Source organism: Nyctereutes procyonoides, unplaced genomic scaffold (assembly GCF_905146905.1).
Source record: "Nyctereutes procyonoides isolate TBG_1078 unplaced genomic scaffold, NYPRO_anot_genome, whole genome shotgun sequence".
Lineage (NCBI taxonomy): Eukaryota > Metazoa > Chordata > Mammalia > Carnivora > Canidae > Nyctereutes > Nyctereutes procyonoides.
The window spans coordinates 42,707,666-42,846,093 of NW_026575142.1; the positions used below are offsets into that span (position 1 = coordinate 42,707,666).

Here is a 138,428-nt window from a genome sequence, read left to right on the forward strand (position 1 = left end):
GGGGCTTGTAATGTGAATCTGTGAGCCTTAAAAACAAAACATATTCTACCAACAAAAATGGGTTTATTCAGAAACCCACACTTACGTGGTCGGTTAATCTTCGACAAAGCAGGAAAGAACATCCAATGTGGAAAAGACAGTGGTGTTGGGAACATTCCGCGTGCAGAAGACTGAAGGTGGACCGCTTTCTTACACCAGACGCAAACACGAACTCAGAATGGATGACGGACCTGAATGTGAGACAGAAACCCAACAAAATCCTAAAGAGAACGCAGTCAGCAATCTCTGTGACCTTGGCTGCAGCAACTTCTTACTAGACACGTCTCCATAGTCAAGGAAAACAAGTGAAAATGAACTACTGGAGACGCCTGGGTGGCTCAGTGGTTGAGCATCTGCCTTTGGCTCAGGGTGATCCAGGGTCCTGGGATTGAGTCCCTCATTGGGTTCCCTGCAGGGAGCCTTCTTCTCCCTCTGCCTATGTCTCTGCCTCTCTGTGTGCACGTGTCTCTCATGAATAAATAAATAAAATCTTAAAAAAAAAGAAAGTAAAGAAAATGAACTACTGGGATTTCATCAAGATAAAAAGCTTCTGCACAGCCAAGGATCAACAAAACTGAAAGGCAGCCTACAGCATGGGAGAGGAAATTCACAAATGATGTATGAGGTAAAGGGCTAGTATCCAAAATATATAAAGATCTTATCAACAATCAAAAAACAAATAACCCAATTAAAAAATGAGCAGAAGACATGGACCGACATGTGTCCAAAGAAGACATCCAGATGAGTAATAGACACACGAAAAGATTCTCCACATCCCTCAGCATCAGGGAAACGCAGACCCAGAAGCTCAGTGAGATCCCACCTCACACCTGCCAGGAGGGCTGAGATCAAGAACACAAAAAACAAGTGTTAGTAAAGATGTGAGAGAGGGGGGCCCTTTTGCCCTGTGGGTGGGAATGCAAACAGAATGCATCTGTCCTGTAAAACAGTGTGGAGGGTCCTCAAGAAGTTAAAGATAGAGCTACCCTAGGACCCGGCAATTGCACAACTGGGTATTTACCTAAAGGTAAACATTAATTCAAAGAGATGCCTGCACCCCAATGTCCACAGCAGCATTAGCTACAACAGCCGAGATATGGAGAGAGCCCAGATGTCCACGGACAGATGAACGGACAGAGAAGAGGTGGTGCATATACAGTATTACCGGGACATTAGTCATGAAAGAGGTTGAAATCTTGCCCTTTGCAAAATGAGGATGGAGCTATGGAACTAGAGTATTTGCTGAGTGAGGTAAGTCAATCAGAGAAACACAGACACGGTGTGAGTGAGTCCGGCACCCAGACCGGCCGCACAGACACTGCTGCTGAGTTTCAGGGACAGCCTCACACACTGCTGGACAGTTTCCTGGCGTGGCTGCCCATCCCTGGATCCCGCGAGGGCCTGGAGTGGTCCCAAGGTATGGGCACAGCCTGGCCTGGCATTGGTCGTGAGGGCCTGGCTGGGGGAACAAGCAGAGAGCTTGCTGGGGCCCTGCCCCCCTTCTGCCTCTGCCTCTGTCTCTGCTTGTCCCCCACTTCTGTCTCTGCTCTGTGTCTTCCTTGCCTCGGCTCCCACCCCTGTGACCGATCCTCTACTCTCTCCAGGCTCTCTCTGGGAGCCCAGTCCTGGCAGTAGGGGGCCGCCCTGCTGAGACACCCGGCCTCTCCCCATAGGTGGCTGCTGGTAGGGGGCAGACTCCAGGTTTCTGGAGAGTCCTTCTGGGGTCCCCCAGAACATGGGCTTGCTGAGCAAGGCAGCGAGAGCCAGACTCTGGCTGAGCCCTGGAGGTGTTGGGGGGTTGTCCTCTCCTGGAGTCATTGAAGAGCTTTGGAGTAAAGGGTCCAGGCTCTGGGACCACGGTGCCCCTGTTCCCAAGACACAGCCAGAGTATGTCCCGTCTCCCCACTGTCAGACACGTCAGCTGGCTGCGTGTTCTGATCAGCACCTGTTCCAGGGCCCACCTGGTGTGCTGAATCGCAGGCTCTGGGCTGAGGCGCTGAGGACAGGGTGGCTCAGGCAGCCGGTGGGTCAGTGCTCCCAGGGGCCCTTCTTGGCCTTAACCCTGTGGGTGGCCCAGCGTGGCCCGTGGGTGAGCCCAGGGTAGCTGCTGTCATCCGAGAGGGCTGTCTCCCCCAGGAGGCCAGGCCAGCATCAGGGATGCTGGGGGATTTCCACACACCTGGTCAGACCCTGGGTGCTGCCTGCTTCGTCCCACCTGTGGGCCCAGGGCCCCCGCCCCAACACACACACGCTCATCCTCTGCTGCCCATCTTCTGTCAACGGAATGACTCTGACCTGGTGCTTTCATGGCCTGTGTGGACCACCCACACTTGCCAGCACTGCAGCTGGAGGTCTGGCAGTGCCCGTCTCCTCAAAGTTGGATGCATACAGGTGCTTTCCCAGGACATTTTTTTTTCCCTAGGACGTTTTTACAGCCACAGCGGGCAACCGAAGCATGTGTTTTGAAATTGTCCAGGCTAAGACCTAAAGGCTGCATGCTGCAGCATGGACACCAGTGATGGGATGTTCTGGAAAACAACGCAGGGACTGGAGGGTGGCCAGCGCTGCCAGGGGCACAGCTGGTGCAGGAGAGTGCTCTGTCCTGCTATTCTGTTCGCGTGGGTCACGACCAGGGAACTCTGCCCACAGTGATGAGTCTGATGGTCTGCACTGGAGACCCAATTAATAGTCAAAAAACCAATAGATGTATGCGTGCATACACACTTATATACAGGCGTGCACACACACGTAGATACAAGAATATAAATACACACATATACACACAGATGCAGATACAAGCATATAAATACACATACACACATGTAGGTACAAGCATATAAATGCACACACATACACATGTAGATACAAGCATGCAGCATATAGACACACACATGTAGATAGACATAAACACACACATGTAGATGTGTGCATGCATGCATATAAATACATGCACACACACACTCATATATACATAAGTATACACACACAGAAGTAGACACATATGTAAATTGCAGACACAGAGACACACACGTGTGCATACACACATGCATGCATACACAGAGACACACATACATACGTAAATCTGAAGCTTAGAGACTATAGAATTGTATTAGTTGAGGAGATTACAATTGCAGTCTAGGTGGACGATGATGTTGACAGAGCACCTGGGAGAGGCCACCCGAGAATCGAGGCCAGAGACTCTCACTGGGGCCCCCCTTGGGGAAGGGAAGTTTCCAGGGGCACAGAGCCCGTGGCGGGAGCCTCGGCTGTAGCTCCAGGGCTCCCAGCCAGGCCTGTCCACAGCTGCCCCAGGGCCTCGTGTGGACAGAGTGGAGTCCTTCCCCTGCTCCGTGACCCCAGTGGCCTCTGATGGCTGAGAGCCCCCCGGGCCAGGAGGTCCTGCTCTTTGCGAGGGTGTCGCTGAGCAGAGTGAGAGACCCCGTCCCCCTCCTGGGCCGGCACCCTGCTTGTCTGGGAGGCCGGAGACTGTCCCACTGTCAGCTATAGCCCATGTGCTACTTCACACTCTCTGGGGACGTCCAGGCAACCCCAAGCATGAGGCCAGAGACGCAGAGAGAAAGCACAGCAGGCGCAGCGAGGAAGGATGTCACCGCAGTGCTGTATGGTCAGGAAAGCTCCCGACCTGGAGACCCTGCTGGACGACGGGATGTCTGAGAGTGGCCAGCCCCGGAGGGCACACCCGCTGGCTGCGGTGTGTTCCGATTCTATTTTTACACATAGATGTAGTTGCAAGACCCGTGACATTGGGAACAAGAAATGTGAACATGTACAAGCAAACTTCATGAAACATCCCTGGAGCCCGGATGAAGGGTGGACACCGTGAGCAGCCAGTGCTCAGCAAGGTTGTTTATAACTCGCTGCCTTTCCCACACAAGCATCCATGTACTGGGGGGCACCTTTGCAAATTCACTCACTTGTTCATCTCGGGCAAACATGCAACGGGCAGAAGGGGCCCAGAAAACACCGAATGAGAATGGGCGGGGAGGGCAGGCCCGCCTTCCCCATCCGTGCTGGAGAGCCCCCACCCCTGCCCCTGCTGGAATACAAATGGGACAGCTGGACCAGGATCAGCTATCATGGACCCTGAGGTGAAGAGTAGAAATTGCACACAGCTGATCACTGACCTCCTTTAAGTCATCGCTCAGAGATCATCTCCTCCCAGGGCGTCCTGGTCACCCCATTTACACTTTAACCCCACTAGACCCCTTGTTTGCTGCCTCCCTTCTAGAATGTGTGCTTCAAAGAGGCACGGGTTTCTGTCTCCTCCCTCATCTGCGGGGCCTGGCATAGCTACACACTAGTAAATCCTGTTGAACAAATGCGTGTGCAAAACATGTTGAATGCTGTAAAGTGCTAGCACAAAGTGGTAACAATATTAACACAGAAGTACCGTGTGGCTGGTACCTAAGCAGAGTAGGCTAGCTCTTGTGCACATCTCCTGTCCTGCCCCTGGTTCTAGGCTCCTGGTCTCACCCCCTCATTCCTGGTGACCTCTGCCCCATCCAGGTAGAAGTCTGAGGCTGGGGCTGACCTCCTGGTCAAGTGCTGAACACCTGAATAGTCAAGAGGCCCATGGTGGGGGACGGGAGCCTGCAGGTCCAGGGTGTCCCTCCCCCAGACCCCTGGTCCAGGAGGCCTCCACTCACTTCAGGAACTTCTGTACCTGCCTCATTGTGAGTGGCCCTTGGCTGCCATTCTGCCACCAAGGGTGGTCACTGTCCCTGACCAGAGGGGTCTCCAGAATCCGATGGCCCCTGGAGCTGACCCCTGTGGCCTGGGTGGGGGAGGGGTGCCCTAGTCTTGCAGGGAGATCCCCAAGGCTCTGCTGCTCTGAAGAGACACGCTTCCTGGAGATAAAGCCTTTTGCCTGTCACAGAGGCAACGCGCCCTTCCCATGTGCTGGGGCTCATCCTGGGGGTGATGGGTGCTTGGAGACCACCACGGAGGTGCTGGGGCTCATCCCGTCCAGTGAGGACAGCCAGGATCTTGAGCCCATCAGAGCTGTGCTGTTGTACCTGTCCAGCCCTCTGGCCAGTCACCTGGTTTATGTCCACTGTGGTCCCAGGTGACCACCTCCCCAGGTGCACTCCTTGCGGTGCTAGCCCCCCAACCTGCTCCCCTACCCCACACCCCGCTCCCCGCACCCCTACCCCTCTCCCTGAACCCCGCTCCCTTACCCCGCTCCCCTACCCCGCTCCCCTACCCCGCTTCCCTACCCCGCTCCCGCACCCCTACATCACTCCCCGCTCCCCTACCCCGCACCCGCTCGCTCCCCTACCCCGCTCCCCACTCCCCTACCCCGCTCCCTGTTCCCGCCCGGGTCCTGGACGGCGCCGGGTCCCTGGGGCGGGCTCTTCCCCGGGCGCCGCCCCGCCCCGCCCCGGCCCGCCCCGCCCCCGCCCTCCCCGCGCAGACCTGGGCCCCGCCCGCGGCCGCACCGACCGGGCTCGAGCCCCGCAGCTTTGGCGGCGCCGGGGGCCCGGAGGCTGGGGCTGGCGCTCGGGCCACCATGTCCCAGCGCTTCGTGGTGATTCCCGCGGCGGGCAGGGCTGGGGGCGCGGGGCCCAGGCCCGAGGGCGGCGGCAGCCAGCGCCCCAGCCCCCTCCGGGCCGCGGAGCCCGACCCCGCCGCCCCCGAGGCGCCGAGAGTGGACGCGCTGCCCATCCTGCGCTACTGCCGCGAGCCGAGCCGCTACGGTAGGTGCGGGCCCGCGGGACCCCGTCCAGGGCGCGCGGCCACGCCGTCGGGGCGGAGGAGCTGGCGGGGGCGCGGGGCGGCGGGGGCGGGGGCGGGGGGGGCGCCCGGGCGGCCCTGGGGACCCCTGCGGTGGTGCGTCCTCAGCCCGCAGCCGGCAGCCGGGGTGGAGCTGGTGTGGCGCGCGCGCTGCCGGCTCCTCTGGGGACCCTGGCCTCGCCTCGACGCCCCCTCGGCCCTGTCCTGCGCCCTGGAGGGGGATGCGACTCCCTGCGCCATTGTGAAAGCTCCTGGGAACCCTCTGACCTCCTTGCCCCTGGAGCCCGGGCCGGCCTGTCCACGTCACATTCCAGGGGGCGGGGGAGCGGTGGGTGCTTGGGGACCACCAGGGAGATGCCGGGGCGCGTCCTAGGGGTGCGGTGGGTCCTTGGAGACCACCAGGGAGATGCTGGGGCTCGTCCTAGGGGTACGGTGGGTCCTTGGAGACCACCAGGGAGATGCTGGGGCTCGTCCTAGGGGTACGGTGGGTCCTTGGAGACCACCAGGGAGATGCTGGGGCTCGTCCTAGGGGTGTGGTGGGTCCTTGGAGACCACCAGGGAGATGCTGGGGCTCATCCTGGGGGGTGATTGGTACTTGGAGACCACCACGGAGGTGCTGGGGCTCATCCTGTCCAGTGAGGACAGCCAGGATCTTGAGCCCATCAGAGCTGTGCTGTTGTACCTGTCCAGCCCTCTGGCCAGTCACCTGGTTTATGTCCACTGTGGACCTTCCACCTTCAGCTCTTAATCGTCAAACTTCTACTAGTGACTGTGCTTCGGTTTTGAGAATGGTGATATGCAGGCCCTGAGAAGTGCTGGTGGGCACCTCTGTGATTGCAGCCTCCTGTGCTGGGGGGCGGGGTATGGACAGTGGCTTGAGGCTCAGATCTCAGGTCTCAGGTCCCCGCCCCACCGCCCTGGGTGGGGGAGGGTGGACATGGGAGGACAGGCAAAGCCGGGTTTCCAGCAGCTCCTGGTTTGACTGGATTCTGAGAGGTCATTGCCCTCCAGGCTCAGGCCGGTCCTGGGGGCAGTTGGCCCCTTGGTCTGTGTGAAGGTGGCCCCATTTGGGAGATAGAGCGTCCACCTCTGGGCTGACATCTGAACAATCCGCAGCTTCTCAGGAGCCCAGTCGTTTCCTGCAGGTCAAAGAGGGGAGGTGGCTCCCTGGACAGAAGGGCCTCCATCTGGCCCCTGTGGTAGATGGGGGCCCAGGGCAGAGGGGGGACAGGACACGAAGTGAGGACCAGCTCTGAACGGAGTTGAAAGTGCCAGGGATTCTAGATTCTTTCGAACAAGGCCTTTGTTGACTTACTTGGGAAATTCTTTAACATTACAATGAACTCTGAGCTCTGCCTCCCTCCAGCAACAGGCATCCTGTGGTGCTAGGTGTGTGTGTGTGTGTGTGTGTGTGTGTGTGTGTGTGTGTGTAGGTAGGCATGCACGTATGCGTGTGTATGCATGTGGGTGTATGCATATGTGTGTGCACTCACACACGTGGAACATGCCCTCTATCAAGGACAACATTGGTCCAGACACTCAGACACATGGTGGGCACTAGGGTGCGTGTCTCCACCAGTTCTGCTCTGAGCCGTGGGCAGGTGTGGCCAAGTGTGGCCAGGTGTGGCCGTGACACTTGTCACTCTGGTGGCAGCTGTTCTCAGGTCCTGCTCCCTCCCCATCCGCCTGCTCCCCAGGAGACCCTACTCTTGTTTTTCTCTGTGAGCAGTGGTTCTGCTGCTCATGCTCATCGATTAGCAGAGTCAGAACAAGTAATTATTTCTGGACCGCCGGTGGCCGCTCTGCTTTGAGGGAAATCACTCTGACAAAAGGGGTCAGTAGAGACTTTGAGAGAGCATGGGTGAGACTCTGGCAGGGGCAGTGGTGAGTGAGGGGCTCCTCTCCTGGCTGCCCCAGTGGGGGGGTCCCTGAGCCCCCAGCCCGGGCTTGCTGATCCTGACACAGTCTTCCCCAGGGGGAGGGGGCTGCAGCCTTACCTCTTGGCAGAAACACGGACTCTCCGCGGGCACACTCTGGGTAGAGCGGTTCTGCGCAGCAGGGCCCAGGTTCCAGCTCCCTGGGACTGACCCTCCGGGTCCTCCTGGAACCTCGTCCCCCTTCTGGCCCCCTCTGCCCACTTGTCTCAGTTGCCCAGCATGCTGATGCCCCTGGGGGAAGGTCTGGTGCCCTGAGACATGCTCAGGTCCCAGGCTGTCCCACTGTCCTCCTCGGACCTACTGACATTTTCATCTTCACGTTGAGCTGGGACACAAGCATTGCCCCTGAGCCCTCCAGGTGGTAGATGGGGGCCACCCTCCTGCCCCTAGCACTCTCCCCTGCCACCTCCACTTCCTCTGGCGGGGGCGGGGGGGGGGGGGGGTCAGACCTCCCCTCTGACCTCAGGGGCCCAGCCATCCCCCAGCCCTCAGGCCCCTGGCCTTTCGGCTGTGCTCTTGCCCCAGGCTGATACACAGTCAGGCTCCAGCAGGGCGGCAGTTACAGGGGCTGGTTCCAGCAGCGATCAATCAAATGATTGTGTGCTGTGCCCACTGCAGGAGAACAAAAGACCGATTATTTGACGCTGCTGATAAGACAATGCGCACTAAGTTTAAAAAGCAACTCAGGTTTTGCAGCACGCCTTTGCCCTCATCTTGCGTTGCCCTCCCACCGTGTGAATGAGGGGGACTTTCCAACGCTGGAGGACGCTCCTGCTGCCACCACGGCTCCTTGTGCCACATCAGGAACCGCAGCAGAAATCTGCCGGGCTGAGCGTCTGACTTTGCCCTTAGACCAGCTCCCCTCCGGCGGGTTGGCTTGCTGTGGGTTTGTGTGTAGCGAGCATGGCAAGTGGGGTGCCCCTGCTCCTGGTGCCCCCGCCACCCCCGTGTCCCTGGCTCATCCAGTGCTTCCCTGGTGCACAGGGGTCTTACAGTGCCTCTGTGCCCTGTCCCGTTAGCCTGGTCGAGGGAGGCAGGGTCTCCTGCCAGACCATGCTGGGGGCTTCTTCACCCCCAGCTGCCTGCCTGCCCCGACTGGTCTGCATGCCCTGGGCAGGAGGGGAGAGGAGCCCGAGAGGGTGCAGCTGGGCTGCGATGGGGCTGCCATTCCACAGCCAGTCTGGGAGGTTCTGGAAGGTGAGGTGGCTGAACCATGGCTATCTCCCACTTCCAGGTAAAACACCGGTACTGGCTCCTGGAGTGGTTCCTGTGTGGATCACAGAGGGGCCTCAGATCCAGAACCAAGACCCTGGAGGACCCACCTCACCTGCCTGCAGCCAGAGGACAGGGACAGAGGCAGCATCAGGCTGAAGGCAGGCTGCCCTAAGGACAGTGAGGTTGGGGAGGCCACAGCCACCCGCCGCCCCTCCAGTGCAGGGCCACGCACCTCGGATGTCAGCTGGGCTTCCCAGAGGCTGCACCCCCACAGCTACCTCCCTGTGTGTGGTCTGGGCTGGTCTGTGGGCCTGGGGGCCTCCACAGGGGCCTGACCTGAGTCTCCGGACAGGTCCTCCTGCCGCAGCACACCTCCATGGGTGCTCTGAGCCCGTGCCCAGGAGGCCAGGGCCACCCAGGGTGGAGTCAGGTGGACCTTCACCCCAGCATTTGCCCCCACGCGGCTCCCGGCTTCCACCTTGCGCTGGGGCTCAGGTCCGGTCCCAGCGTCTCTAACGCAAGGTTCACTTTCTGTTTCTCTGAAGTTGATGTGGTTGGGGTGTCAGAGTCCCACAGACCCTCGGACGACACCTGGAGGGTTGGTAGTGTGGGCCTGCTGTTCGAAACACGCAAGTGTGTGTGTACGTGTGTCTTCATGTGAGTGCGTGTGAGTGCTTGGCCCTTCACGCTCAAGGAGGAGGGGAGGGTTGACCATCGAGCCTCAGAACCTGCTCTGGCCAGAGGGGATGGTGTGTTTGGAGGGGCCTTGCCCTTACAGGGACAAGGACCAGAGGGGGTGCCTCTGTCACTAGCGGGGACCCGGGATGACCTTGGGCATGCCACTGGCCCAGCCTCTGCCGGGCGGGCACCGGGAGTGAGGCGCTGGCCACCGCCCCTGCTCTGCCTGGGATATGGGCTCCCAGGGTCACCCTGCCCCCACCGTGCGGCCGGTGCATCTGCACTTTGTGCGACTTCACAGGTGGCTCAGGGGTTTCTGCTGCAGGGAAAGTCCCATTTCCCGGGCCCACTTTGGCGCCTTCCGGTCAGGAAGGAGGCTCAGTGTGGCCCTGGGTGCCCCAGGAAGGAAGGCTGAGCTGGAGTCCCGGCTGTGGGCTGCCCAGCTCTGGTGTCACAGCACCTGCCACCCCACTGGGCAGACTCTGTTTTCTTTTTACTAAATATTTCATGGAGCACAGCCCTCACGCTGGTCTGCAAGCCGCCTCCAGTTCTCACGGGCAGCTCACGGGCTTTGCCACTGCCAGGAACGCTCCCCTGGGTGGTTTCTTGCTCAGCTGACAACGCCCGAGGGCGCGTCCCTCACTTCTCTCCTCGATACTTAACGCTCTGGTTAGCTTCTTTTCCATGGGGTGTCTTGGGTTTGGAGGCGCCAACTCCCATTAAACATCAAAATTGCACCTAAGTGTGTGTTCAATTGACCACGCTGCCGTCCCTAGGCCACGAGGGGGCTGCACAGGCGGGCCCAGGACCCAGGGGAGCCCCGTCCCTAAGCCACGGGGGGACTGCGCAGACAGGCCCAGGACCCAGAGGAGCCCCTCACTCACGGGGGGCTATGCAGGTGGGGCCAGGACCTGGGGGAACCCTGTCCCCAAGCCACGGGGACTGTGTGGGCAGGCAGGCTCAGGACCCGGGGGAGCCCCATCCCTAAGCCACAGGGGCTGTGCGGACAGGCCCAGGACTCGGGGGAGCCCCTAACCCATGGGGGGCTGTGCAGATGGGCCCAGGACCCAGGGGAGCCCCATCCATAAGCCATAGGGGGCTGCGCGAACAGGCCCAAGACCCAGGGGAGCCCCTAACCCATGCGGGCTCTATGGGTGATCCCAGGACCTGGGGGAGCCCCCGTCCTGCCAGGACTGCCCATGCCTGCCCGGGGGCCCCTAGCTGCTGGCCCTCACCTCCTCCCACACGGGCTCTGTCCCCGCGAGCAAGGGCTGTAGTGTGCAGAGGTGGTGGACAGGAAAATGGATCAGGAAGACGTGGTCCGTCCGTTTGTGGGAGGGCTGTCCAGACACCTGCTGCGGCAGGGACAGACCTTGAGGACCCTGTGCTCAGTGAGAGAGGCCGTCACGAGGGACACATGAGCCCCTCACCAGAAGTCCCTAGAGGGGTCCCATCCACAGGGATGGAGGGGAGGATCATGGGCACCAGGGCGTGGAGAGAGAACAGAAGTTCTGGAGGGGGTGTGCGTGTGCTGAGTGCTGTGTATGGCACTGAAACGGCTGGAAGTTGTAAGTTTTATGTCAGATATATTTTACCGCCACCAGAGGAGCACACAGCAGAGGAGGTGAGAGGGACTGTCCCTTCCCCCACGGCTCCTTCAGGGAGCTGCTGCTGCTCTTCCGGGGGAGGAAGAGGCCGCTCTGATTAAATCCACTCTCACAGCGCGGCCTCTCGCAGGGGTCCTTCTCATCTAAATTACTCTCTGCAAGGTGTGAGCTCAGGCCTTTTGGAGGAGATATTTTTGTTCAGGAACCTTCCTGTTTCAAGCAGCACCCTGTGTGGCCCTTCCGGGCTGGTCCTGGGGCAGGAGAGGGGCTGCGGGCCTGACCCACCCCTCCTCGCTCTGCATCCCCTGAGACTGCTCCTCCAGGGGCCAGGAAGGGTCCTGGGTTCCAGAGCCTTGCCAGGAAGGCCCCTCCATCCTGGACACCTGGGAACAGCATGTCCTGGCCACTGGGCCCGCGGCCCCTCACCCTCGTCCCTTGCTGCCCTCTCCTGGGGACCCCAGAGCAGGAGGCTGAGGTCTCCAGGCTGAAGGAAGAGCAGATGTGGGGCACTGGGGTGGCTGCTCTGGCCGACGGGTCCTCCCTCATCAGCGGCTGCTGGGGCTGCCCTTTGCTTGGTGTGCTGGCCTGTCCCCAGACATGGGGACATGCTGCTGCCACACATCCTCCTTCTGGAGGCAACACACAGTGGATTGGGGACCCAGCTTCCTGCGCCTGGAGGGATGGAGCCCCGCACAGGGGGTGAGACTGGTGCAGCCCCTGACACCCGCTGAGCTGTCCTGCTGCGTCTCAGCACAGCAAGGGTGTGCGTGTCTCTCCCACCTGCAGAGGGACAGGTTTGCCCCTCCGTGGAGCCGGCTTCTGCGTGATGTCATCAAGGGTCAGGCAGGGGTGCCTAGCAGCTCCACTGGTCCAGCGTCCGACTCCTGGTTTCAACTCAGGTTGTAATCTTGGGATCATGGGATGGAGCCCCATGTCCGGCTCCCTGCTGGGTGCACAGACTGCCTGGGATCCTCTGTCTCCCTGCTCACCTCCACCCCTGCTCACCCTCTCTCCCCCTGGGCCCTGGGAGCTGAGCCTTCCTTGTACAGCAGCCCAGGCCTAGTGCCACCCCCAGTGGGCTGAGGGGGTGAGTTTCCCTCTGATGGAGCCGTGATGCTCCCCTGAGGAGATGTGGTGAGTGTTCTAGTTGGGACCCCAGGGAAGCAGAGCCCACAGGATGTGTGCAGAGAGAAACTGGATTAGTCCATGCCACTGTGGCTTAGTGAGTCCAAGATCTGCAGGGTGGGCCAGTGGGCAGGAGACCAGGGAAGGGCTGTAGCATCCACGGGATGCCTGCTGGTGGCACTCCTTCCTGCCTGGGGAGGTCAGCGTCTGTTCTAACCAGGCCTTCGACTGATTGGGCGAGGCCCACATGTATAGGAAAGGCTCAAGCTCACCACTTTAGTTTTTTTTTTTCTGTTTATTTTTTTGTAAATTTATTTTTTATTGGTGTTCAATTTGCCAACAGATAGAATAACACCCAGTGCTCATCCCATCAAGTGCCCCCCTCAATACTTTGAATGAATCTCATCTAAAAAATGTCTTCACAGAAACACCCAGAATAATGTTTGACCTAGTATCTGGGCACCGTGACCCAGGCAAGTTGACACAATAATGATCACAATAATGGGAAGAGAAAGTGCTCAGAAACAGTCACTGTGAAAAAGCCTTTTCCCGGCTGTCACAGACGTGGACGCGTGTGTGTACGTGCTCTTCCAAACTTTATCTCGTAATGTATTGGAAGTGCGTTTTCTGAGTAAAAAGGCCTTTATTCTTTGTATTCTTTGGCTCTGATTTTTAAAGGAAGGGATTATGAAACCAACAGAATGTGAAGCTTGAGGCTGTAAGACTTGTCGTTTTCGGTGAGTCCACAGCAAGGCTGGGTGTTTATTTACCAGTCCTTGTGGGTGTTTTAGATTTTCTCCACAAACTGTGCTGCCAGCCACCCCTTTGGGGCTTTTCCTATGGAGAAGCAGAAGCCTGTGTTCAGGCCTCTCCGGCCTCTGGGCTGGCGGACCAGCCTCCTGCACCAGGAACCCTCAGAGGGGAGCTGCCCGCACGCTGCGGGCTGAGACCTGCAGCCTCCATAGAGGCCGCGAGTGGGCCGCCTGGGATGGGGGCTCGCCCACGGTGTGCCAGGTCTGTGCTTGAGCTGCACTCCTGCAGCGGAGCCACGCTTCCTCTGCTGTGGCGCCGGCGTCCCTAACCTTGTTGCTGACACTACTAGTCTCACGAGTACGTTTCAAGTGGCTGAACAAATACTTCAGTGTTACAAACAATCACGAGCTCCAGAGAGTCTGTTACCTATAGAGGCTGAGAGAGGAGACACTGCCTGCGGGTGGCTGCAGTGTTGCTACAGAGTGGAGGGAAGGGCTGCAGGTGGGAGGTGGGAACCCAGGGCCTGTTTTTCCTGTTTACTCAGATGGTCACTTCTGAAAGACCATTGCAGCAACTTGCCACATGTTCTCATCGTTAGTTATTTGCAAACGTCCGTCCCGGCCCTGTGACCTGTGCACACGCTGGATGGTGAGTGTGTGCACTTCATGAACGGTGTGGGGCTGTGGTGTCTGCTCCCTGGACATTCTGCAGGTGCCCACGGGCAGTCTACCTGGCCCCCAGCCCCCCACAGTCGGGGCTGGATGCTCCTCTCTCTGTGGTTCAATTCCTGGGACCACGATGCTCAGACCCGACGCAGGCCATGCCGAGGAGGGTCTGGCTGTGAGGCCACTCAAAGTTGGGCATGAGTGGGTGACATTAGTGGGCTTCACTCAAAGAGGCTGGGTGGCTACAGATGCCCCCCAGGGGCCAGCATGGGGGCCGTGGGGCCGTGGGGTCTGTGGGACCAGGTGTCTTCCTCTCCCGCGGCCCGCACCCCTGCACTGCCCTCTGTGGGGGCTGGCGGGTTCTTTCAGATGCCCCCTGTGAGGACGGTGGTGTGCAGGGTCTGGCCACACTACCTGAGCTCAGGAGGCAGGTTCAGAGCAGACTTGGGCGTTGGGGAGAAGCCCAGAGAAAATAGACGGAGTTGACATATGCTACTTAACTCAGGGTTTTCCCTGTGTTCGTTTGAGAGGAATGCCGTGGAATGTTAACTCCAAAGGCTCACCTTCCTGGGCTGTGGAAGTCTCTGTCTTCCAGAAGTTGTGTCTGGAAGTGCTCCAGACCCCACCCTGGGGCATGCACGTCACACTTGTGGCTGTGCAGTCCTCTGACCCGTTGGGGCCGCCCCTGCCTGGGGTGATCGGGCTGGTCCTGGGGGGCCAGCAGGGCCAGGTGCAGCTTGGGGATGACAGGGCTGGGCAGCACCTCCTGGAGCACAGGGATGGCCTTCTCCGGGGTGACGTGGTCCGTGGCTCCTGTGTGCTCCCAGCAGGACTCGAGTAGCCTCTGATGGCCTCGAAGTAATGGTGACAGTGACATAGACAACATAAACCTGCTTTCCCATCATTGTGCGCTGCTGGAGCCCCATGCACTCATCCCTGCACCGTGTGCTCGGGGCCTGAGCCGTCTGTACAACCGCGCTGTCTCCCCCTACCCCGCACACCCACGCTGTCTCCTCCACCCCAACCTGCACACCCACATGCACCCATGCCATCCCCACACCCACGTGTCCCCCACGGCAGCCCCAGCCCCAGCTGGCTGTGGGGCATGGGCAATGTGGCTGGTGACACTAAGGTCTAGATTTAAATTTTTTGAGTTTTTAACTAATTTGAATTTAGACTCAAAAACCACACGTGCTTGCTTAGTGGCTACTGAAGTACACGTGCAGGCCCAGTGCTGAGGACACGGTGGAGGTGAACCCGTGCCAAACCCCGCAGCTCCAGGAGCTTGTGCTCCTGTGACAGATGATGAGCAGGGGTGTGGGTAGGGGGGCGGCCCAGAGGGCTGAGGGCAGAGTCCCCACAAAACCCATCCCTGGGGTCCTGACCCCAGCGTGTCAGAACGCAGCCACACTTGGAGGTGGTCTTTACCAGATGCACATGGGACACACCCTGTAGGCAGAGTCCTCAGGACAAACAGTCCCCAGAACGGAGGTCACACATGCGTGTTATCTGTGTCCCCACCCGTCGATGCTGAGATGAGCGGTTCAGCTCTTGTAGCCATGGCCACCTCCCCAGGGGTGTCTGTGTCAGCTCAGCCCCCTCAGAGCCGATGCACCCCCCACTGTGGTCCACCATGAGGTCACTGAGCCCATCAGAGCCAGCCCAGGGACCTGTGCCCTCCCCAGCCTGGGGCTCCCTCTTCTGCAGCCACCTGCATCTGGCTCCCCTGCCTCTCCCCCGCTGGCCACCTGAGCCCTCCCCAGGGCCCCAGACTCCTCCTCACTGCCTCTTGTTGCCTGGAGACTCATGCGCTCTTGTCCCCCTGGACCACAGAGGGTTGAGTGTGGTGGGCCAGCCACGCTGGTGTTGTCAGGCACACTGGTGAACCCCCTCCCCTGCTTACAGGAGGAGGCCTCCCTGGGGGGGGTTGCTGGGAGGGGCCCCAAGGGAGCAGGGGGTGCCTGCCGCCCACCTCCGTCCCATGTACCTATGCCCACCAAGCCTACAGGTGTTCATGACCTGAGGTAGACCAGACACAGAGGGGCCTAGGGATGCAGATTGGGGTCAGGATCACCCCTCAGAGACCCCAGGGACCACCCCCCATGCCACCACCTGGGAGAAACTGGCCAAACTTAGGGACTGCCTCCTCAGAACAGCTGTGGGTCTGGGCGTCCCTCTGTAGCCATCACTAGGTGGACAAGGCCCCTCAATGCTGGCCACAGGAAGTATGAACGTGCTTCCACCCACACAGCTCTCTGCAAGGTTCTGACCCACTTATGAATCTGGCCGGCACCAAGTAACCCCTGGCAGCTTGCCAGTCCACCATAGATGTGGGCCTCGAGTCCACACAGCCAGGCCCCAATGGACAGCTGCGTTTTCCCAGGTCTTCTGGGGGCGGCTCCTTTGGGGATGCCGACTGATGCAGAGAACCAGTGAGCCCCTTGGCCAGCCCACTCTGGAGCCGCCTGGCCCTGACACTGCTCAGCTGGCATTAAGCCTGTCCCATGGCTTTGATGGGTGAGACTCAGGGACGTTCTGGGAGAGAGGTGCAAGCGGGCACACTCCGGTGTGCGCTAGCATGTCTGGCACCTGTGGCCAGAGGTCTTCTCAGCAGAGCGCATCCTGGGACCAGTGGCCTGAGTCATACGCATCAGGAACTGTGCTCTAGGGACATGAAGGAATCGCTCTGGACACTTCAGAGCCCGCCCGGGTGTTCCAGAGGGTCAGAACGAGGTGTGCCCTGGGACAGGCAGGAAGGGAGCTCCCAGAACCCACATAGACGGCACCGGCCCAAAGGCAAGCAAGCCTGCTGTGGGGAGGGGGCAGGGCTACGGGAAGTGTGCCCAAGGGGTCAGGGAGGCCAGCTGTCTGCTGTGGGTAGAGGGCTGAGTGGCTACCTGCCGAGGAGCGCTGGGGTTTGCTGAGCACCCCTTCCTCCACGCCCACCCCCTAGGGAGCCATTCTCCTGGGTGGGCAGGCCCCACTGTCTCCCACACTCAGCTGGGAGCTGGAGCTCCTGAGAACGAGATGGCCTTCCTGCCTCCCCAGGAGCTGCCTCAGCCCCTGCTCCCTGTGCGGGAACATGGGTCCCAGTCCCTGGGATGGACTGTCACCAGCCTGGCTCCCCTCCTACAGAGGCTCAGGAGGACACCCCACCATCACCACCACCACCACCACCACCTGTGGACGGTGAGTGTGTGAGGCAGGACTGGCCCCGCAGGGAAGGGACGGAGCCTGGCTTGCTGGACCATTGGGGGTTCCAGAATGTATCTGCTGTGGCCTGAGCCCTTCTAAACTCAGGACCTCAGCTGCCCCCCTTCGAAGGGCCAGGTAGTGGGTGGGGGCCCACCAGGGACAAGGCACAGTGGATCTCCTGCCTGGGAGCTGCTCCCTTGAGGACATGTATTTTATGACCAAGTCCGACAGGATATGGTAGAAAGTTATCCGTTTCAGGTGAGTTAGTGGCAAGTGGATGGCAAATGGGGGGGTTTGCCAGCCTGTCCACCGTCTAAGATGGTCCACCAAGGGCAGGAGGACCCTCCTTGGCTTCCTCCCTGGGAACCAAGTACTGCATTAGTTTTGAGGCTAGTGGGGGACTGAGTGGTGGCCCCCAGGAGATACGTCCACATCCTAACTCCTAACTCCTGGCCCCTGGAAATGGGACCTGATTTGGAAGAAGGGTCCTCGCAAACATGATTACATGAAGGATGTGGAAGTGAAGAGGCCACCCTGGGTTATCCAGTGATCCTTAGTCCGATAACCAATGTCCTTATGAAAACACAGGAGAGAGACTGTGTGAGGAGGAGGAGAGAGGTTGGAGCGCCAGGTCACGGGGGCGGGGGGGGGGGGGGTGCTGGAGGGCCCCTGCAGAGGGAGTGCGGCCCTGCGACACCTGGCTGTCAGATGTGGGGCTCCAGGGCTCTGAGGGCAGGCTTCATGGTCTGAGGCTCTGGGGGCTGGTCCAGGACCTCAAGGGTACCAGACAGGCTGGCTGGGCTTACCTGGGAGCTGCTTCTGTTTGGAATGTTCCCTGGGCTTGGGAGGAAGGTGCAGAAGAAACAGGCATGCCCAGTCAGGGGGCATCACTGTAGCTGGCATCCAAGGGCCCCTGCAGGTGCTCTGGGTGCTGGGCTCAGCCCCACTGTCTGCATTGCCAGAGCTGGAGCAGGGACCGAGGGAAGCAGCCCCCAGCCTGTCCTGGAGCACCCACCCTGCAGCCCGGGAGCCCAGCAAGGTCTCCGGAGAGCCGGCGCCATGGAGGCACCTTCTCTAGGGCTTCACCAGGCCTGGTCCAGCAATCCCTGGCAGGGGAGGCGGGGCCGCAGCAGGGAGGTGGCAGCCGTGTCCTGGAGCGAGTGGACAGCCACGAGGGCTGAGGGGCACTGGAGGCACCTGGGAGCACCTGGAGCAGGTGCCACCCCTGCAGCCTGCAGTGCCCCAGCCAGGCCAGCAGCCCTGCAGTGGGCCCCCCGACCACTGGGCTTGATGGGAGCCCCTCCCGTGCAGACCCTGCAGGACTCCCACTGCCGGCTTCCCTCGCAGAGCCAATGAGGGTGGGGAGGGCTGCTCCTCATGCGCACCTGCCAGCCGTCCATGGGCCTCGACCAGCGCCCAGGCTTCCCTGGGGAAGCCTATTTGTAAATCAGTGACTGGCTTTACAGAAGCAGAGTCCCCTCTGCTCCCCGGCCTCCCCGGGCTGCTGCCCGCCGCCCGGCAGCTTTATCACCCAGTCATCTGAACTTTGCTCACATTTGGTAACATACTTTCCTTGGAAGCCGGGCTGTGACTGTCACATCCCTGCTGGCTGAGGTTCCTGGTTGTGACGTCAGGGTGGGGAGCCTGCAGCAGTAACGGATTTGGGTGCCGGCACCGCGGGAGGGGCCCTGCTGCAGGCCTCCTGGCCTTGCGTGCCTCTGTGCACACAGCACGGGTTCAGGGGCGAGCCCCCGAGAACGAAACCGATTCATGATTCATGGAGGAGGTGCGGTGGTTTCAGGCAGGAAGGGCAGGCTTTGCATCTCTCCCTGAAGACAAAGGGTAGTTGCTGCCATGTGAGGGCTTCTCTTCCTGTGGGGCCACCGGTGGGAGAGTCCTACGGGTTGGCAGAGGGCGAAGAGCAACCCGTCAGGGTGTGAACTCCCCTGGTTCTGGGGGCACATCCTGGTCCGTGCTGCGTGCATAGGCACAAGGGGCTTCGGTCTACTTTGCAGAGGGTGGCCCCTGGATTGGCCCCCCAGGCCAGGAGGGGTGGGTCCGGGAGCAGCCACTGCCGGTGATCAGTGGCCAGGGGTCATGTGGCACGTGGTCTGAGGCTTCCGGGCGGGCCTGCGTGGCGAGAGCACAGTGGCAGGGCCTTGGGGGTGCTGAGGCCCCAGCTGGCGCCCCTCACCCTGGAGTTGGCGGGCACGGGTCTCCGTGTCAGGTGTCAGGCATCGCGTGGAGGATAGGGCTGGGGCTTTTCTTTTCTTTTTTTTTTTTAATTTTTTTTATTTATTTATGATAGTCACATAGAATGAGAGAGAGAGAGGCAGAGACACAGGCAGAGGGAGAAGCAGGCTCCATGCACCGGGAGCCCGACGTGGGATTCGATCCTGGGTCTCCAGGATCGCGCCCTGGGCCAAAGGCAGGCGCCAAACCGCTGCGCCACCCAGGGATCCCAGGGCTGGGGCTTTTCCCGGGAGTGCCATTCCGCACAGGTTTTCTCCACCCCAGTGCAGTGATAGTCACCCAACCCAAGTGAAGGTGTGCGGCTTTGGGGCTATGGGGCTGACCCAGCTGAATCTACTCCCTGGTCTCAGAAACATGTGTGCCATCCACTAGGTCAGGCCCTGAACCAGCTGACAGCGGGCAGGCCTGGCTCAGATTGCGGTGAGGAGCCACCTCCCTCTCTGCCCTGAACTGAGTCCAGGTGATGGATTGGAGCAAGCAGGAGGCCTTGAGTGCAAAGGCCACTTCTGGGAAGAGGTGCCCTAAGCTGCCCAGATGTTCAGCCCAAGGGTGGCAATGCAAAGGCCCTGGGGCAGTGCCAATTCTCAGGATGGGACCTAGGATGTGAAGAAGACCCAGGGTGGGCACTGGTGGAGGGTGCTATGGGGCAGTCACTGACCAAGTCTTGACCATCTGGATTGATTGCTGCCAGGTTGTGGGCAGGGTCCTATTGTCTGGTACCGTGCAGTGAGGCTGCCTGGGGAGCAGACTCTGGGTCATTCCTGGACTTAGATTTCTGTTTGCTTGTTTGTTTTCAGGTTTCTGTGAGGTAGATGGACAGGCTGTGCAGTGGAAGGGACATAGTGACCTCAAGGTGACACAGTAACCCCAAGGTGACTGGTGTGAAAGTTGCCAGCCATGCACCGTGGGGCATATCCGTGACAATCCCAGGGGAGCACTTTCTTCAAGAGCAAAGGCCCTGTGGCCGCCAGTGTGGGGCATGGAGGCCCAGACTTCTGAGAATGAGGGTCCTAGCACATCACAGGAGGGGCAGGAGGAACATGCAGGGGGCTCGCTCTCGGGGTTTGGGGAACTCTTTGTCCGCATCCCGTGAGCTGTCTGGACAAACAGGCAGACAGATGGGGCCTGCTGGGTCCTTTCCCTCTCTGCGCCGACCGCCTCTCTGTGTGAGGTCCCTGGCCTCCTCGTGGTGGGAGGGGATTCTGTTCTGAGGAGGGTCCCTGGATGCTGAGTCACAGGCGAGGTGACTGGCCATTCTGCGAGCAGCCGCAGGTCCTCCACACGGTCCTCCACACGCAGGACCTGCCCGGGAAGCATCTTGCTGGGGGCACCCCGCCTTTCTTGCAGGAGATCCTGTGATCCGTGAGGAAAACATGCGCGTAATCGCTAGGCCGGCCACGCCTGGCTCTTGCCTAATTCCCTCCCTGGGGGAACCTTGGGGGCAGAGCCTCCGGGGGAGCACTGGAAAATCTTCCGCTCCCTGGGAGAGGCAGGGGGGCGGGGACCCTGAGGCCACCCACCTCAGAAGGCCGTGGGGAGCTTCGTCCCCCTGCCCGGGGCGGCCAGACCCCGCGGCCCTGCAGCACAGGGCGCCGTGACATTCCCGCTGCAGGTGGACGCCAGCCATCCTTGGCATCGGCAGGATGTGGGACGCACTTCGCCAAAACAAAATTCAGTATCGTCTGAAGTCGCCTGGTCGACCTCCCCACCCCCATGGGTGCCCTCGGACCACAGGGGTCTCAAAGGGCTGGTTTCAGGGCTGCTGGTGCCGTGGGTCCTGAGGGGGAGGCTGTGCCGCACTTGGTGAAACTGACTGGAACAGCCGAGGGGGCGTGTGGGGTGTGGGAACAGCCTCAGCCCAGGGAGCGCGGGCCCCAGGGCAGGTCCAGAGGGCAGGTGAGGGCTCCTCCCTCCTGGGGGGTCACGCTGCCCGGCCTCCCCCCACCACGCGGCGGGAAGTGCTGGGCCAGGGGCTGCGTGGGTCGCCAGGGCAGACCCGCCTGGGCGCAGGCTCTCCTGCTGTTCACCAGTTGGCAGGAATGGGCTTTTGGGGACGCAAGAGGCGGCCCCAGCACCGGCACCTGGTTACATGAGGACGGGAGCATGGAGAGCTCAGGGAAGGCCCCCAACACGGAGCAAGAGAGGGGATCTCGGGGGCGGGCGGGGCTGTGTCTCCTAGGCTGTGAGATGATGAGCTTCCAGAACCTTCTGTGTGTGATGCCCACGCTTGGCTCTGCAGCGCAGGCTCCTGTGGAAGTGGACGGCTTCCTTCCGGAAAGGGGGGGTAGGGGAGCCAGAGCCCGGTGGCCCTCAGGCATGTCACAAGGCAGGCAGTAGGGGGCAGGCAAGGACCGCCATTCTCCCCTGAGGCCGCCTTGTCCTTGGGTCACTTCTGAGGCCTTGTCTGCACACCCAACCCTGCTGTCCTCTTGTCTTGTTTGTCTCAGACTCTGCCAGGAGTCCAGGGGTCAGAGGAGTTCCAGAAGGTTCCAGGCCAGCCTCAGAGCCCTGACCCCCACCCCTACCCCAGTGCCCTGGGCCTGTGCAGCCCCCAGATGGCCCGCCCTGCTCAGGGTCCAGCGAAGGTCCAGCCAGGGCCTGTGAAGCTGCCTCTGGGGTCGCTGAGGCCCTTCCCAGAGGACACTCGCCTGGGGGCCCGCGAGGGACCCTGACCCAGGCCAGAGCAAGTGCTGTGGCCTCTGGAAGGTTCTATAGGGTCCTGGAGCTCCCACAGTGGCTGCCACGAGGGGGCAGTGGGATGGTCACCACTGCAGCCTCGTGTACACCAAACAAGTGCAGTCTTAGGTGGTTTTTTTGCAAATTTTCTCAACCATACCCAGGAATAAAGTCATGGAGGTAACCCCAAGGCTATGGGTTTGCCAACTTCCTGCTTCAGGGCAGAGTGGGGATGCGTATGGGGCTGCCCCTGCCTGGACGTCCCACCCTGGACACCCCACCCCAGGCCCGCGGGCTCCGAGGTGACAGCACAGGAAGCTGAGGACCCAGTGACTGTGGGCAGCCCAGGACCTCCCACCCCTGACCCAGCAGCTTTCTGCCTCAGGTCTGGCAGGGAGGGCCCCGTGGGTCTGTTCTGACCCCGAGCGAGCAGGTGTCACACCCACCAGGGATCAGGCTGGGGCTTTGCCCCATGGCAGGGTCCCGGTCGTTGATCCCCGGGTGCCCGCAGGTTTCCTCGTGTAGAGCTTGCAGGCTCTGGCCAGGCCGCTGGTCAGGCCAGTGGGACCCTGGGGGCACTGTGGTTTCTCCTGCTCTCCTGGGGGCCTGGACAACCTGGGGCAGGGAAAGGGAAGGTGGGCAGCCCGGGAAGTTCCTGGGGTCCCAGGTGAGCCTGCATGGTTGCCAGGTGGCTCTCCCGGTGGCCTGGGGCAGGTGCGGAGGCTCTGTGGGACCCTGCCCTTTAGGGGGAGAGATGGTGGGCACACACTCCCCACCCCCTGTGCTCTGCCCAGCTCTCCCCTCACACTTGCTTAGTTGGAACTGTGCAGACTTCTAAAATTTAGTTAATGTGCCAAAATATACAAAACATGCGGCCACTGGGCATCTGCATGTCCGTGGCCACCTTCCCAAATCACTGTCTCCTGTGCCCTTCCTGCACCCCTGGGACGGCTCCTAGGGGGTCCACCTTCCCTGCCCGGCAGCTGGCGTGGTACGTGGCCACAGAGCCCAGCTGTGGCTGTATTTGCTCAGACAATGGTGTTTACCTTCCAGACACTTCCCGCCCCACCTGGTGCCACCTGGGTGTGTCCACTCCAGGCACAGAGTGACTGCCTCTCAGAGGCAAGAGGAACAGCTTTCAGTGAAGCACTGAGGAGCCCGAGTGAACCTCCATCCACCCTGTGCCCATGTCCTGGGAATAGACGGGGGGCCTGTAGGGTGGCCTGGCAGTGGCTGCAGGAGGCCCCTCAGAAGGCACCCTGATGTCCGGAAGATGTGGCTGTGCCCTAGGAAGGACAGAGCCCTGGGTGGATACATGCACATGTGCTCACACACGCTCACCTCCGCAGAGACAGATGAGCACCAGGTGGGCAGCCCCTCACCTCCCTCCTCTGCCCCCCCCACCCCATCTGGGTTAGCGGAGCTCACTGTTCAGCAAATACTCATGAGCACCATTGGGTACCGCATGGGTGATGGAGGGCAAGACACATTCCAGCATCTCAGAAGGTTACTTCTAGAGCCTTCCATCAACACGGGGAGTAGGAAAGAGACTACTATCCAGGGCGTCCACTCTTAGGCACCCCTTGGTGCCCCTCAGGGCATCAGGAGACCTAGGGGCTGAGGACCAGCTCAAGCACAGTCCTCCCTAATTGGTCGGCTGGGCACTTGCTTGCTGTTGACCTTATTTCTCAGAGAGAGATGGGGATGGGTGTCCAAGGCTTCTTTTCCCCCGGAGGTGTTGGCATATGAGCCACCTTGTCCTGCAGGCCTTATTTCTCACGCTGTGGGGCAGCAAAGACTTGGTATAGGCGACCAGGACCAGGAGACCTGATCCACTGGACTCCCAGCTGACATCCTGCTGCCCGGGTTTTCAGCCACATGCTCGGCTCTGTGGCTGCCAGGCCCCTGCCTCCGCTGCCTGCTGCTGCCATCCTTGGGGTGGGGTGGGGGACACATCCATTGTTTTTTAAAAGATGTTATTTATTTTAGAGAGAGAGAGAGAGGGAGTGGACGTGAGTCGGGGAGGGAGGGACAGAGGGAGACGCAGGCTCCCCACTGAGCACACACCTAGACGCCAAGAGCTCACAACCCCGAGGTCATGACCTGAGCCCAAGCCGGGAGCCCAGGGCTCAACCTACGGGGTCCCCCGGGTGCCCCGGACACACGGCTGTGTCTCAGTAAACTTGTCCCGACACAACTGATCAGAAATACACAAATCCTACTTTCCTTCTTCAATGATAGAAAGGTGATCTCTGCGTGGAAACCTCCCCGGGGTGACAGTAGAACTTTCACCCCTCGGTTAGTAGCGCATTAGATATTTTCACGGGGTGGAGTCCGTCCCGTCGTGGTTTCGTCTCTCAGTTCCTTGATGACAAGTGTTGACTTGATAAAATGCATGGGGCCATATTCCTTCTTGTGTTTAGGGGCCCAGGGAAGTTCATTGATTGGTTCATTCATTTCTCCCTCGAGTGTCTGGGGAGTCACCACCATGCGGCTGGAGCCCCTGCGCACTGGTTGCGGTTTCCTCGGGGGAGAGGGCACGATTCAGGGCTGCTGTGGAAACGTGGGTGGGTAGTGTTTCCCCAGGAATTGGTCTATTTAGCGTACAGTTTCACAGCGCTTATGGCAAAGTGACTCATAGCGTCCCCTGACCGTCGGGACCTGTAACAAATTGCCACGAACGAGTGGCTTCAAACCATGGCAGGTCCCCTCTGAGCTCCTGGAAGCCGCGGGTCCTGAGTCAAAGGCGGGTGCCCCGTCTGCAGGCTCCAGGGGGTCTTTCCTTGGTTCCTCCAGCTTCCGGTGTCTGTTCCGGTGTCTGCGTCCGCGGGCTGGGGACTGCCCAGCCCAGGCTCTAGGCCTCCCGCACCTCCAGGCCTCTCCCTCTGTCCTCCTAACACCACTGGTCACATTGCATCGGGGCCCCCGGAGCACATGTGACCTCGACACCCTCAGGCCGGGAGTCCCAATGAGGTCCTGTTCACAGCTTTGGTGTGGATCGTGCTTTGCCTGTGGCCGGTGGAGCATCGACATGTTTGGAGAGAACACGCGTGTGCTTTGTCAGGCCCGTCCTGTGACACGTGGGCTGCAGACCTAATTTGTCTGCACTGGTGTTTTTCCTTGTCCACTTGCTCTATTGGCTGCCGCCCATTAGCGTGGACGTTCCGTCCCCGTTTGCTGTCTGGGGCGATGGCGTGGAGCACATGCCCTTGGAGGACTGGCGTGAGGCCACTTGCCGGCATGTCAGCACAGGTCCGCTCCCCTGGCCTTCCTTGGTCCTCAGCACGTATCCCCACATTCCAAGCTCTCCCACCATGGGCCTCGTGTGTCTCCTGTTGTGGTCCTGCTGGCAATTTGGTGTCTGTGTGAGCGACCGCGGCCAAGCTCCCCTCACAGCCAGAACACCTCTGGGCCTTTGTTCCACAGATGGATTTGACACCCTGAGCATCGGTGCGGCTGCCTCATGGCCTGGCTGTGCACATCCTGACCCCACGCCAACCTCCTCGCCCTGAGCTCATCCTTTGTCTGTGTTTCCTGTCGGGAGCCTTTTGCCTTCGGCTTGTGAAGAATTATCTTGGGGTTGGTTTCCTGGAAATGTCATTATTTTGCCGCGTGTGTAAGGCCTGTACTTGCCGGCGTGGACATGGAGGCCGGCGGCTGTTTTCCTTGCCCGCTTTGAAGGTATTATCCGGTGGCCTCTGGCGCCGGCCCCAAGCTGACGTGGCCCATCTTTCCAAGCTCTGCTTTGTTGACGTGAGTGTCCTTTCTCCCTGAAAACCGGACAGTGACCAGATGGTCTAACCACCCCGTGTTTTATCACCCTTCTCCGTGCTCATCACACTTGGATATGTATTTGGCCTGTGACGTTTGCCTCTGGGAGGACCTGGCTGCCGCTTGGGCAGAAGGACGAGGAGGTTTGAGCTGCAAGGCCCAAGCGACCTTGATACACTTAAGCGGCAAGCGAGCTTATTTTTAAAATGTATTTTTAACCCATTGCCCTGAGAAAATAGAAATTAATGACTTGCGGTATTTACACACAAAGTCCTTCCCTATAGACACGGCCAGGCTTCCAAGTGCTTCCCTCCATCTCTCGTGAGACGTGAGCCAAGTATTTCAGGTTTGAATGAAGTGCTAAACCCAGAGAAGGTTTTCTAACTCAGAAACTTGCTCAAACACAAACACTCTGCCCCTTGTCTCTGGTGGAATAGAAGAAATCCAGAAAGAGTTGGATTTGGGTTCAGGGTGCTCCTTGGGTCTCAAGGATGCTGGGACCCAGCCAGGGTACAGGACCTGGCAAGAGCCAAGCGGGCCCCCAACCCTCCCCCAGAGAGAATCCAGAAGCCCTGGGCAGGTCCTCCGTCCCTGGGATGATAGGTGTGACCTTGAGAGAGGCCGTTGGTCACCTTATCTGCGCTGTGGATAATAATAGGATAGAAATCACCGCCCCGGGCGCCTGAGTGTGACCTGCTTATCTCTGGGCAGCAGCTGTTTAATTGAAATGATTGTGAAGTATTTTTGTCTCAGCAACGCTGGCTCCCACCACCAAACCAGAAGGTTCCTGTCCCACATCTCCCAGAGGGCTTGTGTGGTGCGTGATTCTCCGCAGATAGAGTGGTACACGTTCAATGCTTCTATTTCCCACTCAGGGGTATTCCCTGGAAGCCGTCTGTCCTCAATCCTTATGGGGGGAGATTGTTTGTGAAACAAGTATTATCCCCAGTAGCCAAAACGTAGAAACACCCGTCGTGTCCATCGGTGGACGAATGAACACACAAAACATGGTGCATCCATCTAACGGGATACTGGTCAGCCTTTAGGAGGAAGGAAACGCATTTGCCATGGTGTGGACGGACCTCGGTGAGACTGGCCGGTCCCAGAGGACAAACTACCCAATTCCACTTTGTGAATCAGGGTCAGGCACGGAAGGGAGGTCGTGGTTTCCAGGGGGGCTGGGGGTTGATGTGCCTTGGGGACGCAGCTTCAGTCTTGCAAGATGGAGAGTGTTCTGGAGGTGGATGGTAGCCACCTCTTCTAGCAGCACATGCCACCGAGCTACACGGTTAAATATGGTTAAAACGTCCAATTTAATGTGCTGTTTTACCACAATTAAATAAAATTTTCTAGAAAGGGAAAGAAAAGGCAAAATGAGTCGACAGTCTAGTATCTGAGGCTGGTAGGAGGAGGCAGGGTGGCCCATGTGGCTCCAGCACCCACAACAGCGTCACCCTGACTGTAGGGCTGCGCAGCCCACACCAGTCACGGCGAGGCACCTGAGGGCTGTGACGAGCCCCCAAAGAGGGGTCTTCACCTCTATGACTGCATTGTCTGTGATCCCAATGCTTGGTGGTTTTTGAAGCTGCCCCCTCCCCAAAACAGTTCACCCTGTCTTTACCACAGCCCCGTGAGTGGGGGTCCTGTCCTCAGAGAGGATGCCCGGCTGCTTATGTGGACCCTAGTATGACCCAGTTACCATCTTCCATGGGACTAGGGGTCAGCAGGGGTCACCACAGGCTCCCACGGACAATAGCCAGAGGCTGGCTCAGTGGCGCCCAGGCCACAGACCACGGTGCCCCACCTTAGCCTTCCTTGAGACCCCTTGGGAGCCTCGGGAGGGACAAGCTCGTGGGGACAGAGTGCCACCACAGCGGGCCTGGGTGTGAAGCCCATGTGGCAAATCAGTGTCCAAGGTGGTGGGCCCTGCCCAGGGTGGCCTGGAGACTCTCTGAGTACAGAGAGCCCAAAGAGGGCATGGGAGGCAGACAAGAGGCTGGGAGTGGCAGGGGCTCCCCCCACTACTCGCCAGGCAGGCTCCTGGGGCCAGGCCCCTGGGGGTGGCTGTGCAGTGGCTGCCAGGGCCATGCCCGGCCTCCCCGGGGACGAGGGCCCAGGGGACAAACCCCAGAATGACCAGCTGAGATGCCTGGAGCAGGTGCTAGTCCCTGAGGAAGGCAGCATCCTCTGGGACCTGGCATGCCTGTCCACCCACCTCCCTGCATGCCCGATGGCCTCCTGTCCAGCTCCTTATGCCATAACGTGGTCGGGGTGACCCCTGACATCTGTTCCACCTGGGTCTGATCCCTGGGCTTGCGCCCCTGCATGGCCTCCTAACCCTCCTGACCCGTGGCCTTGCGCCCCTGCATGGCCTCCTGACCCTCCTGACCCATGGCCAGGGCCTCCTCCCCCCAGGTGCCTGCCCCTCAAAGCACCCTGCGCAGTTTTCCCCCCTCCTCATGGCTTGGAGACCTTGCCTCCCACACCAGACAGTGCTGGGGATGTGGGACCCACTTTGTGTGTCTGAGGATGGCCACAGTGCCTGGCACAGGGCAATCCCCTGAGATGGGGCTGTGGGTCCATGGAGGAATCGGTCAGTGGGGGAGTCCACCTTCCCTGGGGGTCCACGAGACCCCTACCTTCTCACCACCAGTCAGGACACCACCACCAGAGGGCCACAGGACATGGCCAGCTGCCCACCTCAGAGCCTGGCTAGGTGCGAGTGGGCAATGGGCTCGAGTCCCAGGAGAGGTGGAGCTCCGCCTGGCCCTGCACTGACCACTGGTGGAACTGTGGACACACCAGACTCTTGCAGCCGCTTCCCGTTGCAGCCCCACTGCCGTGCTGTGTGACATCTGGCGCACCGCTTGGTCTCTCTGGGACCTGCAGAATGGATGTCGTTATTGTGCTACGGATGTTTGTCTTTTTTTTTTGTCTGACTAATTGGGGCCATGTGGAGAAAGACCCCAAGCAATGCCTGACCTATGGTGAGCATTGAGACAGACCCCCCGGGGGCTTGGGGTCAGGATGGGTACCTGGATGGTGGCCGCCCTCCCCGCCGAGGCTCTGGGCCGCTTCAGGAGGCAGGTGCAGGTGCTCTGACCGTCCTGCTGGCCTCATGAGGGTCAGACATCTGTGGGGCCGAGAGGCCGTCACCCATCCCCACCAGCGGGAGCCCCAGCTGGGATCTCCAAGCCTGGCACCGGGTGGGGTCAGATGGATGTTTGCCGAGCCTCGAGCCTCGACGTCTTTGCAACCCAACAAATAGCTGCTGCTGGCGCTCGCTGACAGAGGCTGTGGGAGATGTGCCCCAGGTGGCCCATGGCTGGGGAAGCGAGGGATTCGGGGCCAGGTGAAGGGCCTCAGGCTCACCTGCCTGCTGCCGGTGCTCCCGTGGAGCAGAGCTCTGACCCAGGGCATCTGGCAGACCCTGCTCTGGGCACAGGTGGCTCCAGGCTGCGCCTTCTTTCTCCTCCCGGATGTAGCCTGCCTCCAGTGAGGGGCACACACGGGCTACATGGGTGAGCTCTGTGCCCCATGAGCGTGCAGGCGCCCCCAGAGCTGCCACCCCAAGCTGCAGGCCGCGAGATCACGGACTCCGTGAGGGACTGGCTGGCTATGCACGTGGTTGGCGCCTTTCACGGACACGCAGGTCCATGGCTGGGACACTCCTGTCCCTCTGCCCATTGTGTTGAGGGCTGTCTCCAGCGTGGCTGACACCATGTGTGGCTCCGAGTGTCCTGGGGTGTCCCCTCTGTGGGGAGGGGATTGTGACTCCTGGCTAAGGCGTGTGGGTCTCCCCATGTGGCTGCATGCTTCCCATGACCATGCTGGGCCTGGTGTGCCGCCTGGGCCGGCCCGGCCCTTGCACACGGCCTGGCCCCTTCCTGATCTGCCCGCTCTCCTCCTAGAGGCGGGATACACACGTGGCTGGCCGTGGGTGACAGCTGTCTTGGCACCCTGGGGCCTACTCTGCACTCTGAATGGAGCCTTTTGAGGAGCAGACGTAGCTGATGTTAACGGAGACCACTTTGGTGGTTTCTCTTTTGGGAAGAGGGCTTCCCTTGGAAGGGGGCTCGCAGGGTGAACTCCACAGCTGCCATCTTTAGTGTAAATCTGCATCTCTCAGCCCCTGATGGTGGGTGTCACCTCACCCCCAGGCCCAGCCCAGGGCCGGGGGGTGTCCAGGGGGTGTCCTGCGAGCCTGCGGGGGCTCCATGGCAGCCTGAGGGGTGAGACCTGGCCAGCTCTGTCAGCAGAAGAGTCCTCACTTGACATCAGTAACATGCATCAGAACCTGGGAGTCGCACATGAGGCCTTTAGAGGGACCCGGTGGCTGGGAATGGCCTGCGTGTGGCCCCTGGGGCAACAATGAGGCATTTGGGCCTGAAGGGAGGTCAGGGGTACAGTGACCCAAAGTTGGACACTCCTGTCCCCATCTTGCCCATTCCCAGGTGCTCCTGACTCACTCCTGGCTCCTTGACAGCCTCCTGAGAAGGGTGCGGCCTGCCTTGCTCATGCGGGAGCTACGGGATGGGCCTGGGCTGGGAGAGTGGGTGTAGGATCCCTGGGGCGGGGGAAGGGCTGGGTGGACAAGGAGGTCCTGGCACCAGGCCCTGTTGCCTGACCGTGTCTGCGGCTCCTCACCACCCCCTGTGACTCTGGCGTGATGCGTTGAGGCTGGGGCACCACCCGCCTGGGCCCCAGGACACTTGTCTGGGTGAGATGGGCAAGAAGGGATGCAGAGGTCACATTGGGGCTCTGTGGCCTCAGACATTGCTGAAGGGGATTCGGGATACCTGCTGAGCAGAGCTGATGGCTCTCAGGGGCCTGGGGAGTGCCCTGTGGGCGTGGGGAGGCTGAGGGGTCCTGTCTGGGCCTGGTCCAGGCCCTGGGGGGAGGGATCTGGGGAGCAGGAGCCACAGCAGCCAGGGGCCAGCATCTCCGTTGGTTCCGGTTGCATGCCTGCGCTCAAACCCCCCGCCGCAGTGGGCTTCTCAAATTTCCACCAAGATTTATTTGAAAAGAAGTCACTCGGGGAACCAGAGCAAGATATGCGGGCAAAGTGGTATTTTGGTGTCTCAAGCTCTGAAGAAGGTGAGAAGGGAGCTTTCCTTTGTCCTGTAATCACCAATGTCCTGATGGTGAGGGCACCTTCCTAGCAGCTCTGGGAGAGTGGAGGGGTCCCCAGGGGGCTTGACTACTGCAGAATCCCCCTTGTTCAAGGGCTGTAAACCTCGTTTAGCTGGCCGGTCATCTATGCTGACTTCTAGGTTCTCAGAACATTCTTTGCTTATCTCAAAAAATAAAGCCCAGCAAGGTCTCTGGGGAGCTCCGGGGTGGGATCCGCCTTCCAGGCTTCAGATTCCAGCCTGCAGGCACTCCTTCAGCTCAGCACTGCCTGAGGCCAGATCTGCCTGGCTGATGAGGCCGCTGAGAGGGCCCCCCCACCCCCACCCCAAGGACGTCCTAGCCAGGACAGTAGAGCAAGGCCAGTAGGGTTGGTGGCCCAAGGGTCCCCCCTACCCCAAGGACATCCTAGCCAGGACGGTAGAGCAGGGCAAGCAGTGTGGGAGGCCCAAGAATCCCCCCACCCCCACCCCAAGTATGTCTTAGCCAGGGCCTGTAGAACAGGGCCAGCTGGCAGCGTCCATCAGCATAACCCTCCAGGGGGCATTGGAGGTCGAGGAGAGGATAGTGCTTTTAAGATATGGCTATTTGTTGCTTCAAGAGCAGGAGGCTTTACCTAGAACTACTTTATTTTGAAAATTTTCCAACCTACAGAAAAGTGCAAGAATGGTGTGAGAGCATTCACACACCCCAGATGATCCCGTAAAGTGCTTTACAGCTGTCCTCTTCACTCCTTCCATCCCGTGAGGCCCAGGGCTCCTGCTTCTGAGTCCTCAGGTGACTGTGACATGTTTGAAGAGTCAGGCCATGGTTTGCAGAACCCCAGATCCAGTTCAGTCCTCAGGGCGGAGTGCCTGCCCCGCCCCTCCTCAGAAGGCCTGTGTCCCCAGGGCAGGCTGTAGGGCTTCTGAGCCCGGAAGCCACCCAGCTGGGGGGAGGGGCACAGGGAGGAGCCTGGGGGGCCAGGTGTGAACCTGGGGCAAGGGCTCCCACTGAGAGCAGGGGCCCGGAGGGTGGCAGGCAGGTGGGCCAGCCTGGGTCCGTGGTGGCACCCTGGGGGGCAGTGTCCGCTGCCCCTGACTGCTGCAGCCCTTTCTGAGCCAGCACATGAGGGGCAGACCTGGGATCCTCAGAGACCACCCTGGCCCTGGGTCGTCCTCTCTGAGAGAATTCTCCCAACCCTGCCAGCCGGGAGAGTCCAGGTGCCACAGAGCACTGACCTGTCCCCTCTTGAACTTCTTTCCCCTGCTGTCCTCACATTCCACCCTGCCCGACAGCTCACCACCCTGTTTGCTCTGAAGAAGTAACTTTGGCTTTAGGTGGGGGGCCTCCCGTCCCCCCCAGGGCCTCTGGTTCCTTCTGTTCCCCCACCCCTCCTGTCCTTCCTTCCCCACCACCCCACATCCACTCCTTGCCCTGCCCTTCCCGGGGCGTGGTGGTGGGTGGTGGTGGTGGCGGTGCTCTCCATCCAGCAGCATCCTGGGGCATCTTCTCCCCTCCAGGGGCCAGAGCTGGCCTTTCTTTCCCTCAGGGCTGACCGCAGGCCCATGGGGGGCAGTGGGGGGTGGTGCACCTGGATGGGTGCCAGGCTCTTCCAGCCTGAAGGTGCTGACTTCCTGTGAGAAGTGGTCTTGGGCCCCCCAGGGCCGCCCTCTGCCCTGGTCCCTGGGGCAGTTGGTACCCCAGTCCCTCATGTATCCTCCTTGGTGGTTCCTGGACAGGATACTCCCAGCCCTGAGAGGTAAGCTGAAATCTTGGGCCAGGAAAGTTGGAGGATGAGCTGTAGCCTTTGAACAAGAAGGGAGAACAGTCACCACCACCCCCAACCTCCCCAGGCCCTGCGAGTGATCTTTAGCCTCTGGATCTCAACTACTCATCTGTAAAGTGAAGGTGTGGGTCCCACGAATGGGTTCCTGTGGTCATCTGGTCCTGCTCCCAGGCCACTTAGTCTGTAAGAGGACGGTAGCCCTTTTGCTCTGGTGAGGTCCCCATACCTTGGGGCAATAACCGGGTGACTGGTGCTGACTTTGCAGAGGCTTCAGGGGCAGCTTGCACCTCCCAGTGAAGGCGCCTGTTTCCCCACTCGGACCCGTCAGCACTGCATCCTGTAGTTTTGCACCCAGACTCTTTCAACAAGGCCAGCCCTTCCCTGAGAAGGACACCTGGAGACCCTTCTGTATTTTGGGGGGGGGGTGGCCTTTCCCCCACTTTTCTTGCTGCTGTTTCAGGAAGGCAGCTGAAGACACCTGGTGTCACCTGCAGCCCTCTGCTCCACTGTCTGACACTCCTGACCCAGCCACGGACTCTGGATCTCTGTGGAAGCTGGAGAGTGAGGGTGGATGCAGTACAAGCCTCACAGCCTGCTGGCCCCGGACCAGTTCAGAGGGGAGGCCAGGAGCCTGGGGCACAGCGTCTCTCTTTTGTCTTTAATTGAAGATGGACTTTCTGGATTTGGCTTTATATTGTTTGGGTAATATAAAAATGCAGAAAAAAGGCAGACCTGTGCAACCCCAAGGCCCAGAGGTAACCACTGACCTCTCTGCTGCCCATTCTAGGCCAATTGGAACACACAGGCAACATTTTTCAGACGTGGTTATCCTGTCACAGTGCCTTGTGACCTATTGCCCTCCTCTATTTCTGCTTCATGGCTGTGAAACAGTAGCTGTATGTTGGGGTGGCTCATGGCCCCTACATGCCATCACTGTCTGGATACCAGAACTAATTCCACTTTGATGGGCATTTTGCGGTTCTCTATTTCCATATGTCTTTTGTCACTGAACACACCAGGTGCTTGAAAATACAGGCCGGTGGCATCCTGGGAGTGCGTACTGGGGTCTGGAGCCCTCCCTGGTGGGCTGGTCTTCCCGACCCTGGCTGCCCTAGCTGCTGCCCAGGAGAAGGAAAGGGTAGAGGCTTGAATGGAAAGGGAAAGCCTGGGTTCCTCTGTGGGCCAGGACCTGTCCCAGACCCTTGGTAACCTCCTCTGGGTGATGTCCCTTGGGGACAGAGCCACCACAGCAGCCCCAACAGCCCCGCAGGCACGGCGGCCTCGGCCTCGGCACCGCACCCCATGCCCTGCTCCCTCTAGTCGGAAACCCCTGCTCTGGGTGTGCCTGAGCCAGACGAGGGAGGGGAGACCAGATTCCCGCTTGGTGGGGGAGGGGCGGGGGGCTGCTCAGTCCTTCAGGGACCCAGACTGCGTGCGGGGGCCAGCTGGGGTCACGGTGGTGGGGAGGATGCTGTGGGCAAAGGCTTGCTCCAGGTGGGTGACAGTGCAGGAGCAGAGTCACCCCTGGCGGCGGGGGAACCCCGGGGGCGCGGCGGTCCGGGGCGCGGGCTGGGGGCGGGAGGACCCTGGGGGCGCGGGACCCGGAGCACCGGCTGGGGGAGGGGGCTTTTGCCGGAGGCGCCCCGCCCCGCCCCGCTCCGCCCGCTCCGCCCCGCCCCGCCCCGCCGCGCGCAAACTTTTCCGGAGGCCGAGGGGACCGCAGGTGAGGTCACGTGGCGGGGCGGGGCGGGGCGGGGCGAGTCGGGCGGGGGGCGGGGGGCGGGCCGCGCGGACCCCGCCCCTGCGCCCCAGTCCCGCGGCGCGTCGGCGGAGCGCGGGCCGGAGCCGGGCGCGGGCCGGAGCGGGGCGCGGGCCGGAGCGGGGCGCGGGGCCGACCGCGGAGCCGACGCCATGCCCACCAACTTCACCGTGGTTCCCGTGGAGGCGCGCGCGGACGGCGGCCAGGACGAGGGGCCCGAGGCCACCGAGGGGGCCGAGGCACCGGGCCCCCCCGAGGGCGAGCCCGACCGCCGGAGCCCGGGTGAGCGCGGCCGCACCTGCCCGCCGGACAAAGGCGGCGCCGGGCTGCGCGGGCCCCGGGGCGCGGGAGGAGGGCGCGCCGGACGCGGGGCGCGGGGAGGTCGGCCCCGGGAGGGCTGCCGGCCGCCCGCTCTCCCCAGCCCCCCGGGGTCCCCCAGCGGCCCGTCCCCCGCCTGCAGGGCTCCTGCCGCGCCTGGGCCCCGGGGCTCCGCCGCTCCCCGCTGCCCGCTGCCCCGCTCCCCGCACACGCCCCCCCAACCGTGGGAGCACCTTCCTGCAAGTCTGGGTGGGACGCCCGAGGTAGCCATGGAGACGGGGAGAGGCCTGGGCCTGCGTGGGAACCTCCGGGCCCCCCAGGTCCCGGGCGGCACGGGCTGGGCGGCCGGAGTGCCTTCCTGCTTCCTTCCTGTTGCCTTTGCTCTGCTCTTGCGCGCTGGGGCAAAGGGCCGCGGGTGCGGTGAGCCCGGCGGAGCCCCCGCTGCGTGCGCCGCGGGACCGCGCACCGCTCTAGCGAGGGGCCGTCCGGCGGTGGGGCCAGCGCGGGAGGGGCCGCGGGAGGGGCCGCCCCGTCCCCGCGGAGCTGTGCTCCGGCCGGTCCTCTTTACCCTTTGTTTCTGGACTCGGAAGGCGCCTGGCGCTTTCACTTTCTCTTGGGGGGTCCGGCAGCCGGCTCCCTCCATCCCCCAGGCTCCCTGCCGCTGTGAATGGGTTGTGCCCGTAGCTGCCCTCTAGACTCGGTCAGAGAGCAGTCGGCAGCCCGGGGCTCACTCTGTGGGGTCTAGGCAGAGGCCCCCCTACCCTGTGGCTCAGGCCCCTGGGGCCCCTGCCCTGGCTGGCTGGCTGGCCAGGCACCTTCCGTGAGCACCCACCACCAGGTGCCCCAGGGGGGCTGCTGTCCTGCTGACTGTGGTGCCCCCTCCCCAGGTGTCCCTTCCCACCTGAGGGGGCAGGCTTCAGCCCAGCTTTGGTCTGTACTGGGCCCTGGGACGGGTCCGGCAGCTGCCTGGCCTGAGGGCTCAGACCAGGTGGCTCGTGAGGACTGTCTGTGCGTCCATCCTCACCATGGTTCTGTGTACGCTCTGGCACCGTCCTCCTGGGCGAGCCAAGTCATAGCGGCCACCACAAGTGTAGCGCGTTTCCAGAGGAGCCTCTGCAGCCTTCGTGTCCACTCCCTGACCACTGGCCCCTTCTGGGGCGGGCTGTGGTCCTTTCTCTCCAGGCTTGGAGTGGGTCTTGGCTTGAAGCTGGGATAATTTTTGTCCTGCCCGTTTCCTCGTCCCTCCGCCAGGACCTCTGAGCACTGCTCTCAGGCCCGTGGGAACAGAGCCAGGTGCTGCAGCTGCCAGGAGGGCCGGGCGCACGCCCATCTGGGCTGGGGGGTGCTGAGCCCCCGCCCACCCTCACTGAGTGCTGCCCCCTCCCTCAGCCTTCGACCCCTTGCATGGCTGCCGAGGGCTCCTCTGGAATCTTACCACCTTGCGTGATATCTGACACGAGCTCAAGCAGACGCAGGCATGGGTTTCACGCTCAATTTTAACAAAGCCTGAGGTCTGAGCTGCACTCCTGACGCTGAGCAGGATAGGGTCCCCTGCTTCGTCACTGTGCTCTTGTTTTTCAGGGGCTCTGCATGGGAGGGCTTTGATGTTTACGTGAGGTTCTAGAGGTGCCACGGGTGCCTGGCCCGTGTGGCCAGCATGACAAGGGGGCTGGGGAAGCGGCCACCCTGGGCTTGTCAGGGAAGGTCCCCTGGGAGCTGGGAAGGCTCAACTGTGCCCGGTCCTCAGAGTGAAGGGTGTACACCCCGGGAGGACCCAGCCAGTGGCGGGTCTGGCCCCGTCGCAGGATTGCTGGCACTCTGGCCGACACCCCAGGGAAGTTTCTGGCTTTCTGGGTGGGCTTCCTGGTGGCAATGGCAATGGTGGTGAAGCAAGGTTGGGGAGGCTCATCTGGGGTGTCTTTGGGCCTATCTGGAAATAGGCTTGAGACCCTAGTAGTTGAGGGGCTGCGGTCTGCTGAGAGTGAGTGGGGGGCCCACCTGACCTGTTAAATCTCAGTGGGACCATGGGGACTGCCCTTCCTTGGTGAGGGCTAGTGAACCTGTCCCCCCGGAGTGAAAGAGCACAGCGCCTCCTGCACAGGGTGTGGAGCCGGGCCTGTCTCTGGGCTGTGGGAGGCCCCGCCGCCCCAGGCCTCCCCGTGGGGCTGGAGGAAGCCGAGCACTGAGCCTCACTGCCCTCCTGCGTTGCTCCGGGCTCTACCCATGGGCCAGGCCTGTGGCTGGTGCTCTGGAGCCAGGAAGCTGGTGGCTTGGGTGGTGCTTGTGGGGGCCTGGACGAGCATCAGCTCCTGCCGTGGACCCTCCCCATTCGCTGCTAGCCAGGTGGGGTGTGTTCTGGAATGGCAGGTGCGTCTCGCCAGGCATCCTGTGCCTTGTCAAGGACATTTGTTCTCTGTTTTCGTGTGATTAGAGATTGCAAATGGGAAGATGGATTCTGTGTCCTTCTGTGTGTGTTTCGTGGTGAAAATATCTTTCAGACAAGACGTGAGGAGTAGGGATGCTTTCCTGACTTCCAAGTGTGGGGTTTTTACTGACTCCAGGGAACCCATCTGACTTAGGGCTTGAATGGAGCTCCCTCCTGAAGCGGGTAGGTGTGCAGATGAGGCATGGCCACAAGCTGTGGGCCCCACAGAGGTTGGGGGCTCAGTCCTTGGAGGGTAGACTGGGCTGGCTGCCCTGTGTCCCCGTCCCTGGTGAGGGTTCGGTTGCTCCCTCCCCAGGGCTCTGACTGCAGTTTCCTTATCCCATTGGTGACTTGGCTCTGTGGCTCAACATGTTGGGTACCCGGGGGGTCTCATCCCCACCCTCTGAAGGGGACAGTGATCCAGACAGTCCTGCGAGCGTCACTTTGCCCTGCCGGGGCTTGTAGCAGGCTGGCCATCAGGCAGCGGGCAGGGCTCTGAGGCCATGACCCCAGACTGTCAGGCAACTTTTCTGTTGGTGCATGTGGCCCTGGAGGAGTAGCCGAGCTGACCTGGGGTTGGGGCAGGGGTTCTGTGAACAGTGTCATCAAGGAGTACGGCCAGGATGGCTTCGGGGTTTGGTTCTACTGGGCAAGAGGACAAGGGGTTTCAAGAACGGAGGGAGGTGTCAGGCTGACGCAGGGCGGCCACCTGAGCAGGAAGGACAGGCCATGCCGGCCATCCCACTGGCAGTGACTCCCGACGCTGCACCGTTGGCCCAGCACCGTCTCCTCGGGCACAGCCAGAACTGTCCACGTGTTGTTGAGGGAGATGCCATGATACTGGCCCTCGGGTGGGGGACAGGGGGTACCACACGTGCACTCGGTGTACCAGATTCAGTCTTCAGTGGCCAAGGAGCAAAAAGTAGAAGCACACCAAGTAGAGTGTGCGTCCGAGTGCTTGTTCACACTTCCTCCGTGTGTCTGTTGGGGTTCCCAGAACAACTTCAGGGACAGGCCCTCTTGGATAAGTCCGCTGCCTAGCCACTGTGTGCATGTATGTGGTGTGCGTATGCACGTGTATATGCACACATGGGTCTCTGGGCATGTGTGCATGGATGTGGGTGTGCGAATGCACGTTTGCATGTGTGTGCATGGGTCTGGGCACATACATGAGCATGTATGTGTGTATGCACGTTTGTGTATGTGCACAGGTGTCAGCCTGTGTGTGCCTGGATATGGGTGTGTACGTGTGGGTGCATGTGCATGGATGTGTGTGTGTGCATGGATGTGTGTGTGTACAGATGTGTGCCTGGATGTGGGTGTGCTAATGCACGTTTGCATGTGTGCACAGATGTGAGCCTGTGTGCATGGATGTGGGTGTGTGCACGTGGGTACATGTTCACGGATGTGTGTGTGCATATGCACGTTTTCGTGTGTGCACACATGGGTCTGGGCACATGTGCATGTTTGTGCACACACGTGGACCTGGATGTGTGCACGCACATGAAGGCAGGCACAGGGCTTGGTGGTCACATGGTCTGGGGGCGTTGGGGTGTTCTGTCAGCGGACCCCGTCCTGTGATGTGGCTGGAGGTGTGCCTCCGGGGGTGACTGTCTTCGGCCAGGCGGTGGAGGTGGTGGTGACACGTCTGTGCCTTTGGTCTGAGATCTGTTCTCGTGACCGGTATGAGGAGCCTTGTTGCTACATCGATCCAGGTCTGTATTGTTCTGGAAAGTTCCCAGACCTTCCAAGTTTGATACCTACTGTGCTGGGGCAGCTCTGAGCTGTGGACACCAATGGTGGCGGTCACTGCTTGGGGCGAGGGGGGGTGCCCGGCACCTCCATGAGTTGGCACAAGGGACGCTGGTGAGGATCTAGCTCCCATGGCCGCCCCCCAAGGGGTCCCCCCTCTGGGGTCCTGGGTGCCGGTTACCAGCAGCTGTCGTTTGTTCTGTTGGGACTAGAAGGTGCACCACAGCTGGTCCCCCATGGCCTTGGGTGCATCAGTGAGCACAGTGGTCAGTGCTCTTCTCCTAGGGGCACAGGCTGCGAGGACTAGCTTGTGATTTACGGTGCACTGGGAAGTCGGAGCACTGTGAGGTGCTGGGTGTTAGCGTGGCCTCACGGAAAGGCCATGGCTGCAAGGGATGGTGGTGCCGCCAGCAAGAGTGGCCGGGAGGCAGGGCTAGGCTCCTCCAGCAGAGAGGGGCTTCGGAGCCTGTTCTGTTCTCATGTCTCTGGCTGTGTGGCTGTCCCTGAGTGTGGCCTCCCTGTGGGAAGGAGGAGTCCTGAAGGCAGGAGCTGCCCCGGCCTGGTGAACCCAGCACCCTGTAGTCGCTGTTCCTGTTCATAGGTGGGCTATGGCCAAGGGGGAGCAGCTGACCCACAGATAGCCCCCTCCTCACTTGGCGCTCTCCGGTGACCTGGGCACGTGGGTCTGTGGTGTCCCCATGTGGCGTGCTGGACTAGCAGGGGTTAGACTGAGGGTGGTGGGGACCAGCAGCCTGCCCCCGAATGCAGTCCCCTGTGGGGTGAGTCTGGCCCCAGATGGGCGATGAGTCAGGGTTTGAAGCCACGGGACACTGAGATGGCCCAGGGGAATTCTGTGGAAGGGCCAGGCAGGGGTGGGGCCTGGCTGCCCACTGCAGGGGTGGTGGCTGGAGGAGCGTCTGGTGTGTGGGCTGTGCTTAGCTGGTCTCTCCTGCCTGTTAGCAGAGACAAGTGGGCTCTGGAGCAGCTGTGCTGTGTGTCCTGGGACACCTTCACGCGCCTCTCTGTGCGGGGCCGATCTGTGAGGCCTGGTGGGCCGTGGAACCCCCTCTCCCTGTTGTGGCCAGTGCCTCCGTGGGGCCAGAGCACTGTTGGTGTTCTGGGCACTGTCAGAAAGTGGGAGATCCCTACCCACCCTGGTCCCGGGTCTGGGAGCCACGTGGCATGGCCCCCGCCTCCTTCAGCAGTAGAGGCTCAAGCGAATTTCAGGGTATTTCTTTGAAGTAAACAGCCTCAAATGTGTCCTACTTAGAAGTGTGTGGCGGGCTTGCCGTGTTCCTCTGGGGGCTGTGGACGGACTCCTTGGGGTGCATTGTGGAGAGGAGTGCAGAGGTGTGTCTGAGCACAGAGCTGGGCAGGGCTGCGGCCACGCAGGAGGGAGCTGGGGAGGCAGCTGGTTCGGGGGCCTTCGTTGGCTGTAGGTCAGTGTCCCACGAGGTGGCCAGGGGGTCCGAGGTTTCTACAGCAGGTTGGACCCCGTGGGAGACTGTCCTCCCGGGTTGGCCCAGGCTCCTGCATCGGGGCGTGTGACCTTGGGCCAGGGACACCTTCCCAGGGCTGCTGTCCTCGGGGGCCAGTGGCAGGGAAGGACTTGGGATGTTCGGCCAGTGTTGAGGTGGCTGCTTGTGTGCTGCCGGCCTGTCTGGGGTCTCCTGCTGTCACCCGCATGGGGGTGTGAACTTTGTGAATGTCAGCTGCTGTGGACGCATGTCCAGAGGGCAAAGTTTGATGTTAGGTATTAACTCCTGCTCACGGGGCTGGGTGCTCTCATTTGAGCGGGCTTTGCTCACGCACTGCTCCTCGTGGTCGTAGGGGTCGCCTACATTTGTCTTGGAGCCACAGAGGAGCTGGGCAGGGCAGGGCAGCTATCTTCCGAGCAGCTGGGTGGGGCAGTGAGAGGAAGACCCCTCTGCCATGGGGTTAGGGAACCTTTGATGAGAACCCACAGGGGCTGTTTCCTGGACCATGGGACTTTGGGCCTGGGCCTGTCCAGGCTCTGACGGGCAGCCACCTGCGGGCACCCACTGGGGACGACCCCGTGGGCGCCTGGGCACCCTTCTGGGGGACTGAGGGCAGTGCTCTCTGCACAGACAGCAGAGCATAGAGGGTTAATATTTTCCCTTTAAGAGAAAGAGGGAAGTTCCCTCTTCACAGTAGAGGTCTGGTTTGTGCAGATAAGTCTGGCGGCTTCAGCAGGACCAGGACTGCCGCAGACAAAGTGAGGTTCCCCAGCTTTGCACCCCAGCTCGTGTCCATGGCTGCCAGCATCATGTGGGTCCTAGAGCCTCCTGCCCAGAGTCCCGGTGAGCAGGCCTCAGCCAGGTAGCCCCTGGTCCTGGGGGTGGACAGGATGGGCAGGCCCCAGCCAGGCGGCCCCTGGTCCTGGGGGTAGACAGGGCAGGCAGGCCCCAGCCGGGTGGCCCCTGGTCCTGTGGGGGGACAGGGCGGGCAGGCCCCAACCAGGCAGCCCCTGGTCCTGGGGGTGGACAGGGCCGGTAGGCCCCAGCCGGGTGGCTCCTGGTCCTGGGGGTAGACAGGGCGGGCAGGCCCCAGCCATTAGGCCCCTGGTCCTGTGGGGGGACAGGGCGGGCAGGCCCCAGCCAGGCTGCCCCTGGTCCTGGGGCAGACAGTACTGGCCTGCAAGGCTGTGTCCCTGGTGGAGCCCTGGCCTGGGTCTCCTGCTGCCACGGCTCTGAAACCTTGCTGCCTTGGGCTTGTTTCCTTTTCTGTTCCTGGGGTGGCTTCCTGGGGGAGGAGGTGGAGGTGCAGTCCTGGCACCTGTGTGGTCTGGGGTGGGCCACCGACAGGGAAGTGGGTTGGAGCGCCTGTGATCTGCGTGTGGCTCACGGCTCGTGTCCCCAGGGAGGGGAGAGGAGGAGAGTGTACAGTCACCTCCCTGTTTGCCTCTTACGGTTGCTTTCGATTCCGCACCGGGAGCTGCCCTGGGCTGCCTGCACCGCGCTGGGAGCGGAGGCCGTGTCCGTCGGTGGCTGTGGCCAGGCCGCCCTCAAGACAGGACATCCCATGTACCCTGGCAGCACCCAGCCCGCTCCCCGAGTGTGCCTGCTCCCTGAATGCGCCGGCCTGTGGGTGCTGTGTCCCTGTCCAGGAGGTGGCCTGTCCCCGCGGTGGCCGTGACCTCTCCGCTCCATCTGGCTGCGGTGCCCGTGGGTCGGCTGGTTCCCAGGGAGGCAGGACAGTCACTGGGGAGGGATCGAGTGGGGCCGAAATCAGAGGAGGAAGAGCAGGGCGGTGTTGGGTTTCCTGCTCCTTCTGCCGCAGGGTCGTGGTCGCCGCCAGACGGGAGCCTGTGTGAGTAACAGGAGCCGCCCCAGGAGGCGGGAGAGGGCCTGGTGCCCCCGGCCGACTCTCGCCACCGCCTCCTTGGGGCTAACGGCAGGTCCTTATGTGGGAGAAGTCACGGGAGAGGTCGTGGGAGAGGTCAGACCAGAGTCAGCACACAGTGGAGGGCCCGCTGGGGAGTGGGGGTCCCCTGTGTCCCACGCCGGGGGCATGCCCTTTAGCGGGAGAGCCTGGTGAGGCCTTCAGAGCTGCGGTCCCCAGAGATGCCCCGTGTGCTCGAGTGTGAGCTTGCAAGCCTGCATCTGCAGGCACGCGTGTGCATGTGTGTGTCCTGTGTGAACGCTCTTGCATGTTTCTGGCTTGCTGGGATCTTCTGGGTGCTCCTGCTGGTTTGCCAACATTCTGTGTGGCTGCCGCTCAGCTGTGCATCCCCTGGGACGTCCCCTGTCCTCTGGACGCATCAGAGTTAAAGACGACGTGCTGTGTGTGGCGTCTCCGCCTGGTCTTGGGGACCCAGCGGCATAGCGAGCTGCCGTGGTGGCCTCGCTCGGGCTGGAAGGTGGCTGTGTTCCTCCAGTGTCCGGAGCCTCCCTGAGCCCTTCTCCCGAAGGCCCCGTGGTATTTCCCAAGGGAACCTCCCCTCTGGAGCCCTGGGCGAGTGGGAGACAGTGGGGAGCCTCGTGAGTTGTACCTGGTCCGTGGGGCAGCGCTGGGATGCACCTGGGCCCTGCCGCTGTCTGACCACGAGGCTGCTCGTGGGGTCTGCTGGTTTCAGGTCACACCTGGTGTCATGTGTGCGGGGTCAGGATGTGGTGGGAGTGAGCTGTGCCCTTGAGGGGAGGCCTTGGAGCAGTGAGCTGGCCTGTGTGCCTCCCTGGTGCTGGGCTCCGGGAGGTGCCGTGCACACGTGGGTGTCACTTGCCTGTGGGAGGACGCAGCGTTCGGGCAAGTCACATGTCCCGCATCAGGGACCCCAGAGCTGAGCAGAAGTGCAACACAGCCTTAAATGAAGGGCTTTGCGCTCCGTGAGCGTGCCGGGTGTGGGGGAAGGGAACCAGGTCACATGCTGACCTGAGACCATGTGGGACTCAGGAAAATGGGACACTGGCATCCGTCCCTTCTCCGTGGCACCAGAGGTGACCCCACGGTCCTGGGGGCAGGAAGGGCGTCCACCTTCCTGTCAGCCTGAGGCCCTCTTCTGCTTCCTTGCGGGCGGCCAAGGTCCCGAGACGTCCTCCCTTCCGTTTGCTGGGAGACCCAGCTGGGGAGGGCCCGTCCGTCCTCCCCGAAGGGCATGCTTTGCAGTGCGCACCGCCTGCGGCGTGGGGGCCAGGAGGGTCCTCGTCCTCCTGATACGTCCTCTGATTTTGACAACAGTGTTTCTGTTTGAGCCAAAAATTGTTGTGAAAATCACCGGGCCTTTGCCCTCTAGCACGAACATGAAACTCCTCCTCCGCCCAGGAGGGGTCTCTCTGGCCTGGGTTCCAGCCGTGGTCCTGGATGTGACACGGGGGCAGGGGCAGGGCTGGGGTCACGCGTCTACAGTCAGGGTCCTGGAACAGAGAAATGCTTCGTTCCAGCCATAACTGCTTCAAAGAGGCCTGGCCGCTGGAGACATGGCTGCTCTGGGGTCTGGCCACTGGGTGCACTGGGGGGTCACTAGGGGACCCTCCATTCTGCCAGAGGCTCCTGCAGCCCTCATGTGACCCGCGTCTGCTGTGCGGACCTGGGGAGCAGAGGGGGCAGCTTCTGGACCCCCAAGGTCTGGTCTGTGCCCCATCTTCTGTTCCCCAGCCCCGCTTCGAGAGCCATTCTGAGAGAGATACAAGTAAAATCCCGGTTACAGACCAGAAGTGGAAGGTGTGGGGAGTGACATCTGGCACTGTCAGGAGGAGGTGATCATGGGGGGCGATGGGCAGATGGACACTGTACCCTGAGAGGCTGCCTAGCAGGAACAAGGGCTCTGAGCGGGCTTCGGCCTCCCTGAGCCCCCTCGCCCCGGGGCGTGGCCGCCTGCCTGCAGAGGACAAAGATGCACCACATGCTGGAGTCTGGGGAGGAACCCAATTCAGGCTTGGGAGATGGGGTGCAGTCTGCCGGGATGACCTCACCCCAGGTCAGTCTAACCCTCGCTGACCTCGGGGAGGCCAGAAACGGGCATTGGAACCAATGGAGGGCGCAGGAGGGAGACATGGCCTGAGGGGCATGGGGGGCCGCATGGGCTGCAGAGAAGTTCTGGGCCCCAGCGGGGTCAGTGACACGTGAGCCTGGAGAGGGGTCAGGCGGAGGCCCTGCCTGGATGCGCACCCAGCGCTGGCGTAGGCGTCGTGGCTTTCATAGAACATGTTCAGTGTTCTGCGATGAGGTGACATGGTGCTGAACTGTGGCCTCCTCTGAAGCAGCCCTCATGGGGATGGGGACGGGGACGCCAGTGCTGGCCAGGGCCTGGCTCCCTGTGTCCGCCTGTGCCCTCTAGATCCTTCTTGGAACCTTAGTTCTGGACCAGCAGCCGCCACCTGTGCGCTGTGTTCCTGGGAGAACCCGCCCCTGCTCTCGGGGTCACAGGCCTGGACTGGGCCTGCTCACTCGTGGCGTGCTGCTGGACCTTCCCGTAGAACCTGGGGTCAGCTGGTGTGCATGGTCACTAAGGTCCCTTCAGGGCGTGGAGAGGAGTGACCCGTGAAGCACTGGTTTGCACAGGTGTCCCCTGGCTGGGGGCCCTTAAACAGGCCGATCCCGCCTGCTGTGAGGTGGAGGCAGAGACAGTGGCTGAGGTGGAGGCAGAGACAGTGGCTGAGGCTGGGAACAGGTGAGCGGATGAAGGACGGCCACTTCTGCTTTGCGGCCTCCCGGAGATCTCAGGAAACAGCTGTGTGTTGAGGACCTGCTGCCGGGCTCTGCAAGCTGCGGCCTGCCTGCGTTTGTCAATAAAGTTTTATTGGCATGTGACCCTGCTGTTTGGCTTGTTCGCACATTATCTTTGGTGCACTGAGCGCTTGTGACAGCCGTGTGGCCTGTACTGAGGAGGCTCGCTGGACCCGTGGTCTAGAACCTTCCTCCACTTGCTGTCTGTTCTTCAGCAGCATGCCTGAAGGATGGCAGGAGGTATGTGGAATGCCATGGAAATCGTCCATGGCTGTTTTCCTGGGGTGGTTTTCAGGAGAAATGCCTTGAGGCAGGAATGCCGTGGGGTGTCCCGTCACTGTCTCGGTGCCCACGTGACCCAAGGCGGCTCTGGCCCCAGACACCTCCCGCCTGGACTGACCACGTGGGGACCCGGATAACCCTCTGCCTGTCACCCAGCAGCTTCAGGGTCTCGCGGAATTCCCCGGGGTGACTGCACGTGGTGGTTACGAATGGTAATCTGACACGCGTGCCCGGGCATTCGTGAGTGGCGCCTGCCTGTCTGTGTCTTCCAGGCCTCGATTCTTAAATTTTCTCTTTGTGGTTTCTTTGAGATAAAGATTACTTTATTTATTGAGTGAGCTTGACGTCTGGCACAGTTCTGGACTCATGGAGCCCCCACGTGCGCTGGTCTGTGCCATGCTCCCCGTGGGTGTCCCAGCAGATGGATGGCCCCCCTGGCCTGCACCCTGAGTCCCACCCAGTGGTGCCTCTTTGGCCTCAGGCATCGCACTGTATCTGGCTTCTCGGCCTGTGGTGGTTTCTCAGGCCTTTGTTTTTAGTGGTGTCGTGGCTCAGGAGGCTGGTGTCTTTGGGGCCGTGGGGGAACATGGGCCATGTGCTGCTGGGGAGCTTCAGCCTGTAGTTGGGGAGGGGCAGCCGGGTCACAGAAAAGCCGGTCTGGCATGGGGGCTCCTCCCAGCGCACAGCTCAGGGCCCCCCTGCACACAAGCCCTGCCGTCCCAGTGCCACCTGCCGCAGGGACTTGCACCTTCCTGGCATGGTCCTGGGGGGCTCCCCCACCTCACTCTGTTTTATACAAGGAAGGTCCCCTGTGCTGCGAGCCTCCTCAGTTCCTCTTCCCTGCATGGGGCTCCCACAGCTCCACCACACCCGTCCTGTGTCCCCCTCACCCCTGTGTGTGGTCAGGCTCATGGGGAGCAGCCCCGCAGAGCCAGGCGTGTTTGTCCCCCCAGTGCCCCCTCACAGCTTCAGGTTTGGTCCTGGGACTAGCTTCCTCCCTCCAGACTTGGGCTGCGTGGGGTGCTGACTGTGCTTTACTCTGGCATCTGTGCTGTGACCTCGCATTTCGAAGCTCAGATTGTTCTGGAGGCAGCCAGAGGGAACCCCATTGCTGGCGGTCTGTCGTCCTGACGCGTGTGCTGGGTCGTCCTCAGGGGACCCGCAGTGTGTGGGTGGAGGTGGAGAACCCACCACCCTGGCCACCTGCCCCCGTCATGGGAGCACAGTCGCATGATGGCTCGGGTGCATGCTGTGCGCCCACAGACGCGCGTGCCAGTTTTAGAAGCGCTCACCCGCGTGTCTGGAAGGGGACCCTCTGCCAGCACTTCCGGTTTCCTTAGTTTTCTGAGGTCTTGAGTGCAGGATTCAGTCTGTGCTCGGGGTGCTTGGGCTGCTTGTGTGATCCCCGCTTGGGGTGATTGTGGCGCCCACTGGCAGTGTGGTCATTTGTTTTGTCCGTCCTCCTCGTTGCAGGCTCTGAGCGTGGGAAACACGGGGGTGGTTTCAGAAGCCAAGCAAGGAGGTGCTCCCCTGACAAGAGCGTGGGGTGAGGCCTGGAGGAAGCCGAGGGCACAGACTGGGCCTGGAGAGTGGCGGGTTGTGGGGGGGGGGGCTTGGGCAGCAACCCCAAGGACTGCTTGGCTGACTGGGTGGGGATGGGGTTCCCTACTGCACCCAGCACGCGGCCCACTGTCGCCCCCCCATTGTCACCTTGAGCTGCCACGGCGACTGACTGGGGCCCTCCACCCCCACCCCAAGTGTCCGGTAGGATGGTGATCCTCCTGTCTTAGGGATTCTGTCAGAAAGGTGGACCAGCAGGACCCGGCGTGAGTTCTCACCTAGCACCTGGTGCCCTGGGGTCTGAGGAAGCTGGTTTTGGAGACTTTCCCTCCTTGCCAGGTGGCGTTGGGTCATAGGTCAGAACACCAGGTCCCCTGAGCGCAATGCCGGTGGCTAGGGGGCCCCCTGTGAGCGGGTGCCCACATCCGCATCCCTGCAGCAGGCCAGGCCTTCCCTGCTGTGGCCTCTGATGGTGGACTTCCAGAGAGGAGCTGCCCTCGGTGGTGGGGACACGAGGGGGTGCAGCCCCCAGGCTCCTGGCCCCACCTGTCCCCATCAGCGGCTCCTGTACCTGGGGTGGCATCATGTCACCGTTTCTGATGAAATGCCCCCTCCCCCCGGGGCTTGTGACCTTTCCTCCATTGGGACTTGGAACCTGTGACCTGGTGCCACGTCTCAGGGTCTGGGAGCCAGGAGCCCACAGACTGAACTAGGACCTGAGCGCTCTGCTCCTCCACAGCCTGGCGGCCTCGAGGGCCAGTTCTCACCTCTTTGGCGGGGCTTCAGGGCCACCTCAGGCACTGTGCTTGCCCGGGGACTGCTGGGTCCCTGAGCTGAAGGTCGCTGGGGAGACCTGTGATCCACTGGGATTTGGTGAGCTGGAAACTCAGGCCGAGGCTTTTCTGTGTGGCCCTAGCATGAGCATGGTTTCCCATAGGAACGGTTCCAGCCAGGCTGTTGTGGGGGCCATCCAGCATGTGTCCCCAGGAGTCCTGGTGAAGCACCGTGGGACCCCAGGGGGCGGCTTGGGATGTGAAGCTCCTGAATGGGAGGCTACACCTGTGGGTCCTGCAGATAGTGCTGGCCCTGCCCTGATCCCAGCACCTGGGGGAGGCCACATGCCCTATCCCTTCCTACCCTCTACTCCATCTGGGATGCAGTGGCCCCACGGTCACCTGTTCCTCATCCTTTGTGTTTGTACGTCTTGTTTTATATCTGGGGAAAGTGAGGTGGGTGGTGGGCTGCTGAGGCACAAACGGCTGGCTCAGCAGCCAGGGCTGCGACCCCGAGGTGTGTTGCTGGTGGGGGCCCCAGGCACAGGGTAATGTCCCCAGGTGACATGCATGTCTGCATCCTTGGAGCCCGGTGGCCTCCTCGGGGCCCCCAGCCTGCTCAGCGGTCCCCAAGGCCCTGGGGTCATGTGGGCCTGCAGTGGCACCTGCCCTGTTCTGGCCTCTTGTACAACTGACCTGAGCGGTTTGCCCTGCAGGAGATGGGAACCCGCGAGAAAACAGCCCGTTCATCAACCACTCGGAAATGGAGCAGGAGAGCTTCTGTGAAGGAAAGAACATGGCGCTCTTTGAGGTGACACACGCTCCTGCCCTCTGACGGGATGCATGGGGGCCAGGGCTGTAACCTGGGACACAACACAGGGCCACAGCCCTGAGACCTCGTGGTCTCCCGAGGAACTGGGTCGGGTGGAGGGCTGCCCCCCAACTGGCTGCCACACACGGGGAACCTCATTGGCTGCCACCTTCTTAGGAGGGGCCATCAGGGAACCCTGGACCTTGCTCTGTGTGGCCATGGGCCCCAACCTTGGGCTCCTGACCCCTGACCTGGGAACACTGTGCACATGTCCAGGGTGACATGGCCTCAGATCTGGGGCTGGAACCAACAGGGAGCCTGTGCTGGGCACTGGTCCAGCAGTGGGCGGGGGGGGGGATCGGGTAATGAACCCAGTGTTGGCCCCGCACAGGAGGAGATGGACAGCAACCCCATGGTGTCCTCACTGCTCAACAAGCTGGCCAACTACACCAACCTGAGCCAGGGCGTCGTAGAGCACGAGGAACATGAGGAGGATGGCAAGAGGCGTGAGGTCAAGGTGCGCCCCGCCTGCCCCGTCCCCTCCAACCTGTGACCCCCCAGAAGCCCCCTCCCTATATGTGGTGTAGCCTGCTGTCCTGCGGGAGTCTGTCGTTGGGCCAGTGAGCCAGCAGAGCTGCCTCTCTGGCCCTCGACCTCCCAGAACCTTACCCTCCCTGGCCCTCAGCTTCCTGGCCCCTCGGCCTTCCGGCCCCTTGACCTCCTGGCCTGTGCCTGCAGCTTTTCTCCACTCTTAGGAAGTATTTCCAGAGCAAACCTTCCCCAGGTGTGTGTGTTTTCTTATTCACCTGCATCTGAGACATTTTTCAGGGGGAAGGTCCATCTCGGAAACTGAGGTACACTACCTGACTCTGGTGCCTTGCCAGCTGTGGGTCAGGATGGGCTGGGACCCCAGTGTTGCGCGCCCTCTGGGGTGGCTCTGGAGCCCCCCAGCAGGCTCCTGGCCTTGGTGCTACCAACCTGCCTGTGGTCCTGAGCCCTGGTGGCCTCGGGGATCACAGAGGACACCCCAGAGGTGGCACCACTGGGCTAACATGGCTGCAGGTCACATGTGAACTTTCTGCAGTGGGTTCAGGCACTTGCCTTGTGGTGCCTCTTATGCACTTAGGGAGCCCCTGCCTATTGTCCTCCTGTGTCCCTGAGTGCCTAGGCCTCTGCAGCCCGGAGCTGCCGTCCACAGAACAGGGCCTGGGCTTGTCCTGCCTCCCACTGGCCCGGTGTTGCCATGGCTGCCCTCATGGCACCCTTCCCGCTCTCTGGCAGCGACGTGGTCTGGATTCCCTCCCAGCATCCACCTTGCTCCTGGGCGGTGGGGTCCTAAGGATTTCTCCCAAAGCCTCCCTTCCAGGGATGCCTGGCTTCCCCCAGGCCTCCAGGGCCGTGGCTTCCCTTCCTTGTCCGAGTGTCCCCAGGGCTCCTGGGATGGCAGTGGGTCTGGGCACCTACAGGTGCTGGTTCCGCCTCCCTAGAACCGCCGTGGTCTCTTTCAGAGCCCGCGCATGGGCACGTTCATTGGCGTCTACCTGCCCTGCCTCCAGAACATCCTTGGTGTGATTCTCTTCCTGCGCCTGACGTGGATCGTGGGGGCGGCTGGCGTCCTGGAGTCCTTCCTCATTGTGTTCATGTGCTGTACCTGCGTGAGTGGCCCAGGGCCCCTTCCAGGGCTGGCAGGTGTAGAGTGGGCCAGCGATCGGCCAGGGGGTCTTGGGTCCTACATCTGTGGAAGGACACTGGGGTGTGCTTCCAGGTGGCCGGGCTTGTGGGGGCACTGTCTCCACTCGAGCAGGTCCTGCATATTCATGAGATCCCTTCCAGTTTGGAAGCACCTGGGGTCCCTGTTTGCAGGAAGGGCTCACCTCTGTGACTTGTTTGGTTCTAGACCCTGCCCCCCACACCTGCCTGGCCCCAGGTAGTAAGAACATGGGGCTGTTGTCCCCTTGCTCACAGGTCTGCTGTGGCCTCCATGCTCCTGGGCACCTGCTCCACAGCATCAGGCTCTCCTGCCTTGCTCTCACTGTGGGACTGGCTCCTCTGAGCCCCCAGGCCTCCCCTGGAGCTTCCTAGCCGTCCAGGGACTGGCCTGTGCCCCTCATGGCTCCGCAGGCTGCAGCATGGTCATCTCAGCTGCGTCCCCTCCTTCCTCCTGTGACGTTTCTTTCACTTGAGAGATCTGGAAGTACCTGTGATAACTGCCATAAAACCAGATAAAGAGCAGGGGCTTCTGTAAGCAACACATGTGCCCAGGGGGACCTGAGCCAAAGAAGTGGGACCCAGGATTGTAGCGGCCATCGGCACCTTATACTTTCCGGAGGCTCCTTCTGGTCCTTTGGTAGCCTGTGGTGTGGCCACTTTCTGAGCTGTGCTGGGAGCTGGGGGCAGACCCACCCTGGACGGCTGTGGAGGTCCTGCCTCCAGCCTGGAGCGGTCGCCCAGATGGGGTTCCTCCCCAACCCCATGGTAGGCGGGCACCGAGGCAGAAGCCGGCCTTTCATCCCGTGTGGGGTCTGGAGTTGGGATTTTCTGGATGGTCTGCAGGAGCTCAGCTTTGAGGGTCGAGTGAGAGAGATCCGGGCGGCCCTGAGTGTCCTGGAGCTCGGCAGCCCGTTCGTCATGGGGCTGGGCGTGGTCCCCCAAACATCCTTTGTTCTCAGAGGAGTTCGCCTGTGTCTTTGCAGACAATGCTGACGGCCATCTCTATGAGCGCCATTGCTACCAACGGTGTGGTCCCAGGTAAGGGTGCCGGGGCAGGCTGAGTGGAGACCTGACCTGAGCCCTGCTGGCGATGCAGGGCTCCCCCTACTGTGACCTTGACGTGAGCCCTTTACCCAGGGTGGCCTCTGCCAAGGTGGGCGGTGCTGCCCCAGAGGGCCCCTGTGTGCACGTGCCCTGCCCACCTGATGGCAAGCCCGGAGCACAGACAGCCACATCTGGCGGGCAGGCGGGCAGGGTCTCCTGTCCACAGGGACCCCGCCTCCAGGCAGAGGCGCTCACGGCCTCCCTGCTCTCCCAGCACATGGGAGCGCCGCGAGCTGTCCTAAGGCAAGGCGGGGATCTTGCGCACACTTGTCCCCCAGTGCCTGGCCTGCGCTCAGAGCTGCTGTGAAATTGGGATTCTTGTAGATTCCTAGTGGAACCTACATGAACGTTTCCAGATACTTTCTTAGGAAATGTCAACATTGCTCTGTGGTCAGAGATGCTGGCATCTCATGAACCGCTTCCTGCTTTTGGTTCTGGAGTTAATTTTTCCCAGACCCCAATTCTGTTTGTAAACTGAGTTATTGCTGAGGCTGAACTGAAGCGTCACCACGGGCAGTCCCTGCGTCGGGTGCCGCCTGAGCGGGTGTCAGGAGCCTGGAGAGCAGAGGGGCTGAGGGCGCTGGGCACGGCTTCAGTCTTTGGGGCTGCTTTGGCCTTGGAGCCCCAGAGCACGGCTGCTTGTCGTGACCGTCCCTGGGTTGGGTGGGCGGGGCTCCAGGCGAGGAGGACATGGAGGGGACGGTCTGCAAACCAGGCCCTGCGGGACTCCGTCTCCAGGTCCTGGGGAGGCTTCCCATCCCTGGAGCCTCCCTGGCCCAGGGGGCGGCAGTGGTGTAGACTGCACCCCCACCCTCAGGGCCGCCAGGGCGTGGGGTCCAGGGCTGGCTGTGGCGTTGGCTGTGCTCTGGTGCAGGATGGTGCTCAAGCAGCCGCAGGCTTCCTTGGCCTTTCTGGGGCAGAGTGCACAGCATCGAGGTGTTGGGCTAACGTCGGCTTCCCGGGAAATGGTACGACCCTAACCCGCTGCTTCTCTGTCCTGTTTGCAGCTGGCGGCTCGTACTACATGATATCACGCTCCCTGGGGCCTGAGTTCGGAGGGGCCGTGGGCCTCTGCTTCTATCTGGGCACGACCTTTGCTGGGGCCATGTATATTTTGGGGACCATTGAGATTTTTTTGGTACGTGCTTTGTTTTGGGCTGGTTCTCCAGGCCCCGAGGAGTCCCCTCCCGGGCCCCCCACCCTTTTGCTCTGATGCCTGCCTGCTCAGGCTCTCGGAGGCTGGCTGCATCCCTCTCGGGGCTGGGCCCTGGCTGGACGCTGTGCCCGTACTGACTGCAGTGACCTGGGGTCCCTCCCGGCTACCCTTTGGGGACAGCTGAGTGCATGATGGGCTGCAGGTCTGAGCCCCAGATCAGCCCGCATTCCTGGCCTTCAGCTGCCTCTGCTGTTGGAAGAGGCAGAGCCAGCCAGCCGGTCACCTCTCGGCCACGAATTGGTCCATCCTGTTGCCCCCACTCAGTTTATTATGTGCATGCACGGTAAGGCCTCCATGGACAATGTCATCACTCCCCGATGATGAGGCCATGGTGGCCCCTGGCCCTGCAGGCTGAGCTGGGGGTGCTGCCCAGGAGCCAGCGTCCATGACGCCCACCCCAAGGGCAGCATCTCTTTTTAGCCTGTCTACTCTGTTCTCGTTTCTGGGCTCCCACCAGGGTGTACTCCCCATAAATGCATTCTGTGGGGGGTGGAGGCCCAGCATGAGGCCCTGCGCACAAAGGCGCCTTCCACGTGGGGCCACGTTCCAGGCAGGGATGGTGGGAGGCCCTTCTTTAACTCTCTATTCCCCACAGACCTACATCTCCCCAAGCGCAGCCATCATCCAGGCAGAGACGGCGGAGGGTGAGGCCGCGGCCATGCTGCACAACATGCGCGTGTATGGGACGTGCACACTGGTGCTCATGGCCATGGTGGTCTTCGTGGGCGTCAAGTATGTCAACAAGCTGGCCCTGGTGTTCCTGGCCTGTGTCGTGCTGTCCATCCTTGCCATCTATGCTGGTGTCATCAAGACCGCCTTCGACCCACCAGATGTCCCGTGAGTCCTGGGCCTGCAGAGGTGCAGCTCTTCCTCTTAGCCTGGTCTGTGTGCAACTGCCTGGTCGGGCCTGGGATGGTGGCGCTGGGGGGTGCAGACTCCCCTATTCCCGCTGGGCTGGGGGATGAGCCATCAGGATGCTCGTGGGGCCGCGCCCTCTGCACGGATGGGGTAGGTTGCCAGAGGTCAGGGGTGAACACGGTGCTGCTGGCCCTGAGGACAGGCCGCACTGAGCACCCCCTGGGGTGGCCCGTCCTCAGTGCCCCTGGCTGCCCAGGGGCTCCCCAATGGGCTCCTTTCCTGTCCCCCTTCTGGGTGTGGCTGGCAGGTCCCAGGAGGTGGCTCAAGGTCACAGTGAATGAGCGAGGCATGTTACGTCTGCCACGTGGTATGTCAGGTGGCCAGGTTGGCCCAGGGCCCACAGGGCTGGTCAGGAGGGGCCGGGCAGCGGGGTGGCACCAAGCGCCCCCCCCCCAGTGCCTCCCTGTGGAGGGAGGCACCTGCGTCAGTTGTGCAAGGCCCCTGCAACACGCACTATGCTCTAGGGAGCGTGGTTTCAAGGGCCCCAGGTCCTGCTTCAGCACCCAGCCTGCGCAGCTCACCGGCACTCCTGCCGCCCAGGGTGGAGTGTCAGAAGCAGCCTAGCAGCCCCCAATCCTGGTCACTCGGGAAAAGTGGTAGAAGTAGTTTCAGGAGGGGCCTGTGCATCTTCTCACGCCCACCTCCCTGTGCTAGGGTCTGCCTGCTGGGGAACCGCACCTTGTCAAGACGCGGCTTCGACCTCTGTGCCAAGGTCCAGACTGCCAACAACAGCACGACGCCCACCGCGCTCTGGCGCCTCTTCTGCAACAACTCCATGTCCAGCGCCAGCTGTGACGAGTACTTTGTCCAGAACAACGTCACAGAGATCCAGGGCATCCCCGGGGTGGCCAGTGGCGTCCTGCTGGGTGAGTACCACCCTACACTGGTAGCCATCCTCCCCAGAGCTGGAGCCGCGGTCACTACGCAGGTCATGAAGCCTGCGGCTCAGCAGACCTTGTCTTTCTAGGGGTTTGCTGGCAGGTGCACGGGCACTCACCCTGGTCACGGGGGCTCAGGCTGGGGGGAAAGGGTCTGTCCCATCTGTGTTCTGGGAGGAGGGGTCGTGTGTGACATCAGATCCCGTGGGAGCTGGTAAGCCCTTCACCGCTGTGCCTGCTGGGCCTGGTAGAAGGGTCCGGAATCTTGTTAGGGGCCTGTTGTCACCCACAGATAATCTGTGGAGCACATATGCGGACAAGGGGGCGTTCGTGGAGAGGAAGGGCATGCCGTCTGTGCCGGTGCCAGAGGAGAGCAGAGCCAGTGGCCTGCCCTATGTGCTCACCGACATCATGACCTACTTCACCATGTTGGTCGGGATCTACTTTCCCTCCGTGACCGGTGAGGCCCTGCCTGGTCCCCCGAGAAACAAGCCTTGGGGTCTCTGCTCCCCATGTGCCGGTTGGGGTGTGGGAAGGTGTTGTCCCAAGCGCTCCCAGCAGACTGGCATCACTCGGGGTGACGGACCGTGGCAGCTGGGCAAGGAGCCGAGGGCCATCCTTGCAAGACAGTCGCTGACCTTCTGGGATGACCCTCAGCACCTGGCAGGGTGTTGTTCCCTGCACGTATGCACGCTCCCTGCCGGGCCACCTCCAGCTGCCCTCTGCCCGCGGGAGCCCCAGCCCCACCCGGCCTGGCACTGCCACCTGAGCCGCTGGTGCACGTGGCTGTGTGCCCCGTGTGTTGTGGCTGGGGCCTGGCAGGTGGTGTTTTCAGGTTTGTGGTAACCGTAGGCTGTCCCCGTGGGTCTCTGTAGGTATCATGGCAGGCTCGAACCGCTCTGGGGACCTCAGGGATGCCCAGAAGTCAATCCCCACAGGGACCATTTTGGCCATCGTGACAACGTCATTTATCTGTATCCTCCAAGGCACTGGGTGAGGAAGGCCTATGCCCTGTCCACCGCCCGGTGCACGTCCAGCCGGGGTGGGCTTCCGGGGCTCAGGCCAGCGCTGACTGCCACCCCCAGAGGGAGCCGGGCCAACCTCTGCCTGATGATGGAGGGTGAAGGAGCCACCAGGACACTGACTTCACGGCTGGTCATGGCCTGAGTGTTGTCCATGAGCCACATGGAGCGCTCAAGTCGTCACACATGATGACTGGCAATAACCCGTGACTGTGGTGTGGTTCGTGGTGCTTGTGTACATGCACACAGTCACAGCGACCCTATGCTGGTTGCAGAGGTTTGTCTCTACCAAGCGAACCAGTGTCCTGCCAGTGTGCCGCCTGACTCACTGGAGCCAGGACAGGGCAGCAAGAAAGGCGCCAAGGGCCGCAGGGTCACAGCAGTGGGGGGGGCGGGCAGGTGGGGCACAGGGTTGGTCCAGGCCCACCGTGACTAGGACCCCATTGACACGTTTGGGCTGCAGCTTCCTTGACACGAGACACAGACCTGTCCTGCATCGTGCTCTTTGGGGCCTGCATCGAAGGTGTGATCTTACGAGATAAGTATGTTGGTTTTGTGACTTCTAGAAGCTTCCTAGTCAGCATCCGTTTTCTCATAGAAGATGGTAGCGTTGAGCTTGCCTCCCCCAGGATTTCAGGTTTCATGCGGCAAGCAGGAAGCCCCATGGCCCTTCCATGGGGGGTCCCGTGTGGTCCCTGGCAGTGAGGCCTCACGGATGCTGCTGTGCAGGGCTGACCGTGGCCTCCCTGCTCCTGAGGAGGACACTCAGGGTGGGAGTGGCCTCATTCCAGCTCGGGACATGAGAACCACGTCTTCAGCATGAGTCTGATGTCCTGCCTGCTCCTGCCCCGCCAGGTTTGGCGAGGCCCTGCAGGGGAAGCTGGTCATCGGCATGCTGGCCTGGCCGTCCCCCTGGGTCATCGTCATCGGCTCCTTCTTCTCGACCTGCGGTGCCGGCCTACAGAGCCTCACGGGGGCGCCGCGCCTGCTGCAGGCCATCGCCCGAGACGGCATCATCCCCTTCCTGCAGGTGAGTGGGGTGCCCCTCGGAAAGGAGGGTGTCTGCGTGGGGTCCCCAAGGGCCTGCCCTGGAGCCAACTGTCACGGTGATAGCCTCTGGGCCCACGTCCCCACCGCCAGCCCCTCAGCATGTGGGCCGTGTGTGAGGGGAGCGACCCGGGACCCTGCACCTCCTGTGGGGCCGGCGTCTGCCCTGCTGGATGTGGCTTCCTCCCCTGTAGACAGAGGTCTCTGCTGCGAGGAGCCCGCGGGGCCGGCGTCTTCTTGTTCTGACGGCACAGGACATGGCTGGGGGCTCAGATAATACAAGTGCATCTGCTCATGCCCCGGGGGTGGGAGGTCCCAGAGGCAGGCATGGGCAGGGGTGGTTTCTTCTGAGGTCTCCGTCCTTGGTGTATGGACACCATCCTTCCCGAGTCCTCTCATGGCTTCCATGTGGCTTCATCTTTTCTCATGAGGACGCCAGTCACCTAACCAGGGATTAGGCTGCCCCATTACTGGTTGCCCTTAAAGCTCATGTCTGCAATCAGAGTCAAGTTACCTACCTCCCAAGGTGGTGGGGCCAGGGCTTCCCTGGGGCCAGGTCTGGGGTGCCTGAGGCCCCATGTGTGCTGATCATCTGGGGTGGGCGCTGGTCCTCTGGCTCCCGAGTGCTGGCCCTCGCCTTTGCTCCCTGGAAGGTTCCTGTGGCCTGGAATGTTTTCCTCTCTCATGACTCCATCTGTTCCTCGGACACAGACAGGGTTGCGGAGCGTGCGCAGGTACCTGCTAGGTTGGGCGTCACTGGCAGGAGCAGGTGGCAGTCACGGCATCCCTGGTGCCGTGGAGCCTCCAGCCCACAGACTCCCACCTGAGCCTCGACCATGGCGCCCTGGTGCCCCTCTCTAGCTCTATTTCTGGTTTGCCTCATGGTGTCTCTGCTGCGTGCTCTGAATGTCCCTTCCCGGGCCCCTGGGCTGCAGGGATTGCAAGGAACATGTTGGACAGCTGGTGCCCCTAGAGGCGGGTGGGCCTTGCCGTGGTCCTGCCCCACGTGGCTGCGGGTGAAGGGTCCAAGCACCTTACTGTGAGATCCTCACGGGGGTCTTCTGTGCGTGTGGCTCGAGGCTAGCCTTATGCTCCCTGGGGGGCCCCCATCCAGGGCACGGAAGGATCACCTTCACCCCCATCGGTGCACCGTGAGGCCCTGGGCCTGGTGGTACCTGGGCCACTGTTTCCCTTTGCACAGCTGGATGTTGGGTCTTCTTCCTGGGGCCAGCCATCGAGGGTCTAGGATGCGCCGTGAAGGTCTGCTCCTGCCTTGGTTCCTCCAGGGCTGCTCACCAGGACACAGGGCACTGCCCTTCCCGGCTGTGACCCGGCTGCCCTTCCCCGCAGGTGTTCGGCCACGGGAAGGCCAATGGGGAGCCCACATGGGCCCTGCTGCTCACGGCCCTCATCTGTGAGACCGGCATCCTGATTGCCTCTCTGGACAGTGTGGCCCCCATCCTGTCCATGTGAGTGGCTGTAGGCACGGTGGGACGTGTGTGGGGAAAGGCCACAGACATGGGGCCGCCGCCTGCTGACTCAGGGAGCGGGAGGCCCTGCTCTCGGGGCTGGCCTTCTGCTTGGAGTGATAGACATGCACAACCACAGAGGCCGTAGACAGGCGGGGGCGGGAGACCACCTGGGAGTGGGTGGGCCGGGCTGTTGCAGGAGGGGTGTGGGCATGGTCAGCCAAGGCCACCTGGGACCTGACCTGCTTCCTGTGGCCTTGTCCTGGCATCTCCAGGTTCTTCCTCATGTGCTACATGTTCGTGAACCTGGCCTGTGCCGTGCAGACGCTGCTGCGCACGCCCAACTGGCGCCCACGTTTCAGATACTACCACTGGTGAGCACTCGCATGGCCAGGGCGGCCCTGGGGTCCCCGGTGTAGGCTGCATCCAAAGGCCACGTGGGGCCCTGGTTTCTTCCAGCACCAGCCTCGGCCGAGCTGAGGGGGGCCCTGTGCCCCTGTGTCACTCAGGGCCACCAAGGCATCTTGTGGCATGTGGGCCCGGAGCGTGTGACCTTAGGCAGCATGTCTTTGTGCTGCCATTGTGTGTGGTGGACGGGTGAAGACCATTGTGCTCTGTGGCCAGCAGTGTGCCTATGCACCCTGGGCAGAGGGGTGGGCGTCCCGTAGGCGCAGAGCCAGGGCAGGTTCAGCCCTCAAGGGGGGAGCATGGGAGGATCAGGCCGGCAGCGTCAGTGCCACTTTCCCACCATAGCTGAGAGACCTTTCGGTGGCTGGCAATGTGCGTGGGGCTGTGGGCGTGGCAGGCCTGTGATTTCTGTGTTCCTCCAGGGCGCTGTCCTTCCTGGGCATGAGCCTGTGCCTTGCCCTCATGTTTATCTGTTCCTGGTATTACGCGCTCTTCGCCATGCTCATAGCCGGCTGCATCTACAAGTACATCGAGTACCGCGGGTGAGTCCTCCCTTGGGGCCTCCCGGGGTCTGCGCGGCACAGTGCTGTGCACCTCCTGGGGCACAGGCGGGCACAGCTGTTGGGTCCGCGGGCCTTTGTCCTGGGGATCGAGAGTTACGTGTGCTTTGAGTCGATTCCATGGTGATCATGACACTTTTATGCCATGTGCTTTGTGAGAATTGGGAAGTCTGTCCAACACTGATGTGTGACAGATTCCAAAATTTCCAAGAATTTTACATCCCCTGGGGCATTGCCTGGGGGGCCTGGCTCCCTCCTGGGGGTGAGGTCTAAGGGGTCTTAGCTGCTGCTTGGAGGCCCCTCCCAGCTCTTACCAGAGCAGTTTAAGAGTGCGTGGGGGCTGTGACCACTTCTGGTGAGGCCAGGCCCACCAGTGTTCCCTGCACATGCACATTGTGGCCCTGGCCCTGGCCCTGGGGTCCCTCCCCGCCCACCCGTGCCTCACTGCTGCCCCTCCCCTGCAGGGCGGAGAAGGAGTGGGGTGATGGCATTCGGGGACTGTCGCTGAACGCGGCCCGCTATGCCCTGCTGCGCGTGGAGCACGGCCCTCCCCACACCAAGAACTGGAGGTAAGCGTACAGCCCACTGCGCCCCAAACTCAGGCCCCACGAACCTGCACAGCTCGCCTCTGACCTCATGCTCTGGAGAGGCCATTGCCCCCGCTGTGTGAAGCAATTGTCTCAAGCTTTTAGCACCTTCCCTCCGTTCACGATGGTCGGTTGTGGCATGACCAGTGTATCTGGACCCTGGGCCGGACACAGGCAGTGCGGTGGGTGGGGAGTGGGGTGAGTGGACCTCATGGGGTGGCACAGAGGATGGAGGTCAGCGCATGGATGTCCTCTGGGAGGACGAAGAAGGCTCCACCCACAGACCAAGGGTTTCCTCAGCTGGGGGCCCCATGGCCTCCATCCCTTAGGCACCAGGATGCGGAGCCCGGGGCAGGCCCTCTGTGCACCTGCCGGAGAGCCCGGGGTGACTGCTATCTCCGCTGCAGGCCCCAGGTGCTGGTGATGCTCAACCTGGATGAGGAGCAGCGAGTGAAGCACCCCCGCCTGCTGTCCCTCACCACCCAGCTCAAGGCCGGCAAGGGCCTGACCATCGTGGGCTCCGTGCTGGAGGGCACCTACCTGGACAAGCATGCAGAGGCGCAGCGGGCGGAGGAGGTGGGCCTGAGGCGGGTGGTAGGGCTGCAGGGCAGAGGGAGGGCAGGGGGCAGGGCGGGCGGGCCTGCGCAGGGAGATCAGACCCCACTGTGCTTTCCGTCCTGATGCCCCAGCGCCTCCTGAGCTGCCCCCCTGCCGGCCTTCCGAGAGAGGTTTCTATGCCGCTGTCTCCTTTCAGAGCCTGGGGTTCTGGGTTCAGATGGGGCGAGCCTGAGATGCCACTGAAGTGAGTGGCCGTGAGGGGGCAGGGACCCCGCGGAGGGCTGCGGGCAGGAGGTGGGGGCAGGTTCGGGTTGGCTCAGCCTGGGCTCGGTCTCTCTGCCCACTGGTGGCCTAGCTCCAAGGCCTGCGGTTGGTAGGAGTGTGGCGGGTGTGCCCTGCGGGGGCTCTGCCTGGAGGGATCACCCACCTCAGCCCGTGCAGCCTCACCCCTTCTGGGCTCCTCAGTCCCCCATCTTCAAATTGCTGCCGACCGAGTGTCTCTGGCCCCCACCGAAACAGCCTGGTGTCAGGAGTGCCCGGGCCGTGTGTTTCCAGACAGACCTGCTGGGTCCTGTGCTCCCCGCCCCGCCTCCACGCCCAATGGTTTGCGGGTTCAGCGTGTTCCATGGTGGCAGTGCCCGGTGCTCTTCTCCCCGAGGCACCAGTGGCACCACAACCCCATGTGCTTGAGTGTGGCAGCTGCTGCTAGACCGTAGATTTAGCGGGGTTGTCCCTGTGATGTTTGCGCCGCTCCGCCTCCGGCCAGGGCAGCACCCTCTCCAGGTGCTTTTGCTCTGTGGACTGCCTCTCAAATGGTGACATGGAGTGTGGTCCAGACGCGCTGTGTGGCAGGGAGACCCTGCCGTTTACTTCTGAATGTTGCCCGAGTGCTGGGACCGTGGGCCGCACTCCCAGTGTGCGGGGGCCTCTCCGGGGAGCCGAAGGGATAGGCAGCAGCCACCAACCGGCCCGGGACGATAGTGGCGTGGCCGGGTTTCCCGTCCCTGCCCCCTCGCCGGCACCGCTGACTGTTGTCACCTGACGTGTGGTCCGGACTCTTCCAGGCCTGCAGCGAGCGTTTTCCTGCACTGATGACGGTGCTGTAAAACGTCAGTTCTCTGTCACAGCAGAGCACGTACCGGCGCCGGCCTCGTGGCCTTCCGTCTCGGTGCAGGTTCATGTGGTTGCTCCTCAGTGCTGCTGAGCCTGACAGGTTTCCAGGGTTCCTGTGGTGCAGACCCTCCGTGGACAGGTCTCATTCCACGTGGATTATTGGTAGGAGGACCTGGTGGAGTCAGAGCCTCCCAGGTCGCGTGGAGTCCCGGGGTCAGGTGCAGGGCACCTGGCTGTGTGCGCGGGCAGGTCTGCATGAGCAGTGAGGATGGGGGCCCTTTGGTGTCTCTTTGGGGACAGCTCCATGTGCTTAGCCCCTCACTGCCCTGGGAGGCAGCAGAGCCCATGTTGAGGTGGTGCCTCTGGCTTCCACCCAGATGCACAGCCCCAGCTTGGGGCTCAGGCTGCAGTGGGGCTGGTGGAGTGGTGGCTGCGTCCTGGAGGCGAGGGCCAAGGGGTGCCACAGTCCCTGTGCACTCAGGCTGGCCACCGTGTTCAGACTGCTGCGCTGACCAAGAGTGTCTCGGCCAAGCGGGGGTGCAGGGCGTTCACCTGGCTTTGTGCGTGGAAGCAGCCCGCTCCCTCCACCTGTCTCCCACCTGTCCTGCCCCATTGAACATGTCTCTGCTTCCTGGGCAGAGGCCTCCCCGTGGAGCGTCCTGGTTTCCACAGGGATCTGGCATCACACTGAGCTGGTCACTGTGCTGACTACGATGTAGGGAATGGTGAGGGCCCACGTCTCCCTGGGAGCACACGTGAGGGGGTCTCTAGGAGTGCAGGGACACGGTGCCGTCGGCTGCCCATGGTTCTCCCGAGCAGACATCGACCCTGCTTGTCTCCCCAGAACATCCGGTCTCTGATGGGCACGGAGAGGACCAAGGGCTTCTGCCAGCTGGTGGTGTCATCTAACCTGCGGGACGGCATGTCCCACCTGATCCAGTCGGCCGGCCTGGGAGGCATGAGGCACAACACGGTGCTCATGGCCTGGCCCGGGTCCTGGAAGCAGGAGGATAACACGTCCTCCTGGAAGAACTTTGTCGGTGGGTACTGTCCCGGGCCGTGTGCGGTGGCGTCTCGGCACCCCGGGGGACACGCCCAGTCGTCTGAAAGCCTCGCTCCCTTCTCTGCCGGCCCGGCCCTGGCATGGTGACCCCATGTGGCTGCCCACGCCCTCCGGCCGGCAGCTCACTCACTGGTAGCGCAAGGGCAGCCTTCAGTGTGCACCCCGGGTGGGCTCCAAGGCCTCACCTGCCTCCCATGCTGGCTGGAGCCTGCGCATCCGTGGGGGGCTCGGATCTGCCTCAGTGCCGGCCACCTGCCCCCTGCCTCTCCACAGAAACTGTCCGAGACACCACGGCGGCACAGCAGGCCCTGCTCGTGGCCAAAAACGTGGACCTGTTTCCGCAAAACCAGGAGCGGTTCAGCGATGGAGACATTGACGTGTGGTGGGTCGTGCATGACGGGGGCCTCCTCATGCTGTTGCCCTTCCTGCTGCGGCAGCACAAGGTAGGATGCATGGGGCGGGTCCCGTGATGGGGGCTGGGCTCCCCGGGCTGCATGCCAACGCCAGCCCTGCCGCCCACCAGGTGTGGAGGAAGTGCCGGATGCGCATCTTCACGGTGGCCCAGGTGGACGACAACAGCATCCAGATGAAGAAGGACCTGCAGGTGTTCCTGTACCACCTGAGGATCAGCGCTGAGGTGGAGGTGGTAGAGATGGTGAGGCGCGGCCCCGAGGGGGTGGGGGTTCCCCGCATGCCTTCTGCTGGTCCCGCCTCCCGGGACCACACTACACTCGGTGTCCCATGTTTGTGGATGGGTCCTCGGTTTACCTTTGCCAGTCTCGAGGCTGGCCTGGGCTGGTAGGTTGCGTGGTGCGTAGGAGGGGCTGCCCGGTTGTATTGTGCCCTCCTGAGCATGTCCTGTGCAGACGTGACACCTGGCCTGTCACAGGATGTGAGCCAATCTGTGTCCAGGCCCCTTGGCCTCAAAGTCCCACCCATTGCACCGACAGCCTCTCGTCGGGTGCTGGTCCCCAGGGCAGGGGGAGCGAAGCGTTCTCATGCCTGCAGCAACTCCCAGGGTGCTGTCCCCTGGCCCCGGCCCTGTGCGCTCACGCTCTCTCCTGTCAGGGTCCATGTTGGACCGCATGGTGGTTCTGTCTCACACTGTCCTGTGGCTGCCCCAGCATCTTCCACGTGGCTCCCATGTCACTGTCCTGCGCTGCCCCATCCTCACTGTCACCCCGCCAGTCCCTCTGTGTTCAGGAACCTTGCAGACGTTAGGAGTCTGGGGAACTGGTCAGAACCACATGGGTGGGGTCCTGGGTGCCACACGGTGGGGGCGGGGTCGCACCGTGAGGCCTGGACTCTCGTGGTTTTGAAGTAAGTGTAGTTTCAAAGCTGCTAACGTTGCTCGGTTTCTCGAGGACGCAGTTGGTGCGGCACGTCTGACGATGTCATGGCAGAACCCACGGCCCTGTCTGATTGCAATCATAATCGCACGTTCTGCTTTGTCGGGAGCCGTGTTGGGACGCGATCGTGTCTCCTTTGAGACACCTACTGCCCTGCCTCACACCCCCATGTCCCCAGCCGCGAGCAGACTGCAGCCGGAACCCCTTAGCCCTATCCTCCCATCGGAGGTGGGCAGGCTCCCTGCGCTCGCGCTCTGCTTCTGGGCTGTTGGCTGGGCTAGCCTCCTCCCTGTGCCTGGCCCCCCAGCACAGCAAGGGCACCCTGCGGACAGCCGGGGCCCCAGGTGCCATCATCAGGAGGCAGGGAGCCCCTCTGCCAGAGGAGAGGCCAGCGTCGACAGCCTGAAGTCAGGGTCACTGACGGGGAGGGATGCTCCTGGTCAGCGCGGCTCAGAGGCCAGTCCGAGTGGGAGCCAGACCTGTGAGCAGGAGGGGTCTGGGGGTTGTCATGAAGATGTGTCTGTAACACGAGCATACTTAGAAGTTTTATCACAAGCGCTGGGGGAGTCAGAGTCAGTACACGTTTGGTCAGATGCCCCAGCCGACAGCTAGGCTCCGTGAGTGTCCCCGAGGTCAGCAGGAAGCCGGCTCGGCTGCCCACTCTCATCTCCCTTCCCGGGAAGCTGGAGGCCGGGATACGCTTCTACAGACAACACGCTTATATATCTAGAAAATCCAAGAAAATAGATTTTAGCGAGGTGGATGGACAGAAACGACGTCAAAACCTACACTTGTAGGACGGGATCCTGCATGTGGGAGCTGTGAGCGGGGCTGATGGCAGCGCTGGGCGGCGGGAGCCCAGAGCTCCACCGAGGGTCACAGGGCACTGCCCACTTATGTCCCGAGAGTGAGACACGGACCCCACCCTGGATGGGCGGGAGGACGCAGGGCTACCCGCTGAGGCTCAGGCTGGGGGCCGGAGGAGATCCTGGCCCTGTGGTCAGCAGGCAAGCTCGGCACACCCTGTGCAGAAGACAGCGCCTGCAAGCTGTGGGCGCCCCCTCGTGCAGGAAAGGGCACATAGTTGGCATGGGGTTCCCCAGGGGCTGTCCCCCGGGCCCATGAGCAAATGCGGGTTCAGCTGTGGCAGCTGTTCCACCACGAGGTCATCTGCTCGTGCTCATGGGAAACACACACGCCACGTGAGCAGAGGGGGCACCCGCTGCTGTCACAGCTCCGTGCTCAGACACTCAGAGCCACATTAGTGGAAGCGCACAGCCCCTGAGCCACGTGTTCACCTCCACACTTTCCGGACTTCCTAGGTTGAAAATGACATTTCGGCATTCACGTACGAGAAGACACTGATGATGGAGCAGAGGTCCCAGATGCTGAAGCAGATGCAGCTTTCCAAGACGGAGCGAGAGAGAGAGGTGCGTATGTGGGATGGGCAGCGGGCAGGCGTACCCACAGCAGGAACAGCCCCTCGGAGGGGGGACCAGCTGGGTCCAGCTGCACCATGCTGGCCTGGCCCCTGAACACCCACCTGACCCACAGGACCGGTCCTGGCGGTCACTGGAGCCATCACCCCCTGCCTGGCTTTCTGAGCAGCTGCCTGGCATGGTTTTGCCCCCATGGCCCACACCCAGGCTGGGGTCAGGGCTCCGTGTCCCCACCCCACATGGGTCTGCCTGCCATCCCGCCCCTGCTTGTGTTGTCCCTTGTCTGAATCATCACGGGGCCTCCACCTGGCTCCTCCCTCTAGTCCCTCCTTGTCCAGCCAGGAGCCACCGAGAGTCTCTGAGGGCCATCGTGTTGACCCATCCTGCGGGCTCTGCTCTGACCTCCCCTCAGGTCACCCTGTGGCTTCTCAGCCACCCTAGGCTCTGCCCTGAGCCTCACCGGTCCCCTCAGGCCCAGCACCCTCTGGGGGTCAATCACAGCCATCTGTCCTGTGCAAAGGGTGACACTAGCTTCCTCACCCTGCACCTGCCCCTCCGCAAACTCCAGGGCTCTTCTTGCCCCAGGAACTCAGGCTCCCTGACTCTGCTGTAGGCAATGAGGAGAGGGCTGGGTGGGTGCTGACAAATGGGTGGATGGGCAACCGAGGGATGAATGAGTGAGGGATGGATGGGTGAGTGATTGGGGGCGGCCGCGCGTGTGGAGCCACGTGGAGTGCAGAGACTTCCAGGTGTGGACACCCCCTTGTGCTCACATGGAGTCTGGGGTGTTCTCCAGGGCCCTCAGAGCTGGGGCGGGAGGAGGAGGCCAGCAGGGGGCGAGGGAGGGCTGGCCCCGGGGCCCCAGCGTCTCATCTGCACCCGATTCATCTCGGGAGCGTCTGGAGGCCTGTGGTCACTCGGTGGGGCTTGTCCTTGCCCTGCTGTCTGGCCAGGCCCAGCTGATCCATGACAGAAACACTGCAGCCCATTCCGTGGTAGCCACCAGGACCCAAGCCCCATCCACGCCAGACAAGGTGCAGATGACCTGGACCAAGGAGAAGCTGATCGCAGAGAAGTACAAGAACAAGGAGCCGGGTGTGTCCGGGTTCAAAGACCTCTTCAGCCTGAAGCCGTGAGTGTCCACGTGGCCCCTATGGGCACGTCCTGGCCAGACGGCCCGACCCCTTCGCCAGCTGTGTGTGACAGGGCTGCACATGCACCTGCAGACACAGTCCTGAGGGTCACTGTCTCCACGCACGTGGATCCAGGCATCTGTGTTTTTGCTGGGTCCTAGCAGCTAGAGGTCAGGGCTTGGGGGCTGCGGACCCCCTGCTGGGACCCCACTGACTGTGTAGGCTGCCCACAACACAAGAGCCGGCTTCTGCCTGTGGTGCTGGGCGGGGAGCCCCTGTCTGTGGTGGGGTGTGCCGCTGGGCCCAGAGGCATGGTGCCCAGGGTCTCCAGGAAGGGGCGAAGCTCTGAGGCCTTGGGCGGTGCGGGTGGGGGCGAGGACACAGGGCTCAGCCCTCATGGAGGAGGAGGACCAGGTGGGCCAGGGAGGGTGGCTGGGGCATGCCCAGTGACCATTTCAATAAGCCTTTGTCTTTTTGGCTCTTGAAGTAACCCGTTCTTTGTGTTTTCTCTCCCATGTAGAGAATGGGGAAACCTGTAAGTGCTCTTGTTTTACTTAGGACGCTTCTTAGATCTGTAGCCTTGCATGCTTGGTACATGCTGCCCCTGTGAACCGTGTGTGCATGTGTCCCCACGTGTACAGCCGTGTACGTGTCTGTGTGCTTGTGCCCACGTGTGGACGGAGTCTGGCGGCTGCTGTGGCTCCTGTGTCCAGGCAGCTCAGGGTGTGCACCCGAGGTTTCGTCTTCCAAGGAACACGAGGACCACGGCATGGGGAGGGCACTCCCTGAGCTGCTCTGGTGCCAAGGAGCAGGTGCTTTGGTAGCTCTTAGCTGATCCATCCACACCCCTGGAGTCCCGTCCCCTGCTCTGTGGGGATAGGTGCCCTCTTGCTCCCCAGCCCCTGGAGCTCTTCGCCTCATGACACTGCTAGCCTGGTCGTGGGAGGGGTGTGGACGGACCCCGTGCATACTCTGGCACCCGGGGGCAGCCAGACGGGCAGGAGTGGGAGCTGCCTGGGGTTGCTGCGTGCCCCCTGCCCCTGTCGGCCTGTCCCCTGCAGCCAGGGCAGCCCTCATGGCACAGCGGTGAGGCTGGGGGCAGCCCTTCCTCCTGCAGCCCCCAGGGCCCTGTTCATAAGCCACAGAAGCAGGCTGATGTTGGTCCATGGAGGGAGTGAAGTGTGTAGACAGGTCAGGGAATCTGTGGGGAGGGCAGGGGGGACACAGGGACTCGACCGTTGCTCTAGTTTCTGTAAACTAGACATGAGCCCCAGGTCAATGAAAACCCCAAAAGCAGGACGAGGGTTTGTTCCCTAAGATGCTCTGTGGAGCGGGGGCCTGCTGACCCCGTCCCCAGGGGCGCATTGGGCACCCATCGTGGGTTAGGTCGGCCTGTCCCCAGTGGCAGGCACGCTTCAGGGGGTGGCTGGCCATCTGGGGCATTCGTGTGCAGGAGCACATCTGCTAGGCCCGTCACACTCGACGTGTGGCCCACAGGAGCCAAGGGACCAGAACCTCTGTTTTGCCCTTGTGGTGCTGGCTGCGGACACACCACTGCCCCCTTCCCACTGCCCCTGGGTGGCCGACCGCCACATTCAGCACGTGTGTGACAGGATCCCTTGTTCTGTGGCTTTACGGCCCAAGGTTGGGAACAAAGACAGGTTTCTGTTGGCTTCCTGGAGACATGAGGCCACACTGTCCCTGTCTGTGCCCCTGTGACCTCTAGGACGCACGTCGCCCTGGAGCCAGGGGCCCTTCCCGCCAGACCCAAACCCCTGATTTAAAGATTATATGTGTTTTCTGACTTCGAGCTGTAGGGCATCCTTGAGTATTACTCATTTCTGGAGTGGCTGCCGTCCCCGAGCACGGGTAATTGTGGTCTCGTCCAGGCAGCTAACTCACAGTTCTCGTAATGGAAGGGCCCTGATTGTGCTGTGCCAGATGCCCAGTCTATAATTTTATCAGGCGAAATGGGATGGAAAGAGGGGCCGGCTCCCTGTTTTCCTCCTGGGAATTGGTGGTTGTGATCGGAGCTATTTGGCTCCAAGGCAGAGCGGGTGACCGGGCGTGGCCTGGATGTGGCCGCTGCGGGCCTTACACCGACCATCGGCCCGCCTGCCCCTCCAGTCTGGGGCATGGTGACCTGTTCCCGACACTGCCAGGCTGCTGGCTGCGGATTCCATTGTGCAGGTGACCCGGGAATTCACAGAATTCCTGGGGTTCTCCATGGTGGAGTGGGGGGCGCGGACGTCTTGGAGCATGCGGTGTCTCCTGAGTGTGCTTCCTGGAACATGACGTGGTACCCGGGGACCTGTGGACACCAGGAGCACACAGGGTAGAGAGCACCAGGCCCTACGGGTGCCTGAGCACCAGGACGCACTGAAGGCGGGGGGAGCACTGTGCCTGGGACTCAGAGGACTGTCCAAGCGCCCCATGGACGCTCTGCCCCGCTCGGTGGGTATGCGCAGAACTGGGTGGTTGGTGAGGACGAGGTGCAGGGCCTGGGTTGTCCTCCTGCCGTCCACTGGGAGTAGCAGCATGCAGGCGGGGCAGGGCCCGGGCCTCTCCTCCACGCCATCCCTGAGGTGTCCTGGCACCCAGCCCAAGTCAGGACCAGCGAGGTGCTGCTGCATGTGCTCTTGAGCAGGGCTATCTCAAGGCCGCGTGTAGAGCAGGGCTGGGCCGAGACAGGCTTTTGGGTGGGGTGGGGTTAGAGCCCATATGTGTGTGAGCGCCTTCCACGCCCAGCACTGTGCTGTTCCCTGGGGCCACGCATAGATGTAGAAGCTTGGAGGCTCTAGAGACAGCCCATCTAGAACTGTGGAGACCACAGCTTTGTCACTGCTGGTAACGTCCCTGTTGGTGCACTTCGGGGAGGTGACACCATTAGAATCCTGGTGTTTCTGTCTGGGACTGAGCCGGGCACACAGGGCTGTGGGTGGATCGCCAAGTGGTCTTCTCCCCGCAGGAACCAGTCCAACGTCAGGAGGATGCACACGGCCGTGAAGCTGAATGGCGTCGTCCTCAGCAAGTCCCAGGGTGCACAGCTGGTCCTGCTGAACATGCCGGGCCCCCCCAAAAACCGGCAGGGCGATGAGAACTGTATCCTTTCCATGGGCTGCCTGCTGTGCCCCTCAGAGGCCTCCCTGTTACTCGGGATTCCGGGTGGGGGCGGGAGCAGTGGGGCCCTTGGGCCAGGACCAGAGCCTCCACCCCCGGCTGAGCCGATGTGGCCCTACCTGGTCTGAGTGCCCAGAAAGCAGCGTCCAGGGGAGTCCAGGTGAGCAGCCCCTGCTTGGGGTGGGGGGTGGGGGTTGTCCACGGCTGCGAGGAAGCTGTCCACTGCCGGGTGTCCTGGGTGGCTCGGGCCCTCAGCGAAGCACTGGGGACATGCAGGAGGTAGTTGCACGAGTCCAGGAGGGGGGTGAACACATCCATGACCCAGACCCTGTGCACCGAGGAGCTGCAGGCCTGGGATGGATCTGGGGCTGCTCTGAGCACCTGTCTGGCTGCCTCCCATGCTGGGCATCTGCCTTGGGACAAGGGCGCACCGCATATTCCCGTTTGTCCTGGACGAGCCACAGCACAGGTGCCAGGCCTGACCTCGTGATGTGCAGGTCAGCTCCCCCCGAGCTGGGGTCACACCTCTAACCATGTGTCCGCTGTCCTGTGAGGGGACTCAGGGACTGTCCCCTCTGACACTAGGAGGGGCAGCAGGCGGCCCTTGGGCTTCAAGCCTTGATTTCCATGAGCCCTGAGGACTCTGTTCGGTTGGTGACCAGACAGGGACTCCGGCCTGTGCGGGTTCTTGGTGGACTCATCCGTCTGTGCCCCGTGCTCCAGAGTGAGGGCGGGGCTCCTCGGTTCCCGGTCAGGCTGTGGGGACCCTCAGGAGCATGGGGGGCTGGGTTGATGCCTCGGGCTGTGCCATGGGCCCCTAGTCCTGCGTACTAGCCTTCCTCTGCCTGGGACTCAGGTGCCACCAGCTGTGTCCTTAACTCAGCCACCCCAGACATGGAGTTCCTGGAGGTCCTGACTGAGGGGCTCGACAGGGTCTTGCTGGTCAGGGGCAGCGGCCGGGAGGTGGTCACCATCTACTCCTGACACGGCCACCTGGGAGCCCACAGGGTGAGCTGGGGGTTGGGCCACACGTCCTAGCCCTCCTCTCTAGGCCGAGAGCCAGCACGCAGTTGCCAAGGTTCCCCGTGGGGAGGGGAGGTGCAGATACCCTCAGCACCCTGCGTGACCCGGGACGAGCCGGGTGGTACTGGACCAGAGCGCTCAGGCTGTGGATTCCTCGGACCCACCTGGTTGTCATGGTTACATTTCAGTTCTTCCCCACCCGGGACACTCAGGAGAAACCACGCCTGGACTGAATGAAGGTCACCTTGGGCCACAGGGTCTGTTCAGGAAGGTGGCCGAGGGCCTCCATCCCTCGGTCAGCCTCCTGTGCACCTGTCCCTGTAACATCCCTGTAATGTCCCTGTTTGTGTTCCTGTGGATTGAGGCCAAGGAGCGCCGTCCATGCACGATGGGTGGCCTTGGTCAGCATGCCTGCCCAGCGTGGGAATGTGTAAAAAGGGAACCCTGGTTCCTCGGGCACACGGGGTGGTCCTCCCAGGTGGGCACATTCTGGGGGATCCCGTGGCCTGCAGTTCCCACACACCAGGCTCTGTGGAGAGGGGCCCCAGTGGCTCTGGGTTGGTGAGGCGTCGCTTGCGTGCCTATACCCTCCTGCCAGCAGAGGGGACCAGGGGCTGCATTTCGATGGTCCATGGACTGACCTGGTCACACCGCTGTGGGTTGTGGTGACGTGGCTCGCTGTCTGTGCAGCGTATTTATTTATTTAAGCACCTGGGGAGTTTTGGTAATAATGAGGGTGTCTGTGAATGAGCCCTGAACCCCTGGGTCATTGGCTCTCGGGCTCCCCAGGGCCCCCAAGCAAGTCAACTAGGTCCACAGATTTCAGGTCAGGGAACAGACCAAGCTGTGTGTGTGTCCCGATGTCCCTGAGGCATGGTTGGGCAGCACAGAGGGTCCAGAGTGACCACCAGCCAGAGTGTGTGCCAAACCAGCCATGGCCGGGCTCGGGGCGTACGTACTCCTGCCCGCCGTGGTTCCACAGCAGCAAAGTGGCAAACCCACCTCCCTGGCACACGGGTCACATGCTGTGTCGGGCAGAGGTGTGTCCCCAGGACCCCATGAGGTACAGCACGTTCACACGGGCTGGCGAAGAGCCACCACATAGCAGGACCACCCATGACCCCAGCCCCTGTTTGCACGGCGTAGGCAGCTGCGGAGTGAGGGTGCAGCTCCGTCCACGCGCCCCTTTCCACACTACTGCGTGGGACCCTGAGTGCAGCCGATCAAAGTGGGTTCCATGGTGGTTTTGTAGCTTCCTTGTCTTTGTATGATCTTGTTGGTAGAAAAATAAATTGTATAAAACCTAGTACGGTGGAGTCTCTTGTGTCTTCAGCGTAAAAGCGGGACAGTGGGAGGGGTGCCCGGTCCTCCCTCCCTGTGAGTGTTCTCATCTCACCCCAAAGCAGATGCAGGTGGCCAAGGAACCTGACCGCGTGGCCCGTTTTCACGGCTGTTAGGAACTCATTCCCTGGGATGCACAGACCACCGCTGCCCACTCACCAGGGGCTGAGACCCAGCGTCACTTGAATTGGTCAAGAGAAGTAACGAAACAGGCGAGTTTGCAGAGAAGGTGTGAATCTGTAGGGACGTTCAGGACGAGGGCGTGATGCTGCTGTGCTGAAATCATGATTCCTGGACGGGTGGGATCCACAGGGAGCTGGCACTGTGGGGACCCCTTGTTCTAGCCCTTACCGCGCCCTATGGCCACGGGCAGGAGAACAGGCGTGAGGCCCTGGGACCACCCCGCGTGGCTGCCAGGAGTGGGCAGGTGCCAACCCGGTGATCTCACTCCTGGAGCCGCGGCCCAGTGACCTTGGGTCCCCACGTTCACTGCAGGCCAAATGTGGAGATGCTGGGTCTCAGCTCCTGGTGAGTGGGCAGCGGTGGTCTGTGCATCCCAGGGAATGAGGTCCTAACAGCCCTGAAAACGGGCCACGCGGTCAGGTCACGTGTTGGGTGATAATGTACAGGAAATGCCCAGAACGGACAAAGCCAGAGAGGCAGCGTGGTAGTGACTGCTCCCCGGGGGCATGGAGTGCAGTGAGAACCAGTGGCTAAGGGAGCCTGGGCCACGTGGTCAGCAGAGCACAGGCCCCGGGGCTTCAGACTCTGTGTCACCCCTCAGAGCAGTTTCCCGAAGCCTGTCAATGCCAAGAGGGATCCCAGCCCCCCATGGCCCCGAACGGTGATGGTGCCCTGACCTTGTGACCGAGATGCTTGTGCACAGCAGTGAGCCGTCAGCCTTTTGCATGTCGGGCAGCAACAGCCAGGACCCACACGAACGTGGGGGAAGCTGCATCCAGATGGCAGAGGACAGAGAGGGTCAGTGGGCCTGTAGGGGGCTTCTAGGCACCGGCAGCTGCAAGGGCAAAGGCCCTGAGGCAGAGGGACAGCCTGAGGGTGGGAGGGGCCCCAAGTGGGGTCAGGACCAGGCAGGGACTTCAGTCTTGGAGCAGCAAGAAGCTGTGACTCCTGCATGGATGCTGGAGGCTGCGGTGCCGAGGGTAGGAAGTGGGGGGCAAGCAGGTGGAGGCCCTGCCGGAAATGGAGGTGAGGGCAGGGAGGGGCTAGAGGGCTGCCCGTGGCCAGGGAAGCCTGGACTCTGCATCAGGGTGACGGGGGCTTCTGGGCATCTCGAGCAAGTCCCAGGAGATCCTTGGAGTTCAGCTGTGGTTCCAGGCTGGCGGGAGGGGGGACAGGTGTTTGGCAGCCACGGAGGGGTGGGGGGCAGGTGGACGGTGGTCATGGAGGGGAGAGGGGGGCAGATGGATGGCAGCTACTCCATCAGGCAGCCCAGGAGGGCCTGGAAGTGTGAGACCCCAGAGCAATCCAACGTGGTAGGAAAGGCAAGTCTGTCAGTGCGACTAGAGACTGTGCAGAGGTGGGTGTTGACCCCAGTGCTGCCAGCAGGTGCTTGTTCCAGGTGGAAGCCTACAGCCCCTCCTGCACCGCCTACCTGGGCTGGGCAGGTGCGGGCGACCCCGCCCTCTGGTGACCCCGCCCACCCAGGCTGGCAGGTGCAGGTGCAGGCCACCCCAGCCCCTCCCTCATGGCTCCACCAGAGGGCAGGAGGGACCGTTTCTGCACAGCCTTGTCTGCAGTTTCCATCAGAACAAAAAATACGGGACCAGAACAAGAGAAAGGAGGAAAGAAGCTCCTGTAACTCGCAAAACAATCCCCAGCGGAAGGAGGCCCTGTGTGCCCAGAGGGAGAGAAACCGGGGAGGTTGGGGGAACCCAGGGTGGAGGAGAGCGCAGTGGACGTGGATGAGCCCATGTGGGGGCACAGGGGAAGGCGGCTGGTACAACGAGCGCCTGGCGTGGCCCGCAGTGGGCGGGCAGGGAAGGGGTGCAGTCCCAGGTGGACACGGCTGCACCTCAGCTTCTGGGCTTGGTGGAGCCCATGAAGTTACTGCCCTAGGGTATCCCCTGCCACTGCTCAGGGTCCCCAGACCGGCCCGCGCCTCCTCCTGCAGGGCTGGGCTGGGCTCCACCCCCTGCCTGGGCCCAGACCTGGGGTGTGGGTCTCCCAGCACCACCCTTCCATGGCTCCTGCCCCCAGGCCCTGGGATCCCACCCTGCTGGTGCCTCTCCTGGAGCAGTGGGGTGCCAGGCAGGCCCTCCAGTTGCCTCCCAGAGCCCCTGCTTTCACCAGGACTTCGCCAGGCACTCGAGGGACAGAACGGTTCCTCTGCTGGCCCCGATGCCCTGAAAGAGGCAGGGATGAGGGGGCCTGGGCTGGGACCCACGCTGTCTCATAGTGCTGCCACCATCACCATGGCCACTGGCTGGGGCAGGGCAGCCACAGAGCAGAGCGGCCTGTTGGTCCCAGTGTCCTTCTCTGAGGGCGTCCTGCAGAGCATTGCCCCCGACTGTCCCTCCATGGGATCACTGCGCCTGGGGAAGCATCTGCTGAGCGTTGTCCTGTTTCTCTGTCTTTGTTGGGGGTGTGGGAGGCCCACTCACCTCCAGTTCAGACGCTTGGGCCCTGCCGGCGACAGGTCATCTGCCTGCAGGAGTGGCCCAGGCAGGCGTGGCAGGTGCCCTGTGGCTCTCCATCCCTGAAGATGCCCCACCATGTGAGTCCCCAGGGGCACATGCCTCCCCCCTCCCTTGCATCCCCAGGAGGGGAGCTGCTAGGTCACAGGGCGTGCCAATGCCCGCCGCAGTAGTGGGTGCTGGGACCAGTGTGTGCTCCCGCCCGCCAGCACCCGGGGTGGATGGAGATGTTGTTCAGGCGTCCGTTTCTCCAGGGGACCCACTTGACCCATCACCATTTGGGAAAAAAGGCCCGCTCCCCGATCACAAATGTAGTGGCTGTTTGTAGAGGCTTGTCCGGGCCTCCTGTCCTGCGCTGTCACTCGCTTTGACCTTGGTGCACCGAGTTGCTTGCCCTGGCCGCGGTGTGAGGGTTGGCACCTGCCCCTGGCTGTGCCTGTCCTCACCCTTGTGCATTTCCGTACACGTCAGCCAGTGTTCAACCGCTGTGCAGAAATCTGCCGAGACCTCAAGTGGGACCAGATGGCTGCTTGGAGCTCCCGCTTTGGCCCACTCACGCACAGGCCACACCCCTCCATTTAGATCTTTCCAGATGGCTCCCGACAAAGTCCATAGTGTCTGTGTTGAGATCTTGTACAGCTAGGCACGTGGTGTTTTCGGGTGCTGTTGTAAGTGGGTATTTGGGTTCTCCAGACACAGGGAATTGGCCCTTCCTCTGCCTCTTCCATTCTGGGCCAGGTGGATCCGGTGATGCCCACACACGCGCGGGGCAGGGGGACGTGGGTGTGAGGTGCTGAGTCAGAGGCCAGCTCTTCCTGGAACACCTGCACAGACTCACCTGGGAGTAAGGCCTCACCACCTCTCTGGGCTCCCTCAGCCCATCAGTTGACACAAACTGAACCATTGTAGTGTCTTTAAAAAATTAATTTCTAACCAGTGGCTGCACTACGGGAATAAAACTGCTCTTGGACGTTGGCCTCATATCTAGAGGCTTTGCCAATCTTTATCCTAAGTTATCTGAAGATGCGTCTGGAGCCTCACCCGGTGCCATCTGCCAGCCATCCCAACAGTTGGGCTGTTTGGTCGGTGTACCTCTATCCCTAGGCCTCACCCTGCCACCCAGAGGCACCGGCCCCATTCCTGGTCTCAATGATATGGGCCGGGCGGTTTGGTTGGTGGTGTGGTATAGACGCTCCTTAACCAGATCAGACTCTTGGCTTCTGGGTGGGTGGGGACATAACCTGAAGGAGCCTCACCACCAGGACCCCATGCTGGGGTCTGTCTGGTCCATGGGGCTCAGGCCCCTCCCGGTGGCATGCAGCAAGGTGCTTGGTGGGGGATGACTGGCAAAATCCAGAGCTCCCAGTTAGAACAAGGGCCCCCTCCTGGACTCTGGGAGGGCCTGGGTCCAGCTCCTGTGGCACCCAGTGTCACCACTCTGGGTGCGTTCTTCCTCTGCTGCAAGTGCACCTGGGATTTAGAGACCCCTGTATACCTCTGGCTAACAAGCCTCTTTGCTGCAGTGTCTCCCACCCTCCATGTGCCTGGCTCTTCTTCTTGGGCAGTTTTCTGGTAGATTCCACAGGAAGCTGCTCCCAGACTCTCAGGGCTGCCCTGGGCCGCCCGCCAGCCACTCTGGGTGTACATGCCCTCCTTCAGCACGCGCCCTCCCCCCAGGAGTCAGCAGTGGCCGCCAGCTCCAACGCTGGAGTTCCCCAGCCAGAGGCGCAGAGATGGGTCTTGGGGTCCAGCAGGGTCTCTTGGGCGTGGTGAGCCGAGTCTGTGGGGTGGGTCTGGACCAGTGGCTCAGGATCACCGGGGAGTTTGTCAGGGACGCCTGTTCACAGTCCTGCCGGAATTGGCACCACACTGAGACCCCCAGACTTGGGGGTGAGAGGTGCACTGGGGGGGGACTGCCCTGCCGCGTTTGTCCTCCCCGGACACTGCGGCCCTGTCTGGGTCCTACCCTCCGCTCTACGGGGGCGCTGCCAGTGTCTGATGGGAGCACGCAGCCCACGAAGCCGCGGAAGCCCAGGGTCCGTCTGCCTCCCCAGCTCCCCGCTGGGGTTTGGTGCTGCCCTCCCCACCCTCCCCGGCTGACCAGGGGACTGTCTTGCATGTAGTGGTCATCGTGGGCGGTGCCTTCACCTTCCCCAGGTGCCTCTGGCTCTCCACTCCCTCCTCCGGTGCTCCTAGACCCCGGCATCCAAAACCATGACTTGTCCCCCAAACTCTCCAGCTGAAGCCCCACCCAATGCCCCACACCCCTCTTGGGATTCCCAGCAGGCATTCTAGGCCCTTCCACCCGCCCCCAACGGCCACCCGACTGCCACCCGTATTCCCCAGCAGCACCCAGGCCTCTCCCTTCCCCTGGACCTCAGGGTCCCTGTCCCTTCCAGGCTCTATGGGCACTTCGACGGCAGGTCACGTGAGGCCAGAAGGAGCTCTGCTTGGAGTGAGGCTTCTCGAACACACACACTTCCGGGCTGAGACTCGTGGCTGGTTCACGCCTGTGTGCTGATCCTCCTGGTACCGAGGACAAGGTCAGGGCCTCAGGGAGCTAATGGGTTGGTGCCCAGGAGCAGACAGGAACGCCGATCCAGGCAGCAGGTGTGGGGGAGGCTAGTGTGCTGATGGGACACACAGGTCCCCGAGTGCAGAGAAACATGTAGGCTTTGGACAGAAATGAGGAAACAAAACAGAATGGTCCTCTGGGGTGAGGGGTGCTGTGGGGGTCTGCAGGGCAGGGGGTGCTGTGGGGGTCTCCTAGGGGCAGGGGGTGGTGTGGGAGGTCTCTCAGGTGTGGGGATCCCCAGGGCAGGGGGTGCTGTGGGGGTCTCCTAGGGGCAGGGGGTGGTGTGGGAGGTCTCTCAGGTGTGGGGGTACTGTGGGGGCCCTGGGGGAGACACCAGATACTTAGAAATCCCAAGACTGTTCAAGCAGGCACGCCCCTGGATGTCAGGAAGAGCAGTGGCAGGTGCTTCCTGGGGCCTCCAGACACATTCTGGTTTCCAGAGAGCGACTGTCTCCATGTCAGCCTTGGTCCACACGGCCCCGGATGTGGTGCCAAATGTCTCATTATGAGCCGAGTTTGGAGCTTAGGTTTTTGTTTAACTAGTAAAGTGTGTGTATGTGTGTGTGGGGGACATCCAAAAGTACGGAGCTGCGTGTGTGCGCGTGTGTTTCCTCTGCGTGTGATCAAGCACAGACGCACTCCCCGGCCACCGGCAGGGCGGATGCTCTGCACACTGGTGGCCACACGCTGGCTGACACAGGAGGAACGAGTGTATCTCTCTGAAAATCTTGTTTTAAAAGAGGGTGTGACACGTTCCAAAATGCACATATTTTTATTCGGCCTGGGGGATCTCACGCTTCCACCAATGTCCCACACGAGCACAGCACCCAGGACACGATGTCACCCGCACAGTCACAGGTCACCAGGAAGCCCACCTGCTCCTCGGGGACAAAGGTACAGTAGCTTCTGTGCCAGGGGACCGCTGCCCGCACCCCTGGGGCAGCCTCACGTCCCAGAGCAATTGTGCTTTCCCAAAGGGGAGCTGCCCCAAAGCCTGGTCATATCATGTCCACCTGCCTGCTGCCCACGTCCGTGTCCACTGAGGACACCAGGGGCACGCGAGTCCAGAAGCTGCCTCCTGCAGACCCTAGTCCAGCCTCACCCCTGTCCCCACCACCTCCCGCCATGTCCCGACACCTCTCCGTCCCACGTGGCTGCCCCCCTTCTGCCTGGCAGTCTTAGCGGCTGCATGAGGAGGGACAGCTGCTCCCGCCCACCCCTTCTGACTTCGTAATGAATAAATTATAGGGAGGGCCGCCTGACCAGGAACCCTCACCACCCCATATGGCCCACACGTGCGTCGGAGCGGAGCCCTCCAACCCCACAGGGCCTCAGGTGGAAGCAAACAGAAGCGATATTTATGCACAGTTCCTATGGGCTATAGAGAACAGCTTTGTAACTGAGCTGCCAGTGGCACATCCCACGTGTTCTCTGGACACGACATCCGTGCGGGCACCGGGCGGGGAGGGATGGGGGCGGGCAGGGGGACTTCCAGTGGGGTCCATCGGCACCACCTCGGTGGGGCCCCCGCCCGGCGCCGCATGCACACCCTAGGACGGGTGATGGTGGTGGTAGTGGTGGTGGTGGTGGTGCTCGTGGTGGTGGTGGTGCTCGTGGCGCTGGACCGTGGGCACCGCACAGCCCTCCCCTGCCAGCGCGGCCGGCAGGTCCCGCACCAGCTCGTGCTCCAGCACCACCGGCTGGCCCAGTGCAGCCTTGAGCGGCGAGTGGCCTTCCCTGCTCCTCTGCCGGTACCGCTTGTGGCCGTAGGGCTGCGGTGGGGGCGGCGGGGGGTGGTGGCCGTCCTGTGGGGCCTGGGGCGCAGCGGCCGGCAGGTAGTAGCCCAAGGCTCTCCCAGGCTTGCCCCCGCTGGGCGCCCCGGGCGGCCTCCCTGAGCCCTTGGGGGACTTGAGGAGCGGCTTCTCCGGCCCCTTCATTCGGGGCTGCACATCCAGGGCCCTGACGGTGGGTTCTGAGGCCACCAGGGGGGGGTCAGCCAGCACCTGGGACCTGCGGTGCCATGCAGAATGCGTATCCGACTCCTGGGAACGGGATCGGCTTTGGGGGTATGCAGCCTTGCCCGGGTGCTCCTGCTTGGCCTGCACCGGCGAGGACCCTGCAGACACAGGACCCCGGGTGGGTGAGACCCGCAAGAGGACCCTGTGGACATGGGGCCCTGGGTGGGTGAGACCCGGGGTGGGGGGAATCCTGGGGCCCAGGTGAGACCCGTGGCAGGCCCAAGGACATCTATCTCACCGTGGAGCAGATGTGCCCCCCACACACACCTAAACAGGGTGCCCACCCTGGACACAATGCTGTAGTGTGGTCTGTCACAAGGCCCCCAGGACACTCGGCCGGGGGGTTGGGGATGGCTCCCATTCCTGAGGCGTCTGTACCCAGGGCCTCGCAGCCTGGGTGCAGGCCAGTCCCCAGGACTTACCAGGTCCAAACTTAGATGTGTAGTTCTCTATCCCGGCCAGGTCCAGGTAGTGGTTTCTCCGCTCTGTGTTCTCATCCACACGGTATGGGCCACGCTCGCAGCAGGTGTGGGGTTCGGCACTGGGCTTCCTGCACACACCACAGGGATGAGGGCCCAAGTGCTCGACCCCGCACAAGGCGACAGCAGGCACTCAGAGACGAAGGGGTGCCTGCCGTGGGTGGTCTCGGGGTCCTGGGCAGTGGCCCTGACCGACACTTACTGCCCCACAGGGGAGCAGGAATAAAGCCGTCGAGGACAGCAAGGTCCCCAGCCACCCCAGAGGCCCCAACAACACTTCAGCACCACCGTCGGGAACACCTGCAGAGCTCGGAGAGCTGCATCATGAGAACCTGCGGCCGAGAGCAGTCAGCACCCTGCACCCTCCAGGTGACCATGGGAACCCCAGGGTGCTGGATCATGGCAGAGGGTGCATCTCCAGGCCAACCCACCACGGTCCTCAAACCTTGCCTGCTTCTCAGACACCGAGCGCCAGCTGCCAGGGGGGGCCCCAAGGCAGTGCCCTCACCCTGCTGGTGGGCAGGGCCTGGGTGCTGTGGCCATATCCCGCCCTCTGCACCTAGGTGCCTGGCTTGGTGGCTCTGTTCTGAAGGGCAGCCCTGAGGCCTACAGGGGACGAGGGGTGGGTTAGTTGCTCCCACAGAGGACAAGCCAGAGGATGTAGCTGGACCCCAGCCCCTCACCTGGTGTGTGCAGATGGCCTCTTGTCAGTCCCCCTGGGGTCCTCAGTGAGCTCAGCCTCCATCCTGCAGCGAGGGGGCTCCCGGTCTGCAAGAGGCAACAGGGCGTTCCCCTCATCCATAGCAGTTCACTCCCACACTCACTCACCTGACGGCTGCCCTCAGAAGGGATGGGGCGCAAACAGCTGAACAGGGAGGGAACAGTGAGCACGGTGGGGACAGGGTGTGTGGGAGGGGCTGCCCCTGGGGGCGGGTGGGCTGCTGTCTAATGAGGGGTCTCCGGGGTGTCCGAGCAGGGCAGCCCCTCACCCTGGCCTGTGGGGGGGCTGTCCTTTCTACCGCCGTAAGACTCAGGGCTGACGGTCAGCTTCACGCGGAGGGTCTTGCTGCTGCCAGAGGAGTGGTTGATGGAGGCATCGACGGCCTCGTAGATGGTGTGCATCAGGCTGGACATGTCCTGAGCATGGCCGTGACATCAGCGACACAGGTGGACCAGGCAGGGGCACTCCGCTGCCTGCGGGCGGCCTCCCCCCCCAGCCCTGCCATCTCGGCGGCTTTGCTGTCCCAGGGGCAGCTCTGCTGTTCCTGGGATCACACCTCGTGGACAGTTTACATTTGACACCGATTCTGAGTTCAGAAGACTAAGCAACCAGATGAACTGTGTCACCCCACACACAGGGGCCAGCAGAGGGGAGCGCAGGGGCACTCCCAGAGCTCCCACCACCCAGCCCTGGGGACCGAAGCCCAGATGTTACTTGGGGTCCTCCAGGAAGCAGCACAGACAGCTGCTCCCCACTAGCCTTCCCCGCCTGCCTGCTGGGAGAGCCCCAGCCTCTCCTCCCTCCAGAGCCCTTCCCTGTGGGCAGCCTGTCACAGCACCTCCCTGGTGGCCTTGCCACTGTGGTCAAAGCCATAGAGTGTGAACGTCCACTCCTGACGGTTGTCCTCCTCCACCGACACGTCACACTGGAGCGCCTGGGGGGCACAGAGGTGGGCATGTGGACAGAGGGGGACACACGGGACAGAGGGGGGCACGATGGAGGGGGGCACGTGGGACGGAGGGAGTCACATGGGTCGGAGGGGGTCACGTGGATGGAGGGGGTCACGTGGACAGAGGGGGACATGTGGATGGGGTGGGGGAGGGGAAAGACCTACACTGAGGTCCAGCGGCTTCCTGCCCAGCCCCCGTGGGCCCTCGTGGCCTGTGGCTCTGTCTCCATCCCCCGAGGTGGAGAGCTGTCCTGTGCCTTCGCGGCCCTCGGCCTTCTCAGGGGGCAGCGCCACTGCAGGGGGACAGGGCTGGGGAGGATCTTTTCTGGGCCCAGCAGGGATGTGGGCAGAAGGGTGCAGTGCGGGGGCCAGGGAGCCCCGGAGTCCTGGCCAGCCTCTGACCCCCCCCATCGCATCCTCAGAGCTGGCGGCAGGAAGGGCCCCGTCAGAGGGGAGGGCGGCCCCAGTGGGGTTAGCTGGGGCCAGGTGTGCAGTCCTGCCCCTGCCCCCTCCCCCCCCACCCCGGGCAGCAGCAGCTCTGGCGCCCAGGTGAGGAGGAGGTGCCCCTGCAAGGCAGGCCAGGATGACCCCACCCGAGGGGCCTCTGGGAGGGTGACTGCATCGTCCTGCTGCCCCTGACCCACATGGACCAGCTTCCCCGGACTCCAGGACCCAGGGGCATGTCTGTGCGCTGAGTGTCCGTGGGACAGCCCTTTGTCCCCAGACTCTGGGGATGGAGAGACAACACGCATTGGTGTTGCTGGGCTCATTTATCCTCCGGGATAGGAGCTCAGGCCTGTTCCAGCTCAGTAGCTGCGTATAAGCCCTCATCCTGGTGAGAGTGGGGAAGGGGCTCAGGGCCTGGGGCCTCAGCTACAAGGGTCACTCTGGTCACACCCTCCTGGTCAGCCTCCATGTACCCGCACCACTCACACCCCAAATGACACAGTTCTGATGACCGCCCATTGCACTCCACAGTGGGATCTGTTCTGCAACAGGTGCAGAGGTGTGCTGGGGACTCGGGTCAGGACGTCAGACCCAGACCCAACCTGTGCACTCGCCAAGTGGCTTTTTTACAAAGCCAGACCGTCCCACCAGTGTACATGGGCTCATGGATGCTCCAAAGACATAAAAGGTCAGGGGCCCCTCGGACTCCATCCTCTGCTTCTCAGATCCCCAGGTCCAAACCCCAATCTCCTAATTCATGTAAGGAGCCCCAGGAGAAATGTATGCCCGAGTGTATTTGAAGACAAATTGCCCTTACGGCTGGGACGTGTAGCTCACCTGCACCTGCCATCAGCCTCTAGAATGGAGCTGGGCTGGGCAGGACAGGCCACGGCACGCCGTCCCTGTTATCAGGGGCCCAGTGGCCGTGAGGGCAGCTTTCGGGCGTGGGCTCTGGATACAGCTACTTGGGGAGGTTCGGTGGGGTGGGCTTACCCTCTAAGGGACACTGGTCCTCCCAGAAAGGTCCCTCCTTCAGGTCCCCGCTGGGTGGCTCCTGTGGGAGGACAGGGTAGTGAGACAAGGAGGCTCAGTGGAGCAGACCAAGCATGAGCCCCAGGCTCCAGGACTGGACTCCAGCCTCCCAGACTGTCACCTGCTCTGGGCCCAGAAACACCAACCTGTCCACGCCCCACTGAGCCTCAGATTTTAGACAGCACCCCCCCCCCCCGCAAGGTGTTGTCCGGCTCCATCAGCCCCACGTCCATGGAAGCTGCTGCCAAAGGAGCCCTGTGTGCCCTGGACGAGTGGCCTGGCCTTTGCCTGAGACCCCCAGCCTCTGGCGGGGAACCTGGGCCCAGGACAGTGCCGGCTGCACTTGGGGCCCCCCGCAGGAAGCGCAGGCTGCAGGGGGAAGCACAGGGTGGGGGGCTGCCACACCGAAGCCCCTTGGCCACCTTAGTCCGCCCCAGGACCAGTCACGGCAAAGTGGGAACAGATCCCAGCACGTCAGAAGGGCGCTTTAGCTGCAGGATGGAAGTTCGCTCGGTGTCAGATGATTCACAGAAGTAAACAACACGAAGAAGCGGGAATGATGTCATCGGGGAAGCCTCCCTGAACCAAAGGGTGCCTGGAAGGCGTGGAAATGGCCACCCCAGGGACCAGAGCACTCCGCACGGTGGCTGGCAGGCAGCTGGCGTCCCGTGCTGCCCGGCGTCTCTGGCTCTGAGCCTGGTGCAGGGCGGGAAGCATGGGCCATGCTGTGCATGGACACAGCCCCTCTGCTACGTGACTAGAGTCCTCCTGTTCCCAACAGAACCGTTTCCCCCAACAGGAGTCACCTGGGCTGCAGACCCCAGCCTGGAGCCCGGGTTGGCAAGGAGCCCAGGGGCTCATCCCCCAAGGGCACCTGACACCCTAGCTGCTCAGGCCCAAGAGGCAGCAGGCAGGGAGGAATAGGGATCCCACTGCCACAGCACAGTCAGGATCCTGGCAAGGGATGGTGGAAGGTTCCAGACAGATCCACTGCCACCCCAGGCTACGGGCAGTGGGAGGGGACTGGGACTCGCTCCCTTCCACTAGTGGGCCTGAGTTCAGCGCCCCAGTGGGCAGCATGTGGGCCAGACTTACCCCCGCCCTCCAGCTCTCCTCTGCTCCCTAGACAGTCGGAATAAGAAGCCTTCTCACGGGGAGGTCAAGTGTACAAGCTGTCCAGGGCACCTCGGCAGGCATGGGTAGCTGAGGGGCCAATGGCAGGAAGACAAGGCCACAAACAGCCACAGAGCAGCCTCGTTTCCTGCCCCTCACGGCTCACCCAAAGCATCCGGAGCCCATGGTTGCACTGGCCCAGGACCACAGAGGATCAGAGGTGACCACAGGGGATCACAGGAGACCACAGGGGATCACAGAGGACCACAGGGGATCACAGGAGACCACGGGGGACCACAGGATCACAGGAGACCACAGAATCACAGGAGACTATGGGAGACCACAAGGGATCACAGGGAACCAGTGGGGCCATGGAGGACCATAGGGGACCACAGGGGATCACAGGGGACCACGGGAGAGCACAGGGGATCACAGGGGACCCCGGGGGACCACAGGGGATTGCAAGAGACCATGGGGGACCACGGGGGACCAGAGGGGGCCATGGGAGATCACAGGGGACCACAGGAGACCATGGGGGATCACAGGGGATCACAGGGGCTACAGGAGATCACGGGGCATGATAGGGGCCCGCCAGAGTGCTGGGCACACAGAAAACAAACGAGGTGCTGTGCGGTGGTTCTGCCTCCACCACCCCTGCCGCGTGCTCTCAGGTCCCTCAGCGGGGTGGTGCCTGGAGTCTCAGGCCATGGCCCACGCGGGGTGGCCTCCTCTGGGAAGGACGGGACACCGAAGGGTTATGTCAGTAGAACACAGGGACAGAAATCATCTTGCAGAGGGTGGTCAGCTGAGGCCCAGGCTGGGGGGCCTGGGGCCAGGTGCGGGGGAGCCCCCATCACTTTCTCCAGGGGCCCCAGCTGTGTGGACAGAGAAGCAGCCTGGCAAAAGGTCCCCAGGCTCTGACTACCCTGCTCCACGCATCCCGCAGGGTCCCCTGCCAGGCTAATGGTCAGTGCTCAGAGCCAGCGGGATTCTAGATGCTTCTGCCACAACTGAGCACTCTGCATGTGCACTACAATCGCAGAAGTATAAAGAAGAGCAGGATCTATTGCCCTCAGACCTAAGGATGAGGCCCACGTGTGCACGGCAACTCTGCACAAAGGAGCTAAAGTCATGGGCGGAGTGGCCAGAGCCCCAGGGCCTGCCTTGTGACCATGCTGTGCCCAGGGTACTATGGGGCACAAGACCCAGGGCTGGAGCATATCCCCGCCACCGGCGACTCCTGGTCACACAGAAACGCCCTTTCAGCTGTGCTACTCTGGCTAAACGGGGCCGAGAGCTGTAATTGGGACGCATCAAACCTACCACCAGGCCTGGCCTGCCGCCCCCCTGCCCGCGGGGATGCCCCCTCCCCAGAGGAGCCCCTGCCTCCTGCAGATAAGGGGTGGCTCTGTCCCTGCTGCCACTGTGTGGGCCTTCTGGTGGCTCAGCACACCCGGCCACCCACTCACAGCCAGGAACAGGGGCAGGGTCCACTCTGATGCTTTACTTGCTCAGCTCCTGCTTTACGAGTCACGGTTCGGTGGCCGTGGCCTCGGCTGCCAGTCCCCAGGGTGCCATCCCCATCCCTGGTCCCTGTTCCTCTCACCTCTCGGAAGAGGCCACCATCCACATCTCCTGCTGAGACTCTGCCCTAAGCCTCCATACAGACCTGAAGTCCTGGTCCCCCCCAGCAGGTGGCCCCCACCTAGACTGGTCCTGGTGAGCCTGGCAGACGCCGCCTCAGCTGCCCGTGGGTGCAGAGGTGTTGGGAGTTTGGAAGGAAAATCTCTGCTCCTGGCCTCCCCTGAAAGTTTCAGCCAGGAGGTCCAGCCACAGGCTCCCAGGGACCTCATGCCATGGCCCCGCCCCTGGGAGACCCCCACACACTGGAACTGTGGCAGTGCTGGGCCATTGGCTGCAGTGTGAGGGGACGGGCTCCTGGGTAAGGCCACAGTGTGGGGGGTGGGAGGGTTACTGGAAGGAGAACCGTTTCGTGATGCAAACAGCCTCTCCAGAAGGAGCCTGCTCTTCAAATTTCAATGTTCCTACACTCCTGGAGAAGTCGGTGCATCTGTGATTTAGCAAACACTCCTGGTTTTAAGGGTTGTCTGTTTTCCATGGAAATCCATCTCCGGACTCTTGGAGAGGCCCCAGGAAAGTGAGGCCAGGCCAGGTCGCTGCATCTCTCGTGCCTTCCTTCTCAACCTGTTAAAGTGCTGGCTTCCGAACCTGCTCTCACCTGCTCTCCATAGAGTGCGCCCGGATGGGTCTGCTGCAAACACAAGGCCACATGAGCAAGAGAGACACAGCTCCTGCCTCAAAGCCAGGTTCATGGGATTGGGGACAGATGGGCTGGAGGTGGTGGCTGTGTGTCTGCTTTGAAACTCCAAGAGGACTCTGCAGTTTTGCCCAAGAAATCTGTGTTCTACAGGGCCAGTGTTCACTCCTGCCCAGAAAGTGGCCCTGTGTGAGTCCAGAGGAGCAAGAGCAAGGATCCGAGGACATCCTGTTGTCCCCATGGAGGGCTGGGCTGCTGGCACGGGTGACCCTCCCTCTACCTCATAGGAGCCACCCTTGCTCGCTGCTGTGAACTGCCCCTTCATTTGCATTAAAACATGCAGAGTGGTCCCCTCCTGACCTAGAGCCTTCTGGAAATACTGGCCTGTTCCTTGCATGCAAGGCCCTCAAAGGGAGGTGGGCTGGAGGTGGGGTAGGGAGTCCAGCAGAGGGGAGAGAGGAGGGGGCGGGAGGGGAGGAGGACAGGTGGGGGTAGGAGGAGGAGGAGGGAGCTTGGGGTGGGGAAGCAGGGGAACTACCCAGGCAGGTGTGTTGCTGGTATTTTCCAGAACTGCTCTTGAAGTGACAGCCACTGGGGCTCCCCAGACCCTTAGGGGAGGGTGGCCTGAGATGGACCTTTAACACAGATGTCACCTGGAGGAGCTGTTGGCCCCATGTCCCCATGCAGTGGGAAGATGGTGCCCCTGGTTCAGAGCGCCTCTCCATGGCCTGGCCTGGCCCAGTTTCTGACCCGACAGGTGGAGCAGGTGGCTCTGCAGGGGCCGGGAGCCCTCACAACCACCTACCCTCCCGCTTCTGCAGGCAGCACCCCCCAAGCGGCCTGGGAACTCCCAGAGGCAAAGGGCTGTGGTGCCAGGAGCCCCCAGGACAGTTCAGCGGTCGCAGCCCCAGGTGCTGGGTGGCCAGGTGGTGGCCGGGTAGTGAGGGTGTGTGGGCCTCAGAGAGGAGGCTGAGGGCTGCAGGGAAGAGGTCCAGAGTGGGGGGTTGCCCAGGGCACCAGGAGGCTTCCGCAGCAGGTGGCCGAGGCCACTTTGGGGCAGTCTGGGGAGTATTTGGGCTGTTGCTTGGGTTGTCGGGTGCCAGACATAGGGTGAGAGCTGGGGAGTTTGGGGTCAGCATGCAGGAGTGGGCCACGTGAGGAGAGGCAGAGGGCAGGGCCAGGGTCCCCAGAGGAGTGAGGATAGGTGTCAGGGTCAAGGGTCAGGAGTGTAGGGCCCCAGAGTGGACCAGGACTGAGGGAAGGGGGAGGCTGCAGGTAGGGAGGAGATGGGAGCCCGGCCATGGGGCCACGGCCGCTAAGCCTCCAATGAAAAGAAGCCCCTCCTGCCTGCCAGGAATCGAGGTGCTTTTGAATGCCATCAGATGCGAGGTTTGGGGAGCAGCTGCCCCCAGGCTTCTAAGGCCACGGAGTTGGGCTCCTCGCAGGGCCTGTTGTGACAAGAAACACCTGAAAGGGAGGCAGAGGCCTGCTTTCTGCCCGGTCACCCTGGGGGGACGGAGCCTGACTCTGAGGCGACCCGCCAGCACGTCTGGAATCTGGAGCAGCAGCGGCGGCTTTGAAGTGCGCTGCGCTGCTTCCACGGCTAAACAGTTTCAGATGTGACAAGCAGTTCCGCGGGCTTGACGACGCCAACGCGAGTGCTGAGCCCGGAGGCCACGCCGAGGCCGCTGGACTCCAGAGGTGGCGGCCGGGATCGGCCCCTGAGGCCACGGCTTCCCGGGAGGCGGCCGGCCGGCTTCCCCCACCAGCGCACATGGTTTCCGGTTCTTTCTTCCAAAATTACAAGTCCTCAAGATCCGAAAGGGGCCTTTCCAGATTTTGTCCGTCAGTACTTCTTGGTTAGGACTGTTTAATCAGACTTTGTAATCACCAAATTTGGGATTTATGTCTAGAAACGCAGTAATTTGGATCAAAGGGTCTCCTGAAATAAATAAGCCTGTGCTCACGTGCCGGCGCTCTGCTGGAACCTACTTCCCGAATGAGGCCAGGCACCAAAAACGATTCCGGCTCTCCCTTTGTCTCATCCCCAACACAGTTTGCCATAATTTTGCTTGTTTTATTAAGATATGGGATATATTACATACCCGACCTACCCTGGTCTGGGGGATTAACAGCACCCCTCTCCCCCAAATGCCCAGACCCCCAAGAGAGTCCCTAAAGACCCCAACGAGGGCTGGAGGATGGCTGTCCAGCCCGCAGCAGGAACGGCTGGAAACCCACACCCGGGGGATGCTGTGGGAGACTCAGCCCAGCGGCCGCCCAACTGCACGGTAACGAGTGAGTGCATCACCAGGGGTGGACTCAGGCCACCCGAGGTGGGATACTCCACCTAAGACATCATCACAGCTATCAGTTAGAAGCTGACTGCAGACACCTGGGGGCCAGAACTCTCCCCCAAGCCTGGGGACAGGTACTTGTGGTACATGTGAACCACGCCGAAAGACACAAAACCTATAAGGACGCCAGCCCCAAACTGCATGCTTGTTGCTGGGCATCCACACCCCTCCAGGTCCAGACCTCATTCAGAAGAACATCTGGCTGCTGGGGTGGGAGCCGGGGGGGGGGGTGTTTCAGCACAGATGACACATGCATGTGAGTATACACACGTGTGTGACTGTATCTCATCCACATACACATAGGCACACAGGTAGGCACATGCACACACTATGCACACAGCACAATACATACATGCATATGCAGGTACACACTGCACACAGTTGCACATGCACATGCATGTGTACACAGTACACATGTACACACATGCATATGCAGGCACACACACACACAGATACACATATTCTACCTCAAACAATTGAGATGGGACCATAAATATGCCAAAAACGTCTTCAGTGACTTCCATTCTCAGCACACTGGAATTCTGTTTTCTGTTTAGCACTAACTGTCAGAGAAGCAGCTAATCTGCAGACTTGGTTTTCTTCTCCCAGACATGCCTGCTGCTGTTTGGCTCTTCAGAGTTAATGACTCATAATTCCACAGAAGAAGGAAAATCATGGGTAACCGGCCTTGCAAATCCTGCTGCTGTCCTCTGAGTTTCCTGGCCACAGAGGCCACAGAGGCCACACGGGAACCCCGCCTGCCCGCCCCGTCCTGTGCAGACGAGGTTGAAAGCACCAGGTGTCAAGGGCAGACCGAATCCAGCTCCCCTCCCTCCGACTCTCCCGTGGGAACCTCTGGACTCGCTTTTCCTTTCATTTGTATTAAACCCTTATGTTTCCACTCAGAGGAAGCCTAATTCCAAAGTTGGAAAAGAACCCGTGCATTTTAAGTTCATTTTGGGGGGTTTTGTTTATTTTAATTTAGGAGGCTCCATATGTTACCATGCAGTGCAAGCGCTGAGCAGAGAAACACAGGCTGGAAATGCTGAAGCACTGGGATCAGGTCACAGCACCGGGACCCCGGGGACCGAGCTACTCTGGCAAACCTGACAGGCACCATTTCTGCCTTTGAAAGCACCTTCCTGGCATCAGGTGGACACGCGGTGGATGCCCCCTACCTGGCTCTGTGGTTGTTGCCGGAGCTCCTGAGCTCAACGGGGCACGGGCACCCTCCTGCCCCTCTCACATCGGAGGAAACGCGCATAGGTCTTCCTTAGGCAAGGATCTCGACTTAGAAAAGAAATTGTAGGTGCCCAAATGAGCCCCGAGTGGAGGCACAGTGGCTCCCAGGGTGAAGACACATGGATCTCGCAGGAGGCCTGGCCACACTGCTCTCTGACCTGGGGCTGACCCCGCCTGGCTTCCCAGGTGCGCCCCTGGCACTGCAGGCGCTCACCTGGGGGCCTGCTGCCTCCCCAACCCAAGAGTGACCTGTGTGGTAGGGTAGGCGGGCCTGCTGGTTGGAGCACAAGCTCTGCACGGTCCGCCTGCTCGTCAGCTCTGGGCTGTATGGCTCCAGGCAAATCCCCTAACCCTGCTGTGCCTTGGTTTCCTTCCCAGGGAAGGGGAAAGGAGGCTGAGGAGTTGTCCTGATTATGCTGGCAGCCGCCAATAGGTCCCTGTCCCGTGAATGCATGTCAAGAGGGCAAACTTCAGCTCCCTCCGGTCCTGCTCTCCTGCCACGAGATTTAAACATTTTTTTCTGGGCGCCTGAGAGGCTCACTCGGAGAGGTGTCTGCCTTCGGCTCAGGTCGTGATCCCGGGGTCCTGGGGTCGAGCCCCATGTCGGGCTCCCAGCTCAATGGGGAGCCTGCTTCTCCTTCTCCTCCCTGCTTGTGCGTTCTCTTTCTCTCTCTCAAATAAAAAAATAAATCTTTTTTCTCTGGCTGCCTTAAAACCTTTCTCCTTATCACTGACTTTCAGCAATTTGACTGTCGTACATACAACCTGACACAGGTTTCTCTATTTGCTTGGAATGCATGGAGTGTCCTGGGCCTGTGGTTTAGAGTTTTTATCAAATTTTTGATTTGGGGCCATGTTTCCTCAAGTACCTGCTTGCTCCCCTCCTGGCTGGGGGTCCTGCAGTCGGGGAGCCCTATGCATATGGCACCGTCAGGCCCCTCTGCCCTCTGTGCTCCATCCTGGGCCATGTGCACTGCCCCGGCTCCCAGGTGCCTCATCTCTTCTCCTGCCGCATCCACCTGCCAGCAGCCCCATCACCGCTGCTCACTCTGATGCTGTGCTTCCATGTCTAGAACTTGCATTTACGTTTTCTAGGATCTTCCTGTCCTCTTGGGCACACAGGTATGTCTATAACCCGTTTTAGCACCTCTGTGTGCTATGCCCATCCCGTCGTGGCTCAGTCTGCTTGTATCGGTGGATTTTCTTCAGGGTACGGGTCATTCTCTCTCCACTGTGCATGTGCCTGGACAGTTTCGCTTGTGCTGGACATTTCCACCATCTGTGGTTTGGGTCATTTCATTACAGACAGCGTTGTGTTTTGTTACGCGTGCATTGTTTTGGATGGAGGTTCCTTTCAAGCTTCGTTAGGGTGGGGCTGGGTCAGCCCTAGGGGGGACTAAGCCCCCACACTGTCTGGACCCCAGGAGTTGGGGTGTCCACGCATTTCAGCAGCCCCTTCCCAACTTCTCACCCACGTGCAGATCAGCCCCCACTGGGGACCTGCGGGGACCCCTGCACAGACACCCGCTCTCCAGTGGCCTGGGAACTTAAAGGCGCTTCAGCCTCTCAGGGATCCCCGCCCACACTGCCTGCTGTCTGAGCATCGCTGTGTCACACATGCTGTGCAAGGTGGAGGGCAGACCCGGTCCCTGCATCTCGGCCAGATTAATATCCTCCTGCATCGGTTTTCAGGCATGAGTGGCCCTCAGCGCAGATGCCTGTGGAGTCTAGGTCTGGGTGACATCGGTTCTCGTCCACAGGCTCAGGCACTCTGCCCTACGAGGGATATTTTTACACGAGGGTCTGGAAAGAGCCGAGACACCAAAACGTCGACTGATCAAGATTCTGTCCATGTTCCCTCGAGTAGAATCCACCGTGGGCTGTGATCCAGCGTCCCCACGCCTTTAACGTGGCATGAGCTGGATTTCTCCCAGGACGGGACCACCAAGGAAGGCCTTCTCCCCTGCGCTGTGAAAGGCAATGCATGACCCTGGCTGGGAAGAGGGCAGCCTGTGCCTCCCAACCACGTTCACGCTCAGTGAAGCGTTTCCTCATCCCAGGAGGCACGCTGTGCATCATTCCGATGGTGTGCCTCCCTATTTCCACATTCACACTCCGAGAACATGTCGTCCGCCTCCAAGAGATAAACTACAGAAACACCAGCGCTAATGATCTGATTTGCCTCTTACATTGGAGGAGCCCAGTGTCCAGTAAACTCAGAGACGAGCAGGGGTTTGCAGCCCCTGCAACACACTCTGCACTGATTTGGTAGATGATTCCTTGAAGTACATGAAAACTACCTTCTCCGACTCCAGTTGCAGAGGAAGCAGACACAGGGGCTTGCTACCCTCCAGACGGAGCCTCCTGGAGCTGTGTTGACCACTTGGCAGCCACGGCCACGCGTGCCTTTTTACATTTGAAGTTATGAAAATGGAACCACGTTATAAATCCATTTATCTGCTCCATCAGCCACATTTCAAGCACCAACGTGGCCAGCAGCGACCCTGTGGGCAGTGCGAATAGAGACCATGCCCAGCCTACTGGACGGCATCCGGCCCCACATTCCCACCACAGATGGGGAACCTGAGGCCTCAGCCCTTTGGGGGCCACAGGGACAGCCAGCTGGACTGTAGCCCATAGGACAGCACCCTGCAATGGCCTCGGCGAGCTCCTCTGGCCCAGCCCCTGGCTACACTGAGTGAGCCCCAGGTGCTTCCACATCGGAGGCCTGATGTCTGACCTGCTGTGTGGCTACGAGTGGACGGCCACTGCTGTCGTGGCATATGGACTTTGGTGTGCTCAGCAGGTGGCTGTCCCGGCCGTGGCACCCTCCCTGGACACCCGGGAGGCAGGCGCCTGGTCACATGCTCCTCCTGCTGCTGTGGGCATCCTGGGCCCCTTCCGTTTGGGGTTTTCTTTTTTTTTTTTTTTTTTTTTTTTTATAAATTAATTTTTATTGGTGTTCAATTTACCAACATACAGAATAACACCCAGTGCTCATCCCGTCAAGTGTCCCCCTCCGTGCCCGTCACCCATTCACCCCCACCCCCGCCCTCCTCCCCTTCCACCACCCCTAGTTCATTTCCCAGAGTTAGAAGTCTTTATGTTCTGTGTCCCTTTCTGATATCTCCCACACATTTCTTCTCCCTTCCCTTATATTCCCCTTCACTATTATTCATATTCCCGTTTGGGGTTTTCAAGTCACGCTGTGGTACAGGCTCTAAAACCTGAGCCAGGTAGAGGCCAGGAGGGACCCAAGGTGCTCACAGGAGGGCTGCTACATGGGCGGCCAGGGGGGGATGGGTGTCCACTGGGCAGCCCCATGCTCCGCCCATCATCAGATCCGTGGGGGTGGCCCCGGGGGCAGAGGCTCAAACCCGTCCACCACCGAGGGAAGAGGCTTTCGCAGGCAAACAAGCAAAGCAGATGGCCAGAGAGCCCGCTGTGCCCTGTAGAGCTACCAAGGTGTGCAGGACGTTAATAACGAGGGACATGCTGCCTCCTCTGGGCAGGCCCTGGTCCCCACGGGGCAGCGCGCAGAACCATGCTCCCACTTCTCTGTTGGTTCGCAGACAGACGGACCTGTGACTGCTGGCGGCCTTCTGGAATGCCGCCCTCCTTGGGAGGCCCTCGCACGGTTCCACAAAAGGACAAGGGAGGTGCAGGCTGAGGATGGGTACCGACTGGCTGGTCAGGGCCCCGCCTCACAGAGACAGCTTTCAGCCACCTCCCTACAAGGAGCGAGGAAGGGGGCAGTTACCCTATGACCTCGAGACTCCGGATAGGAAGCCTGCAGAGCAGCTTCTATCCAGAGCTCGTGTGGGGCTGGCTGCCAGTGTTCACCCCATTTCCAAAGAATTTATCAAAACAAGTGTAGCTGTATTAAGATGCTTCTGGAAAGCCTACTCCATATCTGGAAAGCCAGGCTCCAGGATTCCTGGGCAAATGAAGGCCAAGCCTGAAGCACCCCCAGAGCAGACAGGGTCACTCTGTACCCTGTGGGCAAGGCTCTGCAGTGCAGGAGGGGCCCAGAAGGTTCTGCAGTCCAGCCTGCCCATGGAGGCTTGTGGCCAAGTGCAGAGAAGGAGCAGGTCTGAGCAGGCCCAACATGGGTGGAGGAGGATCCAGTCCATCCAGGAGGGGCCCCCGGGTCTGGAGGGTGCAGAGTGGGCAGGGATGCGGAAGGTACCTGGGGAGGAACGCAGGGCCTGTGAGACCTCAGAAACCCAGCTCCAGCTGGGCCGAGGGGTACAGCTTGGGGGTACTGGGGAGATGGATTACATGGGCAGGTGGGAGAGCAGGGCTTTGGAACAGGTGGGGAGACTGTCCAGAGACCCCGACAGCTCAGACATTCATGGGCAGGGTGGGCCGGAAGTGACACATGAAACCCACAGAGCAGGCCACCAGGAAGGGGGAAGTCAGGGGGTGGGGGTCGATGGGGGGAGCAGGACAGCTCCAGGTGCAGGGATGCTCACCTGGCCACGGGCAGCAAAGGGGCAGAGGCTCCGTGAGAAGCCGGCACTGGTGGGGACGTGCATGGCCTGGCCAAGGACAAGAGGTTCTCGATCTCGGATGGTCTGAGCAGCTGGCAGAAATGCCGAGCCATGCAGGGTTGTCCTGGGCAGACGGAGGCATGGACATAGGGTGGGGAAGACAGCTCAGGAGTTTAATCCTGGCATCACCCTGGTGGACAAGACCAGTGGGCAGCTGAACAGACACTCCTGGGTCGTGTGAGGCACACTGATGCCCTAAGGAGTGGACAGGCACTGGGGACAGGGTGCTGGTCAGACAGGCCAGGTGCCCAGGATGGAACCGTGGGCACGATCCTGCTCCTGGACACTGAGCATGAAATCCTGACCTTACCTGCAGGAGGCAAAGAATGTGCCAGAATGTGCCATGTGTTAGCCTATGGGCAGAACTCCGGGTCAGCAGAGAGGTCAGTGCCACCTGAAACCTTCCCATGACATACCTGGGCTGGCCTACCATAGGCACTGAGGCTGTCTGCACAGCAGGTGGGGGCAGGTGGGTGAGGCGGGGAGGGGAGAAGGGGGGAGTGGAGAAGAGGTGAGAAGGGGTGGGGAAAAGAGGGGAGAAGGGGGGTGGGAAAAGAGGGGGTGGAGAGAAAAGGGGGGGAGCAGGTTGGGGTGGGGATATGGGGGCAGGGAGTGGGTGGAGGCAGCAGGTGGGGGTGGGGAGCAGGGGAGGCAAGGAACAGGCCACCTTCAAGGGCGGCTGCAGACCAGAGCCTGCAGGGAGGAGCTTCAGTGGGAGGAACAGTGTGGAGGTGCCAGGAGGAGGGCCTGTCCCCCCTCCCCCACCCGGGCCCTGGCCCACAAGGAAGGATAGACTTGTCCTTGGAGGGTCAGGAGGAGAGAGGGAGAAGGTAGAGGGAGCCACATGGGGCCTCTCCTGTCCCTGAGTTTCTGCAAGAGGACAAGTCCCAGAGGGACAGGACTTGGGACCTGAGACCCCTGGTTACAGGAAGGCCGAGGCCTAGGGAGGGCCGGCCACCGCAGTGGGCACAGCCTCACCTTCCCCAGGCTGAGGGCCGGGCAGAGCAGCCTCCTGGCCATGCTCTGAATGCCCATCATCCAGATGCAGCATGGCTGTGCTAACGTGATCTCCAGGTTCAGTTTCTGGGTTAAACCACACCCTGCTTGTTCCTGCCTCAGATTCTAGAGCTCAAAACTAGTTACGCTTTCCTTGGAAGACGCTGCTGAACCAAAGGAAAACAAATCCTTCCTGTTCTGGCTGTGGCCAGGCTGCCTGCCGCCTGAGCCGATTCCAGCAAGCACAGAAGCGGGGAGCCTGGGAGAAAGGGTGTGGGGTCCCCACCGGGCCCTGCACCCAGTGTCGCCCAGGCTTCTCAGCAGAGGCAGCCCCTGGTGAGGGTCCTGATAACAGCCAGCACTCTGTTGAACAGCTCGCCGTCACACACAGGGGCGCATCTGGAGCGGAGGGCAAAGGAGGAAGGTTCTCTCCTCGAGTGGAAATTCAATGACGTGGACGCACAGGGTGACCCCACACACCAAGCATCGTGCAGGGGCACCTGGGGTCAAGTTGCACAAATGAGGCAGAACTGAGTCCACGAGAGCTCATGGTGTGTATCTGGGGAGCACCAGCCCAGCACCTGGGAGGGAAATGAGCGGAGAGAGCCCGCAGGTTCCAGGCCAGGGTCTTAAAGGCCTCCAGAGAGGTGAAGTGTGAATGGACACCTGAAGGAGGGGAGCTGAGCTGTGGGGATGGGCTTCCAGCACAGTGAGCTGAGCTGTGGGGATGGGCTTCCAGGCAGAGGGTGGCACATGCCAAGGGCCTGGGGCAGGACCAGGAAGGAGGCAGGAGCAGAGTGGGGGCCACTGAGCAGGTTCAGAGGTGGCCAGGTGAGAGGTGTCAGTCTCCCAGACTGTCACTGAGGAGGTGCTGGCATCACCTCTGTGTCCCAAAGGCCCCCTCACCTCTGGTGGGGGAGGAGCGTGGGGGAGGACTGGCAGGAGGGAAGGGCATGGGGAGTGGGTCGCAGTGGACAGGGGTGGAAATGGCCGATTCTGGCCCACTGCAAAGAGCTCGAGTTGATGGGTCCCCCAGGCACAGGATGGGTGGGACAGGCAGGGGACGAGGGCCCAATGCTGACATGGGGGTGGGCAGGTGTCCTGCAGGGAGGGGGGTCTGGGTGGAAGACCGGAACCCCTGGGGGTGCTGGTGCGCACAGGCAACCCCTCAGAATCTGTGGGCCCAGGGGTTTCTGGGGTCCCCAGTGCACTCCTGATGCTCCTCTAGTCGAGCAACGTAAGGCAGTGCCCATAAAGCAGCCTGAGCACGTTCCAGCTGTCACAGGTGCGGGCGACTGAGTCGCAGTCCTGCTTCTAACAGACTCCCTGGGCGGAGCCCCTGCCAGCCGCCCTCCCTCCCAGCTGGCGGCGGGAGAACACGCAAGCTGACCAGGGGGCCTCGGGGAGCACAGCCCTGGTGCTCCACTCAGCCGAGAGCTCCTCTGGACACCAGAGGCCCGTGTGCTTGCCGAGCTTCGCGGCGCCCAGAGCAGAGCAAGCCTATAGCTGCATCCTGGGATCAGCTGCTCCCGCTGTCACCCAGGGTGGCGGTTCTCGGGTGCTCCGAATGGGGGCCTCCGCGGATGCATGGTGCCACTGCATGCTCGACAGAGAGCCCTGCCCACGACGGCTAATCCCTGTGAGGCCACACGACGTCCAAAGGGCGCATCCTGCCTCTGCATATCCATGGGTGACATGTGGGGCCAGACGGTGCCCCCCCAGTCCATGCCCCCCAGAAACTCCGAATGAGACCTTATTTGGAAATGGAGTCTGTGCCCAGTGATTGGTTAGGACACTGTGGCGCTGGGTTTGGGCTGATCCCAGCCAATGGCCTGTGTCCTTGTCAGGAGGAGGGGACCCAGAGACACGGGAAGAGGCCGCGTGCAGACCCAGGCTGACATCGGGCAGGGGCGCCTGCTGCCCTGCTGGGGAGACCAGGGAGCACCATCCTCTGGAGCCGTCAGGGGAGCACAGCCCTGTAGACACCTTGATTGTGGATGTCGGGGCTCTAGAACAGGGCAGAAGGAATGTCTGTGTGACGTGTGGCACCTGGTTACAGCAGCCCCAGGTGACCAGCACAGGTGGCCCAGGTGGCTCTTTTATAGGATTATCTTAGAATATTTGGTTCTAAGGCATTCCCAGCATGTGCTTGCATCGATCAGCTATTGATCAGCTATTGATCAGCTCGAGGAAGATGAACCATCAAGTGTCCTGGGGCCTGGTGCATATGTAAGAGGGATGGTCCAGCTTCCTCCAGGAAACATGACCCAAACCCTTATGGTGGTGTCAGGCCAGATCTGGGGATGCAGGGACCCCACAGTGCTGGCTGGCCCCTCTTGGGCTCAGCGCATGCACACACACACACACACACACACACACACACATACATACATACAGGTGTCCCCACACACCAAGACAATCAGGGTCACAGGTCACACCTTTCACATCCCTAGGGAACAGTTCCAACAGGAACTGGCTGTCCCCCCTGTGATCACGACCCTGCTGCCCCGAGGCTGCCCCCCTGTGACTACAACCCTGGTACCCCAAGGCTGTCCCCGCTGTGACCACGACCCTGCTGACCACTGGCTGTCCCCCCTGTGACCACAATCCTGCTGACCACTAGCTATGCCCCCCGTGACCACGACACTGCTGCTCTGAGGCTGTTCCCACCTGTGACCATGACCTTGCTGCCCTCATTCCTTGTGGTTTTCATGCATGACCTCAGCTGCTCCCCATCCCTAGAACCTTGTGCTGAACCCGCCAGCACCCACATCCCCTGGCACAGCCCTGGCCAAAAGGGGGCAAGCGATTAGATTCTGCCAAGATCAAACAGCAGCATTTCCCAGAGTCCATGAGGCAGACTCTTGGATTGTATTCTAGACCTAGAAGCAGCCAGTCCACCTGCCTAGAAAACACTAATACCTACGAGTGTGTCAGACGAGAACCAACCAGGCACCGGGAGCAGCATCACTGGTAAAACCAACCTCAGTTCCTTTGTTTTGGGGGAAGAGGAGAACAGGCGACAGCATGTGGACACACACTTAAGTTCCACAAGGTCATCAGCCATAGTTCTTGTGCAACACAGGGGACACAGTGTGCATGGAAACACAGAGTGGACTTCAGAAAAAGAGCATGGCCCTCCACCCCACCGGGTGTGCTGCACGTCCCAGGCTGGCCTCCCCTGGGCACCACCTGGGGGGACAGGGGCCGTGACACACTTCTGGGCACCACACAGAGAGAAGGCTGCAGAACTCAGGGATAGAAGCAGGAGGGACATAGGACCAGACCACCCAGTGTCCCTGACCGAGCAATTTCCAGGGGCAGAACCAGGAGCAGGGGTGTGTGGTGGAGGTGGGTAGAACCACCCCAGGGTAGCTCAGTGACGTGGTGGCAGCAGGGGCCCTGTGCACCCCCGCCAGCAGGAGGCGAACCTGGCCAGAGGTTTGTACCCCACAGCCGAATGAAGGAGTAAAAGCCATGCTGCTGTCCTAAAGCCAAAGTGTGTATAACGCAAGGACATCCTGTTCTGAGAGTTTGCTCTTTCTGTACGTTGGTGTTAAAAGCACCCTGATGGCACAGGCTGGGCGGCTAAGAAACGCATTTAGTTCTCGCAGTTTGGAGGCTAGAAGCCCAAGGTCCAGGCGAGGGCAGATCCCGTGTCTGGTGAGGCCCCTTTCTGATTTTCAGATGGCAGAGGGGACAGGGACCTATCTCTCTGGGGCCTCTCGTAGGGGCCTTGACCCTGCCATCGGCGCTCCATCCTGGTGCCCTGAGCACCTCCCGGAGCCCCTGCCTCCTGACACCGTCACCTAAGGGGCTAGGTTTCAATAGATGGGTTTTGGAGCAATATGAACATGCAGGCCACAGGAGAGGACCAAATAGTAAGAGAACAACCCAAGCCACACCCCTCAGCACTCTTAGACATGCTCCAAGAGTGTGGCATCTGTCCACCTGAAAGACCCTCAGGGCCCCAGCTGCAGGCTCTCACAGGCCTGCTGGTGGGGGGGACCCCTGAAGAGTCACTGCCACATTCTGAACAAATGAGCGCACTTACCCAGACACCTCTAGGGACTGAGAGGACAGTGCCAGGCCCCCTGCCAGGCACCCAGAAGGACCCCAGGCCTGAGCGCGATGTGAGTGCACACGCAGGTGACTGATCACAAAGAGACCGAGCCTTACGGGCCCCTCCCTCCCTCCCTAAGGCAAAGGGAACAGGCGGAGAGATGCAGAGCTGGCCCCCCGCTGCTCTCTGGGCCTTCCTGCCCTGGTCCCCGAGCACAGGGAGCACATGTCCATCCAATGTTACAACAATGTACCCAGAAAATGCCTTAAAAAGTATTTCCTGTCTTTCTGATGTGCACAAAAACATCACCCCCAGAGAGCTGGAGCTGCCACTCTCGCATGTGCTCATCTCAGGGCCTATCTGAGCCCCTCCTCAGAACGCTGCACAAGCGTCTGCAAACAAACTTAGATTTCTCTTTACCAACCGGCCAGGAAAATGTCCTTCGTAAGAGGGGGCTGACATCCCCATGTGCTGGTGTGCTCTGCCTGCGGGGGACTTCGGGCCCGTGGAGGTCTCAGCCATCTGGTGTGGCCACCAACAGGGATCCAGCCAACACTGTGCAAGCACCACCTTGTCCTGCTTGGCCAATATGTGCCGATCTAGTTTACCCCAGGTCCCCCTGGTACCTCAGGCTGGGGCAGTTCTCTCCTTCTAGACTTTCAAACCCACTCTCAGGGTCAACCTGGTCCTGCGGTCTGGGACCCTCAGCCACTCCATCTGGAGCCCCCCTGCAGGCCAGCGGTCACCCAGCTCGGGGATGGGAGGCGTGGTGGCCTCAAACCCCAGCCACCTTCACAGCGCAACCAGTAATCCTAACACACGGCCAAGCTGCCCCCACCTCCAATGGGATACTGAGGCTTGGTGCCACAAGACCCCAGCTCCAGACTCAGAGGCTGGGGAGGGACAGGCTCTGGGTCCAGCTGGCATCACTCTGGCCAGCCGCCTCTCTCTTGGGCCAGGGGTCACCCCCTACCCCGCCCCCCACCCGCCCCCGCCGCAGCCTGTGCCCCCACGAGCCTACCTGCTTGCCGCTGGTGCTTCGCTCAGCCTCCTCCGTGCCTTTGCAGCCGCTCGCGAACGCGGACACCACGGAGCTGTCCCCTGCCGCCCCGCGAGCGGACGGACGCGCGGGAAACGGTGCCGCGGGGAAGGAGACGCGCCGTCAGCCCCGGGCGCGGAGCCTGTGCCGTGCCCCCGCCCGGCGCGCCCACCCCGGCTCCGCGTGCCCCAGCGCGCGGCGCAGGGCGCAGGGCTCAGGGCTCAGGGCTCAGGGCTCAGGCCGGTCGGGGGCGCGGGGGGGCACCTATGCACTCCCGGGGACCCCGCGCCGTCGTCCCCACCAGGGCGGACGCGCCCGGCTCTGGCTCAGGGTCCCGGCCGCCGCCCCGCGCGCTCACCTTCGGGGCTCTCTCTCCGCTGGGCGGCTGCGGGGGCCGCGGCCGGCGGGCGCGCTGGGGATGGGGGCGCCGGGGAGCGGCCGCGCCCGCCCGCCGCCTGCCGCGCCCGCGTCTCACCCAGCCTGGACTGCGCCTTCCCCATGGCCGCGCTCCGGGCGCCGCGCTCGGGGGCGGGGCGAGGCACGGGGACCGGGACCGGGAGACGGGAGACGGGAGACGGGAGACGGGAGACGGGGACCGGGACCGGGAGGCGGGGTCCGGGAGGCGGGCGACCGGGGGACGGGAGGCGGGGACGGGGACGGAGCCAGCTCGGCCACGGCGGCCACGGCGGCCCGGCTCCCTCTGAGCGCGCGCGCCCGCGCCCCGGGCTTTAAGCGCGGCCCCCGCAGCGCCCCCCGCGGCCGCCGCCCGCAGCGCAGGGCGCCCGTGGACCCGCCCCCGCCCCCACCGGCCTCTCCGCCTTCGCCCGGGAGCCCTGGGGGGGTGGGGTGCTGCCAAATGGGAAGGTGGCGAACGGCGCACGCCAGCGCGAGGCCCTGGGAGGAGCGGCCAGGAGGGTGGGCAGCGGCGGGTGGGCGCCCGCTGGGGGCAGCTCCCGACCCCCTCACCGGGCATCTCTGGGCGGGACTCCCCACTCTAGAGGGGCTTCAGAACAGCCTGCCATCTGCCCTGCCCTGGGGGTGGTGGTGGTTGGGAGCAAGCTTGGGAAGGGGGTGCCCCGGGGACCCAGTCCTGTCCTGGCTCCTGTGAACCCAGGGCTTCTTCCCCAAAGGTCCAGCCCCAGACTCTGCCTGGCACATTATTCAAAGACAAGAAAGGATGGAGGTTGTGTCACAGGCTCGACACACTTCACCCCCTCTCCTTTGGCCTTGGCTGGAGCATGGCTTTTGCTGGACTTCTGGGCAATAGTGGGGGTGTCAGCTGGCCCTGGGGCACCCCAGCCTGGTCACCTGCACACAGCCTCCTCCACGCAAGGGACGTGGCCACCTGCACACCTTTGACCACTCTGCCTCCTCCCCAGAATCGTCCACCTGCTCTGCTGACCCCTCCCTCGGTGCCCACTCTCAGCACCCCGTCTGTGCCTTTCCCTGCAGCCCTCGCCCTGGGAGGATCCCTCCCCTCCCCCTCTGCCCCACTTGCCTCAGTAAAACCATCCTTCCTCACCCCTGCCCTGCACCCCAGCTTGCTACTTCCACACGACTCCTTCCCTCACTTGGCCTCAACCTTCCCTGCCCACTGTGCTCCTCTATCTCCCACCGCGGTTTCTGCGGAGCCTGTGCCTATCCCCCCATAGTTCCCACATTTCTGATCTCTGCAGATGTCCTCACCATGGCCCAGTGCCAGCTCCGAGCCTTGGAGGTAGGCCACTGTGCCCAAGGTAACTCACCTGCCCAGGCCTGGCCCACCTCCTCCAGGGGGCCGGGTCTCCCCAGCTCACCCCTACAGGCCCCACTGCTGCCTGGGCTGTCCCTACCCCTCCGCCCTGGGAGCTTGACATCCAGCCAAGCCCCAGGGGATGCTTTAGTGTGTCCTTGTGCAGCTTTCAGCCCTCAGGGGCAGGTGCTGGCCCTCAACATGCACAGCTGGCCAACAACAGGCTGCAGATTGAACCAGAGTCCTGCTCCTGACCCTGGAACACCCCTGCACCAAGCTCAGCCAGGACCCAGGCTGCACACAGGGCATGAACACCTGCCACAGGAACCGTGCCATGGGCAGCTTGGATGCCAGCCGTCCCCAGTGTCTGTCCTCAGGGATCTCCATGGAACGCCTGGCCGTGCGGGCCATCGGTCCCTTCCAGGGGAAACTGGTTCAGGCTGAGCTCTGACCATCGTGTGTATCAGCGGGGCCCCCAGCCGGGTGTTGTCCCAGCCTGCCTCCCGGTCATGTAGGCTGCCACAGGGTGGCAGCTGGACTCCTGGCCATGCAGAGGCTCCCAAGAGAGGCCGCCTGCCCAGCTGGCTGGAGAACACAGGCCAGGGAATGGACAAGTGCTTTATTGGCTCCAAATAATTTATCAATTGCTTTAGTTCCTAGGAGGAACCTCAGTGAGGGGTCTACAGAGGGCCCTTCACTGACTCGCATGCTTCTGACTCGTGTTACAGCCACCGAGGGGTGCAGTGCCAGAAACCTGACCAGGTGCCAGGGCAGCGCCATTGCACACGGCTTTCACTGAGCACGGCCCATGCCCCAGGCTACGCCAGAGCAGGAAGTTGCCCTCCGTCCATAGGGGGACACAGAAACAGACAACTCTCACCACTGGGTGGATGGGCGGGGCTCTGACACAAAACCCTGGGTGCCTGGGCACGGACACTCCCCAGCTCCCTCCCCAGGAGCTCCTGGGAGTCACCTGTGCTGCTGCCCCAACCTCACCTGGCTATACCTGTAGGGATGACCCTCTCTGGTGCGGCAGGGGATGGGTCAACCCAGAGCTAAATCTAGGCCCTCCCCCCCCCCCCCAGATACCTTAGGCCGCCATGCCACCTCCACCTCCTGCAGTTCCAGCTCAAAGGGTGACCCTGGTCCCCACCAGACTCTTCCTGTCTCTGACCATCCCTCCTGGGGAGGCAGAGCCTGCCTGGAATCCTTCTAGAACTGGCCACCAGCTCCAGGGCCCTGCAAAGGTGCCCATTTGAACATTCTTGAGGCCTTAGACCTCAAGCCCACGGTGATCGTTTGCAGGAATGTGCTGGGTGCTGGTCCAGGTCCCTGACACTTCTGCTCTGGGATGGCCTCTTCTTGTCACTGGCCTGGCTTACCGGCATTATGTTTGTACTGATGCTGCCTCCATGATGTGACCTGTGAGCTCTGGACCAGCATCGGTTGTGTGCCGCACCCCCACGACCCTGACCACCACGTCCTCTCGAGGACTGTTTGTGGGTCAGTCATCCCCCCTCTTTTGCCTATGGGGTGGAGAGTCTGCATGGGCCTTTAGGGGGTTCTGCTCCCCCGAGCTGGGTCCTCAGAGTGTCCTTGTCACCCTGGGACGGCTGGTTCGGGCATGGACATTTGCAGCACCCCACCCACCATTGCCCTGGAGCAAAGGGACAAGAGAGAACTCGCCCATATCAGACGCCAAGCCCAGCTGGCCCCTGACTGCCCTGCATCGTTGGGGCCCCAGGGTGGCTCCCAGGGTGGCCCGAGGGTGCAGGAGCAGAGCCCACAGCAGGCTGGGCTGCGTGGGGGCCTCCCTGCGTCCTGCACACTTCCCTCCGGGTCTTGGAGCCTCTGGGGCCACCTCGCCTGTTGATGAAGCCAGTTCTCAGTACTTTCAACAAGAAGGGCTGCATGCTCCTCTGAGGGCTTCCAAGGGCTTCTGGCACCTGATCACATCAGTGCTCCTGGGAACCCACAGGTGTAAGCGGCAGACGGGGTGGCTGGACTGTCTGCCCCATGCATGCCAGTGTCCCCAGTGCAGCCTTGGGATATGGTGGGCTGGTGGCCCCTTCGCCCACACTGGGCACCCGCCATAGCCTCCGGCAGCTTCTGTGCCCACTGCCTTCCCCTTGGCCCTCCCGCCTGTGCTAGGAGTGGGAGCCCTGGGCAGGGGCATTGGGAGGCTAGTGTCCAGTGGGCCACCTTTGCACTCATGAGCCTTTGGAAATGAAGCACACACGTCCCACTGGAGCTTGCGGCCATCAAGCACAGTAGGTGTGTCGGCCCCCCTGGTGGTCAGTGATGGGGTGGTCACCGTCATCGTCCACCACACACCTTTGAGGAGAAGCAAGCCAGGGTCCGTGGAGTGAGGGAGCATCCGCCTGAGACCATAACCACACATTGGAAACTGTTTTTACAGAAAAGCAGTCGCCTGGCTGCAGCCTGCCTGGAGGGGGCCTGCCTCCTTCCGGGGGTGCAGAGCCTGACTCATGCTCAGTGTTAGCACCTGCACTGACCTGGGACACCTCATGTCTCTGCCTCTGGGTAAAGAAGAGACAGACAGAGGGAATCGGGTGGCGGCTGAAGCTGACGGGGTGTGTGTGGCCAGGAGCTGCCCTCATCCACCCCCAGCAGCGGCACCACCACACCCGCTCACCTCCTGGCGGTGGAAAGCTTCTGGAAGACATGCCAAGTTGCTGTAACAGACGGGCCTTGCTTGAAGAAACATCTCTTTGAACAAAGCTGTAATTTAAACTCCCCATGCACTTAAGCGGGGTGCCCTTCCCGTGGGATGTGCTCTGTCCACACAGTACAAGGAGAGGCCCTGGGATGGCCAGCAAGACCCAAATTTGCACCCCCGGCGATGGAGCTTGCTAGGCAAGGGCCACCTGGCTCAGGACAGACAGGGCTCACCGGGGAGACAGACACCAGTTCAGGCAGAGATCCGTGGGCCAGTTTCCCTCCAGTGGACGTCTGCCAGGGCACATTGGTCACACATCCGAGGACAGTAACAGAGTCTAAATGCTGTCGCTTCTGTGGGGTGTGCTCCGTGGTTCACAAGCGGGCCTAGGTTTTTAGAGGCATAGAACAGCCTCAGAAAGGCCTGCAGCCCCCCAGCCCCATGCACCTCCTTGATGAACACCCAGAGGTGTGTGCCTGTGGGATGGTGACTTGGTGGGTCACTTGGTGACCACCGACGGGCTCCCTGTCCTCCCTGCACACCAGTGCCCCTCAGCACGACTTTCCTCCTGGGCTCGGGCCGGGCTCAGCACAGCCACCGCAACACAGGGGTCTCGTGCTCTGAAGTGCTGTCATCATTCCCACAGGCAAGCCTGCTGTGAGTCACGGACCTGGGACAGCCTGGTGCATACCCAGTAAGACCATCATGGGGAAGTGGGTTCAAGGCATCCACACTTACGTCCTGGTGCACCTGGAAGGATAATTCTACATTTGTGCCAGGTCTCAGTCACTCTGGCCGCGTGGAAGGTGAATCACTCACACTTAATAACTATGTGCCTCTCAAGGGAAATCAGCCCCCAGAGACCCAAGCTGTCATTCCTTTGTGTTTGGGAGGGAGACATAACTTTCAATTTCAGAGAAACACCTGTGCACGTCCTTCCTGCAGATTTGTGTGTAGGATTCACCCCCAGCAGATACCTACACACAGACCCCGATTCATGGAACAGTTTTCAAAGATGCTCTCAGCATGATTTTACATGATTATTTTATGGGCTTTACTGTTTTGTTTTTGTTTTTGTTTTAAGATTTTATTTATTCATAGAGACACACACAGAGAGAGAGGCAGAGGCAGAAGCAGGCTCCATGCAGGGAGCCTGACGTGGGACTCAACCCAGGGTCCCCAGGAACAAACCCCGGGCTGCAGGCGGCGCTAAACCACTGCACCACCGGGGCTACCCTTGTTTTTGTTTTTTAATCATAATCAAAATCAACTAAGGTGTGTACAGGGGCTCACGGGCTTGGAGTCAGACCAGGTGGAGTCGTGTGAGGGAGCCCAAGGGGGAACCTGAGGTCAGAATGCACACACAGGCCCCTCACGCACCCGCAGTTGTGACCGCTTTGGCCCAGAGTATTCTGTGAAGCCGACCGCTGGCAATGGCCTTGAGAAGCACCAGGCCTGTGCGCCTGATTTTGAGAGCAAGGCCTGGCTCTGCAGCTGTGAAGGGAGCTTGCAGGTCTTGGAGAAATGCGTCAGGAGGCACTGGGGATGTGGTCCTGGAAGGAGGTCCTGTTCCCCCAACATCCACCTGGGGACTTGGGGACCCTCAGTGTTGGTGCTGCCGTGGGCTCCAATATGGAGGGACGCCTCCCTGTTTGCCGTGAGGAGGGATCAGGTGTGTGAGCGCTCCCCCTGCTCTGGATGGGTGACAGCTGCTGTGGACGGCTCAGGTGGCTACTGAGGCCAGTGGGCTGAGACCTGCTCCTGCTCCCAAGTCAGCTGCAGCCACGGCCCCCGGACCAGCCTGGTGGTGAAACCCGCTGAGGCCCAGGGTGGGGCCAGGAATGTGGCTGCCCCGTGACCCGCATGGCGGTGCAGCTCCGGACAGCCTGGGCGGCACACCATCCTCCAGCTGAGGGCAGCTCCCAGCGCAACTTTGATCGTCCCTGGGAAACCTGCTGTCTTCTCTCCCACACTGTCTCTCCGTGTTTCCAAGCCGGGGAGAGGGCGCTGCTCCCGGAAGGGGCTGAGCGCTGTCCACGGGCAGGTGGGGAGGTCCCCACACACCTGGGCTTGGTGCGCTGCACCCTCCTGCAGGCCCCAGGCGCCCGGGTCCAGGGGCTTCCCCTCCCTTGTGTGTGGCCGCTCCCCCAGGATGCTAGTCTCAAAGCTGCGACAGCACTGGAAGTCTTGGGGGATCATCAGCCCCCACCTCACCCCCCAGGTCAGGAAATAGAATTTCCAAGTTCCCTTCCTGGGTGGAGGAGGGGCAGGGCGCATCACAAAGCACTTTGGGCATCTTTTTCCTCACCTCCCACAGGGCAGAGCACCCTGGCCACCTGCCTGTGGGTGCAGCCATCTGCCTGCAGGACCCTCATGCCCCACTGGACCTCACGGTGGGTGGAGAACTGCGATGAGGTGCCCCTACCCCTGCAGCCATGCCCTAGAGACTTCAGGGCACAGATGCAGCCCTGTTCCTTCTGCACCTGGCCCCCCATGCACACTGTCATGCTTCTTCCCAATTTCCTGCACACCACTCGGCAGGGAGTGGGGTGCTCACGGGAGCCAGTGCAGGGTGGGTCCTTTGCTCTACCTGGCCTTACTCAGGTCGACAGGGAGCAAGGGTCAGCTCCAGGGCAGATGCAGGGTCAAATCTGGAAAGGGTGGTCAATGGCTGGTCCTTCTAGAATGTTCTGCCCCTTGGATGACAGCCCACAGACGGCACATCTGCCCACATCTGCTGCAGTCTTCCCACCACAAAGTAGCTGGATGGTTCTCTCCACAGACACCTTTCTCTATCCTGCTGGCAGCACCCCCACCCTGTACCTGGGGGCCGGAGTGCATACAGACAGCACTCTGTGTCTGCTTCCCCATCAGCCGCGAGAACGGACCTCTGAGCAGCAGTGTCCACCCCTCCACATGGGGTCACTGCCTGCCAGAGTCATGGGAGACATACCGGCTCAGATTCCCAGGGCTGGTGAGACAAGTGTGCTGCTTGTGAGGGTTAGCCTCCACGGCCCCTGGCCCATTGCTGGGGCCCTGACAAGGACCCCCCAGCACACGGTGTGGGGTGTGTCGCCCCTGAGCCCCGGGGAGGAGGTGGCACCACATAGTGAAGACGTCAGTGCGCAAGCCCGCATTCTGTTGCCAGCCGCAAGGTGGGGTGTGCTCTGAGGACGGCTCTGAACCCCCCACTAAACACCTCTCCCTTCAAGGTCACTGCTTATGTGGCTCCTGCAGGAACAAGGAGATCCAGTAGCTGGAACCCCAGGGTACAAGGGGCCGCAGCACTGCTGGCTTATACCTCACAGCGCATCCCAAGCCAAATCCCTGGAAGCTGCCCATCCTCCCGGGAGTCCTGCAGACAGACGGCCCTGGTTCCGGTGGAGGACGTGGGTATAGCCTCACTGGGGCCTGGGTTCCAGCAAGTCCACGGCAACATTTATGGCGGTGGGGGGATGGGGGTGGGGGTCAGCTGGAAGAGCCAGGATCAGTGCAGGGATGGTGAGCTCCCGGGATGTGCCAGGAGGGGATGCGGTGGAGGTGGCATCTGCCCAGAACATCTGGAAAAGCACTACATGAGTGACCCACGGATGGCGGAGCACAACCAGTATAGTGGGGGCCCTGCAAACCCTTGTCCTCGGGGGAGTTGGAGGAGGAGAGTGGGGTCTGGCTGGTGTAGAGAGGACACCTCAGGGAGGGGCTGGGCCCCGGCTGGAGGCAGCTGTAGCCCACATCCAGTCTGGGAGGAAACCTTGGGTCCAGGACATCACTGAGGCCGAGGGCGGGCAGGTGACCGCAGACCCCACAGACCTGAGGCAAGATACACACGAGACTGGAGAGTCTGGGTTTGTGACAGATGGGTCATGTGGGGGCACTGAAGGTTCTGGAGGAAGGGGAAGCATGAGGGCCTGGCGCTGGGTGCTGGAAGGTCAGAGGGGACACCTCCCAGAGGTGCAGGTGATGCCCAGAGGTGATGATAGCGATGAAGGTAGCAGTATCTCCCAGCTGTGGGCCAGGCCCCGAATGGGATGAGTGCCATGGTGTGTATCCGGGCTTGACCTCGTGTCCTTCCAGCAGCAGGGAGCGGAGACACTCAGTGTAATAGACAGTGTATCATATCCCTTCATGCCATGTTGTGAGCTCACCAGTGTGAGCTCAGGCCACAGCATGCAGCCCCTGGGGGGGTAGAATGCCCAGGAAAGGGTAGGGGTACAGAGACAATGAGCCACGCCCGTGCAGCCTGCCTGCTGGAGAGGCTGCGGGTCCCCAGCCTGAAGGGAGTGTGTGGGGAACACACCCACACTACCATGTCTGCCTTCGTCTACCGCCCGCCCCTCCAAGCCCCTGACCAGATTCTCCACCCAGCAGAGGAGGTCTGCCTTGGAGAGGGCCTGGCATTAGTGGAGTGGGGGCCCGGGTAGGCCTCAAGGCTGGACAATGCCACCAAAGCCACAGCTGAGGTGGAGAGGCTAATGTGCAGGCCCCACTGTCACCGCCCTGCTCTCCCCCAACTCCCACACCCCAACCCTTACCTCCCACTCGCGGCCTCCAGGAAGCATCCATGTGGCCTCTGACCTCTGTGCCAACCCCGTCAGGAAAGCTCCAGATCTGGGACCTCTAAGAGTCCGCGCCAACACCGATTCTTTCCCCAAACGCACGGAAACAGCCAACTCTGTAATTCAGTGCCACGGAACCCAATTCTAGGAGACAGGACTTAATACCTGCTCCCCCAGAGCACGGACAGAAGAGCTTCACTCTCACCCCCTGGTTGTGCTGGTCTGGGAAGGTGGAGAGCAGACAATGGATTCTTCCAGGAGGGAACAGGGCCGCCAACCTTTTGATCCCACAGGGGTTCTTACAAAGCAGTAGGGCAATTAAAGCTGGCTCTGTCTAGGAGGGGTGCCGGCTTCAAGACCCCCAGTTCTGGCCATCACAGGAGCCCCAAGGCAACATGGGGCCACACCATGGCAGGGCTGGAAGCTGGCAGGACCCTCTCCCCTCCTTTCCCCTCCCCTCTTCACCCCAATCCTATGGCAAGGCTTGGCTGCCTCCCAGATGTTCCAGGAACCAGGGTGAGGCCAGGTATTTGTTTAGAGATTACTAGCTGGGGGAGAGGAGAACGTTAACCTTGACACACCTGGGACCCTCAGACAGGGAGCCTATTTGCCTCGGGCACCAAACTGTGGCACCTTTGGGGCTCTGCAGCCCCAGGACCACCCCTGTTCTCTCCCCAGGTCTTGGGGGTCTCCCTGGGAAGAAGAGTGTCTTCATCTCTGAATGCTAGACGTGTGATAAATATCCACAGGGTTCGAGACAAAGGGATTACTCTGTGATTCCTGTGAACTGCTAATCTGTGACATGATACGCCAGGTCCCTGCGGACACCCTGCCCTGGAGAAGTGGTGTTGACAGCAGGCGTGTGTGGACTTTCCAGGGGACCTGGATGAGCAGGAGGTGATTCCACATTCCAGTGGGAAAGCTCCCCAGGGAGTTAGGGTGCAGGTCTGACTCCACAGCCCACGTGGGTGGCTGAGCCCTGGTGCTCTGGACAGCAGGCCAATGAGTCCCCAGGAAGGTAGCTTCCAGTGGCGCCAGGTGACAGGACACAGGGTGATGGACAGGAGTGGGGCCGGGGCGGGGACAGGCGTGGCCCGGAGGGGAAGCAACAGGGGCGAGGCGCAGAGATGGGTGGGGCGAGCCAAGGAGCCCTCCTGCTCCTGCAGAGCTTCCTGGGTGGGCAGGCGCGCTGGGTCCCGGGGCCCTAGTATCCTCAGCAGTGACCCAGCCTGGTGGCCAGGAAGGTCCGTGCACCCCCAGGTCTCCGAGGAGAGGCCCCGGACCCTGCTCCAAGCTGGCAGTGGAGCACCTCCAACCTCCCGGAGAGGTTTCTGGATCGCTGTTTCTTGGGGGCTGCTCTGGCACGGAGGAGCAGAAGGTCAGCCAGTCCTTGCCCTGGGCCGCCCCGCCCCGTTAGTAGCCGCTGTGGGCTGCGGCCTCAGTAGGAACCTGGCAAGGTCTAGTTGTCCAGTGTCTGGGAGCTAATTTGGTCAAGGTGGGCACTGTCACTAAGGACCCTTGTCCAGCTGTGACCTGGTGCTGAGGTTGGTGGGGTTGCCCACTTAGCAGCTCCCCTGCCTGGGTGTCCAGGCAGACCCTGCATGGGGTCCTTCGTGCTCCTGTGCCCAGTGTGGTAGCCTATAGGAAAGTGTCTAGGTGCCCCAGGCTGGCTGCCCCCCATTGTACTCCCCCCACCTCACCTGGCCGGGCACTGTGGGGTCACACACACTCCTAGCTGAGGCCTGGGACCTTTAGCTGCAGGTCCACACTGCTGCGTGCTGCCAGAGTGGTCACATGCAGACCCATCCTCCCATAGAGCTGCCCCTGCCACTGGCTCCTGGCTCCCCACTGCAGACACTGCACTTCCCACCTAGGGAACCAGGCCCAGGCGGAGCACACCTGCGACCCCGTCTGACAGCCAGCATCCCAAGGATTTCAGCACGGGGATGTGCTGCAGAGATGTCCTGGGATTCAGGGGAAGAGGGCCATGGGAGCCACGGGAGCCACCACAGGGCTGTGGGGTCATGTCTCAGAGAGCTTCCCTCCTCCCCCTCTGGGCTGAGCTCAAATCTTTGTGTCTATCCAGGGACCCGAGGTCCAGCCACTGGACACCAAGACCCTGAGGGGGACATGCCCTCGAGGAGAGTGTTGCTGGGCCTGTGCAGATGCAGGGAGATGGCACAGCCCCACCTGACGGGTGTCCCCACTAGGCTCATCTGTCCAGTATCACCTTAGGTGCTCACTTTGCAGGAAGCCTCCCTTGGGCATGTCTGCTACGTGTCACCGTGGACACAGGCTCTGCTGTGGCCTGGGGCCAGCGGGCTGTGTTGTTGGTGTAGCTGCTGGAAGATCCCACAGAAATGAATGTGGGATACTTGGGAAACTGTGACCAGTGGGGAGGAAGCATGACGCCCTGGGTCAGTGGTGTCAAATTCTACTCCTGAGTGCTTTAGAAAGCACGGTTTGTCTCTGAAAGACATAAAATGTCAACAGCAAGTGTGCTTACCGGGGACATGGGCTCCAGATTTTGGTGAATTATTCCCAGACGCATCCGCCATGTGGCTCACAGTGGTCCCTGTGCCCCCAGCCCAGCCCTCTCCTGACTTTGCTGACTAGGCACTCCTGACTCAGCACACCAGGCTCTTGGGTCTGGTGTCCAGGCATGAGAGCCACTGCCTGGGTGTCCATGAGCCTGGGGCCCAAAGGCATGCCCAGGGTGACTGCGTGTGCCCCAGGCTCTGCCCCACTGCCCAAGGGCCACGTCTTGGAGTCTCCACTTGCTCTGACAGTGGGGCCAGCCTCCCACATGACCCGTACACCCACCACACCGCGCTGCTGTACCCAAGGGGCCTGACCACTCTCTCCTCCCTCCTCTCAGGTTCAGCAACACATCGTCTACTACCTGAGGAGAATCTGGTGCTTTCCCTCCAGGAGCTCCTGTGGTGTTTGAAGAGGTTCCTGGGCCCACAGACAGACAACTGACGTCATGAGGGATGGCAGACCCCCAGCATGTCTGACGGCGCTGCCGCAGATGCACGTTTCGGGCATGCAGCCTCTGGGCCCATCGCCCTCCTTCCGTCCGTGGCCATCCACTGTGCCTGCTGGTTTACCTTTCATCTGTGACCCCCCACACACACCTCTCCCTTGTCAGAGGCTTCTGTCCCCTGGCAGCGGCATGGGGTGTGCGTCAGGACAGTAGTGGGACGGGGCTTTTGTCTATGATTCTGGCCCAGATGATGCCGGCGTCACATACTGCCCACAGCGTTGCCCATGAGGCGCAGAAGCAGAGCACCTTCCTCACCCACTCGCGGGCAGGAGCTGTGTCCCCGGGGAGAATCCGTGTCCAGGAAGATCCAGGCTGCCCACTAATATTGCCTGGTGTCCCCTTTGTACCAGCAGCTGTTGCAGGCTCACAGCGAGCACCCACCGTAAAGGAGAGGGGCCAGGCCCCAGGCTCCCTGGGGACCTCTGGGGGAGAGTCGGACCGCAAACACAGAGGGATACCGCAGTATTTACAAATGAAATACAGGAGGCAGTGGGGGGATAGCAGGACGCGTACCCACCTGGGTTCAAAGCACTGTGTCAGTCAGGACCCCTGCATGATGAATGCTACCCTGCCACTGGCCACAGGGGCAATGATGGGCGATGGGAGCACATGTGGCTGGGGGACCACGGGCTCAGCTCTGAGCTGGGCACAGCAGGGCAACTGGGCAGGGCCGTCCTGCTCCCCCTGCCTGTCAGCCTCCACCTGGGGCCAGGCCTAGACACGGCCTCCTTGGCCTCCTCACGGTGGAGCACCTGCACCGTCCATGTGGGAGGGTGCCCCACGCAGGGTGGAAGGGTGCTGCAGAGCTGCGGGGAAGCTGTGTGGAGGGCTTTGGCGGACCAGAGAGACGCAGCTCCCAACAGGGCAGGGAGCCCTTCCCGGGCCTGGGCCTCTGTTTGGGGTCCTCCCAGTGAGAGGAAGGTTCTGTGTCTTGTGTATCAGCTGGAGACTGGCTCTGTTGTAAGGTGCTCACAACCGTCCAGCCTCCACGCCTGCAGAGCAAGGAGCTCATGGGCTCTGTGCACAGAGACCTCTGTGGGGACAGCTTAGCTCAGCTGCCCCGGCTCTGCTCCCCTGGGGCCTCAGGGTGACTCCCCCGCCCGTGGCCCCAACACAGCCGGCAGCCTCCCACTTCGATCTCGGGCTTCTGCTGCCCCAGCACAGCCATGCAGGAAGCTTGGGCTGACCCAGGGTCAACAGGGCCTCTGGCTTCAAAAGCTGCCTCCAGTGGACATGCTGAGGGCCTGGTGACCCTCAGGACAGACCCTCGGTGGGACCCAGCCAGTTATGAACCCTGCTCTTACCAGCTCACACTTCATAGGCAGTACACAGGTGAGGCCATCCCATTTCGAAACTATGGTGAACTGAGAATTGTGTTTCTTTCTTTTCCGCATTGATTTCTTCAGCTCTGGTCAAGGCTGACACCTATACCCAGTGTCTGTAGGTGCATTTGTGTTTCTATTGCGCTGTTGTTCTTATTGATAGGTAAGAGCTTTTTGCATATGAAGGATGTTTTCTCCATTTCTTCTTAGGTTTATTTAAGCTTTTCTTGACTGACAGACTTTAATGTTTGTTCTCTAATGGAGCAGTGTTGGCTTTTGCAGAGTCTCTGCCCCCTGGAGTTTGGGCATGGACAGCCCCACAACGTCCCAGAGCCCACCAGCTCTGCGGAAGCACCTGGAAACACACAGCCTCAGCGGAAGGGGAGAGGGACGGGGTCCTGGACCCCAGGCTAGGAAGCAGTCTGTAGCCCCCTGAGAATCTGTGCCCGCAGGGGTGAGTGAGGCCGCTGGGGCTGGATCAGCACGGCCCACGTGTGCCCACTGCCCCAGGGCTGTCCCTGGAGAAGGAGCTCCTACAGCCCGGTCCTGTGCTCCAGGGTGGAGCTGGCTTGGAGGGGACCCGAAAGCCCAAGGATATGCCGGCAGGGGGCGCCCAGAGGAGGTGTGGGGAGAGGATGTCCTGTGCCCTTTCTGCAGCCCTTTCTCCTGGGGCGGCCTGGGCCCATCAAGACCCCCTTGGGGCATATCCCACCCCCCTGACGGTGGCCTGTCCTCAGAGCCCTTGTGGGAGTCAGAGATGGAGCCCAGGAGGGGTCTCCTCCATCCCTGCCCCCCCTGGCGCATATGTGTGTATGCACGACTGTGCTCACAGCCGTGTACACAGACACACACGCACGTGTGTTCACAGACACACAGGTACACGCACGCACATGGGGACACGGGGACAGGCTCCTTCAGTGTCTTCCGGGGTCCTTGGCCTTCTGCACTCACACCTGTCCCCATGCTTGCCACCACGTTCTGCTTCCACTGCCCTGGAATGCTCAAGGACTGTGGACACAGGGTGCTGCCCACACCCCTGCCCTGTACACCCCTTCCCAGACCGTGCACAGAGCAGCAGCCAGGTCCCTCATCACGGATGGAAGGTCCCGGCCAGGACGGCTCTTCCCTGTGCCAGGGCTTCCCCACTGCTCCCCTCCTCCCCTCCCCTCCCCTCCCCTCCCTTCCCCTCCCCTCCCCTTCTCCTCCCCTCTCTTCTTCCTCCCCTCCCCTCCTCCTCCTCCCCTCTCCCATGTCCCACCCCCCTCTTCCCCTCCCCTCTCCTACTTCATCCCCTGTCCCTTCCTCTCCTCCTCTTCCCTCCCCCCCCCTCCCCTCCTCCTCATCCCCTGTCCCTCCCTCCCCTCCTCCCCTCAACAAGAACCCATAGTTTTTGGCTATGTTGTGAATTATCATGCAATTTGCAGACACGTTTCAGAACTGGGAACCCCACCTTACCTGGGACAGGTACACTGGACCCTGGCCCCAGTTCCTGCACCTGTCGACCCCCACTGCCCTCATCCACTGTCTGTCCAGCCTGTCTCCCCTCTGGGTTGGCGACGATAAAGCCTGGAGGCAGAGCCCCCAGTATTCTAAATCAGCCAAACGCAAAGAATGACCTGTGTTGAGACCTTGCCCCACCTCTGTCTGGGTGCTTCTTGCTGGCATGAGGTCATTGTGCTGGCTGACCCCCACCGGCCGAGGGTGAGCTCTGACCTTGTCCCCACTGCACACTCCGTGCTCATCCCCTGGGGATTCCTGCCGGGGCCTCGGCCTGTGCTGGTCCACAGCTCACACCTGCTCTGCTCACCTCCTTGTCTGGAATCATTGCTTTATGTGTACCACAGGCCCCAACCCCACATCCAGGGTCCTGGGACCAAACTTGGGGTGCTTGGGGAGGTCTGGGCAGGGGAAGGTAGCCTGGGGGGGCCAGGACCAGTGTGGTGCTGCCCATGCTTTCACTGGGGTCTTCCTGGCCTCAGCTGCCTGAGAGGCCCCCCGGACTCCTGGGCCTCTGAGTCTGCAGGTCTGTGAGGTCCCACACACCCCTCACCGTCCCTGGACACAGCTGCGCTGGAGCCCAGGGGGGCCAGTGCCTGGTCAGACATGGGTTGTTGGCAGTTCACTCGGGATTGGCGCAGTCATGAGCTTTTCCAGCCAGAAGATGGACGGTAAAGATTAGGCAGGGTAGGCGGCCAGCAGGCAAGAAGCAGGATGATGCCTCCCGTGGGCCTCAGGCGTCAGAGGGCTTGCACCCCCCTGCACCTTGCCCACCTCAGGGTGCTGAGACCTCAGGGGCAGGTGCTCAAGTCATTGTGCCCCGGGGGGGGGTACTAGTCTTGCTTGCCACACCCGGGGGGAGACCCCAACATCACAGGGGCGAGTCCCTGAGGCTCTCCGGGTGCACAGAGCTCCCCAAGGAAGATGTCAGGAGCAAGGGCCTCCCTGAGGCGACTCAGGGTCAGCTACCCTAGCCCATCCTCGGGCCTCATTGGGAGGCCTTGGGCAGAGGAGGCCCCTGCGCTGCAATGCAGGTGCTGCCTATCCAGGCCACCTGCCAAGACGCAGAAACCCCAAGGGTGCAAGTGTGGGTGTGCATGAGGCCCAGCTCTCCTTCCTCCCTGGGCCCAGTGGGGCTCGGGGCTGCCTCCACCCCCCCAGCTCTACCTGGGCTAGGGCTGCAGCCTCTCTGGCTCTCCCAGCTGCCCCAGTGCTTCTCTGCTCAAAGCCCCAGGAGCTCTCCTGTCTCCCTGGGACCTGCTGAATGTCCACAGTGGCCTCAAGGTGCATGCACAACCTTCCCTTCCAACCTTACCCCCACCTTGCTGCCCCATCTCGGCCTTGGCACTGCCAGCCTCATGGCCATGTGGCAGGTGTGCCATGCATGGTCCTGCCTCAGGGCCTTTGCATGTGCAGCCCCACTGCCTGAAGCGCTCCTCCCCTTCCTGCCACTGGTCCCTGGGAAGCCTCCCTCCTCCTTGTGTGTTTGTTCATTGGCCGTCCACACCGTCTGGCCACATAGGCGCCATAAAGCCTAGAAATTTGAGTGTCTGGGCTGCTACCCAGGCCAGGGCAGGTTCTCAGCACTTACCTGTTGAAGGAATGAATGAGTGAATGAATGAATGAAAAGCATGAGGGAAGCTTTCAGGGCAACTTATCTGAACCCACATCTGCAGGTGACATGTAGAGACTCAGCTGTCCCTGCAGAATTTATGGTCCTGGCGGGGCCGAGATACCCTCCCCATCAGGGCAGCCACCATCGAGCAGCGCAAGCCAGTGGCTTACCCACAGCAGGTGCTTGTTTCTCTCAGTCTGGGGGCTGTGCATGAGAGGCCAGGGCGCCCCCACTAGGTGTCATCCTCACAGACAGAGGGGGCACCAAGGAGACCAGTTCCCTCTTCCTGTGACCCCCAGAGGCCCTCTTCCAGGTGCCACCACACTGTGGGGGAGGGGGAAGGGGTGTGAACTTGGGGACTCGCACCTTCAGTCAATAACTTGTGCTCAAGGGAAATTTCACGACTTGGGCATTTGGACGCCTGGGGACCCTCCCAGGACCTTCCCAGGGTTAGAAGGTGAGCTTGTGCTGCTTTCTGGACAGACATCCTGCCACGTTGCCGTGGGAACCCCGGGTGCCCCAGGCCTGCCCAGCTGCCAGAGGCCCGTCCCTGAGTCAGGAGCCTTGTGGGTGTGGCAGGGGCTCTGCTGAGTGTCCAGAGTATGGACTTCTCCTGTGCCCGCTTCCCCCATGTGGGGCAACAGACAGGGTCCCTGGAGCCCCCAGCACCACCAGGAGGCCCTGACGTGGTCCTGCAGTCAGGCCAGGACGAAAGGAGGGGACACAGAGTCCGGGGATCTGGACGTGGTGGGACTGTCGGGGGCAGCCCTCAGCCCTCGTCCCTCTTTGTGGGGAACATGGGAAGAACCTTCTCAGAGAAAGGACAGCCTTTTTGCGGACCCCCTGCAGCCTCGCCAAGAAACTCCTCCACTGGCACAACTTTCCTCATTTTGACCACGGACCGAGGAGAACTTCATTATGGGCTCTCGCTGGCCTGGGGACCACTTTCTGGGAAGTGCTGGTCAAGCACGTCCCAAGAAGAATTTGCCAATAAAGGCGGAAGGGAGAGGAGGGCTGACCACAGGGCTGGCGCCGCCGTTGTGGCGCCGTCCTCTCGTTCCTGTGGGTGGTGGGGGAGCCAAGGGGACACGCAGGGCACGTCCACTCGGGCTCGCTGCCCAGCTGCTTGTCCAGCCGGCGGGTCCTACTGATGAGCCTAGCGGGGCTGGGGCCACCATGGACGTGCCACTCACAAATCAGACCCCGCTGTGCAGCTGGAACTAGAAAAGGCCTGCTGAGTTCACCCAGGGGGCTCTTGGGACGGTCAGAGTGATGGGGGGCGACATGGGGCCCACCACTCAGGCCCGAGGCTCAACCGAGTTTGATTCTGTTTGTAACGTTGATGTCTGGTGGTCGGAAGCGTGATGCCACATTCACGAGACTCATTGGGGCCAGGGCTGAGACAGGGTACTGGGGTGGCCCCTGGGAGCCCCGTGTACTAGCCCAGCTCTGGCCCCACCGGTGACCATCAGTGGCTGGCAGTGGGAGACCGAGGACACCCCAGGGCTGTGGACAACTGCTGGGCTAACGTGGGTAGTAATGACTTGAATCTTGGGTTGGTGCCTGCTGCAGAGAAAAGGGGGGGCCTCTGGCTGGTGACCCCTTCTCCGAAGGCCAGTCCATCCTCATGCTATGCTTGAGTGGGGGCACGGCACCTCCGGGAGCAGACCTCAGGGCTAAGGCAGGTGCAGGTCCTTTGGGCGGGTGCCACTCACGGGGACTTCCCCACAGGCACCCTCATGTGTGCATAGGTGTGCGTGTGTGCGAGGGGGGTGCCCTGCTTGCCAATGACATCACTGGAAACTCCCTACACGTCAGCAGAGGGAACCCTTGTGTGATCACTCCCCCCATGGACAGCTCACATGGCTTCTGAACCTCGTGCAGCTCTGCACGGACTCCCACTGAGTGCCACATGGACAGCAGAGCCCCTCCCAGAGCATGGTCTGCTGAGGCTCTGTCTGCACATGGTGGCAAATGTCTGGAAAGATGCTCGTTAAATTGTGAACAGAAGCTACTTTTCTTAGAAGAAGGATGGAAGACTTTTCTTGTTTCTGTTCTGAATGTTAATTTTTTTTATAGGAAACGTGTTTGTTTTAAAGTTGGGGAAAGCTGGAAACCAGTGCACGCTCAGGGACGGGCAAGTGGCCCAGCTCATGTGCACTTACACAGGGGATGCACTCGGGGCTGACTTGGGCCAGGGTCCTTCTGCGGTCCTCTGAGGACTGGGTCCGTGGTCCACTTTGGCTCTTGGGTCCCAACTGGCTCCAGGCAGACATCTCCACCCGGCGGTGGAGGCCGTTCGAGAGTGAGGAGGACCCAGCCTGCCCTGGCGCAGCCGTTCCCTTCAGGGCGGGTCCCTGCGGACTGAGGCTCCCCAGTTGGGGCTGGCTTGTCTTATCCTTCATCCGGCTTCCAGGGAGTAAGAATCCGAGGTCCACGCTGAAAGGTGCCTGACGTGTGCGGCTCCAGACGTCAGGCAGCACACGTGGGGGGCGACCGGCTGACCACTGCCTCTCTCACAGCGATCAGGACGGGTCTCTGCTGAGAGCAGGTCATTCGCTTTTTAAGGAGGTTTTTATAAATCAGCTGTCCTGGCTGTGTCACCTCATGGGAACGCCAGGCTAGGAAACCTGTGTTTTCTTCTTTCAAGAACAGGAAACACAGAGCTTCCTTCCAGCTCACGCTCCAGAGAAGCTGGGGGAAGAAATGTTTCTCTTTTCTTGGGGTTTCTCCTTACCCTCCTTACCCTCCTCTGGTCTGGTGAGCTGAAGGGCAGCAGGTAGATGGGGAGGGGACACAGGGAGCCTGACCTCTCCAGGAGCCTGACCCAGAGGACACGGTCCCTCCCTGAGCCAGACCCACAGGACACGGTCCCACCAGGAGCCTGACCCAGAGGACATGTCCCCCCGCCCAGGATCCTGACCCAGAGGACACTCCCCCCTCCCCAGGAGCCTGACCCAGAGGACATGGCCCTTGCACAGAAAGGTCAGGCGTGGGCTAGAAGGACATTGAAGCAGAGAGGACAGGTGGTGTGAGTGCTTGGCCAGACCCTGAAGGACAGCAGCGTCTCAAGACAAGTGGCAGGAGGAAGAAGGCAGCAGCCTGTCAGGTCAGCTACACACCATTGTAGTCCCTGGGGAGGCTCTGGCTCTGGGGGAGCTGCCGACAGCCCCCATTGGCCCTGGAGGACTGGCAAGCCCCGGGTGGGTGGAGGGTCCCTCCTGTTCAGATGCTGCCTGGAAGGGGGCCTCTTTTTTCTTCAGGGTCCTGCTTCCTGTGGGAAGAGCAGGAAAAGCAGGAAAGCTGGCTGCTTTAGGGGTCCCTACCCCCGAGACTAGGAAAGACACACATCCTAATGGGCCATCATGGAGGGGGTCTTCTCTTTCAGCATCTGACCCCCCAAGAAGTCCCAGGGAGCTGCTCCCATGCTAGGAGTCAAGGCAGAGCAGGGGAACACGAGGACGGCAGGAGGCACCTCATGGGGTTGGCCGGGGGAGAGGTGTCACACAGGCCGGGTCTGCCCAGGGGAGGGCCAGGGGTGGTGTCATTCAGAAACTGCCTTTGGGCACCCCTGCGGGCTGCGGATGAAGCTCTGAAAACCCCAGAAGAGGGAGAATGAAGAGCAAGTCCTTGTGGCACACAGGGGGCGACACTGCAGATCGGGGACCTCCCCGTTTGCCTAGAAGGAAATGGGGATTTGCCATGGACTGGCATGTTTACCAGACCCCGCAGCAGGCTGGCACTCGCGCTAACCCTGGGTGATCTCCGCGCTCTCAACAGGGCTCCCCCTGCTACTGAGCTTCCCCTGGCTGCTGTGTCTACCAGCTCGGGAGGCCACGTGTCCAGGTGGGTCTGACTGGGCTCGGCCATGGGTGTGCACAGGGCTGGACCTGCTGGGGGCTACCGGGGACATTCTGTGCCTTCCCCAGCTTCTGGGGACCGCTGACAGCTGAGCTTGTGGCAGCCCTGTCTCAGAGCCACTTGGGCTGCGTCGCCTCCAAGGACCACCCTGAGAGTCCACTCCAGGGCCACGGCATCTAGTGCAGCTGCTCACAGGTCTGGGGGCGCATCAGGTCCGGGCTTTGTACCAGCAGGGAGCGCAGAGAAGGTGGACAGTGTGCGGGGACATGTGAGCCCTGCCCCTTCCCAGGGAACGAGGGTCCTGAGAAGGGGTTTCAGGGAACCTTGCTTCCTCCTGCTGAGTTCCAGGGACACCCCCAGTCCTGCCTCTCTCAGAGGGGCCTGGCGGCCTGGGGAGGGGAGCAGAGCCAGAGCAAGGGGACATCGGTGTCTGCAGACCCATGCCTGGGGCTATGGAGTAGCCGAGGGCAGCCCCTGGCCCCTGCTCTGGGGCATCTAGGGGCACGTGCAGGTGGCCTGCTGGCTGTTGCTGTGTTACACTTCCTGGAAGCCTGGGCGGCGGCTGTAGTCAGATCAGAAAAGCTGCGGCTGACTGTGTCGCTGGGAAGGGTCTCACCTGTGGTTTATTTTAACCCAAGGGAACCAATGAACAGGGGCCCTGGAGATGCCAGAGCACCCCACCCACCCCGGACACCTGCGGCCTGGTGCTCCAGGGAAGGAGCGGCTCACCGTGTGGATCTATGCATCGTGAGACTGGGGTCCACATGCGCATCCATGCCTCAGTCAGGACGGCGGCCTGGTTGCCCCACAGTCCCTGGTCTCGTGGCTACGGGCTGCTTCCTCAGCCTCCAGAGCTGAGTGGACGTGGGATGCTGGCCTCTGACCTCCCCAGGTGCAGCTGGCCCCAGGGGCTGGCCTGAGTCCCACTGGCAGGTACTGCGCTCACATGCCCTCTGGCCCGACCTCCCGCACACCCGCCACCTACACCTGGGGATCCTCTCCGGGGATCTGTCCATGTTCCCTGGCTGCTTGCCACCAGAGCCCCTTCCCACGCCCTTGCTTGTCACCAGGGCGTCCTCGCCAAGTACTTCCTGCGTCCCTCAGAAGCCTTACTGCTCCCATTCGTGAGGTCAGCACTCCTTTTTATTTTTGTTTTGATGTGAAGTACGGGTCAAGGTCCATTTTTCCTCCCACACAGATAGCCCCTGACCCCAGACCACTTAGGGAAAAGACGACCTTGTGGGCGCATTTGCCGCAAGCCCTTGCTGTGTGCGTGATGGCACCTGCTGGCCTGCACTGGAACACACTCCTGGTTGCCTCCCACCCGGCACAGGGGCAAATGGAGGTGTTGGGGTCGCAACAGGCCGCCCCGCAAGCCCACCCCCACGCTGTGTGGGGTTCCAGCCACCGGGCCCCCGGATGAAGAGTCGGGCGGCAGGAAGGCTCCGTGGAGGAGCCCCAGGCGGAGCGATGTCGCCCCAGACCCGCTGCCGCAGCCCGGGGCACTGGGCCCCACGGAGGGCCCTTTATGAGCCGCTGGTACGTCCAAAGTGCTCTCGGCAAGAAGAATGCATTGTTTTCCAGGAAAGTGTTTAATGGGACTCGGCAGCCAGAACGGAACAAGGGAAATAAACACGGCACAATCGGACCTTTATTTTCGAGCATTCCGGTCTCCAGTGTTTTTACAGACGGCGCTCTGGCACCTCTCCTCCTGCTCTCCGGTGCCCGCGGCTCCTCAGTGAGCCGCTGGCATTTCCCTCCGACTCTGGTGTTTGTGAAATATCGATTGCAGTCGCAAGTAACGGCTTCTACTCAGGTCGGAGGAGAGGAAAGCAGACGGAGCTGAGAACATTTCTGACCTGCTCCTGTCTCACAGGTCGCGCAAGGGATTTCTGCAGCGCCAACAGGCCGCGAGGAACAAAGCCGCCTTCCTGCCGGCGTGGTGTCGGGGTTCGAGCTGCTGCCCCCGGGGGGTGGGGCGTCTGAGCGGGCTCTGCTCAGGCTCGGGTGTGAGGAAAGCCTCGGCGGCCCGCGGAGGATAGGAAATGAAGAGCAGTGGCGTCCAGGGAATCTGGCCCCCCGAGCAGCCACAGGACCTGGGAGCAGCCTCCACCGGGGGTCTCCCCGGATGGGCTGATGTGGCCATGGGGTCCCCGGATCCCCGCCAGGAGGGCACAGCCTGAACCTGGCCGTGTGCAGAGGGGCCACTGGGCACCTGCCTCTGTGGCTGCGCTTGCCAGTCTCTGCCCTTCTCCCCAAGCAAATGGGATCTTCGGGAGGAGACAGGTTTCCTGAGGGTGAGGATGTGGTTCCTCGTTCCTGGATCCCATTGTCCCTCATCCTGACCCAGGCCCCCACACGACCTTCGGGGCAGCATGGGGTCCCTCCCTACCCTTGGTCCTGGGGCTGCTGTCAACAGGACAGGGTCCCTCCGCCCCTCAGGGCAGGCAATGTTTCCAGGAGGGTGGGCCCTGCGAAAGTGACATTGCTCCCCTGGCTCCCCAGCCCGCCTGAGCCTGCCACTCTCAGAGGGCCTGCAAGGGGGCTTCCCCGGATGCGACTTGTCAGAAATGCGGCAAAGGCCCTGCTCATGGTGCACCCCGAAGATGCACGTAGCTTTCTAGAATACTCAGCGAAGGAAACCATACCAGAACCACCCCCCACCAGCCCTGTGCAAGAAGGGAGGCACGGGTCACCATTCCTAGTCCCGGAGCATCTTGTTCAGCTGTACCTTCTGCCGATCAGCCCATAAATTAAATTCCCACGGCAGCTTCTGGAAATGCATAAAAACACAATTCTTACGTTCATCTGGAAAAAAAAATTCGATCATTACCAGGAAAGTTATGAGAAGAGAGAGCAGGTTTCCCCATGAGCTGTGGGAGCTCGGGGATCACGAGCATCATGGGTGCATCTGCGGGAGAGGCCAGAGATCCGGGGCCCATCTGCGGCAGGAACAGCCTTCCAGCCCAGCCATGAGGACGTGGGCCGTTTCCTCAGTGGCTTTGGGGACACTGACACTTCATCTCAAACACCGGGGCAAAAGCCGTGTGTGTCACAGAGGAGTCAGAGCACCCATCCTGTCTTAGCCCCTGACGGCCTCGCAGCTGTGTGTTTGCGTCACTGTTCAGCTCAGGTGCAGGGCTCCTACAGTCTCAGTCTGGGCACACGGCTCCTCCTACCCCCAGTCCGGGCCTCGCTGGCTCAGTCACCCCATCCTCACCTGCCCTGGTGGAGGTGCCCCATGCCTGCGTGAACATGCGGACACGCGGGTGCTTCCCAAGCAAGCCTGTGATGCGCATGGTCGACATTTGCCATGTACCTGGTTCCTGGCAGCATGTGTGTGCTTGTGCTCATGCCCACTTGGCTGGTCCTCAAACTGCCCTTGGGATGGGACGGACTGATGACCAGTGAAGGCTGTGATTCTATGGATCTGAGGTAGAGGGGGGACTTGGCAGATTTTTATTTATTTGTATTTTTAAAAAAGATTGTATTTATGTATTCATGAGACACAGATAGACAGGCAGAGACACAGGCAGAAAGAGAAGCAGGCTCCCTGCAGGGAGCCCGATGCGGGGCTCGATCCCAGGACCAGGGATCACGACCTGAGCCGAAGGCAGGTGCTCAACTGCTGAGCCACCTACATACCCTGCCACTGTGGGTTTTTTTTTTTTAATTTTTATTTATTTATGATAGGCACACAGTGAGAGAGAGAGAGAGAGAGAGAGAGAGAGAGAGGCAGAGACATAGGCAGAGGAAGAAGCAGGCTCCATGCACCGGGAGCCCGACGTGGGATTCGATCCCGGGTCTCCAGGATCGCGCCCTGGGCCAAAGGCAGGCGCCAAACCGCTGCACCACCCAGGGATCCCGCCACTGTGGGTTTTTAAAGCAGCCACGTGGTTCCAGTGCACACAGGCTGGAGGAAGGCCGCAGCCTCTGACTTCACTTTGTGGCCTCTGCCCACCTCCTCCCACAAAATAATGCAGAAATGATACCGTGGATGCCCCACCTCGCCCCTGGGCCTGCCTTCACCACCGCCCTGCGGACACGGGAGGCGCTGGCTTCCCACCAATCAGCAACAGCTCTACCCGGCCCGGGGAAGGGCAGGGCCCACGGACAGCACCCCAGCCCTCCTGCCTGTTGTTGGGACAGCACAGACCATGTCTGCTTCTGGGACCACCTCCCAGACCTGGGCCTGTATTGGGAACCCCATCCTGGGGTCTGCAGGGGTGGTGAGCCCGTGGGCCCGACCAGACACAGCAGCAGCTGCTTCTCATCTCTGACACATGTGGCCCTGTGAGGCCACATCCTCCTGAGGGGCTTCATCTCATCATTGCAGCCTCAGAGCCCGGAGGAACCCCCTCCCCCAGCACTTGCTCTGGAGAGGGGACAGGACACAAGCAGAGGGACGAAGGAGTGCACTGGCTGTGGTTACTCCGTGTAACGCAGGGGGGTGTCCGCTGGGACGGCGTACAGAAGGGAGCATGAAGCTCCCCTTGGCCTTCCCCAATCCCAATGATTTGGTCACCAGGGCTCTGGGGTATTTATCATTGCCTCCCAGTCAGGTTTCTGGGGACCCAGGGAGCAAGGTTGGCCTCACCTGGGCCCCCGCTGGGTCTCAGTGGAGGAGGGCGAGTGGCCCTGCCGCCCGGGCGGAGCGGCGCATGCCAGGCTCTCTTCCGGCTGTTCCCTCCAGCTCTGCTCCCTCATATGGAAATAATATTGCGCCTCGTAAAAGATCCAGGTTCTTGTTTCAGATTATGAAAGGAACATTCTCCTCGGATCCTGCCATGTCCGGCCACTAGTGAAGTTTTGAATTCCAACTTCAAGGGGAAGTTAAAATTAGTTCTAAACGACACCATGTAAGTTTGTAACAAATTGGGTGCCGCTTTCTGCTGCCAGTGAGAAGTAACTGTTGGATGGCTTCTTTGAATTATGGGAATCTACGTGCATGTCATGCCCTTCACAAAGCCTTAAAGCTGCGGACAAAGGTATAAACTTCAGAAATAATTAATGCAATTTAATGACAGTAAATACACTTCAAAGCCCAAGAAGCAACAGAACTTGATCAAAGCAGAAAAAATAAATATGTTTCCAGCTCGAATTTGAAACCGTACCAGGGCCCGCGTGTGTGATCTCGAGGGAGCCGGTGCGTGCATGGCCTATGCCCTCCCCTGCACCCACGGAGCATGTGCACAGGGAGAGGCTCCTGCCGGGGGGTAGCAGACAAGACCAAACTGTAATTTAGGGGACCCATGCCGAGGGCTTCTCCACATTCAGCAAATGGTGTTAAACTTTTGCTTAAACTGAACATCTCTCTTCAGTACAATCAGCTTCTGCATTTGAGGCATTTTCTAGAAAGCCAGGGCTGAAGGCTTTGCTATCGAAAAAGTTTCTCCCAAATGCCTTTGGAAACTGAAACCAGAATGGGTGTTAACTGAACGACGTAGGGGGGTGGGCTGCAGCACGCCTGAGCCCTCCAGCAGAACCACCCACCCTCGGCCGCCCTGCCCCCTTTCACACGTGTCATGTAGACGTGTGAGTGAACGTGAGCTGCTGGGTGTCAGTGCCCCTGCCCAGCTGACCTCGACACCCCCCGACGCCCTCCGGGGATGGTCTCTCTGGGGAACCTGTGTTCACGGCTGAGCTCCGATGGGAAGCTGCTCTTTGTCGGCATCAGCACGATCCCCATGCATTAAGTCAATTAAGGCAAAAACTGAGTTATCCATCCCATATTTTGTCTGCACAGGGCTTGGCGATGAGGGTCTGTATGGGAAGACACCCCCGCATCACTGCAGCTGGGCGTCGTGTCACCATGGGCCTCGGCCCAGCCAGGACGTGCCCCTCACCTGGGCCAGCTGTGATGGGAGAGCACCAGCAAGGCCCCTGACCCCTTCGCCCCTGTTTCTCTTATGTCCACCTGCCCATCCCACCAGCTCCCAGATGGAGCTCCCTGGTATGGTGTGGATGTCGGGGTCTCTGTCTGCCCTGGAGGTCTCCTTCTACCTGGAGAGCCTCCCCAGGTGACCTGCGGCCAGGGTTCTGGGATCCCGGCTCACCTGCCGTCTGGGTGGGAACTACCGCTCCTCTGGCCCCAACTAAGTCTGAAAACTCAATCAGATGCCTATTTACAAATGTTCCCCGGCCCGGAGGGAATTATTCACAGAGCACAGAGGCAGTGCCCCTCCCGCAGGACACACGTAGGGGCGTCAGATGCTGGGCCCATCTGCTCCAGGGGTGGGCTGACCTGGCGCCGATGCGAGTGCAGGATGGAAGAGCCTGCGTTCACAGTTTCCATGTGGGCCGGCGTGGAAGGTGCGAGGCTGGCACCCATGGAAACACCACAGGGTGTGTGTCTGCCATAGATTCACAGCTTGTGTGCTTCCTGTTACCACCAGAACGGCCAGCGGGGTCACCAGACTATTTGGCTGTGAGGCATTTGAGGTCCACAATCTAGGGTGGGGGCACACGTGTGTGTACTGCCTCTCTGCAAACCTCGGGGGGCTGTGGTGCCACGTGGGGGCCAGTTTCCCCCAGGAGCACAGGCCCTTCAGCCCAAGGTGGGAGCACAGCATCCACGCTGGCCACATGGGCTCACCCTGGAGCTCCTGTCCCTCCCCCTGCCCAGGGCTCTCTCAGCTGTGAGCTGTCCTTGATCTGACAAGGGAGGGACACTGGGCACAGGACCCCTGACCTGTCCTGCGCCCTGGAAATTCCCTGACTCACATGAGCTGGGTGAGGGGCCACAGGGATACAGTTTCCCTCTGGCATGTCCCCTCCCTCAGGGACTCACCCCTGTGCACCAAGTGGGAGCCAGGAGGAGAGCGGTGGGATAGCTGGCCGTCATCCGGGTGTCTGCCCAGCCTCCTGGACGCTGTACGACCTCCCTTGGTGTGGTTTCCTTTGCCAGGTACTCCCCACCCCTTGCCCTGTGGGCGCCGGATGGGCTTCCTGTGCAGGCATCAAGCCCCCGCCTGGGCTCCCCAGGACATCCTGCTCTGAGCCTGGAGCGCATGAAGGGGCTGCTCCCTCCCGCTAATACTTTGTTTTGAGGGAAGGTTCCAGGCAGCCTTTCCAGGTTTGGAAACATGAAAAGGCTGAAGCTATGGCAGCTGCCATTTGAAATCACAAATGAGAAAAGCTTAAGGCTGGGCTGGGTGACCAGCGGGAAGGGCCCAGTGGGCAGGGGTAGCAGGTGGTTCTCTCGGCCCCCTGCTGCCTGCTGCTGGGTCACCCACTGCTCCTCTGCCACAGGCCCTGGGGCAGGTGACGGGAAGCTGTGGGATGATGGGCAGGGTGAGCTCAGCACAAACTCCTCTGAGGGCTCATCCCACCCCATGCTGGCCGGCCAGTAGAAGGTGACTGAGGTGTCTGACAAGCAAAGATGTACTCTCCTTTCTTCCTCCTTCCACTCAAAGACACAGAGTCTACTTCAATGCACCAGGCAGTGCACCTGCCCCGGGGTGATCTGGGCCTTGGGAAAACCTGCAGGAAAGCCACCTAAGCTCCAGGTCAGGACAAGAGGTGACATAGCATCAGAGAGGACCACCCACCACCCACTGCCCTCCTGAGCTTTTCTGGCCGGTGGCAGCCCCAGAGGTTGGGCTTGCAGGAGAGGACGGTCTGCCGTCACACTCCTGTAGCCCTGGGGTCGATGGGGCTCCCAGCTCCCCATCTGCCTCGTCCAAGTCCTCAACAATATATCCTATTTCTTCTTCTTCTATTTTTTTTTTAGATTTTATTTATTTATTCATGAGACAGAGAGAGAGAGAGAGAGAGAGGCAAAGACACAGGCAGAGGGAGAAGCAGGCTCCATGCAGGGAGCCCAATGTGGAACTTGATTCCAGGACCCTGGGATCACTACATGAGCCAAAGGCAGGCGCTAAACCGCTGAGCCGCCCAGGCATCCCTCTTCTTTATTTAAAAAAAAAAAAAAAAAGATGTTTTATTTATTCATTTGAGAGACACAGAGAGTCAGTGAGTGAGAAAACGAGCAGGGGTGAAGGGCAGAGGGAGAAGCAGACACCCCACTGAGCAGGGAGCCCGACACAGGTCTCGACCCCAGAACCCCGGGATCACGATCTGAGCCGAAGGCAGACAGGCAGACACTCCACCGATGGAGCCACCAGGTGCCCCTCATATTTCATTTTATTATTTAAAAGCTACTTATTTCTTTCAGTTTTATTGAGATATAGCTGAGATGTGAGCAACGTAACTGTATTTCTTAGCCATGCTCTGTGTGAAGGCAGTGGCTCCTGTGTTAGTGCTAAACCGGTGGGCGGGCAGGGGAGCCGCTAAACATGAGAGCCCAGCAGGGCCAGGCAGCGAGTGGCACCCGACCACCCATTTCCCCAGGCATACACCGATAGGTCCTCCCACCTTGTCCAGGGCTGGTCTGTGTGGCCAGGGCACAAGCACAAGCCCTGAGAGGTCACTTCTGAGCTCAGGCTGTGAAGACACTGCTGTTCCCACCTGGCACTCTGTCCACCGTGTCCCCAGAACACCAAGTGAGCTTATGAGAGCTGCAGATGCAGGCCCTCAAGCAGCAGCCCGCCGGCAGTGCTGCGAGCAGACCAGGACGTGCACCTTCCAACCCTGGTGCAGCCTCAGCCCAGCTGTGGCCCCAGGAAAGGCACCAGCACGATCTCTCCAGGAAGCAGCTCCTGGACTCCTGACCCACAAAACTATGAAGTTTGGGGCAACCCCTACTGGAGCCGTCGTGGGAGATGCCATGGCCAAGCCCTCCTGGGCCAGCAGAGGAACTCGAGGACTCGGTGGATCATCCCCAAAGTGCCCAAACTCCTGTCCATAGAATTTTAGACTTTGGGGAGCTGGCCATGGTGGCGTCAAGAGACAGAAGATCCTGTTGGGGACGTCCCGTTGGGGGGCTCCTGCAGGCGCGGCAGCCAGTGAGGTGTTGTGGAGCCCACAGAGGTCATGGAGGTCACTGGTGGGCGGGACATGCAGCTGAGCAGAGGTGACCTGTTTCTTTTTTTTTTTTTAATAAATTAATTTTTTTATTGGTGTTCAATTTACCAACATACAGAATAACACCCAGTGCTCATCCCGTCAAGTGTCCCCCTCAGTGCCCATCACCCACTCACCCCCACCCCCCGCCCTCCTCCCCTTCCACCACCCCTAGTTCGTTTCCCAGAGTTAGGAGTCTTTATGTTCTGTCTCCCTTTCTGATTTTCCCACACATTTCTTCTCCCTTCCCCTCTATTCCCTTTCACTATTATTTATATTCCCCAAATGAATGAGAACATACAATGTTTGTCCTTCTCCGATTGACTTACTTCACTCAGCATAATACCCTCCAGTTCCATCCACGTTGAAGCAAATGGTGGGTATTTGTCGTTTCTAATGGCTGAGTAATATTCCATTGTATACATAAACCACATCTTCTTTATCCATTCATCTTTCGATGGACACCGAGGCTCCTTCCACAGTTTGGCTACTGTGGACATGGCTGCTAGAAACATCGGGGTGCAGGTGTCCCGGCGTTTCATTGCATCTGAATCTTTGGGGTAAATCCCCAACAGTGCAATTGCTGGGTCGTAGGGCAGGTCTATTTTTAACTCTTTGAGGAACCTCCACACAGTTTTCCAGAGTGGCTGCACCAGTTCACATTCCCACCAACAGTGCAAGAGGGTTCCCCTTTCTCCACATCCTCTCCAACATTTGTGGTTTCCTGCCTTGTTAATGTTCCCCATTCTCACTGGTGTGAGGAGGTGACCTGTTTCTGCTCGCTGACAGCACGATGTGCAGGGAGACGAGCCAGTGGATGCTGTGACAGACGAGGAGCCAGGACCCCCAGCCTCTCCAGAGCCAAGACGCTAAAACAAAGGCACGTCTTCTGAGAGGAGACCATGTTCACAGTGCTCTTGGGAGAGTGTGGCTGGAACTGGACATGGAGGATCCGAGTGTTTGTCCCTTTTTAGGGCTCTGCAGAGACGAAGCAGGGCCTGCTGAGCTGTGGGTCAGACCGTGGCCTTCCCACGTGGTAGTGGCAGGTCTCACAAGCCTCGAGCAGCCAGCAGCCCCATTCCTCGGGCTCCCGAGATGGAGGGAACCTTGATGAGTTTGCAGGTCTGACTGACGGGGTGAATCCCAGAAGATGCCCACAAGACCCACGACATTTTCCAGAGATCTGTCAACAGAAACGCCGCTGGCTCGTCCCAGACAGACAGGGATCGCAGGATGGACGGATCCCAAACTCCCCCAGGAAACGGCAGGAGAAGCTATTGGCTGGGAAGAGAAGCCCCAGGAAGAGGGCCCAGGTCTGGGCCAGGGGTCCCAGCATCTGCTGGGCTGGCTTGAGGAGAGTGGCCAGCATGTGCTGGGGGCCCCGTCTCCCAGGCACAATGTCCTGAGGTCGTGTCCATAGGTCCAGTGGGGCTGGGCCCACACAGAGGGGAGCTCGCCATCTCACCCTAGATGAAGAGATGCTGCTATCATGAGGGGCAGTGAGGCCTGCGGGAGGGGTGGCAGCGATCACCCCCTGGGGACTCCCACACAGTGTGGCGGAGTGGACAGTGGGCACCTGAGTCTGGGTCGTGAACGACACTGGGGCTTCCATCCCTCTCAGGCCACGTGTTGTGAGGGCAGTGGTGGCCACGCCTGAGCTGCCGCGTGGAGATGCCCGTGCTGAGTGGCTGGGTGAGTGGCCAGGGGCGGCCAGCTGCAGGTGAGGACGCGAGATCCACCCACGATTCTGAATGCATCAGCTCTTAAGCCCAGCCCCAGGGAGCCTTCTGGTGGCCTTGGCCTTGGACCACAGGCGAAATGACCACAAGTGAGCTGGTCCTGGATTCCTCGCCCTCAGAAGCTGGGCCAATAAACATTTGTTGCTTAGAGCTGCCACGTCTCGGTGGTGATTTTGTGCAGCAATGGATAACTGACCTACCCGCCATGCAGGGAGGCCTCTGGGCACCCCCATGTTTTTCAGGGTCACTGTATGTCTTCCCTCCTCCCCTTGGTGGGGACCACAGCAGGTACACGTGGGAGCAGCCCCCCACACCTCGGCTCACATTCCCTGCCTGGACCCTCACCCCTGGGGCACCCGGGAGCCCAAGCTCAGACTCACAGCTGCAAGGAGGGTGGCTCACCAAGGAGGTGCAGCTGCAGTGGGCGGGGCCAGGGCCTGCGGCGGGGGACACCCACAGGTCCTGGGGGCCTGAGGTCTCAGCACCTTCACCAACACCTGAACGCGTCCGGTGAACAGCAGAGAAGCTCAGCCAGCCTCGAGGGAGCCAGCCTCACGCTGCGCACCTCAGCACAAGGCTGGGGATGGCCAACAGCTGGGAAGCCAGATTCGGGATGGGCAGCCGAAGTGAGGAGGGCCACCCGGGGGACAGACACAGTCAGTCAGGACTCGCCAAGGAGCGGCTGATGAGGAGCAGCTGACAAGGGACCAGAACCTACTGGGGTCCCTGGGAGCCAGCTGTCGCTGCCCTGATGGCCCCGTGCCCACATTCTCCCCAGGGAGGGGGAGGAGGTGCCTCCACCTGGGGTCTGAGCAGGCACATGACCAGCAGAGGCCCTGGGTCTGCTGACCCAGGGCTGCCCGAGGAAGGCGTTGGGTGCTTGTGTTTGGAAAAGTGCCACCTCCAGTCTGAGACTCAGTGACAAGGATCTGTTCTGAGACCCCTGCCAATCCACAGAGATGGCCTCTGGACCTTCGTGCTGGCCTCGCCCATCGTGTGGGAGCCAGGAGTTCAGGGATGCTCACCCTGGCTCTGGAGCCTCTGCCAGCCTGGTAGGGCCGCTGAGAGACCTGGAACCTTCTGAAGCCCCCATACCCCATCCTGTGTCTCTGGTCGGGGGCCCCTCCTCACCCACCGACAGGATAGAGGTAACAGCTTCCGTGGCCATGGGGACAGCTGACCACACGCACTGGGGCCTTAACACAATAGGAGCTCATTCTCTCAGCGTTCTGAGGGCCAGGAGTCTGGCCTCAGGAGTGGACAGGCCATGCTCCCTCCAAGGCTGTGGGGCTTCCTGCTGCTTCCTGCTGGCTCCAGGCATTGCCTGCCTTGCAGTGGCCTCCCCCACATGGAGCTTCCCACCCCACACCTGTCACTCTTCTTGTTCCACAGACACTTTCTGTTGGATTCAAGGCCCACCCACTGACACTTGTCCCCTCTCCTGCCTCATGCCTATTCAAGTCCAACGTGTGGCTCAGGCTGCTTCTTTCATGAAGAGTAGTTGAACCCAGCTGTGCACAGGCTGGCCTTAGTGCAGGTTCACTCATTGCCATTGAGCTGCTACCTGTCTGTACCCTTGGAAGGTCCCTGGGGCTCACGGTGGCCCGGTGTGGTTGCCAGGACGCCAGGCACCCAGGTAGTCGTGACAGACTTGTGAGCTTGCCCACAGGCCCCGGCAGTCCTCACCTAGGGATGGGCACCTGCATGGCTGGGTCTTTTTCTCCATGGATTTGGCCCCAGATTAAGAAGTGTGTGATGCCACATGCCCTGCTCTGTGGGCTCAGCCACTGTGAAATTGTGACTCAGTGGAGGGCTGGTTCCAGAAGGCCCGGCAAAGCCAGCTTTCATGGGGACACAGTGGACTGTGTTTTCCTGAGGAAGTGCCAACAGGTGACAAGGGGGGGCATTTCTGTGAGTGCAGTGGAGACCTTGTCACCACATCCCCATGGGTGGGGCTGTGAGTCCTCCCTCGGAGCCTGGCTGGGCCAACGACATCCCCCCGCTTTGCACTGAGTGCAAAGGGATTGGCCTTTCCAACCGAGAGGCTCAGGAGAACAGCTTGATGTGGGATCCCCACTGCCCCCGGCCCCAAGACCCCTCTGGGAAACACTCTCCAACCGTGGGTCTCCCCGTGGCTGAGACATGACAAGTGGAGGCTGAGGTGAAAAGCTCATGCAGGGCCAAGGTGGCAGGGGGCCCTGAACGCCAACCCGAGGGGCTTTATGGAGACAAGAACCCCCGTGGCCACGGAGGAGGCCAGTGGAGGAGGCCTGCTGAGGAGGCCTGGAGTGGAGGCCTGGGGAGAGGCCCAGGGCCGCCAACCCCACGAGTTCACTGGTAACACCAGGGCTGCACTCTGGCCTCACAAGTGAGAGGACACGTTTCTGTCGATTTAAGCCACCGAAATTGGGGGGATTTGTCACAGCAGCTGCAGGAGACTCATACAGGACACCAGGCACCCCAAACCACCTGCCTGCCTTCGCCCCAGCGTGGGCAGGACTGTGGGAGTGAGGGAAACACAAGGTATGCACCACGCCTGAGCTGCTGGAGAGGCGGGGGCAGCCGGAGCCAGGCCAGGGGGGCACACTCACTCCCTCCTGCACGTCTACAGGCTGCGGGCCCGGGCCTTCTGGGGGCCACCTGCCCACAGATCCCAACTGTGGACAGAGGTGAGGCCGAGCCACTGGCGATGCCTGCAACGCTGCTGAGCAAGGAGAGCCATACCTGTGCTGGTACCTCAGATTCTGGTGGGGCTCCCTAGGCCGCAGCCCCCTCAGGCCAGGGGTGGGCATGGCCCCAGGGAAGGGGTGGCACCTGAGCCTTATCGTCCCCGCCTGCTGCAAGGCTGGGTCCTGGCTCCAGACCTGGAGGGGGTGCCCACGTGGCTGTGGGGTCCTCAGGGTCTTCCCATCTCCTCTGCCAGCCATAGGAAGGGGCCCTAGGGAGGCCCGTGGCCGCCTTGGCCAGTGGAAAGCTTCCCAGGACCTTGGCATTCGCCCTGCTTGTCCTACTTTGTGAGAGCCTCAGGGACGGAGTTTCTTAGGAGGTGCCCAGGGAGAGCCTGGTGGGTGGGTTTCAGGTGTGTGGTGGGCTCAGACCAGAGCAAAGTCACCCAGCCCACCTGGACGTGTCCTTCGTGGTGCCGGCCCTCCCCAAGTCCTCCACCCGGGGCCTCAGCCCTCAGGGGCCAGGGCTCAGCAGTCGTGGGGCTGGGGTGCAGTTCCCACCATCTCCTGAGCTACAAGACCCTCCACCAGGTTCCCTGGTGGCTCCTGCTGCCCCTGCCTGGGCCCAGCCATGCCACCCTGCTGTGCCGTGGACCCTCCCAGTGTCCAGGGCCGTGGGGTGGACCCTCATCCAGAGGGGCATCTGGGGGGCTGAGGTGCATGTGACCAGCACCCACGCTAGGCGATGGGCATGTGGCGTGACCAGATGCACAGATTCCGACCCCCTGGAGCCCCTGCCAGTGAGATATAGAAGCAGCATGAGACCGCTGTGTGGAAACACATCTGAGAACATTCAACATCCATCCGTGAAAATATTCTCTGCAGACTAAGAATAGAAAGGCATTTCCTGGACCGAACACGCGGTTTGTTCAAAAACCTTCGGTGAAAAGCAACAACGAATTGTAAAATCCACAAAAAGTCCCCTGACGACCAGGACTGGTATGTCTTCCAGTACCTCATGTTTTCAACATTTTCAGAGGCGGGATGGCTGTCGTAGCATCCAGGAGAGAGACGAGAACAGAGGTGGACAGAGATGGACAGAGACAGAGATGGGGACAGAGACAAAGACAGGGACAGAGATGGAGACAGACAGATGGGGACAGAGACAGATGGAGAGATAAAGGATGAGGATTGGAAGGAAGAAAAGGCAAGTTATTCACACACATATCATTATACAAACCGAGGAAATGAAACTCAGGCAGAAACATGGGCTGGTGGGAGATGGGGTCAGAACCCGGGGCAAGCCTCTTGGATGCAAACATGACACACAGAATGAGGCATGGCTCTGGTCCGGAGGGACGTGGGAAAGGTTGCACACGTGTAAGGGCAGCCGGGTGGGGTCCCAAGCACAGCTGTGGACCCTGGGGACGCTGGTGCAGAGCAAGCTTCCGGCACCAGGCCAGGGCTCGGGCAGCTCCAGTTAGCACCTGTCAGGTCCTGCTGTGGGACCTGGTGATGGGGACACAGGACCTATGAGGTGCAGGATGACCAGATGGAGCCAGGCAGGTGGGAGCAGGAGGAGAGCAGGAGGGGGCCATCCCCATGAGGCCTGACATCCCCTCCCAGCAGAGACGGGGCACGCTGCTGCAGGACAGAAGGGTGGACGAAAGAGGTGGGAGCAGGGACAGCCCCGAGAGAGGACACGTGGGGACATGCACACGGCCGTGCTGGAGGACGCTGGGGGAGAGCAGTGCTCCCTGATGAGGTCAGCTGAGCCCGCATCCCATGCCCATGTCCAGGGGGATTCTGGTCATGTCCTGGCTTTGCATCGTGCAGGATTGAGAGCTGCAGGATCCCCGAATCATCCCGAAGGGGCACAGACTGCCTGGAGAAGGCTGACCCACTATGTGAGGCCCCTGGCGTGGAGATCGGCATGGAGCGGGCCCAGGTCGAAGTGCTGATGCTCAGATCTGCATGAGCGCCATGCTCGGTGAGAAAGCTCGGCTCCCAGCGGGCCTCTGACACTCAGCCCCGTGGGTGACGGAGACCGAAGCCAGGAGAACCCAGCAATGTCTTCCCCGAGGGTTCCGGTAAAACAGTGGTGTTTTCAGAGTGAGAGGGAGGAACAGACCAGAACCAGGCACATCGGGTGCTTGGGCTGTGGACGCAGTCCCCAGGCACCACTCGCCTCGTGCTGTTAGGGTGCTTTCTTCAAGACTCTGGACAAACCAACAGAATCCCGCGTGGCCCAGTGCCTGCCTCCTGTCCCAGTGCTTCCCATCAGACCCATGAGAGCAGAACCCGAGCTCCTATTCTCCTGATGGAGCATCTGCAGCCCCCCTGCCGCCCACACCCCCACATGCAGGTCCTGAGCCTCTGACTACACAGGGCCTGCCCAGGGCCTCACCTGTGCCCCTCAGTGGAGAGATGCACCACAGGTTGTGACGATGGTGACGATGGTGCCGGAGCCTTGGCTGTGGTACAGCGGGTCCAAGGCTGTTCTTCCCTAGTGTCTGGTGGGCAGAAAAGGACCCCGCAGGCCGCAGAGGCCTGGGGTTATTCTCTCGGTGGTCTCAGGGTCCCCTTCTCTTGGGGCTATGCTCTCTTGGGGTCCACCAACACCCTTGGATCCTTTTCTTTTTTTTTTTTTTTTTTTTATTTATTTACGACAGTCATACAGAGAGAGAGAGAGGCAGAGACACAGGCAGAGGGAGAAGCAGGCTCCATGCAGGAAGCCCGACGTGGGACTCGATCCCGGGTCTCCAGGATCGCGCCCTGGGCCAAAGGCAGGCGCCAAACCGCTGCGCCACCCAGGGATCCCCCCCTTGGATCCTTTTCACAAACTCTGTCCAGCGAGGCCTTCCTGCCCCTCTGCCTGGGAGCTGAGTGGGCCGCACGCGTGCCTGGGAACTTGGCACGTGTCACTGTGCCTTCTGGCCTGCTGGCTGGATGTTGATTCCCTCGTTCAGCTCATTAGCCCTCTCCCCGCAGCTTCGTGCCCATCAGGTTTGCTCAGTGGGCTTTGTGGGGCTTCACCTGAGTTGTGGAAAAAACGGGGAGCAGGCCCTCGGCCCACCTCTGTGTGTGCAGGCCTTGTCCCCGAAGCCCTCTCTAGCTGGAGGTCAGGGTCACTGGGCCCCGGGGGGAGGCCCCAGGCCAGTGCGTGCAGGGCAGGGCAGGAGGTGAAGGGAGGCTGTGGAGCAGCCAGGAGTGGGAGAGGAGGAGTGTGGAGGGGGCCAGGGGGCCAGGCCTCCCATGGAGTGGCGCTCAGCCAGTGCCTGTCACCCCTGGGGCACGTGGCATCTCCAATGTGCCAGAAGACAGGGCAGCACCCTCACTGGGTCACCCAGAGGACGTCTAAGGTGTTCCTGAGCTGGCTGGAGGCACACGTTATTGTCTCAGGAATAGCAAACACTTGGGTGCAGAGAATCTGATCCTGAGTTCTCAGAATCCTGGTCTAGACAAAGGCCCCTCTTTGCTTCTTTACTGGCTCAGGGTCTGCTGGGACTGCCAAGCTGGGCACTGAGGCACCAGTGGCATCTGATGGGACAGACATAAACCGTGTGACCTCAGGATCCCCTATGTGACCCTAGGACCCACATATGTGACCCCAGAAGACCCTGTATGACCCCAGGACCCAACTGTGTGACCCCAGGACCTCCTATATGACCCTAGGACTTACTGTGTGACACTACTACCCACCTGTGTGACCCTAGGACATACTATGTGACCCTAGGAAACCTATTTGACCCCAGGACCCACCTATGTGCCCCAGGACCTACCTGTATGACCCCAGCCATACCTGTGTGACCCCAGGACACACTTTGTGACCCCATTATCCACCTGTGCGATCTCAGGACATACCTGTGTAACCTTAGGACCTCCTGTGTGACCCCAGGACCCCCTGTGTGACCCCAAGATCCATCTATGTGATCTCAGGACCCCCTGTATGACCCCAAGACCCCCTTTGTGACTCAGGATGCCTTGTGTGATCCCTGAACCTACAAGGCAGGCTCTGCACACTTTTGAAGGCAGTTCTCTTCAGGAAAGAGAGGCCCATTTTTCCAAGAACCAACAAACTCATAGCAGCCTAGTTGAGAAAGCCAAACCCTCAAAGTCCGTGGTCTTTGACTCGAGCAAAATGCAGGATCCCCATCTCTGGCCTTTCTGCCCAGCCCATCAGAGCAGATGCCACAAGCTCAGGTTTAGCCTACGGCCTGTGCAGCAAGGGACAGTTCTCACTTCAGCCTGAGGCAGGGGACACAGTGGTCCTTAGCCAGACCCAGGGTCTTCTGCTCTGGGGCAGCTGGAGTGGAGCCTCAGGTGCTGGAGAACTGAGCCATGTGGGGTCTGGGCCTGGGGGAGGGTCACTGCTGAGGGGATCCAGGCAGGGACCCCTTCTGGGGTCCACCCATCTGCACATGTGCACATGGTCATAGCTGGGCAGGGGCTTTGGGCCTGTGTGTGGAGCTAGCCCTCGGCCCCAAGGGCCTCCCGTGATTGAATGAGAGGAGCCCCCCACCCCCGACACGGTTTAACTGACCGCTAACAAGCTATGTCTGTGTTTCTTTGGAACAAGAGGAGGCTGACAGGTCAGGCCCCTTGGAATACAGCAGCTCTGGGCCCCAATCACCACATATTTCTCTGCGCCAACTTGTAGCACAGACGAATTAATTCATTTCCAAGTAGATAACCGCTTCTAGGGAACTGTTTAGAAAACAGAAAATAAGAACATTTTTCT

The 138,428-nt window shown here is 61.2% G+C and overlaps 2 protein-coding genes across 6 annotated transcripts; one reads left to right on the top strand and one right to left on the bottom strand.

Moving 5' to 3' along the window:
* The first annotated feature begins 5,554 nt into the window (after nucleotides 1-5,554).
* Nucleotides 5,555-71,449, top strand: SLC12A7 (solute carrier family 12 member 7). 4 transcript variants are annotated; one of them, XM_055308117.1, is made up of 25 exons: nucleotides 5,555-5,756; nucleotides 48,338-48,432; nucleotides 48,824-48,949; nucleotides 49,941-50,087; nucleotides 51,126-51,180; nucleotides 52,254-52,384; nucleotides 53,058-53,299; nucleotides 54,035-54,246; nucleotides 54,551-54,718; nucleotides 55,134-55,232; nucleotides 55,765-55,822; nucleotides 56,136-56,310; nucleotides 57,678-57,796; nucleotides 58,072-58,170; nucleotides 58,627-58,746; nucleotides 59,229-59,333; nucleotides 59,759-59,927; nucleotides 61,867-62,062; nucleotides 62,359-62,528; nucleotides 62,609-62,740; nucleotides 64,757-64,864; nucleotides 65,827-66,005; nucleotides 68,975-69,108; nucleotides 70,019-70,134; nucleotides 70,338-71,449. In XM_055308117.1, the coding sequence occupies exons 1-24, from the start codon at nucleotides 5,570-5,572 to the stop codon at nucleotides 70,108-70,110; spliced, it is 3,318 nt and encodes a 1,105-aa protein (XP_055164092.1). In that variant the 5' UTR covers nucleotides 5,555-5,569; the 3' UTR covers nucleotides 70,111-70,134; nucleotides 70,338-71,449. The 4 variants fall into 4 exon arrangements, with proteins under 4 accessions (XP_055164092.1, XP_055164093.1, XP_055164094.1 ...); XM_055308118.1 differs by lacking the exon at nucleotides 5,555-5,756 and adding an exon at nucleotides 34,407-34,607; XM_055308119.1 differs by lacking the exon at nucleotides 5,555-5,756 and adding an exon at nucleotides 40,764-41,141.
* A 6,047-nt stretch (nucleotides 71,450-77,496) lies between these two features.
* NKD2 (NKD inhibitor of WNT signaling pathway 2) lies at nucleotides 77,497-100,622 on the bottom strand. Of its 2 annotated transcripts, XM_055308157.1 has the most exons (9): nucleotides 100,368-100,622; nucleotides 99,992-100,071; nucleotides 82,330-82,390; nucleotides 81,055-81,182; nucleotides 80,779-80,874; nucleotides 80,209-80,356; nucleotides 79,903-79,987; nucleotides 79,163-79,290; nucleotides 77,497-78,838 (listed from the first exon to the last, which is right to left on the bottom strand). In XM_055308157.1, exons 1-9 carry the CDS (start codon nucleotides 100,507-100,509, stop codon nucleotides 78,273-78,275), a joined length of 1,434 nt encoding a protein of 477 aa, XP_055164132.1. In that variant the 5' UTR covers nucleotides 100,510-100,622; the 3' UTR covers nucleotides 77,497-78,272. The 2 variants fall into 2 exon arrangements, with proteins under 2 accessions (XP_055164132.1, XP_055164133.1); XM_055308158.1 differs by lacking the exon at nucleotides 80,779-80,874.
* Nucleotides 100,623-138,428: the final 37,806 nt, after the last annotated feature.

Excerpts from the sequence above, each read along its gene's own strand:
- NKD2 (XM_055308157.1), bottom strand. The coding sequence starts at position 100,509 with ATGGGGAAGGCGCAGTCCAGGCTGGGTGAGACGCGGGCGCGGCAGGCG. Across the intron at positions 80,875-81,054 it reads GGAAGCCGCTGGACCTCAGT|GCGCTCCAGTGTGACGTGTC; the intron begins GTAGGTCTTTCC and ends TGTGCCCCCCAG. Across the intron at positions 79,988-80,208 it reads CAGCCCCCCCACAGGCCAGG|ACCGGGAGCCCCCTCGCTGC; the intron begins GTGAGGGGCTGC and ends TGCCTCTTGCAG.
- SLC12A7 (XM_055308117.1), top strand. The coding sequence starts at position 5,570 with ATGTCCCAGCGCTTCGTGGTGATTCCCGCGGCGGGCAGGGCTGGGGGC. Across the intron at positions 51,181-52,253 it reads TACCAACGGTGTGGTCCCAG|CTGGCGGCTCGTACTACATG; the intron begins GTAAGGGTGCCG and ends TCCTGTTTGCAG. Across the intron at positions 62,741-64,756 it reads AGGTGGAGGTGGTAGAGATG|GTTGAAAATGACATTTCGGC; the intron begins GTGAGGCGCGGC and ends CGGACTTCCTAG.